At 35.2% G+C, this 109520-nt stretch overlaps 5 protein-coding genes across 14 annotated transcripts; 2 read left to right on the plus strand and 3 right to left on the minus strand.

Annotated features, from left to right (window-relative positions):
• Positions 1 to 849: 849 nt before the first annotated feature.
• Positions 850 to 2894, plus strand: LOC142973926 (uncharacterized). Its single transcript, XM_076115964.1, has 2 exons — positions 850 to 1337; positions 2562 to 2894. Exons 1-2 carry the CDS (start codon positions 882 to 884, stop codon positions 2610 to 2612), a joined length of 507 nt encoding a protein of 168 aa, XP_075972079.1. The 5' UTR covers positions 850 to 881; the 3' UTR covers positions 2613 to 2894.
• An 18370-nt stretch (positions 2895 to 21264) lies between these two features.
• Positions 21265 to 27886, minus strand: LOC142973705 (alanine--glyoxylate aminotransferase 2-like). The gene is made up of 10 exons (XM_076115665.1): positions 27728 to 27886; positions 27209 to 27285; positions 26764 to 26882; positions 26158 to 26392; positions 25424 to 25517; positions 24744 to 24958; positions 23607 to 23826; positions 22332 to 22576; positions 21829 to 22003; positions 21265 to 21491 (listed from the first exon to the last, which is right to left on the minus strand). Exons 2-10 carry the CDS (start codon positions 27268 to 27270, stop codon positions 21411 to 21413), a joined length of 1446 nt encoding a protein of 481 aa, XP_075971780.1. The 5' UTR covers positions 27271 to 27285; positions 27728 to 27886; the 3' UTR covers positions 21265 to 21410.
• A 6635-nt stretch (positions 27887 to 34521) lies between these two features.
• Positions 34522 to 55283, minus strand: Dora (zinc finger SWIM domain-containing dorado). Of its 2 annotated transcripts, none has more exons than XM_076115667.1 (27): positions 54716 to 55283; positions 53538 to 53781; positions 53159 to 53325; positions 52455 to 52765; positions 52089 to 52284; positions 51513 to 51641; positions 50972 to 51079; positions 50088 to 50348; positions 49654 to 49785; positions 49489 to 49570; positions 49065 to 49360; positions 48592 to 48891; positions 48099 to 48316; positions 47810 to 47900; positions 47303 to 47494; positions 46729 to 46839; positions 45870 to 46237; positions 45355 to 45522; positions 44803 to 44915; positions 44397 to 44494; positions 43804 to 43981; positions 43426 to 43631; positions 42918 to 43271; positions 42355 to 42806; positions 42010 to 42243; positions 41557 to 41706; positions 34522 to 41028 (listed from the first exon to the last, which is right to left on the minus strand). In XM_076115667.1, the coding sequence occupies exons 1-27, from the start codon at positions 54938 to 54940 to the stop codon at positions 40962 to 40964; spliced, it is 5451 nt and encodes a 1816-aa protein (XP_075971782.1). In that variant the 5' UTR covers positions 54941 to 55283; the 3' UTR covers positions 34522 to 40961. The 2 variants fall into 2 exon arrangements, with proteins under 2 accessions (XP_075971782.1, XP_075971781.1); XM_076115666.1 differs by having other exon boundaries at positions 46507 to 46839.
• A 387-nt stretch (positions 55284 to 55670) lies between these two features.
• On the plus strand, positions 55671 to 70728 carry Herc4 (HECT and RLD domain containing E3 ubiquitin ligase 4). 2 transcript variants are annotated; one of them, XM_076115669.1, is made up of 20 exons: positions 55671 to 55973; positions 56314 to 56485; positions 57649 to 57885; positions 58612 to 58768; positions 60537 to 60645; positions 60950 to 61081; positions 61656 to 61838; positions 62761 to 62835; positions 63449 to 63640; positions 63875 to 64054; positions 64237 to 64371; positions 64713 to 64874; positions 65326 to 65502; positions 65858 to 66124; positions 66523 to 66700; positions 66991 to 67169; positions 67691 to 67882; positions 68111 to 68253; positions 68449 to 68557; positions 68647 to 70728. In XM_076115669.1, the coding sequence occupies exons 1-20, from the start codon at positions 55908 to 55910 to the stop codon at positions 68797 to 68799; spliced, it is 3198 nt and encodes a 1065-aa protein (XP_075971784.1). In that variant the 5' UTR covers positions 55671 to 55907; the 3' UTR covers positions 68800 to 70728. The 2 variants fall into 2 exon arrangements, with proteins under 2 accessions (XP_075971784.1, XP_075971785.1); XM_076115670.1 differs by lacking the exon at positions 62761 to 62835 and having other exon boundaries at positions 55672 to 55973.
• Positions 70729 to 70956: 228 nt separating this feature from the next.
• On the minus strand, positions 70957 to 100698 carry LOC142973709 (uncharacterized). 8 transcript variants are annotated; one of them, XM_076115674.1, is made up of 11 exons: positions 100582 to 100698; positions 100109 to 100217; positions 96507 to 96649; positions 81631 to 81734; positions 80872 to 81042; positions 76472 to 76533; positions 75879 to 76271; positions 74972 to 75188; positions 73533 to 73651; positions 72861 to 72956; positions 70957 to 71947 (listed from the first exon to the last, which is right to left on the minus strand). In XM_076115674.1, exons 3-10 carry the CDS (start codon positions 96626 to 96628, stop codon positions 72909 to 72911), a joined length of 1236 nt encoding a protein of 411 aa, XP_075971789.1. In that variant the 5' UTR covers positions 96629 to 96649; positions 100109 to 100217; positions 100582 to 100698; the 3' UTR covers positions 70957 to 71947; positions 72861 to 72908. The 8 variants fall into 8 exon arrangements, with proteins under 8 accessions (XP_075971789.1, XP_075971788.1, XP_075971787.1 ...); XM_076115673.1 differs by having other exon boundaries at positions 73533 to 73669; XM_076115672.1 differs by lacking the exon at positions 72861 to 72956.
• Positions 100699 to 109520: the final 8822 nt, after the last annotated feature.

Consider the following 109520-nt stretch of genomic DNA (forward strand, 5'->3'; position numbering starts at 1 on the left):
AGTTGTACAAATAGCATTCAAAAGGAGCTTGTATTGAAAATATCGAATATTGGCGACTTTGCGAATACTAAAGTTTAGTGCGAAACTTTACCAGATACTTCTTTATCCGACTTCTATATTTTAAAATACAGTCACGAGAGCATGTTATTTCGTACATATTTTCATGATTTTGTTTTGTTTGTATAATAACGTATCAGACATAATAAAATAAAATAGGTAGATGCGCCAGGTATCTATTCGAGTGTACTGTGAAAGCCTCAAATTGCGTAAAGCTCTGTTTAAAAGGCAGAAATATTTGAGGCGCGTTCTGGCAGACTTTGGTCTCGATGTTTTGTTGGTTCTAGAGACGGGCACTGTCTCGCTACCAACGGTCCGCGGGAATTCGATATTGCCTCAAGTGAAGCGTTCTGGAGCATTGTGCACTTTTATTCGCTATTGTCAGTGTGAGCGATGCCACTTCGTCGTGCTCGGATGATTGCGGTATCGTATTCTTTCTTTAGAAAACACTTAGACGTGAAAAGGATTGAAATTCTGATATTCTAACTTATAAAGATTTTTCCATTCTTCACCGTTCCTACAGTTTCGAAGATAAAATAGTTCGGAACGATGTTTGGTGTGTAAAAAATTCTTCTCATTTTATATCATACTGTTATGAGACAAAAGTTAGTAACTTATTTTGTTCAAACGTATATGTTTTATAACTAATACTTTTGCAAGTTATAATTTATTATGATTCGTCTTTAATTCACCTAGTGGTTGTATACTCTTTGATGTCTTTGGTTTAGTTTATAAAAGACAAGCCTTATCTATGCTTAGTCAGAAGCAATTTGTCAAAAAATGTAAATCGTCTCAAAATTTACAGTGATTTGTTAAAATTCACAATGAATTCTATGGGAGATGCCTTCACTACCCGTCGAGAGACACCGTCATATTTCTGGAATTGTCTAACATTATCAGATAATTGTCCCTTCACCTCCAGTGATGACCCGAAACTGTTTTATTTTGGAATGGGACTTATTAGCTTGTACCTCTCATTTTTGATAATGATCGGTGCCGATTTAAGTTTCTTTTGGTCATTAGATAGATTCCAGCGGCAGATTGATTATTACATAAATTTGGTGAAGACCAAAGTGAATTATGTTCAAACGGATCAGAGAAGGCTGATGTCTGCTGAAGAAAGGACTCAGAAGCAGTTGGAGAGAAGTAAGCAGTGCAGGCGCGTTGTAAATGCTATGAGAGAAGCGTTGGGATCTGATGAACGGCAGCTAGTGAGCAGTTCCATAGATTTTCAGTCTCAAGCTCATCATTTTCGGTGTTCACCTCTGGAACTCGGAACTGTAAGTCCATAATTTAGGTTCAACGAATAACTCTTTTGCCACCAGCAGCGATGTTCGTATCAATAAATACAAAACCATTTTTCCACGTTCGGACGTTGAATTTCTTTTGCTTGTAGTCCCGTAATATTTTCAGCTTCTCGTGCAGATATTTGGATCGAAGACGAGTCAGTGTTTGCTAAAGCGAATACCTTTTATATTCCTTTGCACTACGCTGGACGTAAAACACGGAGCAAAATATCGGAATAAAAATGATAACAGCATTTTTACAATACTAAAACAACAGGGATGCAATAATTCACAATGAAATTTCTATTCTTATTGTAAAAAGCTGCAAAGTGTTTTATCTGATTCGAATTTGCAAATTTTCTTTTTCAGCTATCCTGTAGGTACACAATAAAGTTAGCGAAGTGTGAACAAAATAAGTATCGTAGAGTTTTATCTATATGTTTCCCTGACTTCCAGCGAACTTATTTAAAGTTTGTTGTTGTTGAAATACTTGTACCTCTAAGTTGACTCATTCTGATACTGCGAACTTAAAAGTAGTATTGAGGATAGCGTGTTGACGTCATGCGAGGAACAAAATCTATCAAACTTATTAGTTGCCGCCTCGATTCTTTAAGATTTGTTTTTAAAACAAAATTTCATTTTCAAATGGAGTAGAATATACTAAAGAAACAATTTTAAATATCTATTGGTTATATTACACGTATTTCACATTTTACGAAAAATTTACGGGTTTGCCTAACCGTAAAAGTAGTCAAATCATCCGAAAAACAAATTAGTCACACTTGGTAAAGTTAGTGGGGAATTCTTGGCGAATTCTTCCTGTAGTCATTGCAGGGGAACTCGTGTTGGGAAAAACTCCAATAACAAGAAGGAAAAGGAAGCTGTTTATGTTCTTTTATTGACCAATAGTTTTTTCATCAATGATAATAATATTATCTGTTCAGTTTAGTACTATTAAGTACTTAAACTTAGACTTCTAATGCCTCTGCTATGATACCTACTGGTTTCTATAATTTATATAGAAACTGCACTTTGATGTTACCAAACATATTTGAGGATATTATGTGTAAAATTGTTTTTTCTGTAGAAATTTATAAGCTTTGTTCTAATAGCGGATTGTGTGATTGATGATTAAAATACATTTAACTATAGTTCTGCGAACCTTTATTATAATTGTACCTGAATATTTACTTAGTTGTGTGTTTATTTGTGTCGCAGCAACCGAGGCGCCCGCATCTCAGCGTCAATGTGTGCGGATGGCCCCACTAGAAGTATGTGTGAAGTTTAACGAATTGCGCGACACAGGAAGAGGCTCTGGATAAAGTTAAGCAATTAAGAAGAAGCTAAGCTGCGAGATTGCATCAAGCGAACTTCTTGTTTTCCCTACTGAAAACTATCTTCATTACGCTGTGTGCATCTACTATCTAAATCGTACAGAAACAATGTTTTGCGACCACATTCACGTTCCACATACCCCGTTATCCGAACTAGATTTGGTCGTATATGGCAAAACAGTTGGCCCAACTCCAGCCATTTCCTTAACCGTTTTAGAATTATTTATTGCCTTAAAAAATAAAGTTAATAAAACCAATTGTTAAGTTTCTGTATTTATTTCACACAAACACACTTTCTGTCATACATCTCTAATAAATAGTTGCAAGTACAACCTTACTTATTCTATTTGTTAATTTTATACAAAGCTTCGGTTTTAACTACCGGTTTACAGTTTAACACAAACAGCAGTGGTAGGACTAAAATTAATTCTACAATACAAGTATATTACTACAATTCTTAAAAGAACAATCGGTTTTGTACACTTCAGTGGCCTTAATGTCGGCAAAGAACAATGAACAATTTATCGTTAAAACGAAAACTTAACATAAAATTAACAAACACAGCCATAATACATAATTAACAATAATATCACAATCAAACTTAACAACAATTCAACGCTTAAACCTATGTAACATTAACAACTGATTGGATAACAAAATTATACCAAATGGTAAAAACAATAGGTGCGTAATGAAAATTTTGTCCCTGGAAATCCTTTATTACGAATCAGCTCAATGGAAACTATTGGTTGATATGTTTAAATTTGATTACAGGCTTAACAAGCAATTTACTGTGGTGCAGTGGATCTAGACAATCAAATTACCGATATTTGTGTGAGGCAAGCGATGATTTTACCATTTCGAAACATAGAGGGGACAAAATAATCACTAGGCAAACAACATACTCAATAACTTATCATGTTTGTAACTCGTGATAAGCCGGGTGTTATAGCTAAGTCGTGTGAGGAAACTAGTGTGTTTCTTTACGAGGACACGACTAAGAACTTGCTTGAATAAGAATTACTTTCGATAACACCGAAGTAAAACTTGCACGTCACAAAACATGATATCAATAACAAAAGGCATCCTAATAAGGTTCCGACTACAGTCAAAACCCTATTAGAAGGCAAACAATACACAAAAATATGAAACAATTTCAGGCACATTTGGTTAGTAAGGCACAATGTGATTGTTTCGAACGACAAAGATTAACAATAACGAAGAAGATACAACGGTGAAAAGCTACAATCAGAATGGTGAATGATTATAAAACTTAACAAAGTTGTTGAGTAACAAAACAAAAACTTAACTTGAAAGTAACAGCCAAATCAACGAATGTTTTGTCCTAAGATGTTTAAGAACAAATTGTTAACAATATTAACAACACTATTTAAGAAGTGATTAACAGAACAAGAACAGCCAGTGACAACAAAACAAAAATTCAACATTATTCAACAATGAAATCAACAATATTGGTTAAATGCGAAATCAACAAAAAACGAACTGAAAACGATTATTTCGTGCTGAGGTGGATGTGAAAACAGAATTTTAACAGATGGTAAACACAAACTTAACTGCTGGTTAACAATCAAATCAACATTTTTGAGAACGAAAAAGGCTAACATTGATCAAACAAAAACATAAACAAACAGTGTTAAGGCTTTGAAACAGTGAAACGGAGAATGACACAAAAAAAAACTTAAATCAACATAACTGTTACAACTAAAAGTTAACTGAAGAACAAGAACTTATGGTTAACAGCAAAACGAAAACTCAACTTGAATTTAACAATTAATTCAACATCAATTTGATAACAGTTAACAGGAGAACAAGATGGTTTAACAAAACATTAACAATTTAACTGAACTTTTGTAACTAATAACTGAAGTGTTTAACAACAATGTTAACAATTGAAAAACGAAACAAAAAATCAACTGATTTAGAACAATAACTTAACTTGAAAGTATCGATAGGATACAATAACAAATAACAAAACCAGGCCAGCTGGTTAAGTGAAAATGAAAACAAAAATTCAACAATTTTTACAAAACTTCAACAAACATTTTCGGTGTATGCAGCTAAATTAAATTACTTTTGAACAATATTGTTTTTAACAAGGTTACAAAGTTCATATTTAAATACAAACACAGAACTTCACTCATTTTAACAATAGCTGATACCATGAAATCCTAATACAGGAAAACAGCTTCTTCCAAAATGAACAAAAACAACTATTTTGGTTACGATAAGAAAACTAATAACAAAACAAAAATGGATAACTGTAACAGAAACATGAAACGTAACTCAACTTTTAACAAACAACACCGATCATTAAGGCTCTTTCGAAACTAATCGAAATGCTATGTTCTTAAATTTTGTAGAAGTATCCTATCCTATACCCTATCCTAACCTTACATAATTAAGTCTTAGGACTTCTAAGTTACTGTACTGAAGGTACATGTGACGTAAATTAAAATGAACGTTTAAGTACACACTCCAAACTAGGTCACACAAAAAACCTTAAGTTCTAACTAAGCCTATCCTATCTTTGGGGAGTCTAGACGATAATTTGTTGTTCTTCTCGTATTGTCTCCTTTGGTTTGTTGCATCTGACATTGTTTTAGAAGTCAGCGGTAACAACAAGTTTCATTGCAGTTGATTCACAGAATATCGAAGTTTGAAACGATATTTCATTAATAATTTCGTTTCGCTTCGTCTTCCTTCGTTGTACATCAGATCGGATTCTGTAAAAAATAAAATATAAATTAGTACTTGTAGTATTCTTACTCGAAGAATCTCATTGGAACAATGAAAGTAAAGTGAAATGAACAACACTGGTATTAATTAGCATTGAGATTGTTAACACAAAACAAGAAGACAAGGATTGAGGTGAATAAACACTGGAAATAGCGGAAATAGAATTAAAAGATATTGGTTTTTCACTTACCTATAGTAACTATAGATCTCGTTTGATGTTCAATTTTGAAGTTGTTCGTCATTGTTCACAGTTTTTGAAGTGTTACATTAAGTAAAAACACTTGCTGGTAACTTTTAATTATAAATACTTGTTAACTTTCACAGTAAACTGTTAGCGAGAAACCTCCGGGGGCGGAACAGCGCCGTCCCCCGGAGTAGTGCACTGTAGCGCTTGCAATTTTGAAGTGATTCATTTTGTAAAAGCCGCACCCTTATATACGGTTCCCGAAATCCCTTCCCGAGTGACCGTGGGAGCGCGCGCGCACGTGGACTCCTTGCGTAAGCGCACACAATGGCTCCCTATTCTTTGTCCGCATTGATTTCGACCCCTCGAACGTCTTACCTTCTATCTGTTACCTGTATGTAAGGGGAGAAATCTCACCCGGTGGGAACTACGTAATCGTAACTGAATTTGAATTATTGTACACGATAATCATGTGAATATTGTAAGAGGGTTGGTTCTTACTTTCACACGGTACAAGCTTTTGTTATGTAAATGTTGCTAACGTTTATCGCAACGGAATTCGCCGTTATTAGGTATTTCCCTAATACTAATTAAGGTAACAGTAATTACCATACATATAATGCAGGCTGTTGATGCAGGCAGCGCACTTGCAATATTCAGAGCTAATCGACAAAGTTCAGGTCTCTACATAATGTGTTTAAAGCTAATGTTACAGAACACCGGCTTTGGAAATTCTGCTTAAATCTCGATAGATCGCGAACCGTGCCACCTAAATATTCTATCAATATTGAACCGCGCAAAGTACGAAGCTAGTTTTATAAAATATTCTTGGAGAAACAAAGCAAACGAAATACCTAAGTAAGAAAAGTAAGTTCATTGTAGCTGAAATTTTATAAAAAAATTATGCAGAGTTTATCAGAGATGAGTGCGTTTAAGCGAAAAGATGGATCAGATTTGTAACAGATTCATAAGGACAAGTACCAATTTTCGAGAAGTTTGTAATCTAAAATATGCTCACTAACATGCATACTTACGCCACACCCCCTTTCAAAATCAGTAAAGCCTCTAAAATTAAACTTAGCACATACCATTCATGAACCTAACATAAGCAAGGTATATTGAGTTGGCAATGATTGCAGTGTACGACTTCCTCTCTAATTCCAAACAAAATGCGAAATAATGACGTAGGGCTTGAGTGAAAGCCTACAAAAATGTGAGTGCTTGTAAACAAGGAGGTGAAACTTTACACTCCGTACGACTCAGTACTTGTTAGGCATTAATTTGCGGACTCTAACAAAGCTTAACGGGCCTCGTTGCGCGATTGACTCGCCCCAAGTGTTTTGCTGGCGAACAAAAGATCTTTTCAGCGATACCGGAGAACGTGCTTTGCTTAATATAATGAGGCCTTTATTTTATTAACGTAAAGAGGGTGGTAATGCAATGATTCTTTGACTTTCCATTTGTTCAGGTTTATGAATACGTCTTACTTAGGTGCAGTGTTGGACTTGACTTACACTATAGGTAACTGTATCTATGTACAAAAATGTTTTGAAAACTTAGCTCAGCTTACTTAGCGTCTACTAGTTGACACACAATATCTACTCCTACTATATTAGCAGTGTTCCACATGGATCGTTGTATTAAATATCTACTCGTACTATCACTATTCATCACAATCTGTGTAACACTTATACATAAAAGAGTAACTGACACCCCTACTTCCGTCCTCACAAATTTTCACGTTTATAATATTAGTAGGTAGTATTGCACTCATTGAACCATGAATTGTGATTTCACAGTCGATAGAATAAACAATATTTTCTTAATTTGATTGTAATTGTATTTTATTATAACGTTCCATGTTGTATTAAATGAAAACGGTATCAATCGGAAATAGGAGAGGTACCTAATTAAATTGATTTTATTTGCTTTAAACTAATAAATAACATTAGAAATCTCTTTATCAACAACAAAGGTACAAATCAAGATAGGTTTATCAATACTCAAGGGTAAGAAGTGACGTACAAGTATGTATGTATCAAAATTCATCAGCTCGAGTTCTAAACACTAAAACCTTAACCCAGTTCTGCAATGGAATAAGCTTTCACTGAGCGGCTTCCGTCCAAACAAGGCAGCGTTCCTTAGGTCGGATGCGATTCATTTCATATCTATTAAAGCGGATAGGTGGATACAAATCGATATCAGTGTATCGGAAGCGACCAGGTGCATGCCTTGCACCCGCAACGTCTGTTTTCTCACGCTTGCACAAATACAAACGTAATACCAAGCGGTTACAAACCGAAATATCCTTTACACCGATTGTAGTACAAATATTATAATATATTAACATTGTAGTATTCTCTGGGTTGGTTCTATGCCTTTCCTTTCTAATTAAGAAATTTATCGTCACCAAAATTTTTAAAAGAGAGAGTTATACGTACGTCGCCGTCGTTATTACGAAATCGACTACTTGTCTCTACCATCCTACGGTATGCTCTACCTTGTTGCCATGTTTGTCCACCCGGATCGGACAGTGTAATATAAATGATCCTAAAAAACCTTTAAATTTAGGCCAAATATACAGAGTCCAAAAATAATGTTAACAAATCATCTCACGAATAACAGATGATGTTAGTATAGATGCGATTTATACAAATATTTCTTGAAAATAAGAACTTTACTTATCAACCAATTTTGTTTTAAATCCAATATTCAATTTACGAACACACGCTTCGTACACAACAGTGAACTATAAATATTTATAAACGTAAGTACTTTTCCTGGAAATCAAATGAAATAAAAACATTGGGTAAGCTTTTTATAAAGCTACGCAAATCGGGGCTGTTGGGAGTCAATTAAAAAAACCGTCATTGTTACTGGCGTCCAAGTTATTTCCTGTTCAAATATACCTCTAATTCAGGTTGTGCAATATTTTATTTCCATTCACGATGACAACGTTTCCAAGAAAACCTTTACAAGAAAACATGATATGTTATGCCATTTTTTATATTTTTACTTTAAATATGTTTATGTCATTCTGACGATGCATAAAACAGAAAACAATTATAGTGTGTAATCATGATCACAAAAATTCTTGTGTTATCAGATTGTCATGTTTATTCAGTTATTAATGCATAATAATGTGGATGCATTTAATCTGCATATAACTGCTAAAAAATATGAAGCTATTACTCATAGCAACAAGACGAAAATAGTTTCATTGATAGACACAGTACTCTACTATTAGTACACTAAAAGTTGCCTGCAAAATTTTGCCTTAAAGTTAGTCCTGCAAAATTTCGTGACAAAAATGTGATCGTGATATCAATGTCTTATTAACTTGGTTTAAAAAAGAAAGTAAAACAATTCCATTGATAGACACAGTTCTAATAGTGTACTCTGCTAAAAATAAGTTAGTGCCTGAAACTTAAACTATAACTAAAGAATTAAAGAAATTAATTTGTAATTTACTAAGCTTCTTCTTCAGGTTATGTGGTAATCTCATGCCTCCTATAAGAGAAGTAAGTGGTGCCTACTGTTGTGTGGACTCGTGGAGCTAAACCAATCGCAATGCGGCTATGCAGTCGGTTTGTGCACCGTCTATTTGCAATGTTTCCATAGGGAATTATTTTCCAAGTGTTTCACATCGGTACTTCAAATGTTTACCGAATGTTTCCATATTCAAGTTTCCACGTTTTATGTTGTTTAAAGTGATGTAATATCTAATTTTCTGTAATGTACACCGAGGGCCCCATTCACCGCATTAAAGCTGTCGTTAACGATAATAGAGCTTATTTAAGTTTTAATTTGATATTACGTAGGCACGAGTCTATTATAAAAAAGTTTTAAAGCCTACCTGTAACGACGACAAGATGAATTAACAATTTATACAGTAGACTAAAGAAGACTTATATATTTTTACTAGCTGACCCGAGCAACTTGGCTTGCGTGACATAAGAGAGAATGGGTCAAAAATTACCCCATATTTGTAACATATTTTCCTGGTGCTCTGCTCCTGTTGGTCGTAGCGTGATGATAAATAGCCTATAGCCTTCCTAGATAAATGGGCTATCAAACACTGAAAGATTTTTTCAAATCGGACCAGTAGTTCCTGAGATTAGGGCGTTCAAACAAACAAACCCTTCATCTTTATAATATTAGTATAGATTTTATTTGTGTTCGAGTACTCAATTATTTTGTCAAACTTTTTGCTACGTAACATCAAACTATAATTTCTAGAATAATGTGCGTACTGCGCATGTATCTACACGTGTACTGACAATTGTTTCACAACCGTGACGAAATATTACCTCAATGTTACATCACCTAAATAAAACACTCGAATCCAAAATACGTCATCATTCACCTACACTATCAATGTAACTTTAACTTAGTAGTAAACCAAAACAAGTCAAAAACGCTTCCGATTCACAAAAATCCGGTTCTAAATCAACAAAACAATCTTTGGAATCAAAAATCTTCTTACGTTAGCTTGTGAATAAAGCAATAACAAAAGGAATGTGCTTTGTCCGAGTTGCATATGTTTTAAGTATATATGCGCATGTGAGAGTCCAGTACACTAGTTACTTGAAGCCCCTACATTCGGTGCTACGGAGTTTCGGACGGGACGGCCGACCCTCGGGAAATGCACGTGCAATACAAAGACAATCAGAGCCAACTCTCTCAATTTGTAATACCTTCGTGCATTTATTATTCCTCTTGTTTACCCCTCTTTTATGTTCTGATTCGTCCGGTAAATATACTTTTAGTTGCGCCTTACTTTCCAGTTATTTTTGTATGGGTATGTTTTGGATTTGCAAGGATACATTATAAGACAGATAAGTACTGGCAGCAAGGATTACGACATATGGTTAGGACACGAAAACAAATGAAATTAATAAATAAGTTCTAACTTCTAATACATAATTAAAACACTCATGCCAAATGATCATCTCTTGTCACTCGTTACAGAAAACATTCAGAGTCATTAAGTTTTGGTTACCAAAGCCTTTTTAAAATAACATACATATTTGTGAATAAAAAATTATAAGGGTTTTTTTTTAAAGTCACGGCTTTTTGCAAACATACTCAAACATAAATTAAGTACTGATGTATATTAGATATTTATTAATCCGTAAACTCCTTATAATAATCCAGCATAATCTATTCTCAGCAGTTATTAATATTAAATACGTTAACATTAGTTCCAGAACTAATTACTATTAATTATTACGAATATTCTAGGTACAATTAATCGAGTATTATTGTTTAGCTTGATGGCTCTACCATTATTAGATAATAATATTCTATTATAGGCTAAAGACGTAATAGTAAACTACATTATTGGACTGAGTTACGGGAAACCCTTAATTTAGACTCAAGCATCTAGACGCTGTTTCATCGAATTTGATTATAATAATATAAGCTTAATTGTTTGTTTAATCAAATAAAGCAATTATTGTAATCCAAGCGATAATTTTAAAATGAATTATATGCAAGCAATTATTTTAAAATACGTAAAAATTTAGATTTTAGTCATCTTTTTTTACACACTAACCAATTTCGTAAAACATAATTAGCAAAAGATGTGTCATTCCAAATCCAAAGTTTTAATTACAATCGTCCTCATTAAAACTTAATGTACAACTTACACGTGCTTATGTTCACTTAACTTAATTACTGACATTTGTCTAATACTATAATTAATGTTTTTAAACCTTAAGGAGCTATTACTAGCAATTAAGAAGCTTTAGTACTAATGACATAATAACACCGTCCACTTATAATTGTACCTACGGGCTTAGCTCACGGATTATCTATGTACAACAAAAATATTGCAGACAAAGAAAACGTATGAAACTTGCCTTCAAAGAAAGAACTAACGAACCTAGCGTTATTAGGGAGAAAAATAAATCAACACACAGAATACCAGAAAAAGAAACGAGACCAAAACTAACACAAAGAGTCACGAATACAAAATGCATGAATCTTACATAAAGCTCGTATAAATAAAACGGCACAACCAATAAACTAAAGAATTATGAAATATAACGCTCACAAATTTTATAGCTGGCACCTAAATTCAACTACTTTAAATTTTCGTCGTGTTGAAAAGTTTTACTGTTGGGAAAAGATTCTAAGACAAAGTGATATAAATAGTTTTGCAGCAGGTGACAAATATGAAACTGTAACTTTTATCTGCATCCTTTTTGCAAAAAACAAATTGCTATATTTGAGCAAAATTTTGGAGCAAAGAGATTAGGTTTCAAAAAAGTGGTAAACCGTCACCAGGGACTTGACTGCCGCCGACGCTTTACTGATAATGCGCTATTACAGTCAAAGAAACGTTAAATACCGCAAACATGCTGATAGTGTTCAAACTAAATATCTATCTGACATACCTAACAAAACGCTGGGCCACTAATTACGCGGTGTGGAAATATGTGTGAGTTTTATATTTATTCATAAGGTTAACCTAAACATACTAAACAAATTGAAGATTAATTCTCATGAGCACGTCAAATTAGATGCACGTTATCCCATGGTTTAAAAGCGAATCTGCTCCACATACCCACCGTCATGTAATATTATATTTCATGATCGTAAATCTTAGACATTTTGTGTAAGAGATTGGTAGGATTTATCTAAGACGGGGACACGGGAAGTTCGGAAATGGCGGCAGCCGATTATCATAACCCGCTTCACGCGAAATTCCTTCCTAAAGTAGATCCCGCTATATGGCAGGGATAACGCGCAATTTATTGATGATGTGAATATTTTTTCATGTTATTTTAAATTGTTCTTATAACATTCATCACTAGCAAAGTGAATGACAGTTTTATACGAGGAAAGTTTCGCACGCGGGAGGAAATCTGGAACAATGTGAAGTTTCCTTGATTTGAGATTCTATACATAACATTATGTGCTGAGGCGAACACGTGCAAGTAGCGAGGCGCACTTTCCAATGAGTTTTGTTAATACTTGTTCGCACAAGGCGGGAGCGCCTCTTCTCAATTATTTACGCACACACTCGCTTTCTGGCCCCGGTTCTTTTCATGCGGGACAAAAGCGGATTCAGGTCGTGGCAACAACGGAAAGATTGCAAAGGACGTACCTATGTAGCGTATAGGCAAGGATGTGAGGTGAGCTTTAAGCTTTTAATATTAAGCGCCCAGAACGAGGCCGGGCCAACTTTATTACGCGATGCCGTCACATGCAAACGACTAAATACACGTATACCATTATTACACGACATCACACGCCGTTCACATTCTTCTATATTACGAGGTGTTTTGTTTTACACCCGGACTAGTGACGCTTGTGCCCGGAAATAAAAACAATACGCCGAAATGCGTTTGTTTTATTCGTGCGTAAATACCTTCGGGCTAAGTGTGGCGTATTTAGATTTGTTAACTCCCGCACAACTGTTAATACCACGGAAGTGCCTTCCGAATAGTTTCATAATTTAGTTAATCCTTTGATGGAGTATATTCCGCAGTAATATGAAATTTTGTCGAAGCACGATTATATTTTTTATATCCGACTATATTTTGGACTACTTGAGGCATCATAATAGAGAGTAATCCGGTAAATCCTTCCTCTACTTTTTTTATTTCTGATCGGAAAGAATTGTAGTGAAACAAATACGTCGAAATAATATCAGTGCTCCCACGAAATAACTAGCATCTGACCTCAGCTATCCACAGGGACGGTGTAGCTATATTAAATCAATCCTGCGAAAGATGGACGTGTTTCAACCCTTGTATTAGTTATGTGTAGCAAGTAGCTACTTAGTCTTACAAAATATGTTAACTGAGCCTGCAATAGAAACAAAAGAATACTAGAAGAAGTATACTTAGTTATTACTATTTCAGTATTGTTTTCACTTTACGCTGATTGTTTATAAAATGTTATCTAAAACTTACATAAAATGTTTGAGGTACTAACTAAATGTAACGTGGACCAGATACGACGATATTGCTTACTGTTTCAAAATTCTATCCTGCCAAAATACTGTTGTTTTGTTTCATAAAATTTTGTACCTCAAATTATGTCCTCTTTTTTGTACATAATTATATTGTTTAATAAAAATATCTCAAACATAATGAAATGACCTCGCTCCGTGATGGATGGATGATTCCAGACTCTATACAAAATACGTCGCAAGTACGTATTACCGGTTACGGTAATACAAATCCCAATGTCATCTGTATTTCTTTACAAAACTGGTACACATGGGAAGCTGTTTATGTGAATCAAAAAACTGTAGATGTATCCTCCGTTTGAAATACCACCGAGCGGAATAACCCGGGGGTCCTTTTCAAATTCGCCCTTATTCTGGGCGCCCGATTGAACGTAGGTTTTTTATAGCGCGGATACAGTAATCTAGTTCAGGTGTGCTCTCGAGAAATCCTCTCGGATCTGAGGTCACATACGTTCTCCGATTTTATTGCATATTGAGACGTACTATCCGTCTGATATATCCCCTGGTCCCGATATTATACAGAGACACCGTTGTTAAACTATTTGATACAAAATATAAGGACATGTGATATATAACAAGGGGAATTTCCCGGAGCATATGTAATAGAAATACATATTTATAACACATTTTCGTATGAACAAAAAGCTCTCTAGCGAGCATTCCACTTTATGACCCTAAAAATTATTTCCGGTGCTTGTGCTTCATGAAAACTTAGTTTTATTTTGCTCACAAGCTGGTTTTTTTATATAAATGTAAAATGTCGGGGAATAAGCTTTGAATTTGTTAAGGCGAATTTATTAAAAGTGTTAAAATATCTTTTCATAATTAAAAAATCAATAAAAACCTGAAATGTGCCAATAATACTGCAAAAAATATGCTATACGTTTCAGAGTATTTATTTGCTTATAATTTCTTATAGGCACTGCACGTTATATAGCTAAATAGCAATCTCAAAAGCTAAACTCCATCTGTATAGATCACTGATTGTGGCAGCTCCTCGCATGATCAAATATTGTATCATAAAAGAGTGGCCATAAGTTTTCTTCTCATAACGCTCTACCCCCTTTCCAAGCAAGTGGTAGATTCAGTTATTGTAACGACTATTATTAGTGTCTTCATTAAAATTTGACCTAAATCAATAAATGATTTTGATTCTGACAACAAACTATAAATATTAAAGCAACTGTTATTTAACTCGACATTGCGGCATTAAAATGTATTACAAACTACCGTAAAATAAAATGTCCAAAATTAAAGCAAACAGCGGCTACAACACGGAAAATTGTTAACAATTTAACACCAAAACAAAACCCTACATAAATTATCTCATTAGTGTACATTATATGCAGTGCAAACTTTAGCCTTTAATGCGCAAATACAACTTTAATTTTACTTGCATAAAGCACTTGCAATTATTATAATAAAATTTATTCTAATTTTAGTTTCATTCCGCACGGCACAATTAAAACATAAATCTGCAGCGACAAAGCCAAAGTGCAGCTGAATGTTTTCATTAGTTTCTCTCGTACTTTAAAATCTACTTTACAGATGGTCGGTCCCGGTCCCATAACGAAGGAGTTGCTACTGATATCGTGGGAAAGCGAGCGAAGGCGCAAGGTGTATCTACAATTCGCTTTTTATTCAACCAGCTGGCAACGACTCGAACAAAATTGCACGATTTCGGCGCTGCATTTAAAGCAAAAACCATTCTTGCACCCTAACATTACAATGCCGTAGTATAACAGGTTTGTGTTCACACTGTTCACCTTGAATTTTAAACCCTTTCACAGTGGTGTTATTCAAATAGTTTCCGCTATTTTGGTTCAGTATCTAAGAACTACGGCTCCTTATTATCATTTTCCATCGATAAACAGATCACTAAGTTCAACGTTACATAATTAATATCCCATTGTATTCAAAGTCGATAAGACATTTCACAAACTATTCTACACCTATTTTAAATTCGAACACAAGAAATTCTAACGTGAATTATCATAATAAATAGATGTCTCGATGGTGTTCAGTATTGAAATCGAATTCGTCGTCATCTCGAGATCGTTATTGTAAAAGCATTATCTGGGATCGGGAGTTCGGGACCGGAATATAAATGTTGGGGATCGTGGCGGACGTTTAGAGCAATATGTCAGTCGGGAACGGTCGAGGTGTCTGTCATCCGGTCCTTCGCTGCAACTACTTTCCGGACAATTTCTGCAGGATGATTGACAATCCTTCTGATACCCACGTCATAGCAGTCCCTCGTCCTAAGTGTGACGAATGCTTGGCTACTTGAATTAGATATTGATGGTATCATTACTTACAAACTGAGAGTCAATCATAGGAACAGATTTTTATTGAAGGACAGGATTTAATGGAAAATAATATTGGAATGGAATAAAGAGGCGTATTCCATTATGTTGCCAACAATCGGTTTTAAACATAATGTTCAGAATGGAAAAATACTAATGGTTATTTTAGGGACCTCAACTAAACAATCAATAGTTTATTCAGCTGTCTGGACTCCATGATATGAGTAAAGCGCGTGCCTCACTTGGATTTCTACTATCATTATATCACAATCAATAATGATTATACATGATACTTCCAAATATTGAACTGTAGGTGATCGAATGCAATAATTTAAAAGTGCTTTATAAACAAGGTCCCACGCAAAAACATCGGGACATCCACAGCACGGATGCCTTTGTCATTAGACGTTCAGGTAGATACAAAAAAAAAGTGTCGTACAAAATATATTAATGAGCGCTATAAAGTTAATCTCGTCGTTAAGAATCATCAGTTAATGAGTAAGTAGATTTTGAAAACAGTTTTACTAATTATTAACGTTGTTCAACAACATTGTTTGCATCCTTATGCTCTAAAGAGTTATATACTAAACCTGTGGTGACCTTCTAACTTTTTTATGTATAAAAAATATACTAATATTTGATTACATTAAAATTTTGTAACTTATATACATAGAAATAATCCGTAAGTCATTATTAAAAGTTTAAAAAGTTAACGTCCCATTGAATTTTTTTTATTAAATCGATTATTTTATGACAAACATTCTAAGAAATAAAAATAGGTAGGTATAGCTCAATTAAGGACCTATTAAGCCGTGGTACTGCAACTTTTATAATAATGCAACAATATTCACAGTGTGAAACATTAATGAAATGTCAAAGCGAAGTATTCTCGGCGCGTGCCGCCCGCATACCCACAGCACAGCTAGTGTCACCGACATCAAAGTACCGCCGATTCACACGCTTTTTATAATCACATAATATTGATCCGGTTGATAAAGTTGTGATTTTTCGTTCCCCTTGCCTAAAAGACCTTTATACCCACTAATATTACAAAAGTATACTAGTCTGCGTCTGTCCTGACCTAATTTAACTAACTAGGTACTTTTAACTTAATTTTATCCGAAAAAACAAATTGTTATCAATTAATGCTTAGCTACAAAATCGAACCAACAAGAACAATCAACAATGAGAAACTAAAATTAGTTGCAAACTCAAAGCAAGTCGAGTGTGTCAAATTCACGGCATCTACAAGGAAGTTTCTTCGAAAGGTATAGTGTGAAGGAAATTATATCTCAATTACAAAGGGTCCTGTTTACTGAAAGTTGTTATAAATAGCCAAGTTGTTGGAAATTTAAAGTTAGCAAACTACTAAATATCAGGTATCTGTTATTACCTAAAGCTGTGTAACCCGTCATGTTAGGTTTCAGGCGTCATGTTTCATGTAGTACACAGACTACACAGCTTTGATTTTAGGAAGTGTGGGTAGTCGGAACTCGCGAGATAGGCGTTGTGACGTCACAACACGACATGTGCCATCGCACGTCACATGCGGGCGGGGCGCGTGCCAAACCACTTACGTTAATCGTTTTCCGACATAATTGCTCCCCTATCACTTTATAATATAACTACGAATATTACGGAGACACGTGTAGAATCTCGTATCAAATAAATCTGATTAGGTACATAATTAGAAGAATACCCTGAATTATTTTGTTAATTAGTTAATATAAGCCTAATAGTATTTTAATTATTAGACTGAATAATATTCGCTATAATTTGGCTTGCAAAACATTATAAATCATTTTTAACATGGGCATAACGGCTCATCTTTTAACTTAAGAGTTACCATGACAGTTAAAAAACCGTCACACAGACACAAAAACTTCGCTCCATAATCACCCCAACCCTTCGTCCGTTAAAATAAACGGAGAGTCCTTACGCCGCGGTATCTGCGAGGTCATCCTTGAGATCAGAACCGTTAAATAAATCCAGCTAATCGCTGCAGCACGGTATCCTCCTCGCATTGTCCAGACGTTGAATGCCTTCATTGTCTACAGAAGGTACCCGGCCTCCCAATCACGTAACATCGTAACCGCCACAACGAGCGCAAACATTTTTTATTCAAAAGCAAGGGGACTTTAAGAATGGAATTTTAAAGGATCCGTACAAGAAAAGCTTGCACAAAACATACAAAGGTAGACAAGATTGATGTAACGGTCGGTGGCAAGTTTGCGCACGTGCTGAGGCCGGCTGCGTCTTACTCTTGGATGTAACATAAAAAATATTGGACCAACATAAAGAATAGGCAATGGGCTCTTTGTATAATATCGGTACTGATAACACAATTTATTTTTATTCTTAGAAACACAATAAAAAATTGGATCGGCAATCCTTACAAAAGGGCTTCGCGAATTATTTACTAGCGCACGTGCGAAATCGTCATGGTTTTATACCTGGCAAAAGATTGTTAGTAAATAGGTAATTAAATGGGATAAGCAACTATTCGTTCCAAACATGATAATGCTTCCTTTCTCTATTAATTAAGTTTAATTAAGTTTTATCAATATTGAAGAAATATAATTATATCAAGACGTAGAGAAAGTACTTTAATCTTATAACAAGATGCTACTTGCGCTCTACCATAAAGTATGAAACTACATGTCTATAAAAATCAGAACGAGCATTATACTATGCCGTAAGCGAAAAACTTATACCGAGGACTGTACTGTGTCGAAAGTTATTGTATATTTTTTTATAGCTCCAGTAAAGTCGGTTTGCTCAATAGATGGCTCAATGATAAAGACAGTTCGAAAGGCCTGATTTCTTTGTCGGGTAGACTACACACAGCATTGACATTATTTGGAGCGGAAGATTTTGTGATTTATGTTTTTGTTCGCTTGTAAAATAAATATGCGTTTGATTCGTGTACAGAAGAATTTTAGATTTGGCATTCACAAGCTCTCTATTGTCGGAAATGAACGTTTGACACAAGGAAAAATATGTGCGTATTTCCCTACACATTGGAAATGCTTATTACACACAATACACGCCGCTATTTATCCATGAACATAATTTATTTATATAAAAGCCTTCGGTTTTATTAAAGACGACAGCGGCTTTCAGCAAAGTTTACATGAAGGTCACCCATCTACCTACTTAAAACAATTTTAATGATTAAAAATACCTAAAGCTTTTTTGTGATATTACTTTGGCAGGTACCTATATGAAGGAAACCCACAAAACATCTTCCGTTTTATAATCCTATATCAGATTTATCTTTTAGAAAAGTAAAACCACTTAAAATATATCAATGGATGGGTTTACAAAATCGCCGTTAATTGTAATTGCGTATCCGTTTCAATCCGAGTTGAAACATTCTTTTCGGTAAAAACAAAATTTGTCTCGACACGCTACCGCGTACTTAAATTACTATTATAGGTACGCAGGTACGCACTACAGAATCTAAAGTAAGTTCAGAGTCCTGATATTGAACAGCCTTTAAAAAAGTTTTCTGTATGGTAACCCTATGGACGCGGTTGACATTACATTTGTCATACTCGTCACATAAATGTCAATGTTTTGTTTTCGAATGTTATTCAAAACTTCGCGCGGAGTGTCTTAAGTGAACTTGAATTTACTTTTGAGAGTTAGAACTTTTCTTCCGTCTTTTTTATTATTTCAGCGTCTGCGATAGAAAGTAAGTAGGTATAAACTATAACTATAAATTACTACTGATTGTACTTTAATATAAACTTCATAAAAAATCATTTAAGAATCTTATATGAATACTTATTGCATACTTAAGTAAATAATAAGGTACTTACTAATCCTATTAATTTTAAATTTATCTCAAAAATATATTATCTTTATTTAAAGTGTTAAATACTGTTTGCAAAATTTATTTCTGCATAATTATTTAAAAAAAAAATGTGGGTAGAAATTGATAAATTAGGTAACTGCTATTTATATTATTTCTAGGTAGTGCAAAAATGCCAAAAAAATCAAAGCAGAAAAAGAAGGTTGAGGATATAACCAATGGATTATCAAAACAGTGCCAAATTTCGACTTCACCGGCCACTACAGAGCAAGAACAGAAATACACACCATCGGGTAAAACAGTACTGAAGGAAGAATTTGATCCTGCACTACTAGACAAGTGGCCCAAACTTAGATACAAAGTTCCTCCTGTTTTCGTACACAATCCAACAGAATTTGAACAACATGTGAAAAAAATCATAACACTGGGAGTCAAGTTTTACAAACCACGTAAAGGCAGGAACTGTGTAAGAGTGATGTGTGAATCATTGAATGACCACCAACACTTGACCAAGTATCTGGACAAGAAACAACTGCCATACCACACTTTTGGAAATCCCTCCAAAAGAAAAATGAAAGTGGTCATTAGATCAATGCCGGACAGCACAGATTTGAATGTTATTAAAGAGGAGTTAAAATCTGTTTCTATTCCTGTGATAAGAGTGCATAGGATGCAAAACAAATCCAAGAACAGTAGGAAGGATAATACTATGCTTGTACTTGTAGTGGTTCCGTATGATGAGAAAGGTAAAAATATATTAAAGCTTACTGAACTGCTCGGTCAACCGGTTGAACTAGAGCCTCCAAAAATTAAGTTGCGTCAGTGTCATCGCTGTCAAAGGTGGGGACATTCTCAACGCTACTGTCATGGCCAGATAAGGTGTGTAAAATGTGCTGAAGAGCATTCAACCAAGAAATGCGAGAAACCTTTTCATGTTGAACCAAAATGTGCCAACTGTGGTGAAGGCCACACAGCCAGTTACAGAAAATGTAAATATGCTTTCGAGTCCTACGATTTTCAGATGATGCAGGTCCTTCATCTTTTGATTCCTTGTTACAAACCAAATGAAATAGTGACAATGGATAATTATAAAACTTTGTACAAGAATGTTAATTATTCCAAGCCTACAAAGACAACTTAGTTTTAATTGACCAACTTTCTTCCTTTTTTATTTCATTTTCATATTATTTTATTAATATTAATATTGTGTCAATTATTCAAAAGCTATGTTTTAGTATGTGTACCTTTGTGATTTACAAAATATTTGATACAACTTGTAGGATGTTAATCATTTTTAATTAGTTTTAAAGTAGCTACACATAAATATATAAGTTTAAAATGCTTGGAAGGGAGGATCTAAAAAGATTTTCATCGGTATTATTTTTTTATGTTCTGATACTATGTTTTCGGTTTTTTCTTAATCTTAAGGCGTTTTGCTGGCTATTTTTGTTTTTTATTTTGTATGTGTGTGTGACAACGAAATTAAATAAAGTAATTGTGCACAAAATATCATTTTTATTGACCAATTTCCTTAAAAATATTTATTGCATTGATTTTGTTGGTCTTATTCTTTACTTTGTATTAAGTAACATAGTTATATTATAATAAACTTATATTAAAAAGATCTATATTTACAATCTTAATATTCGATAATACTTATTGCTTAGGAGTTTAAATTAATATAATCATGAACTTTTTATACTCTGTGTGATGTTAGTTTTTAGAACTGACTCGGTTTTCGCCTCGTCAATGGGGGTGACTAGAACCTGTAAAGAAGAAAATATTTTATTAGAATTGATTTGATTAGAACAAAATTATATCAGTCACCTAAGCCAGATGATGATTGATTGGTTTTAGATGATGAAATTGAATTAAATAGTTTCTGCTGTGCTTCTTTCTAAATCGAAGAATGTCCACTCTGTATAAGGGTTTATGTGCAGATTATCAATCTATATTACCGTTACTTACATCTAGGAGGCGTGCCTGTGTAAAATCAGGCTATTTAATATACACTGCCCAACCAAGAAATCGAACCTTGGACAGATCAACATAAAAATACTAAACCATAGTGAGTACTGTAATATAAAAAAAAAATATTCCTACCTCAAGTTTAAGATTGGCAACAGTTCTCCTTGTGCCGCTGAGCTCAGCAAGAACTCTGTCTAAGGTGTCGACCAGGCGGTCAGCGTCCTGCGTTGAGAACACCATAGGAGGCTTGAACTTCAACACGTTACTGTCCGGACCGTCACGACTTATTAAAATCTTCTCTTCTCTCATTCTGGAAAATAAATGATTCCGTTAGTATTTAGATAATTACTAAAAAGGCAATGTCTTAAATCTTTCCCAGGCACATTTTCTAATGCCGAAATATTGATTCAGAAACATTTATATCTAACTTACGTTGTATCCCACTACTGTAAAATTTAGGAAAATATTGTTTTCCATTGGGAATTTGATTAAGGAGTAGGTATTTGATAGTAGGTAGTTCATTATTTCAATTATTGTCTTAAAGTTTCTGTTAAGGATTTTATATCGCTATTGTATTGAAACTGGTAAGTTTGAGCTATCGGAAGGAATTTCTGTTCAATAAAGTTGAGAATACTCACCTATTAACAACATGTTTCGCTTCCGCAGTAGCCGGCGTCCTCGTCTCCCTATCAGTCACGAGTTCGACTCCCACAAACAGTCCTCTACCGCGAACATCGCCTACTAAACTGTGATTATGTTTCAGTTGTTCACAGCGGTTCAGCAAATGGTTGCCGACGCGATTCGCTCGCTCCATCAAACGCTCTTCTTCAATCACGTCGAGGACTGCGTTGGCAATCGCGCAGGAGACTGGGTTACCACCATACTGTAATAAATAACATATAACTTTAGTATTACTGCTATAATTTTGTCTGGTAAGATTGTTTTCAGAGTAACTAATAATACAATAGTCATGATGATCATGCCTTAACTTATAATTATCTCAAAATACCCCTAACCATTTTTTTAGATTAGATAAAATGATTAGTCAGCAACGAGAATTTCTTTATAACGAATAAAATAAATAAGTAAGTACCTATCTGTCGTTGTGGGGAAAAATACTCGATAATATAACAGTTGGGGTCAAGATGTAGCCAAATGTTAGGTACATTTGGCTACATCTTGACCCCAACTCTCATTATGAGTAATCTGAGCTGTAAGGTGAAAAACAAGGACGTATCAACACAATCTTAGTAACACGATGTTTACGCAAGTACCCATCTACATGTTATCAGTCTGTTTTGCCAACAGTTCATTTCATTTAGCGGGCGAATATTAAAAATAGAATTTTACAGTTTAATTATCACTCGCGTCCTATGTTTAGAACAACGTTAATAACAATGTCAATAACACGACCGTGTTGTTTTTCATTACGACATCTTGCAATAACAATAAGTTCTTAACGCGATCCGTGACTGTCCGATAGTCTCGGAGATAAGCAATTTATTTTTTTATAAAAAAATAAGAGAAAGACGCTCTTTTAAGGTTTAATGATTCTAAAGTACTTGTACTAGCATTGTGTAAACAGAAGCCACATAATCATATGCTGCATTGAAAAAGTGCACGAGATTTTTCGATTTCTGCCATAACACGCACGAGAGTCGTGAGTTCGATCCCCACGAAAAACAATTACAAGTATGTATTTTCACAAATAATTCTCTGTTTATTTTACAAATTCTCCCTGACGTTAATTTATTGTGGGAGTTGTCTGATCGTTGTAAAAAATACTCCTAAAAAAGTTCCAATCCTTATCTTGTCTGGCTGACTTATCAAGTCTTACGAAATAGTTGCTAATCGCTTCAATGGAAAGTCACATAAACGATTACACTTATTACATCATAAAAATATTTAAGTACCGTATTAAAATACTCCACGCCAGTATCAGCGAAGCTCTTGGCAATTTCCGGAGTAGTGATGACAGCGGCGACTGGGTGCCCATTGCCCATCGGCTTGCCCATTGTGACGATGTCTGGAACAACGTCTTGGGTCTCAAACGCCCACATGTGGGTGCCCACACGACCGAATCCTACTTGGACTTCATCGGCTATGCATACACCGTCAGCTTCGCGGACATATCTGAAGGGAGAGAAAAATAAATAAATTATTTTCATTAATAATTGATAAGTATGTAAATCTAATAAGTTAGCTATCGTCTATTTAAAGTATGACAGGTAACTAAAGGTTATAAGCATATCCAGTACCTACATATGTATTTTATACCAAAGTCTAAGGGTTAGATCAAATCATTTACCTCGTCAGAATAAACTAGCAACTAAAAAGAATATCGCATTATACGCTACAGACTCCATCGTTCAGTGCAAAAGTCATTCACGCTTGCAAATAAATCGATCCAAACATAAGTGTTATAGGAACATAAGTATGTCCATAACAATACGATTGATTATTCTCAGCTTGCACTCAGTATGATAAAATATTTATTTATTCACATGGCAATATCACATGAAAGAAGTATCTATTAGTGCCTTATTGGTAATATTCCATACATTATCAGAGAGCAATTGTGTAAATGTTCCTATCTATTAGAATGCCCCAGCTAAATAGGGTACAAGGCCAATTGACTAATAATAACGGAATTAATTTTAGCCGCAACTGATAACATCTCATCTACTAATGATATAATTATAGACTGCAGGCAAAATAATACGACGGGCGGTACCTATAGTACCCAAATTTAATTCAAATACGCTGCTACTATTGTTCTACGTAACAATATGTAAGTATATCAACAACTCAAGGTGTATCGTCATGTTTACTGACACATTAAAAACTTCCGTAGCTTCCGTGTCAACATCCGACATATTTATAGATAGTTGTGTCCACAACAATATAAACATCTAATCAAGAATTTAGATGCTCTCCTTCTTAATATGATCTAACGGGAATGACTTGCAGTGTTTCACGGACACGTGTTAAAAATAAAGCTGCTCGACGGTATAAAGAAAGAGTGGCATAAATAATTTGTTCAGACTTACTGGTACACTTGTTTCAGGTATCCTTCAGGTGGGATGATTTGACCACCGCAACTTTGAAGGCTTTCAGCAATGAAGGCACATACGCCGCCATTTTTATTCTTGCTCTCTTTGCAGATTCTGCCGACTTCATCAGCGTACAGTTTTCCTAACTCCTCTTCATTCTGAGAGTCGTTGGGGTATACGTATTTCCCTCTGTATACGTCTGGTACTGGAGCCTGAATAACCAAATACAGTATTAGGAATAATCCAACCATCTAAAATCGATAACTTATTTTTATGACGACTCAAATGATACTCAAATGAATTTTAATTGACAAAAGTGCGCGAATGATAGGTAATAAAAAATAAGTAAGAAATATCCCTCGTCAACTTTTATTACTAATCAAACAACCCGAAGTATTTATTAGTTCATGAAACATTTAATTACTACGGAAAAGTATTCATCAATTATATTAAATGCCTTCATTAGGCAAAGATCGATCTGGTTATTACTATGTAGTCACACTAATCACGTTCGATCATGATGCAATAAGTTAGCAGAGATTATTTTTATCACCCCAACTAACTATCAGTATTATTAAAAGCCTCCAAATACCTAGCGATAAGAGAAGAGATAATGTGTGTCCATAAACTAATGTACTACGGAACTTGTGCAACCCAGTCAATATGTTCTAACTTACCACATGTACCCACTCTGGCTTCTCTGGCCCTCCGGGTAGGTTAAATTTGTAGGGAGACACATCAATCATAGACGTAAGATGGCCATGATATGCGCTGGAACAAACAGGCGCTAAGCACCCTAGTAACACTTCGACGAGCGAAGTAAGGACAAAAGAACCAAGACATCTACGTCACTCGCTTGTTGGCCAATAGTATAATCTCTTTGTTGCGAATAAATTGGACTCCTGACTGCAGCAATGTTACTTTTGCATTAACAGTCGATTGTAGAGTCAGGGAATTTATGGGTCACTTTCATCCGATATACGACATAATTACCACTTCATAGTGCTCATAACCGAAATACCACATTTTGTGCTGTTTGAAAGCAGTTTAGATGTAGTCAATTCAATCACGGACTGTTTGGGCAGCTAGCGTAAAACCGGCATGCAGTCAGCAATTAATGCGTTTTGACCGTTAATTTCCGATCGAAATTCAACCGTCAGCGGAACAGTACTTACTGGACAAGTGTTACATCTGTACTTTATCTACTAGTTAACACCACCAAATATGAGGTAAGTATACAAATAAATGTATTTTTTTATCAGAGCAAAAGTGACCCTTTTCCTGTCTCACCCAGTAATAATTTACCAAAAGTCAAGAGTCCGTACAAATGCCAACAATTGCAATATCATATGGAGTGAGTCTCATAATGGCCCGGGATAAGAACGGGGGGGTGAATAATAAAAATACTTACTGGTCTAAAGTTATGACATCCTCCTTCTTAGTGTGGATTCTGGCGAGTCTGAGAGCGAGATCGTTCGCCTCTGAGCCGGAGTTGACAAAGAAACACACAGAGAGTGGTTCCGGTAGTGTTTTTACTAGCCGTTCGGCCAGTATCACCAACTCATCGTGAAGGTAGCGGTTATTTGTCGATATTAACGACATTTGATTCCTACCAGCTTCAACGACATGAGGGTGACAATGACCAACTGTAAAAAAAATTAAACAGTGTAAAGATTTGTTAGGAAAACGTGTAACGGAAATCGGGCATCGATGTTAGTGGTCAAATGGGAGCAAAAAATCCGGCCTGTTGCGTTTCGGATTTGTACGACAAAAATGGGAGCAGAGGGCAAAGCCTATGCATTTTCAATGCAATCTGAGGATTTGTCTGCACAACATGCAACGAACAATGCGTTTGGAAAACCAAGAACTAAAAGGACCTCGGATAATAAATTGGTCCCTTGGGGTGACTTGCATTCGTCTCGCTTTAAAACTTTAGTCCAAGATAAATAGAGTACATAAAACCACGATAGCCGAACTATGAGTACTGAGTAGATACATCGAGTGTAATAAAACTAACCGTGTGCAACATTGTTGATGCAGTCCAGATATCTCTCGCCCGTCTCGTCATACATGTACTGGGCGACACCCCGAACAATTTTCAAGGGAGATGAACGGAAAAATAGTTGGCAAGCAGCGCTGTAACAACGACATCACAGTAGAATATATCTAAAAAAATTCTATGAAAAATAAATAATTTCTATATTGTACAAAGCTAAGTGCTGTAAATATTCGGGTGATTTATTTAGCTCAACACTTCGTCAAAATTGTCAATACCATAATAGAGTTCTTTCTCTTCAAAAAGGATCAGTAATCCATGCTTAGATCAAAACATATATATACCCAAGTAATTTGGCGTCACATGGCTGGCATGTAATTGATTGACCATTTTCTGTGATTTGCCGGTGCCGGAAGAACACAGGACTTATAGCGATTTAAATATAAAATAATGAATTTGCACTTACCCAACATGCTTTTCACGAAGTCTGATTGTTTCTGATTTGGGCATCGATTGAAGGTAAGCCATTTTTATTTGTTTTGTCTGAAAACCAGAAAATAATTGAAACCTTGGCCTTTAAATTAAAACCACACATGTAAATGTTAAGAGCTTACAACAACGTGAAGTCGGTAAAGCTTATCCAAGATAGGAAGATGTGTTGATAACTAAATATAGAAACTGCATCAATTGACCTCAAAGGGTAGAAGTGCACTGTGAGAACTGGCGGCTCTCCAAAAATAGAAACTACTTAGTAAAAGATTATACGGCCGCTAATGGATCGCAAACAACAATTAAGATAATCCCTTTATCTAAGGTGTCTCTAAATACCGGCCTAACCGATGATCTCTACATTTAATACTGATAAGACGGATATTTTCATATGGTAAGGCTAACTTATTAATTAAAATAAATTAAGTGCTAAATAAAGAAGATTAAATAAAATATTAACAATAAATAATAAAAATAGAAATAAAATAACACTTACCGGTTAAACTAATATAAACTATTGCACGGGTGTGTCTATTGTTACGTTTGTTAGATCAAACGTTACGTGAAGCGTCACGTTCAGCGTACGAGTAAAAATGTTAGAAACAATTTTGGTGTTGACGATTTTATAGCGGCAGGCGGGTGCGCGCACGCCCTCCGCGGAACCAATGAGACAAAACCGCTCGTATTATCAGTGCAATAGCGTCGAGATAAGCGTACATGATGACAAAAGTCACCGACCACGCGGCCAGCGTCATGCTGCCATAGGACGAGCGCATGAGCATTTAAGGCGAAGACGCTCTGCACCGAGTATTATTTTTTATTTATGAAATCAACGCCATTGTTCATCAGGATGTAGAGTGTTCACTTTCGACTTCCACGGAGTTTATGTTGTCGGAAATGTGTCCACTGTAAAAATAAATACGACCTTTGTATGAACGCAGACGTTGTAGCAGGGTTTTAATGTTTCAGTTGCAGTTTCATCTGTATATTAAATGCATAGCTGAAACTTAAAAATAAAATAATTTCACGCCATTAAATCTCTAATGTCCATGAACGACGAACGATTAATATAAACATAAAAAAACTCGCCTTATAAATTATACATAGGTACAATGCATTTATATTCCTATGGCAACTAAAAAAATGTTTGAACCTTTTATTTTTTATTCGTTTTTTCTAAAAAATTGAATTAAGCCATCAGTAGAATTAACATAGTTTGATAGTAGATGTAATAAATTTCTACATAAATAAGATAGTAGGTAGCAAAAAAACACCTTCTTTACCTACCCGTTTAAACCTGCCGACTACTTACTTATACCTACCTTATTTTTCTTTAATGAACTAATTTAGTGGTATGTATTTTGTTAAGTTAAAATTCAGATGCTAAAACCAAGTTTATATTTAGTTCTCTGATAAACTAAGATAAAAGAATCTATTAAGTATTCACTACACCTGAATTTTGTATAACCCAATTCTCTATTGCAAATTTTATACGAATGCATTATTTGCAATTGAGAGAGTAGATTAATGAATGACAATTCATTTCTTAATCTACTCTCTTCCGGCCAAATTCGATCAATTTACACACCTAGCATTAATTTTTATAATCTACTATCAGTGGTTTACATGAAAATATGATATTAAGAACACATTTAATAATTAAGCTAACATGATAATACAATATTTGTAACTCTTAATTAAACCGCGATTAATAAATTTATCTAAATTCAACAGCTTTCTTATGCGTGATTTTAAGGAAACAATTTTATTTGAAGAACGATGTAAATAATTCTAATTAATTACTCCTTATATTTCGTAATTGTAAAGCAAACAAGCTTTATTATTGTTGGTTAAATAAATACATAGATATGATCTCCTTTGTTATTTACATAAGAGATTTTAGACAGTGCATCTGTTACATGTTGATTCTTTATCGTGCAATATAAGGGTATATCAAAGTCAAATCTGAAATGTCATCGAGATACAAGATTTCGTAAATTTAAGTATTCAGAATGACTGGCAGACCTGGGTGAGTCAAGCGACCCTATCGATTTATCTTGATGCTAATTATTACGTCAGTAGGCGCAAAGGAGGAATATACAAATTATATGAATCATATTTGGAAAAGTATTTTGATGTAATAGCAATTTATAATACTCATTAAGTGAGCTTATATATTTTTTCCATAAACATATATTTTTCCGACCTTACATATCTCTATCAAAATAGAGCAAGTAGTAGATAGTGCACACACTGTACCAGCGATATCGTAAAGTACCTAATAGTAGCATTAAACATTGCTTCGACAAACATAAATATTATGTACCCATGTGTAATATAATATTTGCGGAATATTCCACCTCCATGTTAAATACACTTACACAGGGTGTTTTGTTTAAAATGCGCACTAACACATTTGGATTACATCCTTTTTCGTACGTTTCACGGAAATGAAAATGGTGAAATGGATTTTTAACGCGGCAAAACATTTGTTTCCTAATTTATTTCTGCTCTGCAAATTTCCGTGATTTACTTTATGTTTCCAATTAAGGCAGCAACCGCAAATAAAATTGTTTCGTTTCAAACCGTTTTTGAAAAAACGATTATATTGCAATTTATTTATTAGTCTATCTGAATGATCATGCTCATAACCGATAGACAGCTTATAGAAATTGAATATCAAAATAATATTTACAACCTTGTCATATTTTAATAATTACAATATATAGGTAACAATTTTATCAAAATCTGGCGACTATTGAGTAGATATCCAAGTGCAGTTATATGAACAACAAATATTTAAATCTAAGAGCTAAACAGATATTTTATGCAGAAATGTAAAAACGTGTTGAAAACAAAAGCCTTTCAGCCATGCAATTGAGTTGGTGATTGTTGGTAGGTAAGTACTCGGCAGTTTCCGCAGTTAATATTCTTCATTAAATATTATTCGCTCAATAAACGTCTCAGTGTTTTTCTCTTGTTCATTGATAGCCTTAAATAGTTTCAATTTCAATTCATTATTATTTAAACACGAACACCAATAAACAGACGTACAACGTGTGTTTGCGTCAAATATGACATGTTCAATAACTTTAGTAAATACATTCTACGTCAACGCAAGGGTACATAAACTAATTTTGTACGAGCGACTGTTTACTTTTGCGTTTGTAGATGCATTAAACTGTTATATTAGGCAAATAAATGCTATATTTGTCTTTAATAACGCCCTTGCGCTGTGAAACAATGAGGCTCTGAATTACTATTAGGCAGATAAGTGACACATAAATGAACAATATTAGGCGTAGTTATCACTTGACAACTAAACAATAAACTACTGTCTTGTAATTTGTAATTGGTGGATTAAGGAAATTTTCTAAAAAAATATTTACATATTATCTAGGCACGTTTTAATGATAATTTTTGTTTTCGGTACAACAGTAATGTAGTCGCTAAGCAAAATGTTTTGTAAGATACTTTCGGCACTAAGAAAAAACATATTAAGTACCTAGTACCTACCTACCTACCTATTCACTTATCAAGTTGTTTAGTTATAAGTAGATACACATTGCTCCGCGGCGAATTGAACTCACGCTACAGCAGAAGCCAACTAACCACTGCCCTATACAAGTATACATACGTATGCAACTGTTCTATACATCAATTATGTTTTTATATTTTTTATTAGACTCCACGGATAAGTTATATATCTATCTACTGATTAAGAACAACGTAAGAATGTCCAGTTTACACATGAAATACCAATTGTTACCTTAGCCATGAAATGTGTGAATGGATGTGATTGGTTACAATTTTCAGGTTCAGAACCTGTTTTTTTGTTCGTACTTAGTCTCGGTCTTCAGGAACCACATATTGTTAAGCTACGTGAATTAATCAAAGTTACCTAAAATACGAAAGAAAATATTCGTAATTGTCCTTACCTTAACCGGTATCATTGCATCGCCATGCATCGTCCTTTAGATTACAATGTTGCATCGATACAATCTTGTTACTTCATTCGATAGCGCTTCAGTCACTAAGATAAATACTAACATCTCAATTGTACCTATTTTAGGACTTGTAAAGTTATTCCATGTAGATAGCGAGTGATGTCGATTAGATATTTAGTTCACATGCTTCACGTATTGCGAGAATTTCGAGTTTCTCACATTTTTGGGTAATATGAGATGCGGCTCACGGTTTTCGATGTTGAATAATATCTTAATAAGCGCACACATTTCAGTTGTACTGAACCCTTGGTGTTTACTAAAACTAGTTTACCCTTCATGGTGAATAGGTAGGCATGTCATCATGTCAACTCTTGAATGCTCGTATGAATCTCTAACGCATAGGTAGTTCTAGTAAGAGTTACCTAATTACAGGCATTTAATTTGTAGGCATCTATTAGATGTCCACATTTAATACCTACAGTGATAAATCTATTATCACCTGCTAGTAAAATAGCGATAAGATTAGACGTATTTTTTCAATAAAAAATCATGTTTGTTTTTCTAATACTTAACCAGTTCATTTCAAAAATACCTATTCCTCTATCTGATGTTTATGAGAAAAATCTATGCAAGTCATCTATTTTTCAATGATATTGTTTGCTGGGGATATAGTAGGTGTGTAGCAATTGAGGACCTGCGTACTTGAAGTTAATTGTAGTATTTGATAGCATTTTATCACAATGAGTAGTATTTAGATAGAGAATGTAGGCGTTGTTTTGCTGACGCTCGTACGCACGCCGCCACGAGTGTATCACGCCGAGTTTCGTGCGTAACATGCGACCATGCGACCCACTGCCTGCGGCGACAACGTTATCGGTGTTCCACCTTACACGACAAATCTACTGCTTGATACACTTCAATTTTAGTAATCCGTAGTGGATTATACAAATTTGTATGTTGCTACTCACCACGGCGTAAAACAAGGATTAGTAGCGTAATAGCGTTTAACGTAGTATCTATGTTAAATCAAAATCGTTCTCGACTTACCAAATTTATCTTTCTTATGTTTGAAGCCCGACTCCATCGATTGTTCCACGTATAATTCTTGCGTTCTTTACTTACTTACCTCCATGACTTTAAACTTTTGGAGTCGCTGCTGCTCTAAATAGAGCTGCCTTTATTTAAAAAGAGTTTAATAGCATTGGCCAGTTTTAACTCAGTGCAGTAGTTACAATTATGGAAGTTAAGAATCAATTAAGTTTACCGCAACTAAATCTAGGTAGGTACCTATATAAATTTTAAGGGCAACTTACTGCTAAAACTAGGTACATTTGAGATAGAAATTGTGCCTTACCTCCTACTTATTTCTACCTAATTTAAATGATCGCTCTTGACCGATGAGTGTTTATCGCCCAAACTCAATTTACGTCATAGTTTGCACTCAAATTATCTCATTTATAACAATGATAACTTAATTATGAACCGCGACTTTACTTATAATTACCTAAGTAAATTAATTTTAGTCGCATGATATCTTTGCACCTATGTAAGTACTTACATAGGTAGAAAAATTGTTACTAGGTACTTAGGAAGTAAACAATTTATCTTGATGATATGATATGAATGGACTTACGATCTAAACCCTCCCACCTTTCGCGAGGAGACCTTCTTACCCAGTAGTGTGATAGTAATGAACTAAGAAAAAAAGGGGAATTTATCTAGGCAAGTGGAATTCTTATTTATGTGATATAATACATTTATATTATTTTTTGTGAACCCTTATCATTATTTAACTTTCTGTAAAAATAATTGCTTGTTACCACCGAAAAACATTTTCGCTTGCAAAACAAACACACACAAGAAGCTACTTTCGTCTTGAATTAGATAAAATTAAAACAACACAGATAAGTCTATGGAAAGATAATATTTAGTTTTATCCAGTTGAAAACGATTGGGTGTAAAATCAAAGTTCAGTTTCTCCACACACGAGATTTTTGATAAAATCAGACAAAGTTAATTAAGCCTGAGACATTTAACCTATAGCTATATTGGTAATATTAATTCCGTAACATCGTATCTAATTATAATCTGATGTCGGGAAGGTTACCTACATATGTACACATAATATATTATCTAAACGCATTTAGTATTAGTAGTAGTTATCAGCATTCGGAAACAACAACAAAATAATAGCAAATTGGTTAGAACCAAGATATCGTTAGTGTTGTTAATGGATAGGTTTTTAGTAGCATTTGCAAATACCTTCAATAAGCATAACCAAGCCCTGATACAAGATAGGACCATAAACTCCCACTTAAAAAAGTAGTTAGTAGCAAGTTAGTACCTAAGTAGGTAGGAAAACTGAGTTAGTTACATTCAAAATATTAGAAATTCAATTATTCAAAATTTAGATACTTTGCCTATAACTTTTATCAAGTACCTTATTATAGATTCTTATGTATATCGCAACCGAGATGTCCATTTTCTCTCTCTGCAGCAGTTTGTAATACCTGTATTTACATTATAAAGCTGAAACAAGAAAGTCGTCTTTGTGTAAATCACGTAAGAATATAGTTTCATCAATTTATCAATCAACAATTGAAAATTCAATTATCTGAAAGAAAACTAATAATGATCTTGAAACGAATAAATTTAAAGCTTAAGAATTTATCGGATCGGATCGTCACCAGTGCGGAATTCACAAAACAGGAATTGCTTTTTGTGAAAACCAATTTAACTTTTTGTAGAGCGCCGTGATAGGAATCTTAATAGGTGATTGATCGTCGAGAACTACGTGGCTGTGGTAGATGTTCACATACTAAAAAACAAAGAAAAACCGTCTTTGTCACAGTCTTTGCTTAACTCTTACAAAATAAGTATATTTTCTTAGTTTAAGTATAGAACATGTGTCTCAAGTATCCGTTGAGCAAAAATCCTATGTAAATGTGTTAATGTTTCATCTGTTAATTGTTCAAACCAAGTCAATTCTTTGTAAAGTAACAAAACTAAAGCAATTAAGAATAGGTACCTATTGATAACAACAATCTTGTCAAATGATTAATAAACGCAGTTGCTAGTTTTCCGCATGCACTTCTTGTTTATCAGTTTACTATTACTGTATTGCACATTCAAGGATTAAATTCTATACAAATAGGAAGCGCTATTTAACTGAGAGGTCACACGACTTAAGATAGCAAACTGCGTCGAACTAGCTACTAGGGCTTACTAATGCACTATTATATGCATAGTTTATTAAATAATAGTCTTCACAGAGATATAATATAATTCTTACATGACACGAGGTTGTAAATGATAATGGTTGTATTTAAATGAAACACACGGCTCTTAATATAGATAAGTATATTGAATAATTAAATAATGTTACTTCAAATATGTTGCCAAAAAAGACTTAAAGTGTAATCGTAAAAGTAATGATAAAACGTTCTAGATGTCACAATATTTCGAGTTGTAATAGAAACATACATTATATAGTGGGATGATAATATTGCAAGTTGGGCTATATCTAAAACGCACACGTTGTGTGTTGACATGCAACCGGCGAACTCCGAACTTGGAACTTGTCATCACAAAGTGTTATTTACGTTTGTTTGCATGAGAAATGACAACGTGGGGAAGAGTTGACACTGCCAATCCAGAAATCGTGCAAAACAGTCTATCATTTCACTAATTATTAACTATATTTTAAAATAAAGGTACAACCTTTCATGTAAGGTAGTAAAATGTCTATTGCTATATATTTAATAAATACTATATTATATGGGCACTTTCTATGATTATGCAGGGTGTCAGAAAACAGTTATACGCCAAACAAATCAATACCAAAAGCAAAAATGTAATCAGAAAAACTTAATATAATAAACATTTACGATTTTGTTTTTAGACACCCTGAGTTATATATTTAAGATTCCACTTTCGACTATTTCAAAGTTCTTGTCAGTCTTAAGTCCTGCAAGAGAACATGGCGGACAGTTGGAATCTAATCGATCGTGGCACAAATTTCATACAGTTCGTTTGAAGATTCCGCAAAAAATGCTAAAATTACCAATACACGGATTAAAATGATATTTCAATAAATTTTTCAACAAATACATTTTTGAAATTATTTAACAACTTTTTGACTGTTGATGTTACAAGTGCAATTGAAAATTTTCATAACAAGGAATGTCATTCAGAAATATGACTATAATGTGATAACATGTCATGATCGTCATTTCTTGCGTGTCATTTGAGCTTATGTTAGTAAAGTACACCTGTGACGTCATTATCATCGGTGACATTCTCTGTTGAGCGTCCCAAATAAGTAAATATGCGATATGAATAATAAAAATATCATTATATAAATTTATTACGTACACTAATAAGCGTCTGCTCACATAGACCGGCACGGAGATCTATAGAAATATGGTAGGTATTCCAAACGCAGTTTCAATTTCTTTAATTGATTAAGTAGATAAGGTGTTTTTCAATTTTATTTTGCATTAGAATTTTCTTATACTAATAATGTGTTATGCGAAGATTAACTTGGCTCAATTGACATAAACTTAATTTTGAATACCATCGTTTGCTTTCTGCGCCGGTCTATGTAAACGGACCTTAAGACGTAGCCATTCGAACTCTGTAAATGGTTACATACTTTAATAGGCGGAAACTCCACACTTACTCAGTGCATAATAATTAAACTACTTTGACAGACGTTAAAATGAATAGCTGAGTTCACACCGGACGGTTAGTTTGAGATTCGCGATTCACGACCCAGGATCAAGGAGTGTGGATCGCGTGTCAGTGTACATGGCTTAGATCGCGCTAGCGCACCTTGAGATTACGCTTCAGCCGCGTTCGATCTAAGCGTTGCAGGTCGTCCGGTGTGGACAGTGCTATTACGCATCTGCTTTTAAAACTAAACAAACTTTCTAGACTGTTATCCTCAATATTTCTAACTGACTGGGATATAACGTAGTTCGACATGCATGCATTGCCATGAGTATTACAGAACAAAACTCAGTACTACCGCTGCAGGTTGCCACACACTGCCGACGGTCCTGAACTAACCACATGCTATAATCGTGCCCTACCGATCTAAACGCGAAGAATAACAGTGGAAGGACATACAGGAAGGACACAAGAGACATTTCGTTACGAGCACGTTAATGAGTTACAATGTTTCATTTCATCAGGTCTTGATTATAGGTACTCGTGACTTGAACGCCTCTAATGTCCGTATTTGCCCAAATGTTGGCAGACTGCTATTTTAAAAGTCTAACAGACGTGTAAGTATGTCCCGTCCACGTTACCCTTCTGCCTTATATATTAAAATGTTCGATGCTACAATATAATAATTTAATTGTGATAGTATTAAATTATGCTCGTTCATTAATTATCGACACCAAAGTGAATATCGCTGTACGTAAAACGTCCTAAAATGAGGTTTGCCAGAACTGATATGTGATTACGATAACTGCAAATCAATGGGAATACCGCAACACCTATTTAACACTTCGCGAACTTGCACGACACTGGGCCAATTAAAAACTATGAACATGCATTAAACGACTAATTAAAATATGCTCCGTACTAAGACTCTATATTACGAAACTAACGATATATTTAATTTTTTTTTATTTATTTTAAATACGCATTAAAGTGTAAAAAATAGTTCTTTGAGACAAAATCGTCAAAGCCTTCCTTAATGCCAAACGCGGAAGAAAGTTGTTCTTCGACAAAACTATACCAGGAAATGTTAATAATGCCCGACGAGTAATATTATAATAATAATATTAAATCTGCAATATTGAAAATGTAAATAATGTACGTAGTATTTTTTTATTCTAAATAGGAAAATGTCGCGAAAGAAAGACTATAGTTTTACAGTTTTGCAAATTAATTTATGGACGGCAAAGTCACTATGACAATTTACTAATGTCTTTCCAAAAGTGTATAATATTAACTTAATCAGTGAGTGAGTTTAAAGAATAGTATTTCGCTACCAAATGAAATTGCAGCGCCTAATAGTTTTAAAATATGTATGATACTAAGTACAACACTCCTCGACATACAATCGTAACATAAAATACATTAAAATAATTTATTAAGAAATTACGACGCAATATAAGACAATCTCAAGATGTTGCAACCTTGACGGATTTTTAAATATAGACGAGGTAGTCGAAATTAAATAAAATCAGTCAAAATATATTACACTGAGTTTGACTTGAATAAACTGGACGTGATATTGAAAAATACCGCGAAGTTTGCGATTCAGTCTTAAGTATCGAAACCAAGAATTGGATCGTGACATTAAATTAGTTGTATGGTAATAGCATCTTCGCAGTACTTCTCTTAAATCTTAATAAGACAAAACGAAATTCTATTCCCTAATAAACAATCACACTAGACGAACAACTCAAAGTGCATTATTAACGAGTTGGTAACAGCAAGAACTTTTGTGCTCAAGTTAATTCTAGACAGGAAATACCGAAATGACAATACTACTGCTTGAGAAATACTAATACATCCATTCAATTGATACATTCTGATTAGTTCTGATTTGTAAAGAAGAAAATTATAAAACATAAACCTTAGCATTGATCCAACTGTTACGAACTTCAATTTATTCTAACTAGCATTCTAATAATTTACTATCTACGAATGCTGTGAAAACACCCATACTTAATGAATGCTCATAAACATCTAATTTATAGAGATATTGAACTAAACCTACTCAAAGGTAAGGCTGGCAACAAATTACATTCCAACGTCAGATTTATTTACCCATCAATTTATCAGTAACTTCATTGAATCCCTCGCCTATGATTTCATCTCATATTCTATCTGTTACTTTTTATGACTATTACATAATCAGTTTTAAAACTCTCTCGAATGTCTCAAACTTCTTATACCATATCATTTTGTTAGTTGTTGAATAAGTGCAACTCAACATCACTTTGTAGATTGAGCAATTCATTCTAGCATACCATTACTTGTAGAGAGAGGGCACGCGAAACTGATTACAAACCAGTACGTTAATTTTCACGTTACGCTCAATTTTAATTTATATTTAATGTTACCACGACAATTACAACATTTTCTGTGTCACAAACACCAAACAGCACACGATATAATATACATTATATAAATACTAAATTTCATATAATTTATAAAATGATATTTCAGTATTGCTTTATAGTTGGAAGATATTATCGTTCATTATATTTAATATAAAATATATAATAATTTCATCGCGTGACTTATATATATCAGTTGAAGAGACATAGCGCCTATCAGGTTTATATCAAACTCTCTGACCATGGAATGAGATGTATCGAATGTCTTAAATATGTGCGACTTGGGCGCGTTAAGCATAAGTTGACATTTAAACATGAAACAACTTAAGTTGAATTGCACATTCAATAGTAGCCGCTGAAATCAGTAAACTCAGTAGACCGTGCAATATAAAAGTCAGACTTACGATACCACGAGGGTAGACGTCCAAGTGGCATTTATTTGTGCCGTGACATTCGTTTGTTGCCAGCACATGCCTCGTACACATTATATTCTTTATGTTAAAGGCTTTCAAGATGCTACTTTGCATTACAATATAATTATATAATAATATAAACGTGTAAATAAAGTACTATAGTTAAACGCACGTCTACATTTATCTCCGCGAGACGTTATTTCTTAAACATTCATGAAACTGCAAATTTCGACAAGAGAATATCAAAAATAGTGTATCGACGGTCATCGCCTACATTCTGTCTAATATTCTGTAGTCTAATGACGCTATTTTAGGTCACTTGAAACGTCCTAAGCCAATTCATTATAATATGGACTATTGTTGTCAATTTTGAAAAGTTCCATATTTTTATTTTAAAAATAATTTTGTCATATCCGAAAAGTTGCGGTTTATAAATCGACTACATGAACGCGACCGTTTAATTGATTGTCATCAAGACAAATACGCTCAGCAAAGGGATATTGAAGATACTGTAGTCGTTTTATAATAAACAGCAGTTACATTATACTTTTGACAATAAATCCAATATAGTGTTCAGCGTAGCGCGATTATACTTAAAGAAATCATACAATTATCATCTTTCACATCTGATGCGTTATAAGTATTCCACTTATTACCCTAATCAAACCATGAAACGCGTATAATAAATGAGTGACGTATTATTTTCTAAAAGCTTACAAAATGAAAGAGATCCTCATGATAATCCGCTAAGTGGACACTGATTCAAATTAAGTAATAAACCTACACGTTATGCTGTTTGCAAGTTCAACAGCAATGTTGCCCATTAAAGTGCTTCACCGCTAAGTAAGAGGCTTAACAACGAGTTCATACCCTCCCCGATGCGGACTTTGCATTAAATTGACTTTCTTACGAACCACTTCGACTTGAATTAAGGGGTAAACACTGAAGACTAGTAATATAAGTTATAAAAGAACACGATTAGAAATATCCCATACACCCTTTCTTCAAACAATAGTCAATTCTCTATTAAATCAGATGCCCACCTAGCACTGTAGAATTAACTAAAAGAAAAAAAATGCTAACCATAACTGAAACATTGCAAATTATAAGTATGTTGTTCGAAAATAAAACATTGTGAATAGTTTCTGTTACTGATTAACATTCTTCATTTCGTTATCATTTAGTATCATCTGTACACGTAATACAGTCGAAGGCAAGCGCCTGTGTTACAGACAATATTAAAGTCAAACGAGTATCTTACATTACGCTATGCAAAGAAAAGAAAAACTAAATGAGCTATAGTAATGAAGTCCACATGGATGACCAAATAAGGATCCTCAAAACCACTGACTAGTTCAAGTGTCAAGAAAATTCCAAATACACGGAAGAGATAAAAGAGGTTATAATGAATGTTTTGTGCAATGGTTCAATTTGAAATGTTTAAGAAGTTTTGTTATAAATATACCATTTTATGCGTCACATTGCACAGTACGGAAAATGAAATGTTGCTAAACTCCTCTCTCGTTCAAGTAGCATAGGTGCAGGGATTAGTCCGTCTTATAATAATTCCGATAACAACCAAATCATTAGACTATTTATAAGCACAACCTTCAAATGAGCTTGAACTTACCTCGCATGTTAGTAACGTGAATCCAAACAACACCACTGAAGAACGACTTACAAACGTTTAACAATCGTACGACTGATCCAAGATATTCGACGACACATGTACGTTTCCTAACATTCTCGCAAGTCCAAACATATTAAAATAATACATGTCATACACGGACATACGCATATTATACTAAAGGTGAACAGTGTACCAGGAGTTAGCAACATTTTTGGTGATCATCGATACGTTCCGTTCATTTTAATATTGAGATCGTTTTCCCTCAAAATCGAGTACCCTATTGCTAACAGAGGTATATTCCTTCTCAAGTTGGGATTATATTATTTGTAATTTAAGTTTGAATACGTCGGTACTTTTAACACGCATTACACGCTCACATTCGAGTACAGCTCTTATACAAGAACATTTTAGTAACAAGGTAAATTTAAAATTACGGCATTTTTTACTCGGTGTTACGTTGAAATTTTTGAGTCCTGTAGGGTTATCAATTGATTTATTCGCGTGTATCGATGTGAGTCGACTTAAATTACAAATAACTCAAGGTGTAATACAATTAGAGGTGATGGAGATGGTATACGAGGCGAACTCGCGGCCATCGCCTGAATTGTGACAGTTTGCGCACGGTACACCGCGCTCTACAAACTATCGCCGACCGACGTCATTTGCCATTTGTCTGCAGAGCCGCATTCAGCTGGGTCCACAGGTCCTTCTTGCATGACTTTGATCTGAAAATTATTTATGTGTCTATGTCGGAGGAGCTTAGATTAAATAGTTTCTTAGCTAAAAGATCATATAGTTCTTAACTAGTCACATATCCGATATGAATAGATTAGGTTAAAAGATATACAATTACAACACTATAATACGACATACATTTATTTACGTTAAATACACAGAATATAATTATGACTAGACTTTTAGCTAAAAAACTACTTATACTAAACAACAGCGACATATACATATAGGTTCTGCTCTTGAGCGCAGACTATTCTATTATAACAAAAATAAAAGTCGAAAAATGTTATACTCAGTAAAATTTATGTATGTGTAAGACTTCGTGTTTTCTTTCACGACAAGTTAGAATTTTGAAAAACTTCATTTACTACGTTAATAAGTTTGTGCAGCTATATAGATAAGTATGTTACGTAGGCTATCGATCTAAAGAAAATGGTTAATTTATGCACTTGTAAGAGTGTAGTCTTTTACAATAGTTTTCGTCCTAGGCGATTATGCTAGGGAGAAAGGGTACAAACCTGCGCAGCGAAGCGAGCCATTCCTTGAACTGGGTGTTTCCTTCGGGAGTAAGTTGGAAGGCGGTGCGCGCTGAGAGAACGATGCTGACGAACTCTTCATATTCCACCGATGTCAAGTGGTATAATTTCTGGTGAATGCATTGGATGTACCTGTGGATATCAAAATAATCCCGTCATTTATGTGTCAGGACGTGTAAGGACGGATTTGTGGCGTTTCGGTAACCAAATCTGGGCGTCCTACAGTCGAAATTTTTTCGTTTCTATCGCGACCTCGAAACCAGTACCAATCTGCATTTCGATTATATTAAAAGAACGCATTAACAATGCAGGGCAAGAGAGTCTCCTCCCGCAAAAAGGGAAAAGACCGTAATAACACTCCATAATATTTTTTTCAGCAGTCTGGTTACCACAATACAGAACAGGAGTGACGGTGAGAAGCGTGGGGCTACGTACATCTGCTGGCACTTCTGCACGAGCGGCGCCAGCGTGCCGCGCAGGTGCTGCATGACGAGGTGGTGCGGGCCGCCGCGCGCCAGCCAGTGCGCCGACTCCACGCACAGCTCGTACAGCACGAAGGGCGACACCACCGAGTTCACGGCGCACACGCAGAACTGGTGCAGGTACTGCGCGCCCAGCCGCTTGCTGATGCGCAGCAGCCACTTCACGTGCTCGCCGTACGGCGGGTTCCTACCACCGAAATTAACGCATTTTACTTATGTCGAATGACTGAGACGACATAAGAGATAGATGGATTCGCCCGATGACGGACGAGAATATATGTGAGTTTTGCAAACCGACCTGCCGAACTTGTTCTGGGGGCGATCGTCGTGGACGCGCCTCGCTTGGGTCTCGAGCGCGAGCATTCCGACGCGGTAGGCCGCTAGTAATCTTCGCAGTTGCGTCTGGTTGACGTTAGGCGACGTCGATTGGCCGTTGGCTTGACCGCCGCTGCTGGGGCCCGCTACGTTTCCCACACCGCCTACGTTGACGGTGCCCACGTTGACAGGGCCTACGTTGACGGGGCCCACGCCGACATTCACGGTTCCGACGTTCACTGGGCCGACGTTAACGCCTCCGCAATTGACTCCGGCGACTCCGGCGACGCTGACTCCGCCTACGCCGACGCCGGTCACGCCCACTCCCGTTACGCCGACGCCCGCTACGTTCACTCCTCCTACGTTAACGCCCGCGACGTTCACACCGGCTACGCCAGCGTGCGTAGGCATCGGGGGAGGGATCGGTGCCGGGTGCTACAATACAAAAGCACATACATAATTTTTAAACAACAAACATACAAATATACATAAATAATTTAAATAGCCACGCCGCTCTCTCTATAAAACAACGCGCGCTATACTCACCACTGAATGCACGGTAGCGTTGACATTGACGTTAACATTCACTGGAATCGGTTGAGCATGAGCCACATGTTGCGGGTGCGGCACGTGCTGCTGCGCGAGCGCGGGGTGCGGCGCGTGCGCGGCATGCTGGGGATGCGCGGCGTGGCTGGCGTGCGTGGCGTGCGTGGCGTGCGTGGCGTGCGAGGCGTGGGTGGCGTGCTGCGGGTGAGGCGCGTGGGCGGCGTGTGGCGCGTGGGCAGCGTGCACCGGCGGCGGGTGCGGCGGCTGGGCCGGCGGGGGCGCCACGATGCCGCGGACAAAATACGGCGGCAACGCGTACTGAGGGGCGGGGTGGGCGGCGCCCGTCGATCCGTACTGTAAACCAAACAACGAGCATATAGAATAGCGTTTAAGTTGTGATCATTAATTAAAACTTTAATGGCTGGACTTCAGAAAATTACTGGTATTCGGTTGCTTATTGAATATTGGCAGATTTTTAAGGACTACATAAAACGAGTTGTTAACTCACCGGCAGTTGGTAGATAGCCGGTGGATACGGATGATAAGTGAATGAGTACGGTATCGGGTACGGCACTGGGACGGCGACCGGCGGCGGCGCGGCGCGGTACTGCGGCTCGTCCAGCAGTGGTTCGGTCTCCTCGTTGGCTTGACGCTGGTATAGCTCGTGCCAATAACGCGCTACGGTGTACAACACTTCTGGGTATACACCACCACCTGTAATACAAGAAATTAAATTACTACACAAGTTTCTTAATACAATTTGTAGTATGACCGACACCATCTCGTACAAAGGGTTAAAAAAATAAAACAGCGTCCTTCGAAAAACGCAGCCCTAAATGTAGCTATTCGCGATGGACTATTATTTACGTAGGTTAAATTAATGTACCTTTAGCAGCGGCTTCGACGGTCAGACAAGCTCGCTCGAGCATAGCATCGCTCTGTTCCTTGCACTGCAGCACGGCGCGCTGTATCTCGTTGTAGTTGAGCGCGTGCGCGTGCGGCAGCACCGACAGCGCCAGCTCCGAGGCCGCGCGGACTGTTTGCACGTCACGGCCCGACGATGCCTGTCGGGTTACACAAAAACAGTTCAAGTTATTTCTGCATTAGAAAATTATATTGCTATAAATATCAACTAATTTCCTTGGCAACCTAGCCAATAATACATAGGAACATCGAACCGAATGGCGTCAACGCTTCCAACTTATTCTTCTTTATATAACAGACGTCATTTTGTATAATAATTTTGCGCTATCCTCGCCAAAAGTTGTTTAAAATATTGGTGAAACGTAAAGAAATTGGTTAAATTAGGGCGTCGAAGAACTACTATTTATAAGTTCATGAATAAACCTGAAGATCAGTTTGAGTGTTCCTGTACCTGAATGACTAAATGTTTAAATTGAATATGTTTTTAATAAGCCTCAAATAAGGCTTAATAAAAACAGGATGTAGTACTAAAATATGGGCCGATAAAGTTGCTACCTTGTCTGCAATGCTAGCGGCTTCCGGAGGAGTCAAATGACCTTCCCATGCATCGATGAGGAATTGTATAGCTGGGGCGCCGATGTCCATGGCTTGACCTGTACAAATAACATGAACATAAAGCTAATAATAACTTACAAACAAATTAGGCAAAAAGCTTGAATATTTGTCCCGAAAGGTATTAAACAACTAACGGTAGGAAACTCATACTACGATAGATTATTCAATCTATTTGAATAATATCAAATAGCAATAATTTGCATGACATTTTTCGTGTAAAAAAAGGCTTTTTAACATGAGCGTTGTGTTATCCCGATCATAAATTATCTGCAAAATGTCTTCCAGTCAGTCAACTATGCATAAAAGAGTAAGTAAGCTTTAATTTGTGATATCAAGTAAAACTTGCCTGTAATCCAGCTGACGTGTGACGAATAAGTGCGGCTCAGCCAATTGGCGCTCACGCAGTTATGTAGGCCGAGTGCGTAGAGGCCCAGTTGAAAAGCAGCCATGTGCAGACCCCTATGAATAAAATTGTAGCACGCCAGTGTTAATAAAGTTGATTTATAGAGTACCGTACCCAAAACGTAAGACGGGACCCCATACCTGGGACTTTGCTGTCTGTGTGTATCTCATGAACCCTGATAGTGATAGACAGTTGATATAATATAAATGATGATGTTTTTTTGTTACTGCTATAACAAATACTACAAACATAAAAAAAAAACATTTAAACAAGTACACAAAAATGTGTGTCTATGGTTTTGCTATTTTTACAAATAATGGTACATGAGATAACCTTTTGTAAACAATTTGAGACTAACGTTAAAATTGCAATAATCCCCTCCCCACAAAGAGGCATTCTATATTTTATTATTACAAAAAAGTTCTTATATCTATCTACCCTATAATAACAGTTGTGCAAGATAAATACAAGTAAGAATAAAGTATAATGTTTTACCTGTGAGGTCCATGATGTTCCCTGGCACACGAGGGCTGAGTGAATAGACTGGTGCTGGAAGAGCCGCCAGCCTTGAACAGCACGGACTTAGCCAGCTCGAACATGAAATGAGCAGATGCCTCTGAGGGCTGGTTGGGTACCGACGGGTACATACGCTTGCCCTTGTATCTGAATAAATAATAACACCCCAAGATAATTAGCTAAATTGCATGCATTTAATGCCTCGCGTAAATAGAGATAAAAATATATTTGCAAAAATATAAGATGATGAAAGTAAGTAACACCGATAACAGCTACAATAATCTGGTGTGGCCTTGTAAGCTCTTTAGTTCTTGGAACCCTTTTATACTGAGGTTTTATAATAGAAAGTTTTAGATTTTTAGAGAAATAACTTTCTTCCAGTGAGTGTTTGGTAATATAAGACACTGGTTGAGAATGATGAGATATTAGTAGTCTGCTAAAGTTGTGTTTCAAAGAGATCTATCAAACAATTAATATAACAAACAAAGACATACCCTCTATCCTTGGGGCGAACCACAGGCGGGTGAGACGTAGACGAATGCGGCGCCTGATGCGAAGCGTGGGCATGTTGCGAGTGCGACGAATGCGACGAGTGGGGCGCGTGGGACACGTGGGGCGTGTGCTGCACGTGTGGCGTGTGTTGCACGTGTGATGTGTGCTGCGGGAGTGGCGGGTGTTGCGCGTGCGACACGTGCTGCGCGTGTTGCGGGTGTTGCGCGTGTTGCACGTGTTGGATGTGCTGCGAGTGTTGCACGTGCTGCACGTGCTGAGGGTGTTGCTGCAGCTGCATGTGCGACGGAGGTGATACGCCGCCCTCCGTTATTACCAAACGCTCCATCTCCATGCGCGGGCAAGGAAGCGCCTGTAGTAATAATATCACGTTAGTGGTTTATTACATTGATCAATTACGAGTTCGGTCTAAGTTGATGGTTAGTTTTGTATCTATTTTGTAGACTTAACTGACTTGTTAAGTAAACTCATTAATTTGCAGATAAAACTTTTTTTAAATCAGTAGCTTCACTATCAAAGCACAGGACAAGTTATTTTCTACTCTACACATAACTTCAAACTCAAAGCATTGACACTTGGGACACAGTTAGCAACACAAAACAAAAGCAAAATGCAACTTACCGGTGGCGGCACATTCATATTCATGTTCATATTGGCCATATTGTTCATGTTGGCCATATTATTCATGTTATTTATGTTATTAATGTTGCCCATGTTATTTATATTGCCCATGTTATTAATGCTTCCCATGTTATTAATGTTTCCCATGTTATTCATGTTAGCACTGCAATGTTGTTGTGGTGGATGCGGTTGTGGGTGCGGGTATGGATGCGGGTGGTACACCTGGTGTGGCACGTCCGCTCGGTACAATGCGAGACAACCGCGAGGGTTGTTCATGTAGAACTGGCTCACCATCGGACCTTTGGTCAGCTGATGGATGTCGCGATCGAGTAGCTGTACAAATAGAATAGAGTTTTAAGAGAATCCTTCTTTGAATGGCTTGCAAGCTTAAAGATATTATTTTTATTTGTTTCATATCTCCAAGATATCCCTATTTTGATCACATCACACACCATCAAAATTATAATTTACTGTTGTAATTAATTATGCTTGAATGGGTGTAATTTATAAAAATGTTTGGGAAGCTGCCAAAGACAGATTTGCAACCTGATCATAAACAGATAAGTAGTTTCTGTCATTAGAAGACTCTACTATCTAACACTTAATGGAGAACGGCTCTTGATTACTTTAAACCTTTTGAAAACTCCCCAAAATACACAGGTTATCATTACTGAAACTTTAACTTTTAAGCCTCTTATCTACCTCTCAGGAAACATTTGTAACTTGATGTTTAGTCTTTATAACACTTGCCAAATTTTACAGTTTTTTTTTATATTAGATACAATGTAAAGCTCACTTTGTTCATAATCCTTGCCAGTTTGACTGGGTCGTCCTTGTAGGACGAGAGCAACGTAAGCGCCAACTCTCCGCGTTGACGCCTTGTTCCCTCACAAAGTAAGGGATGTTCTGCTTCAGCCACGTTGGCTTTCAAACCCAACGCTGCTACGGCCGCTTCGAAGCCGAGCGTTTCGTCGTTCGGCGACCGGGCCTATTGCGAAAATTATTTATAAGTAGCAATATCTTAACTTATAATACTGGTCAAATTAAAAATAACAATTTACAGCATACTAGCTGACCAGGCAATGTTGTTTTGCCATAAAAACTTTAAAAAAAATGATATTGAGGTATGAAAACTGTTGGCCGATTGTCAGACCTATTCAATATGTTCACAAAATTTCATAAGAATCGGTCAAGCCGTTGCGTACGATAACTAAAATTGTGACATGGAAAATTTATATATAAGATGTATTATGTGTCTAAGTAGTTAATATACTGTTATTTCAGTTATTGTGCTAATACTTACATGCTTGCTCTCTTTATCCGCCGACGACAGAACGAGAACATCGAACAGAAAGCTCGCCAGTGCAATGGGGAGCAGAGCGGGTCCACGGTTCCTACACAATAAAATGTTATTTTATACCAAACTTAGGTACTTTAAAAAAGATTTACTCAATAACTGTTGGGTCAACTTTATTCAGATAATCTTATCATGGATATTTAAAAAAAAATGCTTCTATATGCATTCTACTGATCAAAGAATTTTTTTTTTTAGACATGCCATAATTACTAATAAATATTATACAATGCCCTACCTCAAAGTACCGTCCCGCAGTTGTTCAGCTTTCTCCCGCGCCAAAGCAAGTTGTTCGGCGCCAGTGGGGAGTTTCTTCAGAAGCGCTACGAGTTCCGTCTCCTGATTGTTCAGTTTAACTTCCAAGGCCTTAGTGCTGGCCGGAGGACGCGCCATCTCGAGGGCGAATAGGCCGACGCGGAAAGCTAACTCGTGGTGCTCGCCGAATTCTGCCAGTACCTTTGGGAGAAGAAAAATATTTCGGTTTTAAAGTCGGTCAGGTAAGCTACAAACAAGCAAAAAAGAAAAATGATAATAGTAGCAAAGTTTAAAGACTAAAGCTTTTTTGAAGAAAGGGTTACTTCGCTAGCCAACCTTACTAATTGTGAGCTGGCTTTGAAATTAGAAATAGATACTTAGAATATCCATTATCGCTACGTTTTATCCGGAAATCAAGACCAAAACTTAATGATTAAGAATTATTAGTAAAGTGAAAACAATTAATCGAAACTTACCGTGCACAAAAAGGCGCACTTAGCGAGGGTGGCAGACGCGAGGCACGACAGGCGGTGCGAGGCCGCACACAGGCGCGGGCTGGGCGCGTGGCGGCGCCGCAGCTTGCGCGGGTCCGGCGGCGGGGCGGGCGGGGCCGCCGTCAGCGCCGGGGGCCGCGCTAGGAGCTCCCGGGCGAGCCTGGCGCCGAGAGCACACGCTTCACGGGCGTGTCCGTGCGCGTGCAGGCCTTCAGCGCGAGCGAATGATCCCTCCCAGCCGCAAGCCCAGCCGGTGCTGCTGCAGCTGCTGCTCGCTATAGCCTGTGCATTCGATGAATTTTATAGTCATAGTTTTTTCCGTAGCATATGAACCACCGCTTTGCCCAAAAAAATACTAATTACATTCAGAGTTACCAAAAACGAGGAAAGGAGAGGTGACACATTTTTTTACATACTTAATATTTTTAGTTAATACTATAGGTATAACAACTTACGACAGTTGAAGTGGTGCTATTGTTCTCATCGGCGACAGCTCGTCGCGCGGCGGCCGAGTCATAGTAGTACAAGTTGCACTCATCATCCGACACCGATTCATCGTTGGACACGCGCCGCTGGACATCGTGGACGTCATGAACATCATGCACGTCATGCACATCGTGACCGTCGTGGACATCATGGGCGTCGTGAGCATCGTGGGCATCATCAGATGATACCGGTGGTGAACTAGATTCTTGAGAGTCTGTATCCCCACCACTCTGCTGGAGGATCTCCTCTTCGTTCTCGCAGAAACCTTTGTATTAACATGCACTTCAGTCAATACTTTATCAGTTAAACACGTATATTATAATATTAAATTTAAAATAAAATACATGTAATTTGAATAATTTTCAATTATGCTGTGGTATGTTGACTACTTACCTTCCGATGAAACACTGGAGTGATTGCCATCACTCGGACCAGAATCGCGTCGTGGCTCTCTAGGTCCTTCCTCAGGATGCGGCTATAAAAATTCATAGTCAATAAATATCACATATTTTGACATTTCATAGTTTAATTACTTGTAAGAATATTTTTATTTAATACCTGGTTGGATGGCCCAGCAACAGCCACGTCAACGGAAATGTGGCTGTTTCGAAGTAGTCCGGCTCGATCGGGATGAGTTAGGCGATAGCTCAACGACATCTCGTTGTTAAGTACAGCTTTAGATGAATTCACCTAAAACCATATTGTTTAGTTATCACATTGTTCTACTTTGTATTATCGCAATGGACTGCCAAGTCAAGGAATTAATTAAGAAATTTGTTTTTAGCTATTTAAGCCCAAATTTATAGGTAAAGAAGTCGTTCTGGTATTGCCATTGTAGTATGAATTGAGCTTCAGTTGTCATTACTGTAACAAATTGTGGCTTCCACGAAATAACTATATTTCTTTCATGCATGTTGCCAAGTTCCACGCGGCATAAGTGTGGTATGTACTTAAAATAATCTTAAAAGAAATAAGACCACAAAATTACCAACCTGATGAACACTATCGTTCTGTTTATCAGAATGTCTGAAGATGGTGAATGGGCTGTGGTACAGCGGGTTCAAGTCCTTAGTGTAAGTCACTCCAGGGATCTGATAATCATCCCACTCCAAGAAGCAAGCCTCCATAGCTGGGTGGAAGCCGGGGAATACTTCGTTCTCGCTTATCCCGTTGATGTAGGGCGGGTGCGAGTGAGAGCGAGTCGAGTGGCGAGCGTGCGAACTGCTCATATGATTGTTACGGCTCTTAGCCACCTAAACAAGTCGATAAAAGACGCCATATTTTAGTCTTGTACAATATATAGTTTTCATAATTATTATAAAAAAATGATCTTTATTTCTATGTAACTACTTTATTTCGCGCTACGAAAAACTGTGTGTAGGTTTCTTGTGCGCTTCTCATAAAAAATATTATTAAAGAATAATGATCTATGTAGGAACTTCTTTATATCGCGGTAAGAAAAACTGTATGTAGGTTTCCTGAAATTAAATTATTACCATCAAAAGTTTAAAGTTTCGATATTTATTATCATTGATGTCCATTGCAACATCATATTCGATTCGGCAACTAAACGACCCTCAACAAGTTCAGGATAAACAAACAAGATGTTGTTTTAACCCAATAAACTTGTTTATCTTCTACAAAGTAAGTTATTCTCAACTATCAATGTTATTTGTAAAGATAAAATGTCTATAAATAACTTATAAAGTTACGAAATCGTGATTGACACTTTCAATTTATAGTACCTACTTATAAATTCGTTTATCTGCATTATCGGGAACGATAAATTTTCCTTTCACTTCATAAATGTAGACTGTAGAAAAGGGTACGTACGTCATATTATTATGTGTTATGTAAATTGTGCAACAGTACTGACCTTATCGAGCACTTTCATGTGCCATTGTGCGAATTGTTCGTGCAGCGTATCGCGTTCATGTGGAGCCAACGCTGGGTTCAAAGCGGCTAGGCGCCACAACACAACCACCTATTTGAATCAAATATGGATATCATTAACTAAAAATATTGAAAAGTTTTTTATGCTGCAATCATGGCCATAGTTTTATGCGGCCATTTTATTTTAAGTGTCTTCAGTATAATAAGATTCAGTTAGTCTCCGTTAACCAAAGATACATATTAATTATTATTAATGTACTTAAGTAAGTGAAATATTTGAAGTCTACTTCATATTATTAAAAAAAAGAAGATGACAAGAAAACAATGACGAACATATTAAGCTATATATTCAGCTAACAATCCAACATTAGGATCTGATTTTTTTTGTTTAACTCATTAACTCTTCTGATTCAGCTGTTAGTAGACACTTCATAAAACAGAAACATTTCTCTTCATAAAATATGGATATATTCACGTCAAAAGAACAATCAATTTAGTAGAACAATAGTAGAGAGTGACAGTACCTCATCACAAAGAGATGAGCAGGCGTGTTGCGCGGCAGAGTTGCCGCCGCCGCCGCCATGCTTGCCGCCCCCGCCGCCGCCGCCCCAAGCAACCAGTGCAGCCTTGGTGGTGTACCACCAGACAATGATCTAAGGATGCATTTACCATGTTGATATCAACTATGTAGTTACTTGAGAAAAAAGCTTTCTTTGTAATTATTTTCATAAATTGAAAATAATAGCTTTTACAAAAGAAAAGTCAAGTTCTCCTCTTCGTTTTCGTACAGGTTAATAAACTAATGGTTAAGTCGATGACCCTATATGCCGTGATGCTATCACTTACATGTCATCAGTGATAGTCGTTTAAGGAAGTTTTGAACCAAAAATATAATTTCGACAACATAATATATAACTATTTGGATACCGTTTATCATTTGAAGTAAGATTAGCTGCACTTTTTTTGCTGCATTATTTCTGATAATCCGGTTATTCTATGGCACGTTTTTGTCTCTCTCCAACCAAAAAGACACGTGATTTTTTGCAGGTATATGTTCTGAATACCGATCTAGAAAAAGTACATCCCAAAAAGCTCCTTACCTGTTCACAAGCCATAACTTCTTCGGTGATGATCTCCAAGAGCGGTATAGCATTCCTATCGTTGCGTTTGAACATCTCCCTGACAATAGACAGCAAGTTCCACATGCCCTCTGGCTCTCTTCCCCGCAGGGGACGAAGGAGCGACGACCATTCTGCAGCCGCAGGCGGAGCGCTTGTGCTTAGGTAGTTTACATCGCTACAAGTAATTAGCGACAGTTATTTTTTAGAATATCCAAGTACAAGGCAATAAAAACATGGTAAAATAAACTATGATGGTTAACAATCGTAACATAATAAAGATAGCAGCTTTTATTTTTATTTAGAAGTCAGATTATCAAAAACTTAGCAGATGAGTGAAACTATTACCTAAACACTATAGGTGTTGGCACACAGAACTTGACCAAAATCTTGTTGATGTTGTTGTGCAAGGTCTTCTCGTCGAGAAACCAAGAGGTGTATTCGTATGCAGAGGCGCCGGCCGTCGGATCGGGAGCTCCACAAGTCGTATTAATCGGGTTCGGTTGAGCTGATAGCAGCTCGTCGAGTATCCGTTGAGCTGTTGGCAGTACTTGTCGCGGCAACTCTGATATCAGATATTGTGCGAACTTCTGCAGTTGATCTCGTCGCAGTCTCTGCAGCGATTCCGAAACGGGCGCACGCAGACATACTTGCGTTGGCTATAGAAAGATTTAATTGTTCCATTGGTTATGACTATTAACTTATAAAAAAAGAGACACAGTAACAGAATTTATAATATAGATATAACATTATTTTGGTAATTGCATATGTTAAACAAAGAGTGGTTCAAATAACAGTCTTATGAATTATTTATAGATCCTAGAACATACATTAATTATAAATAGCTATGAGACTGAAAGTTATGACTCAACTATGAACAGAAATGCTTTTTGTGCAACTTATAGACAAAACTAAAATGTTCCTTCTAAACACTAGAAATCTTTACTTGTTAAACTGTATCATTTCAATTTCAATTTCAATTCAAATCTCAACTAGTATTGTGTGTTGACCGACATCTATACAAATGTAATATTTTTTCATAGGGTACTTACAAGATGGATTCTGTAAAGGCAGACAGCCACAATATGTGCACACCAATGTGCAGATGAGGAACAAGTGCAGTTGCATGATGATATCCGCTGCCTGTCAAATGTCACTGCCACATTGAATTGCCCACGAGGCAGGCTAAGTACAAAGACTGTGGCTGATAAGTGGAAACCTAGGAAAGACAAAAAAACCATTGAAGACTTTCTCCCTCAAGATAATTAAGGACACTTCTATATATCAAGCTTGTCAGGATACCGGTTGTAAATAAAAGGGGAAAAGAATGATCACCACAATTTTGTAAGCAATTGGTACATTTACTAACAAAATATTAAAATGTAACTCATTTAATCAGGTTGATATAGAAATGTCAGGCATAAAACTTACCGATTTGCAAGACATCCTTGACCGCCCTGTCTCTGAACAAATGTTCTCCTTTCTGAAATTCATCAGCGGAGCCATTTGCAAGACAGGAGTATAGTCGGATGTCATCCTCACTGTCAGGGAAGCTCCAGAATGCAATTTGGAGCTGGAGTTGTTCCGGAACAGGAGGATACACATGTTCAACCAATTCGAATGGTATGTGAGATGCTACACACTTCGCTGCTAATTCACTTAGTGTGCACACTGACTTCTCTGAAAAGAATCACCCAATGTTCAAACTGTTAGTTGGGATCCTAAACCCTAATTGTAATTTCCTTTTTGTTTTCTTCAAAGACATTGTGTTACCGACTAAACTGAGAATAACCTAACTGTACTATTTCAAAACATTGATTTCCTTCTAAACTTAAAGACGCCAGCTCAAATACTAATGATTTGCAATCAGCCTTTACACTAGAAAAAAAAATATTTCTTCATTGTTTTACTAACTTTGAACCAATGTTTGTATTGAGGTTCTTTTCATACCACAATAAAGTATTTATGGAATCAGGTTTTAAGGTGATATAAAAAAAAACAAAATTCAACAAATATTTTGATAACAAAGTACAAGTAAAGCCAGCTTTAAAAAAACAAAACTCTACAGACAATAAGTACAGAAGAAATTCATATTTATCATAGCAATGAAAAGTTGAAACAAGCAATACATTCTAAAAAGACCTTGCACTAGGAAAGTTCAATATTATTAAAGATTTTTTTCTGTTACTAGAATACTATTAATATTTCAACAATATTTCAGTGAAAGTGGTGAAAGTCAACAAGAATCAAACACTTTCCATTCTAAAATAAAATAGATAATGACAACAAAAAAGAATGCTGCAGCAACATAAAAGGCAGGGATTTGTAACCAAAGATATTATTAACTGCTCAGTCTCAGTTCACTCAAAGGTAAATGACTTCAAGCACCTGTTCTTTGTATAACTAAACACAATGTAACCAATTAGTATCTATAGATCAATCATCTTATGTATCAATGAAATATGACTAAAATATAAGAACAGTAACAATTGATGACATAAATATGATAGTATTTCGAATCTATTCGTATGATTTGTAAAGAAATATTTAACACTGTCATCATGTCGATAGTTCGTAACAAAGAATCAGCTGTATAGCTATAGAGTTACCTTGAATGGACTTTTTTGTAGGTTTAATAGCGAATGAATTTTGAAGATTTGGACGCCTCCAACCCCGCCAATTATTGCAGAGACTTTCAGGCTCCGAGCTCCAGCTGCATAAAGAATCTTCTTCGAATCGTTCGGAGTCCTCAAAACTGAAATGGTCCGCCTCTTCCCAGTCGAGCAGGGGCGACCCCACGTCGACCGGGGGAGCTTGTCGACCCCCTTTTCCATTACTACCCGAAGCCCCCGCCACTTTAATGAGATTTATTTTTATAAATCTCTCAATAAAATTCGCTGGATTCCTTCAGCGAATTACCTACCACAAGGGGGTATCCACGGCCACTATATGAACATAACTCTTTTGTGTTTTACAGATTTTACGTCACTAAGAAAAAACTTTCAAAAGGAGAGCACAAAGAAATAAAATACATTACAGACAGAATGTTTAACTTTCTAGTTTGAAATCAAATGATCTAAATAAATCCCATCAGCACAATAACAAATATGGCCGAACAACGTCCCGTCTACCTATCTATAAAAAAATCTATACATATCTATAGCACACATAGCCTGCCATCTTCGAACTCTATAATATTATTTTAAATAAATATATATTTTGTGTAATACATTAAGTAACAATATTAAAAACATAAAAATACTAGTTTTAACACGTAAGTTTAAATATTATTTCGTACGTAAGAAGGTTATAAGGTATATAAATTGTTTTAGACATTTTTAATAAAATAAAAAATTTTATGTTTGCTCATAATAAATAACATCAAATTGGTGAATGATGAATTTTTAATACCTATCTTACTCAGATATTATTCATGTTATGAAAGCTGCAAACAAAATAAAAATAATTGTTAAAATACGTTCATAAAATGTGAATGCAGAGTAAAGACACTCAAATCTAGACAAGATATGGAAATCACTGAACGCAGTTAAATAGCGAAATTGACAAGGCATTGACAACTGACAAATTAAAGTTGAAAGATTGTTCTCGATTTTTTGAAAATGTCTTTTTTTAATATATTTATCCACAATGTCGCAATAAAATTTACAGTGTGAAATTATCGGCTTAGATACATCTACCAAATTCCTAACTACCTCTAAATCAGACTGATCTGGATCGGCAGTAGAGGTTATATTAAAGTTGTGTTGTAAAATTTAAAAGTCATTGATAAAATAGCACAAAATGTTTTGTTGGGGTAATGCTACTCATCACGAATTGTGTGTGGAAGGACCAGATACTTTAGATTTGGTAAGTTACTGCTCTTTTATTAGATAGTGCCAGTAACCTTGTTTCAGATAAACTATTAATTATGTTTACTAAATTGGATTTGCAGGATGGGTGGTGTACTAGAAAGTATAATAAAATATTTTACAGCAAGGTATAATAATACATGCGTGTTATTAATCCGCTGTTATTTGAAAAAAATATTTTCATAGGTACATTTACACATATGCCTTTTTATATCAAAGCTGATGCATTAAATAATTAGCATATTATTAAATCAATATTTATCATTGTGATTTATGAATAGTAAATTAAAAAAATATTCACAAATATTAAAAAAAAATTGTTTTATTTATATCATCAGGTGATAAAACCAACACTATCAAAATGGAGAGAGAGCAATCATTTGAAAGCTGTAGCTGCTGGAGAGTTCCATACAATGTATTTGACAAACAGTGGCCACCTGTACTCATGTGGAAATAATGAAGTGGGGCAGTTAGGAAGACACACTGAAAACAGAGAGGGAAAAAATCCAGGTACTAAAAATTATCTATGGTATAGACTGATTTATTTACACCTTGAATGATCTAGAATGATTTAGAATGATTTAGAATTTTGTAAAAATAATAACAATACTAGTTTCACTAATCTAAATCTAAATAATAATATGATAGGTATATTATTTTTGAAAAATCAAGATTTCAGGGTTATACGGATGAATTATGAAATATTTCAGAGTATTGCACAAGACTTTCTGTCCCATTTGTAACATGATACTCACCTGTATAAAATTACCTAGCACAAAGAAGTTAACTTTGCAATAAACACACAGTTAAATACCTTTCTTATGTTCTGTATTGTGAATGTTGTCTTTAATTGAGTTATTACTGTGGATGCAAGTTTCTTTTCAATGTAGATTGACTTTTCATTTGTTTAACATGACTATAGCAACAGTTATTACTTATTCAATAAACTATTATTATTAGAAAAAAAAATACATGTATGACTGATATTATTATTTTAAAAGTGTTTTTTTTTTTCATAAAAAACTAATAAATAACATGTACCTATCTTTTTTAAAATAATAATGAGTAGCCTGAAATAAGAGAAACTTTATTTTAATGACTATCCAACATATGTATCTCAAGTGATTGGGTTATGAACTTTTATGAGAAATTGTATGTCATCTATGGAAGGCATATTATAATTTTATCTGATTATGATATCAAATAATGGACTCTAGGTCAGAAGAGGTGAATGTAGTGTTATCACTAAACCCTTATCTGTAGAAAAGGTGTTATTGCAATAGTAATTTAACAGATACATGTAATTGAAATGAGATCTGGATTTTCATGAATTATTTATAAATGCACACATTATTAAACTCCTTGACCTATGTAAAACGAACATGGGAATGGTTGGGACATTCTGTTTTATTCATTTATTATGTTACACAACTCTGGCCACATCTGCAAGAGATTATAATTTTCTATATTGATAAACAAGTCACAATACAATGTTGTAGTCAGCATGCAATATCTAGTTTACTTGGTGGAGTCAATTCATTGTGGAACAATATTTGTGTGATACACAGTTCATGTAGCTTGTACTTTGTAGTCAATTTATCTATACTAAAGTCCACTATGTCACAAAGTCTATTATGACAAAATGCTTATTCTAATGCAATCTACATTTTCAGCTCTAGTCGAGACATTTAAAGACTGCACTATATCAGCAGTTGCATGTGGGATGCAACACTCAGCTGCTCTTGATGAATGGGGTCAGCTTTTCAGTTGGGGCTCAGACAGTATGGGCCAGTTGGGCAGTAACCTAGGCACTCATGCTCAAGACAAACCAAAATTCGTCAAAGGCCTCGCAACTAGAAACGTTATACAGATTGCGTGCGGCGCGTATCATTCAATAGCATTGACAAATAGTAAGTATTATACCTATTAGTATTTGTATCATATGAATACATAGCAACAAAAACAGTTGTTCATGAAAGCATGACATTTTATTTACATTTGTCAGCAAATTCGTCTCGGCAGCTAGTTCTTTGAATAGCAGTCTTTTGAATGTTATACAATAGGTTTATACAGCAGACCTAAAGCATACAAAGGTACCTATGATGCGTTAGTATGTGGGCATAGAATCAACTAACGGGGTTACGCCCCTTATCGTTTCCTATGAAATAAATCCGTAAATTCAAAACTAATCTGAAAACAATACCATGAGGCGCCTAACGTTTCGGCGCAGGTTGCACTCGCCGTGGTCCCAGGCAGACTGAGTCTGCCTGGGACCACGGCGAGTGCAACCTGCGCCGAAACGTTAGGCATTTTAAGGTAAAATGCGTGTTCGCGTTAATTCCCGTATTCTATTATACATTAAACATGCAACGCGAGAGTTTAAAAGTTAAAAAATACCATGAGGATTTCAGCATGGAAAAACATACTTATTTATGCATATGATAGTACAAATCATGTGAAACATTGATGATTATTTATGTGTCTAAACGCAACGTATTTCAAATACGTTAGTTTCGTCTACAAATAAAATAGCGATACTGCTGCATAGAGTTTTATTCTACGAATCCCATAATATAGCAACTTTGTTTTACAAAAGCAAATGAAATCGTAAACTCATATTATATATTTGTTTTTAGATGGCGATCTATTTTCGTGGGGTGCAAATAGCTACGGCCAGTGCGGTCTGGGAACCATGTCAAACAAGGAAATGATCCCGCAACCCATCACTTCACTGCTAGGAGTTCCTATTGCGTTGATTGCCTGCGGTAGTAATCACACATTCGCCTTATCTAAGTAAGATATGTTTATCTTTTTACTTTCAAACATGACGTATGCAATTGATAGCATGATATGACAATTATAAAAACAATAACATTATTTGACCTAATTTAAAGTAATATAATTTGTATCAGTAGATTAGTTCCAAATTGGACGAACCAAAAAATTATAATTAGCTACTATCTCATTTGTTACTCAATTCGTATGAACGATAATAAATTAAACTTTGAACGCAAGTCTATACTTATCCTTGTTAAGCTGCCATGTAAATATTTGTTCTTATGTGTAATGAGTTATTTGAGTAAGATTCTTAGTACATAACTAATACTTTGTTACTTTCTAAGCTGTCAGCAATATTTGCTTGTAGACTAATTCAATTAGAATGCAATTATTTAACCATCCAATTACTTGCAAATCATTTTAAAAAGCGCAAAAAATACATTAACATGTTTACTATTGTTTCGTATTACATAAAAACACATGCCGTACCTACCTATAATATTGCTGTGTTTATATATTTTGCAATTCAATCTATTATATTACCTTCAATAATTCGAATCAATCATCACATTTATCAACTGAGCGAGCTTCAGCTGGACTGCACTAGAAAGTCTATATCATTGTAAATGTTACGCAAATTGTAGAGACAGAATACGGAATTTAAATTTCGTAAAACTAGAACATAGTAAATGATACAGTATTTAGACATAATACTAAATTGCTAAACGGGTCTTAAACGCGATGAAATTTTGAAGGTTACTATACTTTATTTGTTGCCCAACGTTTCGATCGAATTACATCGACAGTTGACGAACCTTAAAATTCTAGTGTATTCTTTCCTTTTTCAATGATTGTGTCTTAATTATGAAGATACAGTTTAAGAGTATATTATTGTTAAAGTTTTTCAAATTTCCCGTTACATTCTACATTACGGAACATATGATGCGTTCGTTTTTCGACATTATATTATTATGAGTTGACAAAATTAGTGAGGCAGTTAAGTCTTATCACCATTGTTTGCGGTGATGATTACTAAACCGCAGTTTCTGGAAGTCTACATTTGCTTAACAGTATAGCGTTGATACTTGATAGTTATTATTATGAAGGTAAATAAAAACTTTTTATCGCATTATTATTATAGGTATGGTTAGGTTACTCAAGAGTTTAAGAAAAGGACATCTAGTATCTTCAATGTTCTACTTGCTATCTGTAAAAAGCTTCAGCTTTTATAGTTCCTACACGCTAAACAGTAATAAATATTTTATTTACGTAAGGCAACTCCAATAGCCGGGGAAGCCCCTGTTTGCCAGTAAATTGATTTTCAATACGGTTTAATTGCTCAAGTTTTTAATTGCCCATGATTTCATAAATTTCAATACCGATTTCCGTGAAAACAGTGATAAGAGTATACCTTTCGAATACCTTAACATATAGTCACTTAATTTTTAAGACTAAGGAGAAAATCCTTTTCAAATTACTGATACGATACATATTAACCGGAAATTACTATGAATCACACAATTGTTTTATTTACTTTGTGAAGTGAGTATGCTAGTATTTACTTACTGCGTCTATGGCATAATATTTAAGCGTTACATTTTACTGCTCTCAGCGGTCTTCATCATTAGTTCTATTCCCACATGGAACAATCTCAATACTTGGGTCTCGTTGTAATTTTCCCTCTATACTTGTATGTTTGTAAAAGTTCCCATAACAAGGTTCGTTATTTGGTGTGGGGAGGTATCTTGAATTAAGGTATTAAAAGATATGCATCAATTTACAGGTCAGGTGCTGTATTTGGGTGGGGCAAAAACTCACACGGCCAACTGGGACTGCCGGATAGAGAGAACAAATGTTACCCGTATCATTTGAAAACTTTAAGAAATGTTAAGGTACAGTCATCATGATCTGTAAGTTGACCTCATTACCTAGAAACTAGAATATATGAGCGTAGCTATTAAGAGCAGACTACAACGCTAACTAGAACATAAAAAACCTTTCATTTTTGCACCGGCATTATTGATTATCGTCATCAGAGTTTACTAAACTGATTTTTAATTGTCATTCTGGAAATTCAAAGTTCAAATCATAACAAATTATTTTTGTTATACCTAATATTAAATACTACCAAAAAAAATTGTATGTAAACATTTTCTGTCTAATAAAAGTGATGTTAATCTCTCATCTTACTTGCAGGTATGTCACATAGCGTGCGGTGAAGATTTCACAGTGTTTCTCACGTTGGACGGCGGCGTGTTCACGTGTGGTACAGGCGAATACGGACAAACAGGCCATGGTACTACTAAGGATGAACTCGTTCCTAGAAAGGTAAAGTCTACTTCAAATCTCTTCGTAGATCTCCTTATCAAAATTACTAGCAATAATGGGGAAATAATAAAACCATCGCGTTACCTCTCATATGCTATATACAGATTCTAAATGGTATCAGGTCCCAATGTGAATAAACTCTGCATATGCTATGACGTAATGACATAACTTATACATAAGCGAACATTGCACTCATTTAAAATTCATGTATTCATCAACCTCGCGCCTAAATTCATACGTCCAATTTCATGTATAATGCATTTATTTACATTCGATGCTATGATGTCATCTTTGAATCCCACCCATGTATGGGAAACATTAATATCAATTTTATTTTGCGATTCACAGTACATATGAAAGAAAACTATTAAATATTGTCTACAGTAATTGTTCAAATTAGACGTGATATATTATAACAGTTTGGCGTATGGATGTTTCTCAGAAGGAAGAAAGAAAGAAGAACTACATCATTGTTATACTCTCTAACTTTTATTTAAAATCCAGTACTGAACTGGTATACGGCGAAGATCACTATTCATTAAAATAGTTATTAAAAACGATCTAATATTGACAGATAATGGAGCTGATGGGCAGCACAGTGACGCAGGTAGCATGCGGACGGCGGCACGTACTATGTCGCGTGGGGGACCGCGTGCTGGCGTGCGGGTACGGCGCGCGCGGCCAGCTCGGCTGCCCGCACATGGCCTTCGCGCTTGTGCCCACGCCCGTACCCTTCACACCCAACGACGAGTCGCCGGTGAGTCCATACCTTTAACAGAGGTGAATGACCGCATCATACCCTCTTGCTTTTGTTGATATGCTTTTGTTTTGTCGCTTTGTATGTCATTGCTGCTATTAATTGCGTTTTGGTTGGATGCTAATTGCTAGGTGATTGTAATAACGTTATAAGATTTTTGGGGCTAAATGTATACATCAGTTATTATTATTTGTTGTCAATGAGATTCGGTTATATCTAATTGAAAATTATAAATTAAATTTTACGTGATTTATTGCGAAATTGTCCTGCCAATTATTTTTAATTTAACTGTGGTTAATGATAACAGTAATTAATGATAACAGTAATTAATGATAACAGTAATTAATTTGTGAACTTTGTTTCCTTAGTGTGGTGATGTTATTGATTTTCCTGCATAAAACGTTTCTCTTACTCTATTGTGTATTTCTGTTGCAATGCTGACGTCATATTATTATGTATATCACTTTTAACTGCTTATATTTTAATCGTCAATCTTAATACCATAAACAAAATAGAAAATATAACTACTAAATTCCTTCGCTTTAAAAGGTTTTGCCTCTAAAATATACAAAGTAAATTTCATTATATGCTATAACTTAACAATATTATTTTCGATGCAGACTGAAAACGCTGGTCAGAATAAGGTAAATATGCAGGACATGCTGTAAGGCCTTCTTGTTAGTTGTGTGTAGCACTAACTTTATTTTTGTAGCCCCTATTAGTTTCTTATTTTTATTAGGCTATTTAGTTTCCAAAATTAGGGTTCCTTTTATGTTAAAACGCTCTATGAATGAAACACGCATGACACAAAAGGTTCTCTTAGCAATTATCGTTTTGGCTCCAACATTTATGTTTAGTTAATAGCTTTTTAAATTGATTTATTTGTTTGTGTGCATAATTAATTTGGATAATTCTTCTTTAGCTTAAGAAGAAGCCGAAGGTGGAGAGTTCGATGACATTTGGTCGCACTAGCGCCGCGGGCGGTTCCAAACTAAATGTTGAGTCATATGTATTTTTGAAAATGTATTATTATACTTATTGTACGATAACATACATGTATAATATGTTATAATACGTGTATTCGTGATTAATTAAACAAGTTAAAACTAGTTGTGCATAAAATTTGTTGTACAATAAATAGTTCTTACCTTTCTGATTTTTGGGGTTCAATTATCGCCAAGGCAGAGCGTTGTTTCGATTTCTATACAAATTGTGTCATTAAGATTCCAAAAACAAAAAAATAACTAAGATACTAGCCAGATTCAAAAACTATCTTACCTAACTACTATAGAAATAGATTTGTAATTAACTATATAAAAAAAAACATTATTTATAGTCTTGATAATTCATTCACAAACCCACTTTTTCTATCCATATATCCTGCTTTATTATTCCTCTTTAGTTTTTAACACAATATTTTGTATGAAATCTCTTCGCGTCTTTGTCTTCTCGGCGTTCGATAATGGGTTTATCTATTCAATTTAACTATCATATTAAATCTATTTAAAGTATGGCATGTATAAATCGGTGGTAGCTTTGTGCACCGTAGTTAGAACAAACAAACGTATAATGAAATGAATTATTGCAAATGAATATTCGTTTCTTTGCAGTTTCCTCTTGATATCTTCAAGGGCCCTATCAAGGTGTTCGCTGGCGGTGACCATAGCTTCCTAGTGTTGTCTTCAGAGAAGTCCAGCCCGTCGGACTTCCGTCAGCCGGATCATACGAAACAGATTGTCACGTTGACCGTACCTAAGTTAGCTGCCTGTGAAGTGTTTAAAGACGATGATGTGGTTAATCAGGTAAGACATGAGCTCAATTTCCTTTCATCATCGTCATGTCATGTTGACTTAATTTCTCCCCACTGCTCTGCACTGCACTTTTATTATAAACAACAATTTTTGTACACTGATTGTTTTAGCATACAAAGAATAATTCGAATTAATATTTTTATTTTTTGCTTCGCTGAAAGTATGTAAAATGGAAATTGGTTCTCAATGACTAAACAAACTTAACATATTTTTTTATTGTTTCAGGATTTACTAGCATACCTCGAGACTGTTTTTGGTTCCCTAGCGTGCATAAACGGTTCTTTCCTTGTCCCGAACAATGCTCATTTCGGCTGCAATACTAAAGTGCATGGCGTCGACTTGAAGAAAGCTGAGGAAGCCTTCACACTTGTTAGCAGATTTGAGAACTCTACTATCAAGGAATTGGTGAGTTTTTATTAAATACTGGCTTTTTGTAAATTTTCGATGTTTGAAAATCTACAAAAAGCCAGTATTGAATTGAATGCGAACTCTCGACAATTGTTATATTTCATTTATAAAAAAAAATTGTGAATTATTTAATACACCTTGCTGAAAATTTTCATTTTAGATGCTTCCTTTATTTCCAGATATTCAATAACCTAACAGAAAATATAATAAAGAAGATGAAAGTATCTCCGCCTGATGCTGAAGCGCTCAGAATGTTCCTCATGTTACCATTGTATCATGAAATGCGTAACCCGAGACGACACGTAGAATTACAGGTAAAACATTTTTTTTATTGACTCAGTTTATTATAGATCCTTCAGCTATTTGCGATCATGTGTCCACCGTTTACTGAAGCCACCACTAACGCAGACGAATTAATTTTAGCCGCGATTCTGTACAGTCGGTACTGTCGAGTATCGAAAGTTTGACATTTAAAATGTACTGCCTAAATAATTTCTACGACGCCCGTCAGAGGCGCTAATCAGATTTTTATACAACATTTCTCGATGTCATGACGGTTGTCGGTAGTCGATAGTAATAGAGAATCGAGCTACAAGCACCTGTTTCTTATAACTATATTATTGCATTAAGTGATTGTCCATTGTCTGTTTTCTAGGGCCCATTTGCAGAAGCTTTCAACAACCTAACAGCTCAAGCACAGAGATTAGTAAATCTATGGTGGGAATCTCAAACAGCAGAATACTTTGAAATGCTAGTTGATATTTTCAAAAGTGTTATTGTGTTTGAACTGAGGCAGCCTGCCGTGACCACGAACAAGGTACCGAATTCGTATAATAGTAGCTAATTGCACCAGAATTGTAATTAAAGTGAATTCATACAGAAAGTATGTGCGGGTCGAGAACGTATCGTCATATGAATTCAAGTACCTTATTAAACCCGCCGTACTCCCGACCTGCGCCCGTCACGCACTCGCCTTCTGTGTGAATTACGCTTTAAACTTATTGTTTTCCTGTTTAGTTCCTTCTTTAATAGTTAATTTAGTTTTCTGTTTAGTTCCTTATTTGCTCCTGCAATTATTTTAACTGCACTGAAATCACTACAACTGCACTGAACTTAAATGATTATTCACCTTCACTTCAAAAGTTATTTATTATCATCACAGTTGACTAATGTATTGTTCTCTCCCTCTTAGCGCTTTCGATGTAGGATAGAAAAAGACAAAAACATCATTAAAAGTAAGGGTTAACGAAAACTTTTCTCCTTTCTAGAAAATTTACTTCAGCCATAGTATAATACAGATTCTTAACACTTTGTCGTCGTTGTACAAGATCAACTTTGCTAATCCGAAGAAGCCAAAGATACCAGCTGAGTGCTTCTTTGTAGACGACTTGTGTAACCATGTTGATATTGCGGCCGATTATATTAGCTGGCTTTCAGATCATACGGTGAGTACAACAATAAGATAGTATGTAAATTTTCTTGCGTGACATTATCTCGACTAATAAGATGAATCAAATTCAATAGTAACCATATATTTAAGTAGTTAAATTTATTTTTCAAGTGTCGGCTTTTAAAGAGTAGTAACTGATTTACTGCTTATTCATATGTTCTGGCGAATAGTCTACAAAAAGCAGCAACATTTTGGAAAGTTAACATCGATATCGTTTCAAAGTTCCCAACTTGCACACAATCAGCGTGGTAAACACAGACACAAACTTTTTCACATTACAGAAAAAGAGCCTTGTCCTACCTGTAATTAAATTTTAATGTATATTTTTAAGACCTATCATTTCATTTCAGTATAGTCACCCACACATTTGCAACTATCCATTCCTGTTTGACGTTCAATGCAAATCCTTGCTACTAAGGATAGATCAACAGTTGCAAATGCAGATCGCGATCAGTCGGGCGGCCACACAAATGTTCACTAGATTGTTCATGGACCCCACGTATGAGTATCAAAGAGATCAGTTCTTGAACTTGACAGTATCGAGAGACCATATTGTGAGGGATACTGTAACACAGATTAGTAATCACGAGACTTCGCAACTTAAGAAGCCGTTACGAGTAAGTATATTTAGTTATGTAGATATTCCGTAGACATTTATTTTAGATGTATTAATAAGTTTTGATTTATACGTTATCGCTGAAGAATATAAATTTAATTTAATTCTATTTAGTTAATGGCATTTATTAGATAAGATAAAATACAATATAAAACTAAGGGGTGCTATAAAAATTACATTAAAACTTAATAACTCTAAGTACGACTCAGAAGTTGTATTCCGGGTCGTGGTGATCGATGATCTTATATTCGACCGCTTTAACTATAAAAACATTCACGCAACATTGAATAATTAAAAGTTCATTTACAAATTTAAGTAGAATATTTATTTTATCGTAGCATAGCTCTACTAACTTGTACCGAAGGCGGTATTTTATTTTTCTCAATTTGGTACTTTTAGGTAGAATTCATCGGCGAGGAAGCAGAAGACGCCGGCGGAGTTAAGAAAGAGTTCTTTATGTTGTTGTTGAAAGAAATCTTTGATCCCGTGTATGGTATGTTCAAGCAGTCTGAAGAAACTAATATGATTTGGTTCTCAAACAATCCTTTTGAAGATGACATCATGTACTATTTAATTGGTGAGTGTAATAAGATACCTAATGTTTAGCCAATTATAGTTAACAAACTGTTCCAATGGTGCTCATATTGTTTCTCTAAATGAGAGTGAATGCGACAAATAATTATATCGCACATAGCCCATGTCTCTAAGATATCTCCGGGTTTTAACTTATCGAATCTGCAATATAGTTCCCTTTCTTGCTTGATTACTAAGTTTTCGACATTATAACATTGTATTGGTTTTAGGAAAGAGAAACTAAAATGACTAGTCCAATTCTTTAGTAAAAATCATTTGCTTTTGCTCCCACAGGTGCCATTTACGGTCTAGCCATATACAATTCTATAATAATCTACGTTCCGTTCCCGCTGGTACTATACAAGAAGCTGTTAGGAGAGGCTGTTATGTTGGACGACTTGTCGGACTTGTATCCAACGCTTGCTAATAGCTTGAAAAGTTTACTCGATTATGCGGACGAGGATGTAGAAGATGTAAGTTTTTTTACGTTTTTATTGTTTTACATTCTTTGCGGTATGGTTTATCTTTATATATATAATTCTTCTGTAAGTGTGTAAGTCACTGAACTTCTCTTAAACGACTGGACCGATTTTAATGAAATTTTTTGTGTGTGTTCAAGGGGATCTGAGAATGGTTTAGATTCACAATTTTGTCCGCTGGACAATGTTTTTTTATTTAATTTTTATGGCAAAACAACGTTTGCCGGGCCAGCTAGAATAGATATATAACATCATTTTCATTATACCCGAAGGTATGGCGAGGGTGTATGAAACACACCCGCGTTTCGCCGTTCACTATGTTAGCCCCATATTATGCCCACTTTAATAAATCCCGTTCTACTATTGAGAATAACCTAATATAGAGTAGTATAATACCAATGGCACTTTGTCCTACCTGGGAATCGAACGTAGGACCTCAACTTAGGTTACCAGTCGTATGCACAGACAAAAACTTTTTTTACATATTTATGTATACGGAGAGTAACTTTTCACAGGTGTTCAGCTTATGTTTCGCTGTAAATACAGAAGTGTTCGGCGAAATACACGTACATTCTCTGAAGGAAAACGGTGAAAACTTACCCGTGACACATGAAAACAAACAAGAATATGTGGAGCTGTATGTAGATTTTCTGCTCAATAAGTCGGTTGAAAACCAGTTCAAAGCTTTTAACCAAGGTTTTCAGAAGGTGAGTACAAAAAAATTATTATTAGAAGTAGTTTTAGAGAAATGTTTTAAAATGTGAAGCGTATGCGTTTAAACGTGTATATTGTCTGCGCATTTTAATGTAGTTTCGTATATTTGTATGTCAGAATCTTGCATCTGTATTCAAATCAGCGTATGAGCTCGTATACGTTTCTACAATACGTGCCACTAAATATTGCTATGATTTTTGAAGGAGATACTTTTCTTATAGGTGTGCGGCGGTAGAATAATCGAATTATTTAGGTCACATGAACTGATGTCTGTTGTTATGGGCAACGAGGAATACGACTGGGAGGTATTCGAAACTAACTGTGAATATAAGAATGGCTACACTACTACCGATCCACAGATCAGGTAAGTTTTTACTTTTGTACAGTTATTGACCTGTTTATAATTGTTTATGCTTGTTCTTTTCACTTTAAAGGTCGTTATTCGAGAAGAACTCGCAAGTTTGTGCGTGAACACTTTGTGTGCAGTATTAGTTTTAAAACTCAGACGTCTATATGCCCATATGATAGAAACTAATAATATTGTTGTATTATGTTGTAGATGGTTTTGGGAGACGTTCCACGAACTTACTTTGGCTGACAAGAAGAAATTCTTACTGTTTTTGACTGGCACCGATCGCGTGCCGATACAAGGAATGAAGGACATTAAAGTAAGAATTTATTAAAAATTTGAAAGTAACATTTGTTACTTTAGTACAACATGATACGTGGATTACTAATTTATTTATCATTTTTACAGATTAGAATCCAGGCCGTCGCGGACGAAAGATATTTCCCGGTGGCTCACACATGCTTCAACCTCCTTGATCTTCCACGTTACAAAACAAAAGAGAGACTCAAGTATCACCTCATGCAAGCCATCCAACAAACTCAGGGATTCTCACTTGTTTGATACTTGTTGTACTGCAAATTGAAATTTCACCGAATGTTAAGGGAATCGGACACTTACCAAATTTAAAAGGGTCAGTGTTCCGTGTGCCTAGAGCACTGCACTAAAAGGCTGGAGCTTCAAAACGTAGAGTGAAGACAATGTTATGTTGCCTCTCAAATATATATCCATCAGAGGAATAAACGTGAAATCGTCCAGTTGAATGTGCGAGCATTTATTTTATAAGTAGGTGGCATTTCAAATTTAAATTGTTGGTATTGAACATTGATTTTAATTGAGTGTGTGATTTTTTAATAACAATCTGACTAAATTGATATTTTAAATAAGTTGTCCATAACGGTTCCAGTTTCATGGGTGATGTATCTAGAATTTATATTATCAATAATTATTTGAAGTACACGAAGACGATAACTTCGTTTTTAGCGAGTCCATTTAGCATAATGACTGTTAGGATTACTGATCGAAATAATATTATTCAGTACCATTTTAATCGCACATGTTTCAACCTGAATATTTCCTTAAAATTTAGACCTGACCGATCAGTACCGCATATTCTTTATGATAATGACGCAGCACTGGTTTTTGTTGGGGCTGAAAACACGTTAATACGAGCATACTAAATGTATCGCGAATGGAGAAATATTCAGGTTGTCACATGAGAGGATAAAGTTTTTTTATAATTGTCAGATGTCGACGTTAAGAATGTTTTGTGACTGTTTATACCATACTCTGAATAGGTGCCTTTCCATATATTGATATTCATATACATTGTTTTAGCCTAATAAAGCAATTGTGTTACGCATGTTTTTACATAGAGGAATGTTTTATTTGTTGTTCCAAAAAGACTATTTGCATTTATGTTCAATTGGTGAAATATAGATTGATTGATGGTTGGAGGTGATATGTAGCTTGTTCTCAATAGTGAGTTCTTTCGTTGTAAAATAATTATAACACTTCAAGATTCGAGTGTTACGAACTGATCAAAATAAGCCTACCTCTTCAGTTTTGGAGCGAATTTATTTCTGTTTTTTTATTTGGTATCATATCACCGTTTACTTAAATGTGTCAGGGATTGCCATTTGGCGTTTTCATACCTGGCCTTGTATGTTTGAACGTTTGTACGTACGTATATGCGTATGTATACGTAGGCGCATAGGAATTAAAGTGTTTGCTAGTCGTATGTTGCAAGAAACTCGTACAATGGTGTAAATAATGAACATAGGACCACGTTCGTTATTCAGACCACATTTGTATAAAAGGAGCTTGAAGTAAAGACTAGGTTGAAAATGCCCAAAAGGAAAACTTGTGACTCTGAGCATTCTTCGATCTCTCTCGTGAGTCCGTATTGGGTAAAATTCACTTATTTACACAGAAAAGTAGAAAATTAGTGTTTTAAGAAGTTTTTTATGGATATGATTGACACTTGTTTTTTGGAACTGAGCTTTATTACTTTAAACATTGACCCACAAGAAGTTACCCTTTAGATTGTAATGACTAAATTAACTTAAATATATTTCAGCGGTTACTTAATAAGGCTTTTTATAAACTTTTCATTCAGATGTTATACTTTCATATTATTGTGAGTTTTAATTTTCAAATACTTTAAGCAGTGTCAATTAAACAAGTGTCATCAGTATCTGAAAGTGTTCGGTAGATAGACGTAGCCATAAACATGTATGTATATAGAGTGGCTACATCTGTGATATTAAAAGTACGGCTATCACTACATTCGGCGACAATACAACGGCTTCTTTTTGTAATTGTTACAGTTTTGTTATAACGTTGTACATGTTGTACATAAGTACTGTATGTAGCTTGGCTAAATCGCTGTTATTGTTTTGAAGCGTTTATGAGTGCACCTCAGCCTAGGTACTCGGCGTGGTTTGTACACGATATATGTAATGTATGATAATATAATATTTTCATACAAAATTGTTGTTTTACTTATTAAATTTGTCCCTAATACCCACTATAGCGTCTCATTTCTGTCATTTTGGTTGGTGTGGTGTTCATAGAACATGCACGTAAAGTCTTGTATGACCTAAGAGATCGCATGTACGTGTACGTAGGAACTTCTAGTGCGTACAAGGCTTGAGAAAACAATTAGAAGTACCTACACTATGAAATGCGGGTTACGTGTTTATTAATAAAAGTCTCATCGGCATTTTATATAATTTATTTATTTTAAAATATAATTACATAATGAAATACCAGATTGATAAGGCCGTTTAACATTTTATATACAAAATATTCGTATAATCTCTTCATGACTAGGTATAAGCTTGGCCAATTTTGTTAATGTTACACTTTGGCGGAAGCATTCAATTTTAAACATTAAAGTCCAATTTCATAAACATCATCTTCGCGTATGGATAATTCTTTGAAAAACTAAAGCCATCATAATTTTTGGTATGATGGTTTTAAAACAGCTACAGGGTGTTGTAAGAAAATAGTTTATGACATTGGCAATTGAGCATTATTTACAGTTTCATTAATAAGCCACGTCGAATACGTTCGCAATGTATAAAGCCGCACATTTATTTCGAAAACAATGAGTATCATAAGAAAAATGGATTAACAATTTGATAGCGCGATGTATGAAGTTGAATATGACAGTGTTATTTTGATATATTTTGTTTATATATTTACTTACATTCTAATTAATGGTTAAGAATAAATTAAACCTACATTAAGTACTGATTGTAATCCGATCCGTACATGCCTCAAGACTTTAATACCTAAAGCCTATACAAGTACTCGCGTCGAAGTCCCGGCGACTTCGTGTTAGCGTACCAATTAAATTGTTTAATGTTTACTTTGATGAGATGATGTTTCTGTTGACGTTACAAACGTTTTGCCCCCAATTATTGGATACGTAGACAACGACACTCTTACATAAGTAACGTCAACAAAAATAATTAAAACGAATGGAGCATCTAGTGTTCACATTCGCGGTGGAACATTTGAAACATGACGACACGTTACGTGAATACTTTTAGTGATGGGCATATTGATGATACTAAGATCTAATTTAGTATGAAGATCGGCCTGAGTTATCTTCGTAGTGTTGTGTGCCGGGCGGCGCGCGGTACCCTGGGTAGTTGTGGTTCAGAGCGTGTTGCGCGAAGAAGTTGGCATAGTCCTTGTTCACCTGTAATTAGAGCACAAAATTCTATGAACCCTGTTTCTCCGCACATTTACGTCAGCCGGAAGACTATTTTTAGATAGACCGAAAAGGGTTACTACATCCATGATGATTTTGCTAAATGAATCAAGAAAGTGCAGTGCGATGAAGTAGCTGGTTTTGTCTGTTAACACATCTACATAGTGTGCGTAATAGTTTAGAATAAGTAGAATGATATTTTGTTCCTTTATAAGAATCTCCTGAAAAGGTCTTATGCTTCAAAATGATTTATGCGTTGGGTATAGTTCCCATTTACTCTGTCCCAGAGGACAAATTCGTGGTCTTAGTTTGTTTTCAAGAAACTTAGAAGAAAAATAATACTTACTCTAATTCATGCATCGATGATATTTTCTATATCTAGAACGCTAAGCTTTGTAGAGACAGAAGTAGATTGATGTCGTCGTCGAGTATGTGATTTTTAGTCTTATTACAATAACATGGATTTGTGAAAGTGTAGGTATACAACTCTATTGATAAAGAAAATTTCGAATGACATTTTATTCCAAAGTTGCTTTTCCCCTATACGAGCATTCAGGTAGATATTTTGTGCAGACCTTTTTACTGAAAGTACCTGTACCGTGAAAAAGTTTCCTCTTAATTTACTAAAGAAATATTTCACAACAACAGCCTACCTAAACCATTGGAGATGTTGACGTAATAAAAGAAATCTAATTTAAGTAACTTTTTGTCAACGCAATAGAGCTGAGAAGTTTTCCTTGTCACCCGAGTTGTATACCTACATAAAAATAGATATTGCAAAGCCTACTGCGAGTTAGGTGCTCGCGCTATCGCTAGGTATGCCCTTAACTAAGTGCCGGGAACTGTTAATAGAAAATTTGTCCAAACATACAGTGAGACTATGACCCAAACTGCGACTTACAAGTGCGGTATTAAAGTCCTGCTACGTACAGACTGAGACGAACGATGCTTACGCCTCGTTCATGGCAATTAATTCCTCAAGCGTAAATTGACGCAGCTAAAACAGACAATACTTTTCTTCAGCATTTTTCTTTAGAAATGATCATCAATTCTCTAAGTTATCTTGTAAGAAACAATTTCTAAATAAATATAACTCGTTTGTAAGGTCTCTCATTTCGAATAGATCTAACGAGGTGGTTTTCCACAATGTAACGTTAGAGAATCAACCTTAAATGTAATTAGCCAATAATAAAATAAAGTTTTAGGTTTTCCATTTCATTTTTAATGAGCTACCTATTTTGAGTTTTAACAGAACATTTTATCACATTTTGTTTTAATTTGTAGGCATTGTAATATTCAAAGTGAAAAATACATATTTATAGTGAGAATAAAAATGTATATAAATATTTACATTGAAATGATAAGAACATCATAAAATAAGGAGAGGTAAACTAGCGAATCTGTAAGTGGTATGCAAAAAATCTTGTGCTTATATACAGCATGCACATTATTTAGCTTTCATAGTTTAGCGATTATATTTAAAGGTTGCTCACACCATTATAACTCGATCTAAATTCCCGTTTCCCGGAAGAAATATACTGGTTAGTGGTTGTTGAAAGATGGAGTAGGTTACCTTGCGTGGCCTGCAGGCTGGACCCCTGGCCAGCTGCCTCCTGGCCTCGTTCTCAGCGGCGACGGCCTCCCTCACCGCCTGCGGTGGCCACTTCTGGTCTCCACGCATGTTGGGGCCTCCTTCGGAATCAGATAAAGCTAGACGTAATGATTATAAAAACTGCCACGTCTAAAGCCATATATCTTAGTTACTAGCTTACTACTTAGACCCGCGCAACTTCGCTTGCGTCACATTAGAGAGAATGAGTCATAATTTTCCCCGTTTTTGTGACATTTTTTACTGGTACGCAACTCCTATTGGTCGTAGCGTGATGATATATAGCCTAGCCTTCCTCGATAAATGAACTATCTAACACTTAAATATTTTTTCAAATCGGACCAGTAGTTCCTGAGATTAGCGCGTTCAAACAAACATACTCTTCGGCTTTATAATATTAGTATAGATTCTACCTTTTTAGGTTTAAGCATAGAATAATTCATCGTTGGCCAATTTATTTTTGTTATTACGTAAATACATAATTGTAGTCTGATAAAACACTGTATATCAAGCTGTACCAATAGTATAGTAATATGCGTCAGGTCAAAATCATCGTCATAGAATCAGTACGTGATTCGAGTACGTAAAGGTTCATTAGCTAAACTAATTGAAACTCAAATCCTATTTGCAACCCCTGTCCGACCCTATTAAACCTAGGGTGCATCGCGCACACTAATAATTTTGCCTGAAATGTGTTATTTAAAATTTAATATACCTAACTGTCTACTGCGTTAAAATCTATTCGACTGTGATTTTCTATCAAGATGATTAGGTATAACAGGTTCACAGACACTTGCGGTACTTACTTCTGCAATTTTATTGTGTGAAGCTAGTCAAGTAAGTATGTCAAGTTGTAATATATAAAAATCTTATTGCTCACAAGTCTTAAAAGCAAAAGCTAGATTATAAAAAAGCTTTCTTACTAACAATATAATCTATCCTCTACCTACGAACATGTAAAGTTCTTCGTGAAAGTGCTTTTAAAACAGTTGTTTTATGCGCTTTAATATTGCTACGACTGAAATAAAATTGCTATTCTCACAAATCTCACATGACTTTACTAAGTGCCACATAATTTTATTCTAATGCTAAAAAGTACACCTTATCATAATATTTATAAAAATAAAATACGTGCGTAATAAATATATCCCCGAAACAACAGAGAAATAAACTGCCACCTACTTATCTTTTTAAATTTTTACAACGTTAGTTGGCAGGCGATTTATCATAAAATATTGTAAAGAGAACAGTTTTATTTTTGTTTTTACACGAAGATGAATTAACAGAATAAATCAATCCTTTTAAAATATGGGAAAGTCACATGTGTCATTCCGTATGGACAAAATAAGCACAGTCATTTTTTTTAGTTGATCTTTTTGTAGCAACGTAGAACATTTTCTTACCGTTGTATGAGGCTGTGGCGGGTTGACTAGCGAAGACCGGGGGCGGTCTCTGGTGTACAGGCGGTTGCTGACGAAGAGTGATAGTCGCTGGTGGTGGCTCAAACTTCTGTGGAGCCGAGTACGCCGGCTCGGAGAGAGACGGCGAGAACTGCGGCTGTGGCGAGTACGGTTGTGGCGACAACTGCGACGGATACTTAGGCTGCGATCCCTGCTGCGGCTGTATACCGAAAGAACAGTCAGACACCACAACTTTAGGGACCGATTTTTCTATTTATAATCTTGACTATGTCAAAATTATTCCTCACATATCTGAGGACAGAAAAATCGGTCCTAAAAAGACAGTTAGATACAATTTTATAGATAACTTTGTGCTCTAGTCGTGTATCTACATGTGAGTAATAAAAATACAAAAAAAATATGTTGCCACTTTGCATTTGTTTCTCTAAGTGGTTAATTTTGACAACCATCTTCAAAAGATATACTCTTTCTATGAGTCCATCTTCCCAAGGTATGCATGAACACAGATCAGTACGAGTAACATTCTTTTTCTATTGTGTATGGATAACTGGCGCAAGAACGCATTTTTTTTATGAGATAGCTAAAGAACTACTGAATAAAATATACTTGACATTTAGTTAACTATTACAAGTAACGAGAACTCCAGCAAAGTAGCAACGAAACTTTAGTCATCTATTACAGATACTCTAGATTTCATAATAGAAAATTTTACAGACATAAGCGTAGCATTTCGTTATTAGATATTCGTTTTCACGACAGCAGCTGTTTGCGAACACCCATAGATACTTACAAGATCTGTAACGTGTTAGTAAATGAAAAACATGCAATCAGTAATGTAACTAGATTTGAGAACTATTCGGCGACGTTGAAGTTCCTTCTATGATGATACCTGGGGGGAAAGAGGGGCTGGTACTGGGGCCCAGCGGCTTTGTTGCGGGCGGTAAGGCTGCGCGATGCCTGGCGACGGCGGGCCGGGACGGTAGGGGGAGGAGGCGGCAGCGGACACGCCGGGACCGACAGGGATCAGTTTACTCAGACCAGTGGCCTCCTGTCGTCTGCCCTCGCAGTACGACGGATCAGCCTGAGGAGCCTGGTACTGAGGCTGGGGAGAAGGAGGGGCCTGGTACTGCTGCTGCTGCTGTTGCTGTTGCTGTTGTTGGTAATGAGGCTGCTCCTGCTGGTATTGGGGCTGGTTATGGTACTGAGGTTGGGGAGGGGCCTGGTATTGTTGTTGCGGAGCAGGGGATTGCGCCGCGTTGTTGTTGAACGCAGGACTCTGTTGCTGTAGGGATTTATAATTTAGCTTATAATACATACAGTATAATATCATAATAGCTCCCTATTGCATGCAATTATTTTCCACCTCCACCTTAAAGCTTTGATATGTGCAGCTGTGATGTCATTTGCATCTAAATCAACCCCCTATTTACAAGAGTCTCAGTTTATAATGGTGTAATTAGAATTTCATTGAATATTAATTACCTGTGGCGTTTGATGATATCCGTTCGTTTCAGGCACCGGTGGCCAAACTACTTTCTTCTGGCCTGCAACAATGCAATTTGTGCGTGAAATATTGTTATTTTAAATATAGAATTGGCTGATGTTATGAAACAGGTATCACTTTAATATTTTGTGACATTCGTTCGGCTGTAAATATGTTTTTCTTGGAATAGGTATAATCAGGGCATACGATCTTCAATCGTCGCATGATACGGATCTGGAGACCACGACTGTTCGGTGTTCAACACTTTGAAATACTTATTATGACACATCTCTCTTTAAATTAGCGCGACCCGCCAAGCTGTTGGAAGTGCGCCAGACCATTGAAAAAAATAATTTCCAAGATATAACTCCGTTTACAATATGCAAATTCTGATTTATTATATTGCACGGATATTTCAGTATTGTTACAGGTTTATGAGGGTTATTTGTTCAAAATATCTGGAATGTTCTGTTTATTCGTGGTAATCAATTTACGACCTTGCTATTTTTGATAGAACTAATAATTTGTATTGTTTGATGATAGACTGATGGCAGTTCGTCTAAAAGAAACAATTGTATGTAAAATATTTCCGTGAGTATTTACGTAAAATCTGAGCATTATATAAACAGATGTTGCTTGAGTTGAAACAGAAATCTCAAACAAGCTAATAAATCGGCACTGGAATTGATAGTCTATGTAAACGCAGACGTAAGCAAAAGCTAACTAATTTAAGTGTCTCAAACTATTCGTAAAATAGCGAACTCAAGCATATTTCTTCTCGAAATATTTGCATTGGAATTTAAGGGGTGAGTCAGTTGGAGCAACTGAAATAGAGTCTAGTGTAATTTATCATTAGCTTTTATGCACACTGTAGGAAAGCCCGGTGAGAAAATCTGTTCACCTGAGATGCCTCTCGAAATTTCTAGACGGTGGGAATGTAAACTTCTGACTATCGATGTCTGCCAATGTGCATACCGTTAAAAGTCACGCGTAGCAGACATATGCAGACTGCATGCAAGTCGAGGAAATGGTTAGGAATTCCTACTTACGAAATTGTTCAAATACCTGACTGGAAAGTTCATAATCGTATCAAAACACAGTCTTTGTTGACGAATGTTGTTGTTTCCAGTTTTAATATTGTTTGGAAGTTGGAACCGCGACATGTTGCCGCCGATCGAGTTTCAATTTACCTCGTATTAACGAAGCTCTGCTAAACTACAACTACGCAGAACTTTGTTCAAGTTTCCGCCGAAATAAACGTTTGTGCATACTTGGATGCATGCAAACTTCTACAACAGTAATTAAATTAATGTCTTTGCATTACACTGTGATAAAAGCATGCTAGTAATATTTTCTTGAAGTTTAGAGCTAGACGATTATATCACTACGCAAAAATTAAAGGAAGAGACCAAAAACAAAGTCACCTGAATTTTCTTAAATGATTCAAGCTTACATGATCTATGATTATTTTAAAGAAAAAATATTAAGACGTACTTATTATAAAAATTAAACGCGCACACGATGTCTAGTAGGCAATGCTTAATAAATAAGGAACTCACTATTTAATTGATCAATTGGTTTGAACGTGAGATGCGGCAACCGCCGGCGGGCCGGTGAGCACTACGATTGACTACTTGGCTCGCAAGCAGGTGTAGGAGCAGCGCAAATATCTACAGCATATTATATTTTGAGACCGCACATTTTTAGGACACTCATTCGCTACCTCACTCCCTCCCGTTGATACCTACATCTTCTGAAAAATGGACACGTCGGACACACCTACTTACTTACGTCCCATAACCTAGACTTCGAACATTTCCCACCTGCACTCAGCTAATAATAATTTATAGCTGCTGAAATGGAAGCATAAAACCATTTCCATTAGCAACGTTCCCACTACAATGAGTCGTAAATTGTAACGAAATACCAAGACGGAAAATATATTTCACCTGTTGCAAAACTTGCATAACACCGCAAATGATCTAGGTGCATCATATTTAATAATAAAAACATTTCTGGAACGAAACATGCGGTAAATGGTATCTTAGTAATTAGTGCAGCAATTTGATCCGACTGGGATTATGGGACACGGTCGCAATTACCTCATCCATTGGGCCATGAGACGTACTTACATAAATTACAAACGGACCGCATAACTGCTGATCGTCGCCTCCGGCCATAGAATAGTTATAAGCTTGTACAAGATATTTAGATTAAACGTCTAACTGTCGGCTCTATACGAAATGCAAAGAAATATATAAAATAAAAGGTTACAAAATGCGTTAATTTAGAAATTTTGAAAGCAATTTCACGTTACCAGAAATTATACAAAAACAAACCAAACGACATGCGATGTTATGTTTTTCAGTATTGCCCCTTGTTTTACCTACGAGCAGGAACGAATCCTTAAACTTTTGTATCATGATTTCAATGTCAAACGAAACAGTGGCGAACATTTTGTTTTATGAGTAATCGCTCTGCGATAAAAAACACCTCTCAGAATAGTGCACACCTGGAGAAAACGTATTCACTAAACATATTCTTGTCGTTTGTAAATTTTCAGCACCTGCTTTAATAATAGAGACTGATTCATGAGCCTACCGGGCTGAACATTCATAGAAATAGTTCCAAGTGACGTCAAACAAAACTTTTATAGATTTGAATCCTCGCATCAAGGTCAGGATTTTTTTAATCGACGTGAAAAACAACCGCATTCTCCACAATCTTTATTGTCTCGTGGTGCCAGGTTTTGCGTACACGAAGTGCAATATTCCTAGAATTTATTAGAACAATGAAAATTTTAACTTTTGATGAATGATTGTAACATTATATACGCCAAACATAACATCGCCTAATTAATGTGCGTTAAAACAAAAAGCGGCTGTTTTATTTAATTACAAGTACGGGATACTTTATTCTAAAAAAAATACATTGATGTTTCGGATACTTATTGAACAGCAAATTACAATATGCTTTTAAACAAAGGAAGCTTCTTCATATTTTTTTTATCAAAAGCCAGCTTTGCCTGGGTTTAAACAATGAATCAATTCGAATGTAGATTACACCAAACAACTTCGACAAACCGAGTCTTCAATAAATTTAATGAGGAAATTTTATTATAAAATATTGTCTTATAATTTTCCAAACGCAAAATCCATATTTCAAAATTGCGTTAGCGTTTAGTATTATCATCAAGTAATTATTTTACTAAAATAAAACGAAGACATTAGGTGACTGCAACAAGTACATAACAATATTTACAATGTCATGCAGCACAACACAGATTCAGGTCACGAGTCATGAACTAGAAAATTCTAAAGTTGCGTTTTACAAATCCTTGGTTTTCACACCTACATCTTCATTGGTATTTTTCAGACATCTGGTATCGAAATGTTAAATAAACAATGTTTTAGTATTTAAACCACAACACCTGATTTAACACTAGACCAAAAATAAAACGGCACTTTACCCACAAACTTTGTTTGAACCATCTTGTTCGTTCTTCTTTGGTCGCTGACTGAATACTACTAAGTACTACAACGAATAAAAAGTACAGGCACATTCTGCATACTTTCCAATCCTTGCCAAATAACTTCCACTAATGAACGTTTCAGTCGTCAGTGGGCGGTTTTTTGTCAATACAGTGACGAGGCAGAACATGAAGCTCAGGCGAATGTTAGGACGTTAAACCCTACAGAAATATAATTCATTCATATAATACGTTTTGTGAGTCATGTGTTTGTTCAAGTTTCAGATAGCGTCTGGTCAATGATAGGGCTTTCCTGTAAAGTTAGTTGACTGTAAAATTAGCAAGTGTTCGGCCGTTTTTGCTGTGAATTAGAAACATGTTAATAACAAGCTAAGTTCGATGTTTCATGAAACTTGTATCGTAATTATACGTTAAAATATAACTCGTAATTCTTCCACCGATCAACGAGCCGATTATGGTATAATTACCGTGCTTGTCGGGAGATTGCACCGAGACGTGGTTGATCGACGCCAACATTGCAATTATGTGCTCATTTAAAGCGATTATGCACTAGTGGTCTGTCCAGCAAGAACTGATAAAATATTAAAAAATTACCTTCACGTTTATGGATTACGTAAACAGGCTAGTGGAATTGATAAGTTTTATGATAGAGATCTGTTCTTTAAAATAACTCTTACTGAGCAGTGAACCATGTTTTTGTTGTACGATACGACCACTAAAAGAAGATGGTGACATTTCCGAACCATATTTTATATCCAGTGTTTGAACACCCTATAAATCGTTCAACAATGTATGCGTTACATTCACAACAGATACCGAAAAATGAAAACTTGACTGGTTTTACGAATAAATGGTATGTACATGACGAGGCACAGTCAAAGCTTCTAATCTACCAGGCCGAGCTGGTACCTTTGGTAGCCTTCATAAACTGTGAATAAACATTCCCTGTAGCGTTGAGCTGACCGTCCCAACTCCTCGCGGATTTCATCCTCGTCTTTTCTGGTGGCCAGTAGCGGTCAAACCGATGGTCCATGTATACCATGTTGTCCATTATCGCCTGCACTTGGGTTTCATCTAACTCTGACAAAGCAGGGTCAACATATTAGTATAGTTAGTAAGCAGTACACAGTCTTTGTTCGTTGGAACTGTGTGGGAATTATAGCGGTAATATATTGAAAAGCATCAGGTGTTTGGCTCGGAATAAAATAGACAAACTCAACGTAGTATTTTCAGTCTACAAGGATACGAAACGTTAGAAATAGTTTCAAGTGCTATATTATTTTATAAGATATAATTATGTACACTCAGTAATAAAAGTCACATTTCAATTATCATGATTTACAGAAACACTTTAGGATTGTCCACTCCACCATTCTTATACCTAAAAGTTATTAGAATCAAACAAATTTTGGATGGTTTGTTTAATAAAGTAATTCATCCACATTAACTAACTTTTTTAACAACTGAAGGTTTTAGTATAAAACAGTAAGTACTACTACGATATCAATACCAATACGATTTCTTCTGTGAAATTAATTAATTTTCGTGTTACACACTTCACTTCACTTCCCGGCTCTACGTAGAGACACTGGTACTTCAAAAGACTACATTCCACGCTTTTAAATGTATTTTGTGTTAGTGATATTTTTGATAAAGCCGTATACTCACTAGGGTATCCCCTTCGGTTGCGTTCCTCCTCTTCAAGCATGCGCAGAACGGCCGAGTTGGCAAGATTCGCCGGCTTGTCTGTGCTGGGATTACTGAAGTCAATCCTACGACAATAGAACACAATCGTTAGTACATTAATCAAATCACAAGATGTACAACTGCACTAATTAATAATTGTGGCCTGATTATTGATTGCTGTAATTGATTAACGGCTAGTTAACGTACTGTGTAATAATCTAATGGTGATGATCAATGTGACACTCTGTTTGATCTAATATTGATAACATATTTTATTCATTTATTTTTGGTTAAGAAATTCGCTAAAATCTTAAATAATATTTAATCACATTATGAGCCTATGTCGTCCCACTGCTGGGATACTTCCCCAAAAAATATGTAACTGTTTTAATTGAAATTTACGGATTTAAATTATTTTAGTCTCTAAATTGGTGTTCAAGGACTTTAATTAAAGACATTTGATATTTAAACATACATAAATTCGAGTGTTTTTTTGGGCAGAGACAAAATCCCAGTAATTAGTGCCCACAGTAGCGGTAATGATCGTAACGATTCATTACCCTTGCGTTGACTCTAAACATCAAAGATAGCAAAGCAGCTTACGTACTAATGAAGATGCTCATTTCTGCGAATTATTTATAGAAAATCGAATTACAAAATTTGAAATTCCTAAATATTATTCTTAAATAGCCATATAAAGTTTTAAGGCTTCTAACAGTGCAAGCGTTTTCGTTACAAAAACCGAATGGTATTTTTCACTGAGCCGATAATATTAGAACGGACAATTATTAACTACTGATTGAGCTATTAAGATTTCTAAATGAGTGATTATCTAATGATACAACAAAGCCATTAAATGAAACTTAATTAGGTACACAATGGTGGTTCAAGACTTTTAATTAATTATTGTTGTGGTGCCAGAAACGTGTTTAGTAGTTGACGAATTATACGCTCTTTGAAATCACGCGATATTTACACGCGATGCTTACAAATCTGTCTCGGACAGGTGGTCTACTACCTAATGATAGGAACACTACAGTTACTAGTATAGTGATAATAACGTCCACCAAATAGTGGAAATTTCGTGAATAAAGGCTGTAGAACATTAAAGCTCAGTAACAGCAAAAAAATTGACTCTATACAGCTTATAAGCAAACTAAAGAATAGTACCTAACTACCAAAGGTTTTTCAAATTTCGTATAAGTGGTAAATAAGAATAGTTAACCACAGTAACTCAGATAAAACAGATGTCTTACATTTATTATAATAGAAATATATTTTATAAATAATTAAAAAACTGTCAGCAGAAAAATACTCCTGTGTTTTTTTTTTTTACTTGTCAATTAACGTAAACAACTGAAGTACAAACTTTATAACAATATAATTAAAATAATAGAAGAAAATTCTTTCTTAAAGAAAAACGTCCATCAACAGTGAAACCAATGAAGATAAAAAATATACAAAAATGTATTAGAAAAGAAACTACAAACCAATAATTAGATTTTCTCGTGTTGTTGTGGACTTCAAAACAATATATTTTTTACGTTTAAAATCATATTTCTTCGTTATTATTTAGTGTAGTGTGGTTGTAGTAATTGTTATTGTTGTTCATATTATTTTTCCAGTTACGTCTACTTAATAGTTTAAGTAATTTTTTCGAGTTCCGACAAAAGTATAGAAAAAAAATGTTTAAATAACTTGTCGTAAGGTTTCGGCTTCTACGTCATACTTAAAAAAAACTTAAGCTTACTAATTTCAAAGGATAACAAGCTGATTTGTTTTGTCAATACAATAATGTCTGTAAACTTTTGTTATTAACATATTTTAAGTACAGTTTAACTTGATTGATGATCCACTATCTATCAAGACTGCCTAAACTAAACTGCGGTTAATTTCCTTTGGAAACAAAAATCAATGTAGTTACGCAACTTTCACTCACTTTCAAACTAAATCGATTATCATTGCCATTCGGAAAGTCATGTAAAAACATTAACTTTGTTGTTCAAACACAGGAAACTACGTGGGAACGTCACACAAGAGGCCGTGACAAAGCGGTAACATGATTGTGTTAGCAAGTTTGGTCGATCTATCTGTAGTACAGGGTTTGTACCCCGTAAAAAAGACTTAAGAGGTTTCTATATTTACGCGATAGTTGTTTATCGCGTGAATATAGAAACCGCTTTAGTCTTATTTGTAAAACATTTCGTGTCGAAAATACTTAAGGTTGAACGAATTATGCTCATAATGGCAGGTATAGTTGAAAAATTATGTACAAAAAATAAGTAAAAAAAAATGTATTCAATATTAATTTAAAGAGGAGTGATACATTTTTCATGATTTTTTATAACAGTCGTTTAATGTCTAGTACACATTCGAGTTACCCGTCATAAGGTGTAAGTCAAAATCCACGTAACTCGGGGTTACCTTTATGCTCGTACCAGCCTATTACAGACACAGCCTTCTTATATATTTTGTATTGTCCTCGATTTGGATCTATTATATAATAACTAGTTTTGAAAGCTGTCTATTATGAGACACATTTTACTGTCTCGGAGCGGAACCGTTACACTTTTTAGCGCAACATAATATATTATATCTTTTGCTACTATCACATGGCTAACGATCTTGAAAATAACTTGTTAATTAGCTGTTAAAATGTCATAAGTACAACTAAATTGTGGAAATAGTTTTCCTTGGTAATGTTTCTATTCTTATTTAGTAATAGAGATTAAACTCTATAATCGGTAATCGTATGCTGTAGCACAGAATGCTTGCAAAGAAGCATTTTTAGCGAAACATTTTTTAATCTAGAATTCTTGCTATTATTGGTCAGAGGAGATGACCCAGTTTTAACAAAATTTTAGATCCAAGTCATAAATTCTCGATAGCAAAAATTACTCGATAACGAACCTTACAGATTTTATTATGTAATTGATCGTGTTGTCCTGTATACAAAATAAATTATGTTTACGCATTTTGATGAGAAAAATTCTTTATCAAATTATCCGAGAAATGTTATCTGACCTTAATCGCGGAGGTCTTTGGCTTTTCTTTATATTTTTTAGTTAGTACGAATACCTTGATGCATCGTTTAATTTAAGAGTTGAGATTTATTAAATTATGTTGGAAGCGGTGCCAACAGTTCCAATTTATAAACGAGTGGTAAAAATAAATGAAGAACAAAACATGTTTGTATCTTACGCGTTTAACACACAATTGAATGTAAATACATACACATAAATAAGTACACATATGTACAATGGTTCGTATGTTTTTATCTCAAACCTTTTTGTTCAATCCGTTAGGCAATTGAAAGTTTTAAATACACTTTCTCCCGAGTTTGTTACCGCCGTACAAAGTTCACGTTCGTGACCAAAACGAACATTGCCAATGCGTGCGGTTTCTCTTGTTACGAAGATTAAGTCATAGGTCATATACATACAATTTATATATGAAGACATTCATTTAAAATGAGACCGTAAGTAGGTCATAGGTGTATCATTAAAAAATATGATCTACAATGAACTGGAATATTACTGTTTTAAAATACACAGCTATCAAGATTGTAAGTTATTTTTACTGCAAGGAAGAGTATTTAGGTACACACTTCACAGAAGAAATCCATGAATCGAGGTGAGAGAATGATATACGTTTATAGTGGCCGTTTCGGGTCTGTGTACGTGATTTCAGTGTTTAAAGCTTTTGGCGACATAAGTTTACCTAAATACAACGAACATCAGAATCTGTAAGTTTCGCTTTCTACTCTCTAGTTTATCGTAAAAGCAAAATATGACGGAGTTATCTGTGCAGTAACAAACTTGATCACAAAACGCCCGAAGCGCTGTGCACGCCTTGTTACCCCTAACGCTTCGTTTTATTTTTTTTAATCGCGATAGCAGCTTGAACTTTATCGCCTAATGACGCCCACACTAGCTACATTGAATAATCAATAAAGTAGTACCCTTTTAAAATAACTTTGTTACGTTAATCTTGAGTAATTAATCATTCTCATTAGTAAGCACCAGAAGTGAAATCATAAATGTCAACGAGTTCTTTGTACTAACGGAAAATTCACGATCGTATTTTTTGAAGTGTGGTTTGTGGGTTTTACGCATAGAGAAATGTCGTATTACTTAAATGAACGCAATAGCCCAATGATTTCTCCATAAAAAATGAATATCCTAACATCGTCTTCTTTATTCAAGAGACTCTTTCCAACTTTAGAAAAGTAAATGGTAAATATTTGTATTTCTCTAAAAATAACTGTGCACTTAGAACTAGCGTCCTTATTGCTCTCAGTTTTTTGACATTGATGAAATTTCACGGACCGTGATTTTAATATGGGGCGGGTGGACGCGGAATGAAAACAGAAAAAAAGATAAAAAATACGATGTGTTCCGGAAATTTTTTTTCCTCATGTGAAAAACGGGAGGGCGATATTTTACCTTGGCATTTAGAGAGTTATTAGATTGTACTAGTTGTTTTTCCAGTATCTCGGAACTTAAAATTTTTCAGGTAAAGTATTTTTAACGTACTTATAATACACATGCTGGAAAAGTTATGAGTAAGGAGTAAGGAGGGTAAATGTTGATGACTCCCGGTTCATATAGCAAATATCTTTGAATGTTGTGCTCTATATACATAATCATTACTTTAATATAATATGATAATAATACATGACGGCACAATAATATAATCTTTCTGCAAATTAAGATATCTTAAAAATTTCAAGTAGTTTTCCCTCTTCAACCATTCTTATTTCACTCTATATAGCATAGCGATAGCTTTTCAGTGACAGAGATTCTACATTCGTTAATGAATATTCACATCATAAAATACGCAACAAGTACTCGTACATCTAAAATGAAACATATTCTACCCTTAATTATGGAAGGAGTTGTGAAGCTTTAGTATAATATCATGAAATCTGACCCACTTAGCTAAAACAATCCAACCTCGGTCTCCCCACAAATGGATCGCCGCTGTTTACACTCCGAATATCTCTAATTCTAGGATTGCAGCAGTAATTATTTTATGAGCTTTTGTCTGCTACTCTATCCATTCTGAATACGTTAAATTTCATAGAAATATGGTTTATAGTAGGAGACAAGTGCTCGATAACTATTAAATATTTTGACAAAATATTGAAACAAAATTAAGTTGGTAACGCGTTTACTACCTCGGGAAGTTTTATGGACGTTCAAAACTACTTGCGCATTTTTTTAGCAGTTTCCCACTTGAATTCTGTTGCCGGATATATTTGTGATAACAAAATGATATGTCGTAATATTCACTTTATCAAATTTGTACATCGATTCGGGAGATGTCAGGTGATTCATCTTGATCCCGCGAGTGTGACGTATGGCGGGTTGCGAAGTAATAAAATCGCGGATAAGCCGCCGTAATGCGACAAACAGACGAATGTTTATGTGTTTATTTTTATATTAAATGTGATTTGTGACGCTGTTATGGCTGACTGCGGTTTGACCGGACGACTTTTGGACGAAAGTAGGTACCTGGGTTTTTGTATTTTATCACATTCTACTGTTTTTACGCGGGTGTGTGATTTTAAACGTAATTATTTTATAACCTAGCGGGACTTCCCGGTTTCACCTGGTCTAACGAATAGCTATATCTATTGGTACAATCCGCATTCTAATCCTTTGAATAGATTTTGATTTCATCGCAATGAAACAGTCAGACGCGGTAAGAGACTTGATTTTTTAATGTAGTGATTACCACGTATGATTGTTTCTTTAATATATAATGTATATTATGGCTGGTTATTCTGGTCAATCTATCCGTATTCGTGTTGTCCACAAACAGTGCCCAAAAACAGTCTGACCGAATTCCTTTTAAAAGCTTTAAATATAAGTTAAATGTCTCAATTCAGTGTCCAAAAATAAATACAGCCAGTTTTATCGTACGTGAGATAATTCACCGTGCAAGTACATCTGACCGTGCCTACTACAAACAGCTGCCATATAAAGAAATCGAGTTTACATTCACCTCACTGCACCATTATTGGTAACGTGATCAGATGTCAATGTCAGACATTACTTGGACCGGTGCACAAATATAAACAACCTGTATATAAAATTGTCGAAGATTTGTAAAGTCATGCTTTTTACTGGAAGTTTAACTAAATTATGTAATTAACTGGTGTATTTTTTGCATTGTGTAAGAGTGAATGTATTGTATATGGTATGTGGATCGTATAGACATTAAATCAAATATACAACATACTGTACGTGGCAATATCGTGACTATTGATATACTGAATATAAATTATATGTATTTTCTGTAAGCACTTATGAATGTGTATTATTAGGGTAGGAACTTTTTTTGTTAAACGTATAATTGAAATCTATAAAATGTAATTTGAAATGCACTACTTAAAGACTATTTTTCATTTTGACAATACATGATGGTGTGATGGGTGATGGTTTTTATAACATTATAATTTTAATAATGTACAATCAAATGTGAGCAGCAAGCATTATTTATTACTCATTGATGCTCATTATTCAACACTTCCTACTAAAAATTCCAATAAATTCATATTGTAACAGTCGTGCGACAGAGTAATTAGCCAATAATTTGAATATTCCTTACCCATTTGTTTGGACGACGGTAGCCATCATCACGAACACACGCGATACACTTTAGACCAAATTAATTAGTCCCCGGCTGGGTATAAATTCACCTCAATATTTATGTATACTGAGATGAGTCTGCATACGATTTTATGCCAAATCCTGACTCGTCGGTGAGTCTGCTTTGTTTCAGACGACGGCTATTTTTACAGTTATGATTTCACGGTTCTAATTGTGCATTTAGTGATGCAAGTCATCTAATCAAATTAGATAGATTTTATTCTACAATTTATTGAACTTGATATCTCAAAAGTTGTTATTTAATTCATAATTTAAACATTAAATAACAAAATAACTGATAATACGAGCAGTCCAGTTGTATTAGAATTCGCTGAATATGATTTTAAATGTTGACATTTATGAAATATGAAAATCGCGTCAATTTATTATGAATTATGAAAATGGAATCCGCGTATTTCGCGCATGCGCCGTATAGTGCGCGGTTACGGCCGCGTCGCGACTGCCGCTGCGCGTGCGCCTCCTTCCTCATTTGCTTGTTTATTTCCATTTTTTGTTGTTTTTCGCAACTATTATCGAGATTGAAGATAAACCGTCATGTAAGGTAGTCATTATTCGCACGAAATGACTCGAGCAATTATTGTATGCAGTTATTAGTAATTGATAAATTACATATATTTTCTACAGTAGAGCCGCCGCAGTAATTGTTGCTTGCAGTTTATTCATCTTAAACAGTACATACCTACTTAGTATACTTTTTGTGTAAAGAAAATCACAGTTCTAGTTAACTCGCTTTAAATAAAATATATGCATACATTTATACATTGTTTTGTGTAAATACATGTAAGTACATACTACCCGTGTAACAAAATTGAACAGCACGCGCAAACATTTAGAATCTAGGTTCTAGTTTACGATGTTTTCACAAACATCAACATAGTCTGTCTTATATCAGATAAACCTTTCAACCGCAACAAATAAACCGAGTGCCTCTATCGTTACGTACTTTACATTTACCAAACGCACTTCGTTTTCGAACAAAGAGCATCATGTATTTCGCTCGATGCTGCGATGTATTTTAGCAGTACTTTGATGATCTACATGCATATTGCGGAATGCATACAATGTTGGCGCGGTGCTAAATTTCATTCGCGTAAATGTCAGTGCCCCTTCTGTTGGAGCCCACTCCATAATTGATCGGTCAACGGCATTCAAATCGGCACAGTGTTTATCTTTGGATGCTTCAATGAAGACAATTTGTTTACAGGTGGTTGTTAATTAGGTAAGGTGTTAAGAAATTTTATTGTTTTACTACCGACAAGGCAAGTTTTCTGAACAACTTATACTCAGGTTGGTTTATATGTTTATATGTTACAAGATTCAGAAAAAAAAATTGCTTTACGCTTAATCATCCAATATTTTTATACAAAAATTGAGAAAGGATCTTCAAACTAAAAAAATTCAAGGTAACTACCAAAAAATAGGAGAAGTAAATTAGCGTTGACAGCTTCAAAAATTAAACAAGCAAGTTTAGATTAATATCTAAGCTACTTACCTATCATAAATTTACGGCAAAAGGTACGAAATAGTTTTGACACAATACATTATTTTTTAAACAAAAACTGTTCTAAATAATTGTTTACTCTAATGAAAGTAAGTCACGTTCAAGAACCGTCAGTTTTCTTCATCTTCAGACAGCTAAGACACCTCTAGTCAAAACAGGCTAGGGTCAAAGAACCAACAGCCACGTTTAATTAATATCAAGAAACTAGTAAATTGCACTTGTAAGTAAGATCAAATTCAATTAGTAATACTATTAGTCATCAATTAAATAATTTAGTAAGATCAAAATAGTTTAGTTTCAATGTGATGACGGTCAGCTGTTGACTCTCACCATGTCTTTTGACCTCTAAGATTTAGGTGACCCAGTTATTAAACGCTGTGACACTCTGCGACAACAATAACAAAACATCTCTTTACTATGTATGGGATACTTTGGACAGAAGTCTAATATAGACGCTTGCAGATAGTTTTGGCAGTATTTTACGTTTAGTAAGAAGTAACTACTTCATCGACAATAATATTAATGTTTCCAATTCGGTCTATGTAACACCTCGCATCTCGCAAAATTTCGCATGACCAATCACTAATATTATATTATCACTTAATAAATGATAGTGAAAAATCTCATCGATCTCGATCATAATAAATCCTTTGCTGTTTTAGCAGGCATTTTTTTCCTCATCCTTTTCCCATATGTCCTAATACATGTACATAATATCAGTGACCATTCAAAACTATATTGAAGGATTGTTAATCGCAAGAAATTTATAACATAATGTAATTTTTATGGGACTTTAAACTGTACTTTTACTTTTACAGTTCACTATGATCGATTTACAACTCCAATGTTCATAGGTTGCTAAATGCTGACATACATAAATCACAAGCAAACACCCAGACACGCAATAAATGTTTGTAGATCATAAAAATACGGTAACATAAGTGAGCTATTTGAACCAATAAACGTGACCAACCAGTTCAAGGCAAGTGTTGAAAGCTCTATGTTAGTACGAATTCATTACAAATCTATGTTTTAAAACATAAGACACCTAAATAAAAAGTCTGAAATATTGCAATCCTCAATATTATAAACTGGCTGACCCGCACGGCCCTGCTCGCATGAAATTTAGGTAAAATACAAAATTCTTCACAAACACGTTTAACTACGATAAGTAGGATAGATTTATCTTTTTTTATACATGAGTTTTAGCGACGTCGAAATTGCAGAGATCGACCACATGTTACTACACTCTTTATTAAAAATTCCATTAGGTATATTTAATTCATATTCGTACTCATATATTCATTTATTATTTGTCTCAACCTGCTCCGATAAAATCAAACAGCCTATATAACAAGGCGCCTTAAGACACAAGTGTCATCTATTAAGTACTTTGTTCGTTTTTGAATTGTTCATGTGCTTTCTATTTGGCCTGTCGCCCGTAAGAAACTACACGCAGACTTACATACCAGTTATACTAATACTATGATTAAATCATTGTTATGGTTCTAGTGGATTAGTTACAAAGTATTAAAAGCTATAATAGTCGGTACTAAAATGTAAGTATATTATTTGTAACATTCGTGTTTATTGTCGTCTGAGAACACTAGATTAATGACTGAAAGTGGTGACTAAGTTGCGAACATTGAAATGGTGCTCGTGATTTAGTAATTTTAGCTGTTCATATAATTGTTTTCGGTGCGATGTTTTCCGTGTTTTGCGAAGTAAACAAAAATATAAGAATTTTGTTTTAATTGCTTAGGAAAAGAAAGTTGGTAGCAAGTAAATGTCAGTTTTTGTAATTAACGCATTTTGTATACATGGTATAAATGTAAAATGCTGGACGGGTCTTAAATTTAATCGGCGATAATAAACGGCGCTGAAATTAAAAAAGTTCCTATACCTTATTTGTGTCCACTACTGTGTTCTAACATATATTTTTTATCTTTATATTTTGCTGTAAACAAAACGAATATAAGATATTTTTTCTAGCACAATTCAAAAATGAAAAGACTTAAATTGTTGCAACATCAACCTTCCTTTTCACATTGATTCAGCCTTGACCGTCTATCCGAAAGCTGAGCATTTTCCTTATATGTGAAGCATTTCTATGTGTTAATCCTGTGCTATCTGATCTATTTATCAGGTTTCGACCCTTCCATCGTAACAGATAGATTGAATAACAAACATGGATAGAATCAAGTCAACTTCCCTTTTTGTAAAAACATTGACCTATCTATTGGACTAGACAGCTTCATTCGTCTTGTCTGCGCCAAATACGACAAATAGTCCCGATGTTCCGGGTTCTATTCCCAGGTCGGGGTATACTGTTATTAGTTTTGCTTGTATATTTTTTATCTTAGGGATGTCGAGTTTGAGTATGTAGACTGTTAAAGAGTGGTGTGCCTTGTCTTTCTTACTTATGTGAATAATTTCTATTCGAGACTTTTGCATTAATTAATAAACAATTTCCTAATAATTTCATTATTAAATATAGTATGATGGGTCATCTTAAGGTATGGGAGCCATTATGCGTAATTCTAAGACGTCCACCACAAAATACACAGCACTAATCCCCTCCTCTAATGGACACTTAACAAAGCTCTATAACTCTATCACACCTACTGATATATAGAACAAGCTTAAATTATTATAGCTCTAAAGTTACCAAATTTGTATTAATATCTATTCAATTAAAATCTCTACTTGGAACTTCTATAATAAAATTTCTATATAAATAAACGAAGCCGTATTTTCACCAAAAGATTGGTTCTGGAAAATAGCAAACATTATACGTAGAGAACTATGATAATTAATATGTGAGAAGCGGTACATTAGGAGAGTATCATGTTGCGAGCCGGTTCCCTACACCCGCCCAACTTCCCTACTGACTGAGAACACTCGAGTTTTCACGGAATAGTTTCATTGTTCACTTTGTAGGTCTTGCAAGATGTTATTATGTGTATAATAGATATATGTTGATCAATAGAAAATAAAAAAAAAACAATCAATGAAAATTCTGAAGATATTTATGAACTCAATGATGGCTTTAATCAATGTGCAACTATTTTATGGAAATGATTTTCTGTAAACCACGCTTGTTTAAACAAATAAATATATTTTTTATCTAAGTTCCTAAACTAAGGTATTTCAATATATCTAAGAAATAAGTCGCGACTAAAGAACCTTCTGAAGTTTTGTCGATCAATGAATTAGATACTAATATAAAAATGATCCCTACGTAATAATTTGCATTAGAACCATTAATTTGAATAACATTATCATTGGAGTTTACTTGGTATTTAGAAGTAGGTGTCCGTTTAAAGAACAAAAAAGAATATTCGGTAAAACCAAGGCTTACCTTTTTAAATAAAATTGGTATGAACCATTTGTTACCACTGTGTATTCGGTTTAATAGCTTGTTGTATACCTACAGAACGATTCTTCATTTTGTAACGTGTTATGTGGTTTCAAATAGGGTCAATGCACATCGGGTCACACACAGTTGACGCGTTTTACTCTAACGATACCTCAAGGGAATGCGACATATACACAAATTGTTAACAACTTGTGTAACTATTGGATGGATACAGGTCCCACATTTCCACATAAAAAACTTTACGTAATTGTACGTGAAAATTGATTTAGTAAGAATTATCTGATTAAAATTAAAGTACTTGATTCACTCAGAAATTCACTGATTTATTTCGAAAAAAGTTGGATATCATATGAAGAGGCACAGCGGGTCTTACGAGCCGCGAAAATTTTGAAGGTTACGATTCCTTATTTATTACTCGACATTTTGATCCAGTTACATCGATCGTGGTCAAAAATTGGAATCGCGTAGTTCTGTATTGTACCGCCTTACTTAATGACTTTCAAAAAAAAATATTTAAGAAAGGAACTTAAAATAATGTTTGACTTGTTTCGTTTCGCTGGTTGAAGCGTAAAACTGACTGAGGAACCAATATAGGCAATTTAGACCTACAAATTTTAGCACAAAAGTATGTGAGAAAACTTTCATAGATCGGTATTTTTCTACGTGTGTGTACAATCTACAGTAACATTTGACTGTAGATATGTATCGGGGATATTGATTCGTTCGCATGACTCATCGGTTGTTTATTGGCACGTCTATCATTTTGTTTTGTTTGCTATACATAAGTGTGTGGTGTCGATTTATTTATAGTTAACGCCAGCTATTTTTAACGTACTGCAGTCAGTCCGCATTCCGTTTAGACTCGCTATTCTAGGAATTTTCTTTGATTTATTCTTTGTTTGAGATAACACAATAAACGATTGTATTGATTTATATGTGTTATAAAATGAATACATCAAAAATGATTAACATATTTCAAATATACTCACGCGAAATGCAGCAGTTATGAGGTAAATTAATTGTCCGAAAATTGTAGTAAGTATAATAGTAAAGTAATTTCTTTGGAATGTAATAATATTGTTACCACACAGTGTTTTCTATTAGTAAAGACATTTTTAATGTTTGATTTTCCACTTATAGAACCGCTACTCCTAATAAAATCATCAGTAACACCAAGACCTATCGATTACTACGCATAACTTATACAAAAGAATGTCAATTGTAAACATATATAAGTTCATAAATTCGAAGTAATGGTGAAAATGTTCTGTGGACGTAAACAATGATGAGGAGCTATTGTTCGAAGTCATTGACTAATTGGAAGACAATTGTATCAATAGCACGTCATCTCACTGGCAAACTATCAACGGCACACGTGCCTTGTATTACGTATTTATACTGTCTCTTCACCTTCTCTGACAGTGAAATAAACTGCTCTAATTAAATATCTCTTGTGTGAGATCATTACCGAAAGCAAAGATCTTGAACAAAGTACCAACGGATTTTAAAACGACAATTTCGAGAAATGCCATTCGAATCGCGTCAATTTCTAGTATTATTCATTTCAAACGGATGTTTTTTATATTTTTCTTTACAGAAGTTCAGTTTTTTTTTTTTTTTTAAAAGACAACTCCCGCACTAAGAATTGCTCTTGTGTCGCGAGGACTTTTACAAACAACGGACACAAAGCACAACCAGACCCGAAACAATTATTTGTGGATCGCACAAATAATTGTCCCGTGTGGGAATCGAACCCACGACCTCCCGTTGCAGTGGTATCGGCGTGGCGACCTAAACCACTGCGCCACGGAGCATCCATCCTAGCTATATGATGTATAGACAAGCATGTTTAATAAAAACGACTATAAATTTAGCCTTTATTGTTTCGTTTTATTTTCAAGATCAAGAGCCAAAAGTACAGTAAATTGGATTCAGTGACATTAAACATAATCTAATACACTTTTGTGTTGTTTTATAAAATTTTGCATCAAACAAATATGCATCAAGAGTTTAATTCCACGAATCTCATAGCAACGAGAAAAATAATGACATTGCTGTATGTGGCAGATGCACGAAATTAAAACGCAATAAATAAAGCTGCGATGGTTACCGTTTTTTTTCCTTTCTATGTTTACAAAGTAAATGAGAAACTGTGTCCCTCGTCACAAAGTCATTTCATCAAGGTCCGAAACATTTTCTATTTACTTGACCGATACCGCTATTTTTAAGGCAAACAGGTAATCATACATCCTCGGCCCATTAATGCCGTCTTATTTCCCACCGGAATCTCTGAAAAAATATGTGACGAACGACTTGAATTATTTATAGAGCTTTTGTTTATGTTAATGTCACCTTGCCCTTAAGAAAATATTTTTAAAGTCATTGTTTTAAGGGATAGTCATTTCCTTGTTTAAAAAAACACAGTTTTATTGTAACCGGGAAGTTGACTTTTGTGTTTATCTTTCCTTAATTAGAATAATACGATGATATCTACAAATTATTACCCCAAAAACTTTCTATGAAAATAAAAAAACAACGCATACGAAAATTTAAAAAAAAGTTACGTTTTGTTTTTTTCTTTTCGACATTAATTTCACTGACCACAAGACTTTAAAACTAAGATCTTAACAGCTTAACTTATTATAGAGGGTGGGTTTATACATGTGTTAAGAAAATCATTTCTCCGACGTAAAAGCCAACGAACTTTTCAAATACGATTGAGAGCTCACACTCATAAAGCAAGGTGTCTATTATATCGGCTTATTGGACCTCTCACACGAGTCTACTTATCTACTCCAATGGGATGTATTGAAAGCAACCGTAATGGATTTAGCTGTCATGAATTATTATATCAGTAACCAATTATTACTGTATTACGTAAGATATTAATAGGTATCAATTTTCTTAAAGAAATACGGACTTACTGATTAATTAGATTTGAGGGATTATTTCTATCTACTTTTTGCGAATTATGAAGTGAAAATGAAAGTTGTGTTTTCTACTGGAATGAATTTTAATAATTTAAGCATAGGTTTATTATCATAAAGATACCTCATAGCTGCGCAACGCAAATAATTTCTGCGATTTCACTCCTTAATTTAGGCACCTTTTATTTTAATTAAAAATCAATAAAGTTCCTCGGTCAACGCACCTGTGGAGAAATAGTGCTACAGGAAGATCCAATTCAACTCGCGAATTTTTGGTAATTGAAACTTCCGATCAATGTAAAAGGTAAATTGAAGTGGTTCTAACCGCTAGAGTGTATTTGTTAGTAAACAACCGTGTTGTAGAGTGTACGTACCCAACGGTGCCATTGCCCAGGTTCTGCATGTGCTTGCTCAGTGTCTCTTTGATGTTTTGTTGCGAGTACAGCCCGATGGGCGAGTTGAACTGCTTGTGTACTATCTTCGGGCCGGTTGCCATTTTTCAGTCGTTCGTTCAACGCTGGAAAGTAGAAAAAGTAATAATTGAATAAAAAGGTTGAACGTTGTGTGTGTATGTTTGACTGATGGCCAGTTTCTGGTGTACATTTAGCGGTAGTTTATCTATTCGATAGCGTTTTTATTGATACAAACATGACAGTTTGAATAGATAAACTACCGTTAAATATGCTTGAAAAACCGGGCATAAGAGAGTTCTAATTATATTATAGTTCACAAAGTCCAGCTTTTGCATCGGGACATGAAAAAAGTGGTTAGAAACTAGTTACGTAAACGTAATCACGTGTTTTATAATGTTACTCTTGGCCGAGAAACAAACGTTTTTTCAACGAATCGTGTTTGTTATCTGCATGCTTTTTCAGAGCTATAAAGTATGCTTCTTTTAAATATTGATTGCTGATTGCTCTTTAGATACTTTGAAGGTTAGGTACAAAGTATTCATAAGTGCTTTTCTTTAATGATAGTGTTTTAAATCGTGTGATAATTATGACAGCAGCTTCGCAATAAAAGTTTATGAACCTTGTGTTCAAAATACATCGTTTTATGACTTACAAAACATAAACATAATACTTTGTTAGTCAATAAAGCTGATCAAGTTCCGCTTTCTACAACCATAATACTTTCTTTTTCCTTTTTAATTACTGACTACCTTAATACAAATTCATGTCACCGGGAATGTCCATCAAGTCATTTTTTCGACTGAAATATGCAATATACTTGCTAGTTTTGTAACACAACTATGATAACTAGTTTCCCCTTAATATCCGCCATATTTACACAGGACGCATATCATAAAGATTAGGATGACAAATTTTATCCTCCTCATGAGATAATTTTATTAGAGTCGTGGAAGATTCACGGCCCGAGGCAGCCGCACCACACCTCGTGTTATTGCGTTTTTATTAGCAGAGCCAACGCGAACGACGCCTATCATATTTTCCCCCGAATAATGTACTGACAGCTTTGTAAGAATATAAGATTGCAATATTGATATCCTTCGCCGTAAATATTAGAAAATGTGCATTTGGCCTTGCGACGGTAATATTGATGGACATCGTTTCACTTATACGATCTAGACGAATAATATTGAATTTAAGACTTTTTTTGTCTTTTATAAGTACAGGAATTTGTATGTTTTTAAACGACGTTTTTGGTCGTTAGATAATTAAACATAATTTTATATAAAGTGTCAATAATAACCCTACAGCCTAATCAATATGTGTACACTCAAATTAAATGGCTTATTGTCTTACTGTTAGAGTTATTTAACCACTTGTTGTGCAATTAGTGTCTCAATGATCTAATAGTGCAGTTAAACAAACGGTCCATTACTTCACCGTAGGGATTTATTTATGTTCCCAGTAATTGCGAAATGGACACGGAAGGCGTCTAACACATTCTATTCTAGAATTAGCATACTTTACGTTACCACATCGAAGAAAACAACAAATTATTTTTAAAATATTTTTTTTCGTTTGTAAATACGGAAAAAGGAAACGCGATAACAGATTTGTGTTTGATTTTGAAACAAAAGTGTATTATTTTGCATATTTTGATCGCAGATTCTAGAAGCAATCTGTCATAATATTGATTTATTTTGCATATTTTTCAGTATAATGACTGTGAAAATGCCTTGATATTTTGTGTGAACAGCTGTTAATACATTTTCTTTTTTATTGTAGCACAAACAAAGTCTCAGTGGATAAACCCAACGCTTCGTGTCAAGTGTTAAATAGATATCTTACGTAATGTCTACAGATTGATGAAAACAAGATTGTACTCAATAAGCCTTTACAATCTGCTCAAGTAGAACAGATCCACTATTAAATTACCGATGTCCGGGTTCGATATGGTACTAAGTTTTGATGCCATTTGTTACATTTCATGTTTAAACTGTAAGTGCGATTGGTTTAAGCGAAGATCAAAGCATGATGAATATTTAGTATTATAGTGGCCAGTACGATGAAATTCTCTTAAAGTTCACATCCGTTTATGATTGGCTCATGGATGCAAATGACGTGTTTAGATGTTTTCGTTGCAATTCCTGAATCTTTGGAACACCAACAAACTCTCGGAATTCCATTCAGTATGCGTTAGAGTATGTATTGTTTTATGTGTTTTGGTAATTTAAAGCAAATCTCTAACATATTTCGATTGAATTCAGATGTGAAATGCCACAAATGCAAGAACATTATTATAAATACCAATGAAAAGTAAGGCTAGTTGTTTTCTTTTTATCATTTGTGTATCGTGTGTAGAAAGCTTATAGTCAATTGTCTTTTTATAAACTTTTATATCTCGAAAATAAACTAGAATAAGTATCACGTCTTTATAGTGTCTTAAAAGTGCAAGGCTGTTGTCGCTAGCAGCCTCATAAAACAACTCCATTTTATACAATTTCTACAACGTTCCAGGAAAAAATACAGCGTTACTTTGTTATAAATTTATGAATGCATCCGAAACAATATCTCGAAGGCGAAAATTTTGTTAGAGAATTCGTGTAGGTGTAGGAAAAATAGTTGGTAATCTCCATAGTGTTGAAGATGCGATATTTAATGTGGACGGCGAGGTGTAATCTATTTTCGTTCTGGACTCCTTGGCCGCATGCGTAATAAATATTTGCGCACTTATTTTAGGAATTATATCAAGATAACTGGAGATGTTTTTCAACAGGGAACACCTTTCATAACGTTGTTCAGATGGAAACTAGAGTATTATGATTTTCATGGAGCTGTGTAGTGTGTTATCACCGTGTTGAAACATCAAAGGTGAATGTGGTAATACATTTTTGAGTGAGTTAATTTGACATTCTATCAGTTTTAAAGTGTATCGGACACAAATATGAGAACATTTTGCTATATTATTATATTAATTAACGGTCATTTATAATGCTACTGGACTTAACTGGACACTATCATTATTTTGATGTTAAACGGATACGAAATATGAGCGTCCTCGGCTGAGGAGACAGTAAACATTAAAATGTTGTGAGGTCAATAGAGATGTTTATAGATTGAACGAGGTTAACAATACCGTCATCAAGGCTCAAAATAATCCAGCCGTGTAATTCGGACTGTCTGCACTACAAGAATAAGTTGCTATTTTAACACGTCACATTCATATAGAAATACAAAATACAGACTTCGCAATCTGTCGATAGGTTTCAATGGTAAAGCAACGATGTTAATGAGTACATGTACATCATCAATGGAGTGTTGTGCAAATATTCCCGCGGCTGCCCACTGTATGTATAACAGCCGCTTGAGCGGAACGCGTTATTTCAGTCGCATGAAGTCATGGCAAATTATTTTTGTAACTGAACACCTTGTTCATGAAGTTAGTCATGGATGTCGAGGTCGGCAGGTGATTAGTCGTCGAAAAAAAAATACACAGACATTCTTAAGCTTTTATTAGTGCTAATGTTATATGAAGCATGATAAGCGTTTCTTTTTAGTGTTTATACCTTGTGCGGCGTTCAGATTCGTGCGAGCGGCGTCGATGCCTGTCTCTAACTGAGTGCGCGCGCCGCCCGCCCACAGCTGCGCGTGAGTCTCTCCGCTGGGCGCCTTCACCTGTAATGTATCAGTAATCACGGTTATGCTGTTTGATCATCACTTCGACATGTACCAATAGTCCCTGCCAATAGTTCCTATGATTCACTTCTCGATACTTCCGATTTATGAGTCAGGCTGCACTCGAAACGTAGACATCAATTTCTACGCAGATTAGCACGCGGCCGCGAGTGCACGCGGTGACTTATTAGCGAAAATGTCTGTGCAGCTGCCATATCGTTCAGGGTAATCCCAGTTTATATATTTCCCATATCAAAAACTTAAATATAACTGAAAAAATAAAGGTAAAAAATGGCTGATAGATAACTTTAAATCTTATTTCCAATATTCACATTTGTCTCCTAAATAATAGACTCCATCTCACCTGAGATAAACAAACAACAAGTCCTTGAACTTAAACTACACTTCAAAATATCAGACGGCTAGGCGATCACTGATAGAGGCGGCTTCCAGCCCACGAATGAACCGCTTTCCATCGCCGTTTACTCGGGAATTTTATCTAGTTTACATCTACTATTTTTAGCCAGCCTTATATTAAAGTTGACAAATAAATTATAATCCTCGTTCGTTGGAAACCCAAGCAAACGTCTCGAAGTGGTAATTATCTAGGCTATTGAACTCGATATTCCGGAAATAACAATGCCAATTTTTAATGTATGTTGTCTTGTTATTTTTAAAAATGTAGTTAATTTGCTGCGTGACGTCGGTACACAATGCGTAATCTTAGAGTTCGACGTTTAAAATAAATGCGTGTTTCTGTTTCAAATTAACAACTATGAAGCTATAAACTCTGTCATCATTGTTTCGACAAAATAATTAGGTAACCTACTTCGACGTCACGCTAGCCATAAACTTGGCCAAGTTTCTTTGATGTTGAGACTACACAATAAAATTAAGAATAAAATATTCGTACACAATAATAACTTAAGATAATGCATCTATTTTAGAAGACCACATATTTTCAAATTGTTTTTATCATCCTCGTAGATTCCTAATTTATCTAGTAGTGCGTTGTGCGTCTCTGGAGGTTTAATGTTACTGAAATCCTGAATTCTCTGCGAAAAGAAAAAATACGATTGTACCCCCGATATGCTGATAAGCTCGGCTCCTGGCCCACTGAGACTACCGTCGTCATCGGCAAACTGTATCCTGCTATACGCCTAGGGCAATCCTTATTTAGACACTCTGGAAACTGTCCTTTCTCTATTTAGATTATTTTAGATAGTCTGTAAAATATGGATACGTATGTTTAGGAGCAAAAGGTTCTTATGGCTACTCCTAACGCCAATTTGTACAAATTACACTAACCTAGGAATAACACTGTCCAGCATATAATCAGCTAGAATAAAATGAGTAACATCTGTTTATTTTGTATTTTACAGTAATTGTTTCCATGCGTTGTAGCTTCAACCTTGGAGATGAAATGTTTAAATATAAGCAGAGTCACGGCCACAAATTGTATCTATTATGTAAAAATGTCAAGTGCGAGCCAATGTCATGTACCATAGCCGCTCCATGGGTTTGACGAACATTAATGTCTTTTTTCTCTAATAAGCAACGGAAGAACTACAAATAGCTGATATGTTTTATAGATTTCACGGTTGTGTAGTGAACAGTCGTAAATAAAACCACTTTCGAATAAACGTTGTAAGAAACAGATTTAATATGACAGTTTATCAATTTTAGTTTCAAGGAAGAAAACATTTGTATAATGTAATGTGTCTGGTAAATTTTTATTGTTGGAAAATTCTAGAACTTCCGTTATAGTGTTGATGATGCAATTGTTGTTGTTCCAGGAAATCTGGACTGGAAGTATCTCAAATTCTAAAGAGTTTTTGGCAAACGTAGTCATCGACACATCGACTGTGGTCTCGGGCTGACGGTCAACCCGTGACCATAGTCGATGGAATTCGATCGAAACGTCGGGTAAACAAATAAGGTTTCCTAACCTTTAATTTTCAATCGCGTTTAAGACCCAATGCATTATATGTTATGTGTACAAGTCGCGAGAGTTTAAAAACGTTAACTACATTTACCTTCTGCGATACGATACAAAAAATGCTCTTAAACTGTGATTATATTGATTTCCTATATAAACTACTTGAAAGAGCTTCTCGTTATTACAAATAATCTTTAGACTATACAAACTATTTTCGTTATCATATCAATGAGAGACGGTCTATTAATAACTGAGTAGAAATAGCCAGGACAGGTGTATATCAGTCCACGTGACTTCTCTTGTGTCGTATCTGAACCAGGGTCGAGTTTGATGTATGGCTCCCGTGTTTGACTGCCTCCGTGGCGCAGTGGTTTAGGTCACCACGCCGATATCACTGCATCGGGAGGTCGTGGGTTCGATTCCCACACGGAGCAATTATTTGTGCGATCCACAAATAATTGTTTCGGGTCTGGTTGTGCTTTGTGTCCGTTGTTTGTATGTTTGTAAAAGTCCCCGCGACACAAGAGCAATTCTTAGTGCGGGAGTTGTCTTTTTAAAAAAGAAAAAAAGAAAGAAAAGAAAGAAAAAAAGTGTTGTTGCTCCGATATGAATCAACTTGACGCGCGTCAAATGCGTGATGCAATCTCTGATATATGAAGCGTGCTTTCTTTGATTGTGAAATTTTCCTCGTTAAAAATCTTTTTTTAAATAATCGGGAAGGATATTTTATAATAATTAATATGTGGTCATAATTTTTGTTTTAGCTTTGATCTTTAACACACATTAGTATTTCCTCTTTCACTGATTTTATGCTTATAAGTAGTAAGTCTCAAAAATTGTTTCGGAGAAATAAAAGGTTCCTTCTGAGATACTTTTGCGGAAAGGTCAATGAACGTTAATGACATGATTAGTTAGTTGCATGCAAACTCTTTCAAATATTTTGTCCAGTGGTATTGATTTTTTTTTGGTGGATAAGAAAACAATTAAAAATACTTTTACTTGTTTCATTTTGGGATGAATATATTTTTAATCCTTATGCATAACGTTATAAATACAAACAAGTTCTTTACATATATGTATATTATTATGAATTTGTTAAACCACAGTTGCCTTTTCTTCTGTACCTGTTTCGTTAATACAACGGTAGGTACGTTTACATTTCAATAACTTGCGTTTAACCTGACGTACACATCTAAAGTACAGCGTAGAGGACTCTCGAGAATAGAATCACAGGTCCACGGGCGGCCTTAAGATTTCCTTTTTCTAAAACACTATGAAACTTTTTTGTAAGTATGTGAGTATTACTCCGCGTATAAGAAAAATTGTGCAGTACCTATTTGCTTAACGTATATAAACGTCTGTTTAAGAAAAGGCAAAATTATCAATCATTGCCAAAAAGAGCTAGAACCCTTCGTTTTGCTATTACTATACCATTCTTTCATTCGAAATAAAAAGTAGTTTTGAAATTTCACTCTAAATTATAAGACTACTAGCTGACCCGCGCAACTTCGCTTGCGTCACATAAGAGAGAATGGGTCAGAATTTTCCATGTTTTTGTAACACTTTTTACTGTTACCTACTCTGCTCCTATTGGTCGTAGCGTGATGATATAAAATATGCTCTTTTTTTCAGCAAAAATATTCTCAAAATTATTTATATATATCTCTTAGTATAACGAAGTCGCGCTAAAACATCCGCCATTAAAACAGTTGCCATGGCAACGGAATTTTGTTAATTCAATGTCATTATAATATTGATTTTTCGCGACTTCGTTGAATTTACTGAATTTTCCCGGGAAATGCGTCATTTTCCCGGGTTAAAAAGTAGCCTATGTCCTTTCTCGGGTATCAAAATATCTCCATACCAAATTTCATGCAAATTGGTTCAGTAGTTTAGACGTGATTGAGTAGCAGACAGACAGACAGACAGACAGACAGACAGACAGAGTTACTTTCGCATTTATAATATTAGTATGGATGTCGTATGTGATACAATGTCTATAATTCTAAGAACCTACATACGGTTATAAAATAATGGTTTAAGTAAGTATCGTGTTACTAAGCACTTAAGTTTAATGTAAACTTTAATGGGAAGATATAGTGACGTCGTATTAAATTTAATGTATGAAGTGGTGGCTTTAAGGTGTGTGTTTGAAGTCTAGACTAGTTTACATTGTTCTAATGAGATTTTTTTCTTAAACGATTTGGACAAAATGATGAATAAGCATTGCATTTGTATGAGGCAATAAGTTAAATTGCTTTAATTGAAGACTTCTTTGACTATCTGCACGGTAAACTTAATTATTCAATGTATGTAATTGCCAAATGGTCTCCAATTTCTGTATTTATTTGTATCGTAATCCGTTTATTACAAAATTCTTACATCGTTTTCTAATGTTACTTGCACGGAGAGAACACAGAAACGAAAAAAAGAGAATGGCTCATTTTTGAATATCGGTTGTTAAAATATAAAGTTAACATCCAACCTCTTAAGCCTTTCTTCCACTGAACAGATATAAATCGTTGACCCCTTGCCAGGCACGTGTCAAATGTCAGGCCGCCCCTTGATACAGAGCGGAAAATGCATTTTTATGAAAAATGTTAACATAAATAACTCTTATCGTTTGAAGATTGACTCCTGCACATTTTTGAAAAGTCCATTATTATAGATAGAATCTATTATTCTAAAACCTTCGAGGTTGTTTGCTTTCGTGATCGAAAGGTTGTTATTTTTCATAAAGATTAAGTCCGCGGTCAGAGTTAGTTTTTGTGAAGTAAAAAATAAAAGGGACAAGGGATTCTTTCACATGGATTATGTAAATGTACCCTCAATAAATTAACTCAAAACTACAAGCTTCAAATTGCCTCAAATAATATTAGAAAGATTCTTAACTAAGGCAGAAACTAATTTATAAATCCATAAAACATCAGAAATAGGATTAAACAGAGAACTACGGTAGCGTGATTCTTTACCACTATCGACTATCGGTAGCCGGCTAGCTGTAGGGAAATTTTGTGTGACAATCTGATCAGCGTTTCTAGCGGGCGCTGTATGAACTATTCTTGTAGATAATTTTAAATGTCAAACTCCTAATACTCGATAGATCCGACTTAAGAGAACTGCACAACTTAATAACACACATAACATCAACTTTATAGTAAGTAATCTTTCCGTACATTTTGTCTGCGAGCTGCGTGTTCGTTCCTTGTCGTGTCTCACTGTGTGCACTACACAAACACTATTATATGTCACTACGCTTTGTAAGGCGCGTCTTTCTAAGAGAATGCGGGTCTTACTTTGAGGGATTGCAATTTCAAGTAGTGAGTGTTACGCTGCCATTTGCTTTGATTACGTCGTGTTTAAGCTGTAAGATTATTAATCTTACGAGTTTGTCTGATTTTCAGAATCGAAAATTTTCTTTTACTCTTACTATTAAATGAGCATGTAAACTATCTAAACTTGTTCTTTTAGATTTTTTATAGCAATTACCATCAAATTGTGTTTAAATGCTAAGTTTTTGTCAATGTTTCTTGATTAAAAGGTAAACTGAGATTACTATCTATGTAAGATTATTAACTTATGTATTTGGACATCAAAATCAAAAAAATACAGTAAAAATAAAATCTCATCGTAATATTTACATAAACAATCGTTTCAATAAGCCTCATTAAATTAACTTAACGGTAACAAACGCCTCCTTTCTCTAATCGACAGAGCAAGATAATTACCCATTTCAAAAGCAAGACAAAACTCCAGTCACAATAATCCAATCGAACATTGGAACAGTCCGTGCCGCTGACATATTGACAAGTGTACTTCGTCTAAGATATAATCTGCAGCTATCCTGCTGCGACTCGTTGCAAACCCTCTTGAGACGTTCAAATACCTACCAGACCTACTGCAGATGTCTCAGACGTTGCGTAATAACTCCATTGTTTACGTAAAGGTTTTGATGCAGTTTTGTTTTTGTGTTATTACGAATGATTTTGTAAGATATTATTTGCTGTGTGAGATACGATTCTTGCCCGACAGTGGGACAGACATGAGTAAAAAAACGCTATTTGTCATTGCCGTTAATTGGACGTGTTATCAAATTAAGCATTGCTGCCTGTGATTTTCCAACAGAGAAAAATTAGTAGCACTTTATTCAGAACTTTATTTTACTTTACTATTATTCATTGCATTCACTGCCGTTCGGAGGCAGTAAAATGTGATAATGCATCCTCATTAGGTACTTGAAAAGTTTGGCTGTTTTGAAACTGCATACATTACGCGCAAGTACTCTTAAAACAAAACACATCGGACTACAGTCTATCCTATTTGTCCATTAAATTAGATTCAAAATAATTTGATCAAAATTGGGTGAAGGGCGATTGTCTGCTAGTAAACAATTTTGCATAGATTTCATACAAGTGTAGCCAATAAATCTGCAAAAATAACACAAGCGAGGCTATTGCTTGTTTAACCTACTCGGCTAGCCTACTTAGATTTTTCGCGATGTATCTGCGAACATTTTATTTACATGATCGTTATTGAGCAGGAAATTGTGCAAAGTGAATAGACAGTAAGTAGCTCATGGACTTTAAAGCTCTATTCTTAGAGTTAAATGAGGCTTGCAATAGCGAAGAAAACTATAATTTGTTTTGCGACATTCAATTGTCATCTTATTCCAATTAGATAAATAGTGCCTAGGCACTTGTCAGCTTGCTCCACTATTTCCCAACTGGTTATAAATTATTTTGTATTTTTGACATACATAATAATATGTGACTGAATTTGGGCCAAAATTACTATAAGTACATATTACAGTCTATTTGGTTTGGGTTATTGGAACAAACTTTAATACGTCATGTCCAAGAAAATTATAAGCTTAATAAAGTTATCTGACGATAGAAAAGTCGGAATGTTTTGACGTCGATTCTTTCATCATAGATTTTAAATAATAAAGGGTTGTTTATAAGATCGCAGTGAATCTTTTTCCTGTTTTGATTACGACGTTATTAGGAAGTTGACATTGTATCCGATCACATTTTTGAAATGACGTGTTTGCCCTTTAAAATCCTTTTATGTAAGATGTTTAGGGAAGTTCGTTCTTCATTTTCACAACAGGGTTACGAAAAATTTCTTAACAAAAACTTTTATTTTGAAAAAGTTTATGATTTATTATGTCGCAATATTGATTACTGATAACTAGTGAAACAATACTTGTTCCAATATTTTAAGTTTATAAGCCGTAAACATTTAATCAATACTCTATTCGTATTAAATAAACAATCAATAAAGTGATGAACACGTTAACCCCGAAGGTATGTAGGTGATCAAAATTTCATTGAGTCGAGGTTGCACAAGAGTGAATCTAATAACACACAGTCGATTGCACTGCGCCCTCTATCAAACTCGACGTTGTACACCGACTTCATTCGCAGCTAAATATCTAATGTTTAGTTATAGCTTAAGGCCTCGACTTCGTCCGCGTGGAAACCCTTCCCTTGTAATTCTCGATCCCTCGGGAACTCCCAGGTAAAAAGCCTATGTGTTATTCTGGGTCTTCAGCTACCTATATACTTAAATTTCATCGTAATCGACTCTATAGTATTTGCGCGGAAGAGTAACAGACATCCATACAAATAAACATACATTCTTACAAACTTTCGCATTTATTATATTAGTAGGATTTACTTTAAGTTTCTCACTTTCATTCATTTCAAATTTACTTTTGCTGCCTCACTCCTATTATTTTATAGCCATACTCAATGAATGGACTAGTCAACATAAAAATTGAATAAATCTTTTGAACCAGTAGTGCCTGAGATTAGCGCTTTCAAAGAAATAAATTCTTCAGCTTTATATTATTAGTATGGACGAGCGCTACCTGTTACTAAACACGATACATATTTGAAATCAACGGTTACATCCGTGGATACGACGACATTGTTAGCAAGTCCCGCAAAGCGGTGGACCCATGCATTTTGTACAAGACACAAAACAAACAAGAAGTATGAGGACTTCGAGTCTCATCTAAAATGTATGGTCGAAGAGGACGCTTAAAAAACTTGACTATTGTTAATTTATGCCGAGTTATGTGGTTTATATTGTGCAGGCTATTTTATGTTATTCACCACATTTTTACAATCAGCTATTAGGATACTGAAACTCGACTTTGACTCGGCTCAGACTTTGAAAAGTATATTTTTCGTGCAAAGGCTTAAATATCTAATAAACAGTACTGGTATTTTTAGTTTTGTTATTTTCAGGCTCTATGTAGTGCCGGTATGTATGTAGGCCTTGTGTCTATTGCTTTCAAGAGTTCAATAGACACATGCCAGTACTTCTTTCCAAAGCATTCTTAGTAATGAAGTAGAAGAAAACTTTAAATCAGATAATAGTAATTTGCTTAAATAACTTTATGGAATATACTTACTTTATTTGTAATGGATTCCCGCCCTTTACCCACAACATTAAAGGTAATAAAAATAGATATTTTTGAAACATGAAAGCGCAAACAAAGAAGGGAAAGATATTATAATATTACAGAACTCAAACCATATACGAATGTGGTTTAATTAATGTGATTAAAGGCGAAACTCCTCAAAGTTTGTACTCGTTTCCACAAGATTTGTGAGTCGGACTCATAACTGAATGGCTCCGGATTCTTTGTGTTATCCGTACTTACTTTGAATCCTTACTTTTATGAAGTTTATGAAGCCATATAAATAATATTGAGGGAAACAGAAAGTTACTTTCAAGGTCCTTTCACCTTTTAATAAGGCTGTGTACCTACTTAATGAGATTATCGTAAACGGACAAAAATAAGGCTGCATGCACACGTTTTAGGTTTTGTACCCAAAGGTATTACTGATACTTCTCTGTCTGTCGGTCGCCAAGCTATAGGTATCTCATGTACTGTAACGGTAGGTATTTACGTCACCGCTATGATAATAAATCCTAAAAAAAAAGAATAAAATAAATATTTAAGGGAGCTCCCACGAAGCTAACGTGATTTTCTTTTTCGTTTGTATCCTATTGTATAAATAGTGATACGAACCCTTCGTGCTCAAATCTTACTCGCACTTGACCAGTTGTTATATTTATACATTATGTTCAAAGCGTGGGAGTGAATGTAATTGACTTCTTAGGTACTTATTCATTCCTATAGAGCTAATTTAAACTGTAACTTGTTTAGATCTCCACATACGCCTACTCTTCCATATTTATCGCCAGTTTCAAGTACTAACTCCGTACTAAGTAAATGAAATAACCTTTTGTTTAACATTTTCAATGTCGGTAACTTGATACGTTACCTTAATGCTATTTTCTATGTGGTTTAGGCTCCTACACCTTTGCTATTACGCTAAGTGTGTACA

This window comes from Anticarsia gemmatalis, chromosome 6 (genome assembly GCF_050436995.1).
Source record: "Anticarsia gemmatalis isolate Benzon Research Colony breed Stoneville strain chromosome 6, ilAntGemm2 primary, whole genome shotgun sequence".
NCBI lineage: Eukaryota > Metazoa > Arthropoda > Insecta > Lepidoptera > Erebidae > Anticarsia > Anticarsia gemmatalis.

Excerpts from the sequence above, each read along its gene's own strand:
- LOC142973705 (XM_076115665.1), bottom strand. The coding sequence starts at position 27,270 with ATGGCTTACCTTCAATCGATGCCCAAATCAGAAACAATCAGACTTCGT. Across the intron at positions 26,883-27,208 it reads CTTCGTGAAAAGCATGTTGG|CGCTGCTTGCCAACTATTTT; the intron begins GTAAGTGCAAAT and ends TCGTTGTTACAG. Across the intron at positions 25,518-26,157 it reads GATGTCATAACTTTAGACCA|CGCATATCATGGCCATCTTA; the intron begins GTAAGTATTTTT and ends TGTTTGTTCCAG.
- Dora (XM_076115666.1), bottom strand. The coding sequence starts at position 54,940 with ATGGAAAAGGGGGTCGACAAGCTCCCCCGGTCGACGTGGGGTCGCCCC. Across the intron at positions 49,786-50,087 it reads AGAACGATAGTGTTCATCAG|GTGAATTCATCTAAAGCTGT; the intron begins GTTGGTAATTTT and ends ATATGGTTTTAG. Across the intron at positions 44,916-45,354 it reads GAACATCATGGACCTCACAG|GGGTCTGCACATGGCTGCTT; the intron begins GTAAAACATTAT and ends TTTTATTCATAG.
- LOC142973709 (XM_076115671.1), bottom strand. The coding sequence starts at position 96,628 with ATGGCAACCGGCCCGAAGATAGTACACAAGCAGTTCAACTCGCCCATC. Across the intron at positions 76,534-80,871 it reads GTTTATGAAGGCTACCAAAG|GCCAGAAGAAAGTAGTTTGG; the intron begins GTACCAGCTCGG and ends GCATTGTTGCAG. Across the intron at positions 75,189-75,878 it reads CAGCCCCTCTTTCCCCCCAG|CCGCAGCAGGGATCGCAGCC; the intron begins GTATCATCATAG and ends TTCGGTATACAG.
- Herc4 (XM_076115669.1), top strand. The coding sequence starts at position 55,908 with ATGTTTTGTTGGGGTAATGCTACTCATCACGAATTGTGTGTGGAAGGA. Across the intron at positions 61,839-62,760 it reads CACCCAACGACGAGTCGCCG|CTTAAGAAGAAGCCGAAGGT; the intron begins GTGAGTCCATAC and ends ATTCTTCTTTAG. Across the intron at positions 67,170-67,690 it reads CGGACGAGGATGTAGAAGAT|GTGTTCAGCTTATGTTTCGC; the intron begins GTAAGTTTTTTT and ends AACTTTTCACAG.
- LOC142973926 (XM_076115964.1), top strand. The coding sequence starts at position 882 with ATGAATTCTATGGGAGATGCCTTCACTACCCGTCGAGAGACACCGTCA. Across the intron at positions 1,338-2,561 it reads CACCTCTGGAACTCGGAACT|CAACCGAGGCGCCCGCATCT; the intron begins GTAAGTCCATAA and ends TTTGTGTCGCAG.